Source organism: Columba livia, chromosome 1, assembly GCF_036013475.1.
Source record: "Columba livia isolate bColLiv1 breed racing homer chromosome 1, bColLiv1.pat.W.v2, whole genome shotgun sequence".
NCBI classification, from domain to species: domain Eukaryota; kingdom Metazoa; phylum Chordata; class Aves; order Columbiformes; family Columbidae; genus Columba; species Columba livia.
This window is the reverse complement of record NC_088602.1, coordinates 117,287,217-117,421,594: the sequence shown is the minus strand read 5'-3', so window position 1 is coordinate 117,421,594 and position 134,378 is coordinate 117,287,217. Positions and strand designations below refer to the sequence as shown.

The 134,378-nt window shown below is 38.6% G+C and overlaps 1 protein-coding gene across 2 annotated transcripts; it reads left to right on the top strand.

Annotated features, from left to right (window-relative positions):
- Positions 1–29,254: 29,254 nt before the first annotated feature.
- LOC135580341 (uncharacterized) lies at positions 29,255–121,070 on the top strand. 2 transcript variants are annotated; one of them, XR_010474874.1, is made up of 3 exons: positions 29,255–29,654; positions 97,209–97,305; positions 101,131–104,454. XR_010474874.1 is itself a non-coding variant. In XM_065074421.1 (2 exons), the coding sequence occupies exons 1-2, from the start codon at positions 29,627–29,629 to the stop codon at positions 118,549–118,551; spliced, it is 405 nt and encodes a 134-aa protein (XP_064930493.1). In that variant the 5' UTR covers positions 29,255–29,626; the 3' UTR covers positions 118,552–121,070. The 2 variants fall into 2 exon arrangements, 1 of the variants encoding a protein (XP_064930493.1); XM_065074421.1 differs by lacking the exons at positions 97,209–97,305; positions 101,131–104,454 and adding an exon at positions 118,175–121,070.
- The last annotated feature ends 13,308 nt before the right edge of the window (positions 121,071–134,378 follow it).

Here is a 134,378-nt window from a genome sequence, read left to right as displayed (position 1 = left end):
TAATTTACCCTTCGTCTCAGGACAGCTTATCGGTTTAGGCAGCAAATGCGACTGACAGCATTATCCTCCTTCCAGGCCAGGAGCTGACTTGTGTAACTCAGCACGCATTTCCAGTTTTCAGGGAACATCAGTGCTCTGTAAATGCCAGTTTGGTCTGACTTTACCATGTTTTTCTTCTAAATCTCTTACCAATATCACATGTCATTTAGTCAAAAACATTTTTTAAAAAGGGAAATACGTATCTTTGTCAGACACCTAGGCTAATTTTCTTGAAAAAATCTACTCTTGACTGTCCAGGCATAACCATATCCAGTAAAAATGGAGCAACTTTATAATAATATTTGGCCCCTCTTTCAGGCCATTTTGACTGCAGCATGAATTTTTCTTATATAACAAATACGATTTGCATTTAGAAAGGGTGAGGGATACACCTTATTATAAATGAAACTTTTTGTACGCAAATGAGGATTAACTAACATAGTGGATTACAAAGCATGTCTCTTTATTGCCTAAAGTCCAGAGAAAACTCTTAGATCTAGTGAAAAAAACAGAGGGAAATTGTTGTGAGAATTCAGCTCTTTATTCCACGGGTCTGGAAAATAGCTGCTTATACAGCCAAAAGTTTTCAGTTGTGATTTTACAGGAGCTGTTTTGTTTTCTGCAATCATTTTTGCCCTCCACCTTGTTTGCTTGTTTCTCTAGTACTTTCCTTAAAAGATATGATGCAAGAGAGTGAGAGGACAAATTCAATTTTCATGTTTTCCTTTTCTTGGAAAAATGTGACATTTAAAAAAAAAAAAAAAGGTTCTGTCCTGACTTTTCTTTGCAGTTGGGCTGCATGCCATTGTGTGAAATTACTTGTTTGAACAGGTTATTAGAAACAAAGGCTGAATATCTCTGTTCCTGTCAAACTGTTGTGCTAGAGAAGATGGTGAATGCCATGTTGTTTTCAATTGAGACCTGAGATATTATGAGATCTATTGGCTTGAAGGGCAAGGCATGAAGCTCATTATGTTAAAACACAGAGAAAATAAATAAAATAAAATGCTTTAATGGGGAGACAAAAATAGGTATGTATTCATTACTTTTAAGTGATGAAAAATGTAAAGCAAATTAAAGTTGAGTAGGACTGAACTGCCTACAACTCTGAAACAGTAAAAGGATTATTTGACATGACGTTGTATATAACTCTTTTGTTATAATAAATGAAGAAAGATGTAATATTTTCTAGAAGTTATCCTAAATCTAGGAAAGACAAAATTTGATGATGACCTGTGCATGATGGAGAGAGTAAAGAGTGTTTTGTAAGACTGTGCAGAAATGGAAGAAGCACTCAAGAAACAAAAGTCTGAAAGGGATGAATGATAATAAACTCAATGGATAAAAAACAGACACTCTGACTTTTGTGTTACTGTGTAGGGAATGAAGGCATGATCCCTTCATATGAGCTATATCTGACTAGACCTGTCAGGTTCTATTGCCTTTTGCAAGCTCAAGTGGAGGATGGAAGTGTTTGGAGACAGTAACTTGAGTACTTGTGGAAACAGATAAAAGGTTGACATTAAAACCAGACATTACCATTCTCTCACAGAAGAAAAGTTCTCAGATTAGAGGAGGTGAGGTTTATGTGTAGAAAAGCTTCAGCCTTGGCAGACAAAATATAGAGGAAAGTGTTATTTGTGGTGATCCTATTGGAATAAGAATTCAGCTACATAAAAGACCACTCTAATGCCAACAATAAACAAAGAAGGCTTTTAATTTGTGAGAAATTATTATTTCCAGACATTGCCCTACTCAGGTCATGATTTGTGACAGTCAAGAACTATTTGTCTTTTTCACAGATGAAAAAAAAAAATATATATATATATATATATATACTAGTAATTATACTGTGACAATAACTTTAATTCTGTGGCTACATTATTCTGAAAAGAGAAACCTATGTATTGATTGCCAGAGAAGCCTTATATTGTCTGTTACTATGCCAAAGAAGCTCATGAAAACAACAGAACCCAGGATGCTCTCAGGATATGGCTGTAATGGAGCATTATAAAAGCAATTAGAAATTTACCAGTCTGACTAGAGGGTAGAAATTATAAATTTATTAATCTAACCCAGAGAGAGTTAGAGTGCTCTAGAAAGAGAGGGGATTACATTTACTGATCAAAAATATTAAAAAGTATGTTTGAAAAAAACAAGTTAAGTAAACACAATGTTCTGTCAGCCCTTCAAATGCACTGTCCTGCACCTAAAGCACTGAGGTCTGCTTATTTACGTACCTCCAAACACTAGCATTGATGAGACAAGACACCACTTGAATCCCACTCTCCTTAGTAGAAATCCTTAGGACCTGATGCAGGTGCCCTTAATTATATAGGCTATGATCACTCTTCCTCAATTATGTGTTTGTGTGCTGGGTGTACCTCTACAGCATTTGAAAATGTCCATCAAATTTGGAGGGAAGCATGAGACTTGTGTAATTTTACAAATTTTTCCATATTTCTTCCCCCTCCCTCCAGGAAACCAATCATATTTCTCTTTTCTTCATAGCATAATGCTTCTATTGCCTGTTAAAACACTCTCTTCTCTAACTCTCTCCACTTTATAAACAAAAAATTTTCTAAACTAACCTTACCTTACACTTCGCTCTGAAATTCACAAAGGTGCCTAAAGGGAGCTGAACTAATTTCCAAAAGGAAGCTGGTAAAATCTCAGGCATAATCCACAAAATGGTAGTGAATAAGAAATGGACATAACTAATTAAAAATGAGTCTGATAGTCATAGAATCATTTTGGGTTGGAAAAGACCTTTAAGATCATCATCTCCAGCCATTAACTTAGCACTGCCAACCCAAGCACTAAACCACATGTCTTTTAAACACCTCCAGGGAAGGTGACTCCACCACTTCCCTGGGCAGCTTGTTCCAGTGCCTGACAGCCCTTTCTGTTGAAGAAACTTTTCCTAATATTCAACCTAAACCTTCCCTGGTGCAACCTGAGGCCATTTCCTCTCATCCTGTCACTTGCTACTTGGGGGAAGAGACCAACCCCCTCCATGCTACAACCTCCTTTCAGGTGGCTGCAGAGAGTGATAAGGTTTCCCCTCAGCCTCCTTTTCTCCAGGCTGAACAGCCCCAGTTCCCTCAGCCGCTCCTCATCAGACTTGTGCTCCAGACCCCTCACCAGCTTTTCTTTGAGAGCTGGATTTTTTTTTTAATGATGTAAAAGGAAGAGAAAGTTCTTTTCAGACAAAAGGTAGCAAAAAGAACATAGATTTCAATTTTTTTATTAACTTAATATTATTAAGGATGAAAGCACTGGTTGAACTGTTTTCTCGGTCATGCTATATACTGTGTCTCTGAAAAATAAATGCAAGCAGATATGACCCTACCCTTACTTTTGTTGTTAGAGGTTAAGCGCAGGTCTTCCCTTGTCTTGCATTTGCTTAGTGTATCTGTTTGCCAGTAAGCTAGTAATTCAGCAGGTATGCCTGTTGATCTTCTACATCAAATTAATTATGTGTGTCCCTTTTGCTTCTCCACAGCTTCTCAGCAAATATCTCTGCAAACCTCCATATGGGGCTGTTGGTTAGTACATCTTGGGGGCAAACATAGATGTACAGGCTTGGAAAGCTGTACAGACAGTGCGTGCACTCCAGGGCATGCAGGCACAGCCACTCTCTCTCTTCTTCTGCCAGCAAAAGTATATTCCCAATGCAGCCGAGTCTTGCAGTTTTAGGATAATTTCAGCCTCCCACAGGACACCTGCTCCAAACTGATGAGGGTCAGGATGAAGCAGAGGTTTCTCTTGAGGGTCATCACGGCCCCTACCAAAAGGAAAGGTAACTGCAGAAGAATCAGGTCTAAACACACATGATGAAAGTGTGGAGAGTCAGTGGAGATTGGTTCACTGAAGGATGACAAGACAAAGGATGATAGGAAATGGGTGTCTTATATGTCCTCAGTCTTTCTCGCTTAGTAATTGGGTTTGAGGCATGGATGGTGGTTCCGTCTTTGTTTAATTTAACCATCGCCCTCCCCTATTACTAATCATACAGTAACACTTAATCTGTCATGTCTTAAGAAGCTGTAATGTTGAAAGCTGTGATACATTTCCAAGGATAGTGAAAAATGATTTGTAAAAGCATATTTTCGTATTCTTCATAGCAATGTTTCCTTGATTAACATATACGCTGACCGCTATGTATTTTGTAGGCTGACATATGTATCACTGCTGTTGCTTTATCTGTCTCCATATAGTACGTATTATCTCACACACACCAATAGTTTACAAAATTATTAAATGTGCATTTAAATAAACACAAAAGATATAGAAATTTTTACTATAATTATTTTATCACCTTGGTTGCTATTTATCAGCTGTCATAGTTATTATTTATCTTTCAGACAAGACACCTTCTATGACATCTGTCAAAGCCAATGCTTGCAAGTACCTCAGTGAAATCAGCCACTTATGCCAGTCAAATTTTTCTGTCTTTACCTATGTAAAATCCATACAGTAACCTCTAGGAAGACAAAAACAGTGTAAATGTATTAATTTTTTTCAAACACTTGTCAGTGGTCAGGTCCCTTGCTCAGGCCACATTTTTCTGCTGAATCCTTTTCCTGCTGGGTACAAGTGAGAAGGAAAATTGAAAAGGAGCTGGTCAGTGCTCACTTAGCCATAAGCCCAACACAGGAGAGCAGGAGAGCCCATACCAGCAGGGCAGTCCCAGGTGAAACTGCTGCTGGGGGCTAGAGGAGCACATGACAGTGTGCCAGAGCACTGGCTCCCTTCCTCTCTTCCTCTTTGAGGGAATTGTGATAATAAAAACCAAGAAATTCTCTCTGTTTCCCTGCAGGGACACTTGCTTATTTCAGAGGATCCCTCACCAGGGCACTTCAAACAAATCTCTGCTTTCTTTGGGCTGATCTAAAGAAGATGAAGTCAGCAGTAGATCTGCCTTACTGCAGCTAGGATTTTTTTTTCCCTTTCCTTCCTCTCTGTTTTTATTGTTAAATGATAACGAATCAACAGAAGCTGAAAATTCTTTCCTTTTTTGATTTCTATTTTTCTCTCCAGTGGAAGTGACTGCTCATTGGTATGAGGCTAACAGTTATAATAATTTATCCCTGAAGGGTTTTAGGTTCTTATTCTTTAGCAATGAAGCTTTTCTTTACAGCTTCAAAGTTGGGGTTTTTTGGTTGTTGATTTTCTTTTTAATTAAAGGTTTCAACCCTTCAATTTTCATCCTGCATTTGAGCCACTGTAGCATGCTTCAGAAGCTTGCAAACTAAACTTCAAACAGAGGGACTGTTTCTGCCCCCTTTGAAGTCATGACAAATCTCCTGCTGATTGCAGAGAGGGAAACTGGACCAGAAGTAAAAAGCACTTTTATTTCTTTCTGATTTCTTCGGTTACCCTGTATTGCACCATGTATCAGAGGTGCTGCGGACTTCTGTGGGCAAAGCAGATATATCATTAAAACAACTTCCCCAGAAGCAGCTTATTAAGCTGTTACGTAAGCGTAGGGTCATTCAGCAGCAGCATTCTCTGGTCTCTGCTGAGCAGTCTGAACATTCCAGCTCTCAGGGCCATTGCAGAGCAGAAAGAGAGAGCCCAGAGCTGCTGCAACAGACTCCTGAGGTCACTGCCACCAGAGCAGGCTGTCAGGCAGAGCTGCCAAGTTGACTCCAATGTCAGAAAGTGTAAGTGTCCAGGGAGCATCTCTCTTTTAGGTAACATCACATCCTCAGTGATTCTTAAATCACACTTTCTCAGAATTGTTGTTTTTGTAAGAAACAGTACGAAAAGATAAGGACTTTGGATTGATTGAGCTCAAAAGACTTAATATTCTTTTTTTAAACAGCTTTCCCTGCAGATTGGCAACTTTGTTTTCCTGTCAGATCTAATCAGAACGATGTCTGAAATTGGTCAAGTGTGAAACAATACTTGTCCTAAACTTAGAAAACTTAGAAAAATGAGATGTTTTACTTTGACAAGCCACCTTTGATGAGAAACACCAGAATGAATGAAATTACGCTGTCTTGGAAATGAAAGATTTGTCAAATTCTTTAGCCAGGTCATCAGCAGAGATGGGTCTCCTGGCAGTATGACAAAGGAGGAAGGCAGACTTGGGGGTTGTCATTGCCTGGATGTTGTGAGGTACACACTGACATGACTGCTGGTAAGTTCCTCAGAATGCATCCCACTGAAGTTCGACCAGCCTTGCTGAAGTTCAGTGCTTGTAAGATGATTCTCATCTGTCTATCACTCCCTTTTAATATGTGCCCTTGTCCTCATCTTCCTGACTCACTCCTTAGCTGTCATTTCTTCAAATGAAAGTGCAAAGAATTGTACTGGTGGGAGAAGATAAAAAGAATATTCATTCAGGAACGTGTCACTGGGTTAGTGACTGGCATTAGTGGTGGGTACAGGAGGGAGTTACAGATTTCCAAGAGCTAGTTTGGCAGCATTCCACATGGGAGAGGGAAAGGAGCAGCTGTTTGTCAGGACTTTATGATATTTGTCAGGAATTAAAAAAAATACAAAACAAAAAAACCCAAACAAACAAAAAAACCCAAAATCAAACCAAACCAAACCAAACCAAAGCAACCCCAAAAACATGTTGAAGACCTAATTCCTGTAAAGAAGTATGGCCAGGATTTGTCAAAGCTGTCAAGGCTGGGGTTCCTCTCACCTTCCAAAACCAAGCCATGCACACTCAGGTTCCTGAATTGTGAACAGAGAGAAGCAGGAGCATCCTATTGTGTGATTCATTTGACCTATTCTAGCTGACTTGGCATAACTGTCTCTAATTGTCTTCAGGATAAGATTAGTTGCAACCTAGAAATTCCTGCTTTCCTCTATTGGTTATGAGTTTGGAGAAAACTGTCTGCGTTCAAGCCAGGAGCATCAGGCATTACCAGCTGACAGTGTGACCGGGTTGATCCCACCCCAATAGCCATTAGTGGAAAGTGAAAATCACAGGCCTGGAAATTGCTGAAGAGGTTGGAGTCAGCAAAGGGATCAGTGTTCCACAAGCCAAACTACAGCATGGCTCAAAGCAAATCTCTAATATGAATATTTGCTGGAAGAAAATGGAATGGGATAAGGCATTTGAGCTAATCAGTTCATAGCCAACTTCATAGATGCTACATCCTGGAGTGGTCATTTTTGGCCATGGGCTGTGAATGGTGATCTTGGTGTGTAAAGCAAACAGGGAAGCAACATCTGACAAATGGCAATGTCACACTTGAGGTTTTCTTGTGTGGCGCTGGAAGGTGGTGAATTTTTCCTCATATTTATATGTACTTTCTCTGAGCTCCCACTGGCACACGCCTTTCTCCCAGTCACCTCTGCTGTTCACATTTGACTTTTAGTTATTAAAAAGAAAATTCTTTCCTTAAAAACTAAAAAAAAAACTAAAAAAAAAAAAATCTATATTATGAATTCTGCTATGACTTCAAAAGTGTTTCAAGATATGTATGCCACAGAAAAATTTTCACCAGTGACTTACTCGGCTCATATGACTTTGTGAAGAGTCCAAACAGCATTTCTCATTTAACTTTGTTTAGGAAGAATGTGTGATCCAGCTATAAAAGAGATTACGAGGTAAGTGCCTGGTTTGTGCTCAACTTTGCATGCAAGACTAAGCAAATCCTATAGCTTTTCTATGGCTTAGTTTCCCAATCTGTAAAATGTGATAGTGCTCATTTATTTCACAGGAGCCTTAATTATTGTTTTTGGAACATCTGCTGAGCAGGATGTGAATTCTTTTGACTGTTGAATTCAGTACAGGTTTTGCTTTGTGTTCATTGCAAAAGGATTGAGATTTCATACTTGAAGAAATAACAGAATAAAGCCTCTGTCCTGTATTTGGAAACTCCTCTCTTCCCTGCTCACAGACACCTGAAAAACTCTGTGATAGCAGAAATCACACTGATTCAGTTTATGAATTTATACCACAGAAACATTTAAAATTATGAATAATGTATGAATTTTCTGGCTTCTGTTTTCCTTTTTTTTTTCCAGTGTGTCTGGCTAAAGATGGCTTATCCACCCTGAATTTTTTAAGTCCTCAAGACAACTGACTTTTAGGAACCACAGGAGATTTGTCAGCCGTGATGTATTAAAAAACTCCCTTCCCCACTGCTGAAGAGCCTAAGCCATTAACAGCTGCATCCTTCCAGCCTTGCCTGTCATTCAAGATATATTATTCCACAAAGAGTATTGGGAAACTTGAAATTAGAGAAATTAATTATCATATGACCTCCTCCCTTGAATCCTTTACAAAAATTCAAGGAAGCAAAGCTTTCAGTCACCTTTTATGCATCTAAGATGGTTGGGCACAGAGATTTTGCAGCTGCCACGGAAAGAGAATCATAGACATGTTAAACATCAGGAAAAGACAAACTTTGAGAAACTAATGGCAGAGATTTTAAGAAGGTTTTAAAAATATATAGAGTATTATATCTGGACCGAAGGATTTGATACTCAAAACAGGAAGAATTTGAAAATTAGCATCTTGCCAAGTGGAAAGGAATGACCTTCAAGAAGTAAAGAAGGGCTATTAAAATATTGTATGACAATTTATTTCGATGCTGAAGGAACAGTGAGAAGAAAAAAAAAATATGTTTGTGGGTTTGCTTTGTTTTTTCAAAAAAGAGAAGACTATTGGGATTTTTAAGGCTTCTGTCTCTCTTTACTTCATTAAAGATTAAACAGCAAGTAAGACCATAAACAAGTAAGATTTCCATCAGACTACTGCCTTCCTGCTCCTAGTGAATCCTGCACATTGCAGAAGGCAGAGGCTGCTCCTTCCCAAAGTGCCTCAGCAGCATCTGAACCACTGGTTAGGAAGGAAGGAAGGAAGGAAGGAAGGAAGGAAGGAAGGAAGGAAGGAAGGAAGGAAGGAAGGGAAAGAAATAAAAAGAAAAAGAGAAAGAAAAAGAGAAAGAGAAAGAAAAAAAAGAAAAAGAAAAAGAAAAAGAAAAAGAAAAAGAAAAAGAAAAAGAAAAAGAAAAAGAAAAAGAAAAAGAAAAAGAAAAAGAAAAAGAAAAAGAAAAAAAGAAAGGAAAGAAAGGAAGAAGAAAAAAGGAAGAAATAAAGAGAAAGGAAGAAAGGAAGGGAGAGAAAGAGAGAGGGAGAGAGGGAGAGAGAGAAAGAAAGAAAGAAAGAAAGAAAGAAAGACCTTCTATAAAGTGTAGAAAACAACAATTTCTTTTTTGTAATCAATATTATAAGGAAAAAAGGGAAAGTAAACCCTATCTTTTGTTGATGAGCTATTTATAGTTTTTTCTTGTTTTAATAGAATACCTGATCTTTACATCATAGTGTGGGAGTGAAGGTGGCACACAGAAAGCCATTTCACATCTTGACCTGAAGGAAATTATTTTTTCTCTCCATAAGCCTGAAAAAAAATTATCAATAAGCAGCACTGGACTTCTAAGTGCACCTATTTAATCAATGTGAATGTATTTTCAAAATAGCGACTACAATTAAGAAAAATAAGTACTTTACCTATTTTAACTCAACCATATTAGATTTATTCTTCAAAAAAAAGACTGGTCTATTGATGAATAATGCAGAATTTCATCTTTGTTCTACAAATCTAGATGTAGACCACTTACTTGAAAAAAATAATTGTTTTGATGGGACCAGGCTATGTTATTTCTATCTTGACTGCATCTGGGCTCTTTTTTTTTTTTTTTTTTAATTATTGTTTTCACTATTAAAAAAAATGATTGCGTTTAAACCATCATATTTGGATCTTAAGGCGTATCAGAATATTTCCCTTTTCAATTCAGATAATTAGACAAGAATGTCCATTACGTTCAATCACCATCAAAGCATTGAATAGATCCAAAGTAAAATTTGGCAACTCAGGCACTGCATCTTGTTTTAGGTGACATTTTTCTACCTGTCATAAGCCTGGACCAATTATTTCAGAGAACCTACAAATAATAATTAACTTTGGCAACTTCTCCAACTAAAAGACAAATCATCAGAAATCAGAAGCAGTGAGGATTTTGTTAGATAGAGACAGAACTGGGTACTTTATGGAGACATTCTAAACACAGAAGGTGAGACAAACATCTAAGATTTAGACATTAATTTCCTGGTGGAACCAAGGTTAATGCAGTCCCTGTAACTACATGGTTAGAAAGTGACATGAATATACGATAGGTGCTATATTTTTTTCCTTTTGGGAGAATATTAGCATAGTTGAAATTATCACAATTTCTACCTTGCTGTTTATTCTGCATTTTCCACTTATCCTACATGCTTGCCTATAACAATTATTAAAAAATACTGTTTGTTGGAACATTTCTTGGACAGTGGAGGTTTACAAAACCACAGGTTCCTTGCAATAATGCAAAGATCGAAGTCCATGAACATTTTTCAGATTTCTGAAGTTCTGTGTATTTCTGCTAAACAGTTTTAATTCTGGGCAGGCAAAATACTTGTTTAATCTCCTGGGTTATGGAGTGCCAAACCAACAGTAGCAGGCCTGGCTTCTTCATTCCTTCCCTACATGTTGCGTTCAGCCTGTCACCAAAATCCTGCAGTGAAAGGACAGCCCCAAGAAATAGTGTGTGGTCTTCACTATCTTAAAAAAAAATATATATATATATATATATATTTGTTTGTTGTTGTTTTTTTTTTTTTTTTCCTCTGTGTGTCAGGGGCATCTCAAGTCTCTGCAGAGGAGATAAAACTGTCTTTGGCTTAGGAAGATCCTCTGTTCAATGAACGGACTGCTAATCAACGTATCAGAAAACACGTCTTCCTTTTGCAACAGTGAAGGAAAGACTCTATGCAGAGAACAGCAATGTATCAAACAGCTCTAGGGTGCTGTCCTTTCAATTGCCCTGATGCTTCGACTGTCACAGCACCCTCCAGGATGACCTTTGTCATCGTCTGAGGTTACTTGAGTTGCCACAGTGTGCAACAAAATTGCACACGGCTCACCAGGAAGTGCAAACTAACACAAGTTTCAGAAGAGAAGTTTGGGAGAAAGATCTCTGGCACCCACAAAGCAATGGAAACGTTTTCAGATGTACTCTCATCATTCCTTGGAGCTTTTGCTTAAGAGCAATTCAGCAGAAAATTGCTTGCAAGATCACATAGGGCCCCCTGTTGACTATTTAAAACAGGTGGTGTTAATCATACTGAGGCTGATGTGGCTTGGCAGGTGCTAAGTTGCTGCTTATGGTGTGGGAATGTTGTAAGATCTCTTTGCTAAAAGTGCAGCTGGGTGGTGGGTTTATATTTGCACAGTCTCAAAAGTGGTGTTGCAGCACAGCTATGCATCCCACTAAATAGAAATTAAATTAAACAGTTTTGTTTTGTTTTTAACAAAGAGATGATTTAATACTCTCCTCTTATCAACAGCATGTATTTTCTCTGGAGTGCATAGATTTCAGTATTAGTGCCTCAAACTGAGGATGGCCACAGCTTCTGAATCCACATGTAAGTGATTAAGTGGGCAAGCACTAGGAGGTGGAAGACACTGTCTCAGGTGGAAGTGAGCTACCATGTAAGTGATTAAATGTGGCAATTTTATTTTGTGTGGGACAGCCTGGCTGCACGGTTAGCCACAAGAACTCACTTGTCAGCAGCATCCGTGCTTCCCTGTAAAGGTGCAGATGAAAATTTGGAAATGGGAAATCCCAGGATGGTGAGGGGGTGGTGAATAATCAAAATTTGAGTGGAGAATGATTAATATCCTGATTTGGGAAGATGCAGGAAAACAGAACAGAAGATGGCTGTATAGTTGTCTACTAGGTGAAGATTTGAGTACATGGCACAGGTATGAAAGGTCTGGCTGCCCTGAGAATCTGTTGTAAAATCAGACTGTCTCTTGCTCAGTGAATACTGAATTAGACTCAATAAAAAATACTGAAGGAGAGCTCTGACATATCCAATAAAAGTAAGAATGTTAATGGTGTAAGAACATCAGTAGGATGAGACATCAAGGCCCTTTGTAATCTAGATTTATATTCCCTAATAAAAATATTATATTGCTATGAGGAGACAGGAAAACTGTTGCCAGTATCAGGTATTATTTATACACAGCGATAGTTACAAGAATGCTTGGCCTAAGTCTATGGCATAGCTGTTTGATGGCATATGTAAGCACCACTAGACATTGTGGGAGGATCCAGGGGTACGATGAATAATGTTATAGTCAACGTGGATACTAAAAAGAACATATAGTGACTAGAAGGGTCAGTAAACAGAGGGCAGGGAATAGGAATGTCCTAAACAATTTGTCCTCAATAAGAAAGAGATCAGTCTTTTTTCCTTGGCGGTCAGAGTAGTTTTTCTGATTTTTCTGCCTGTAGTCAGGACATATTTTAAGCAGAGTAGGTGGTTGACATAGGGGCAAATAGCCATGGGCATCAAAATGACTCCATGATGAAAAATCCTGTGCTCTGCTATCTGTGCACTTGATGCTGTCCCATACTTGTCACCATCCCCTCTGTCTGTGAGGCTGTATTTTGCAGGTTGAGTGACCCTTATTCTCTTGTCCTGCAGCTGGTCTTCAGCCTGTTGTGCTGCTGCAAACTGCAGAGGCAGGGAGCCTTATGGGCATCCCCACACTCATGTCACCCATGTCCCTGGCCCCAAACTTTCCCTCTGTTTCAAAGATTTGTGGCCCAGGGGCTGGGGTCTGCTTCTTCAAGGAAAAGCTTTCAGGGGATGAGGACTTATTCTTATAAATGACTTCCACATAAATTCTTGGAGAACGGAAGTATAGGAAAAAGAAAATCTTGTAGAAAGGGATATAGCAACAGATGAAGACAGAAGGAGGGACAGCAGAGACAGTGCTGATATTGGTGGGGAAGGAAACGAATATATTACACCATGGAGTATGGAGACCTATTTAAGCCAACGGAAAATGTTGATAAATATAATGTAGCACAGTTAAGTAATGGGAAAAACTAAACTGGATAGGAGAAAAAGGTTTGCATGTACCAAAGGGTTAAGCTCCTGGAACTGCCTTTGGAAGCCTGTGTTTGGAACCAAACAGTGTTAAAAAGAAACTGATATATTCATGAAATAAATTTTATAAGGTGGATGTTACACCTGGCAGAAAACTGGTCATACTGGTCAAAAGATCCTCTGAAGGATCTATTTGTCAGTGTTATCCCAAGCTGACATCTTATCCAAATTAAAGACTCGAAAGGAGCCTCAGTTCTGAAACTCTGCTGTAGTACAACATGAAGATGTCATCATCTCTGTTACCTGTTAAGCATACATCAAAGCTCTTTCTACCACCAGTGTGCAGGTGAGCAGCTGGGGCTTTGTTGTACCATACCTTGCTCATCCTCTGGTCCTCACTGGACCTTTCCCAGCATGGGCACCCTCGGGCCCCCAAGGGTGGGAGGTGGGCTGTAGACCAGCAGCGCGGGTACATGATGCTGGTCTTAGGGAGGCCCCGGCCTGCTCCCTCCAGACAGAGTGAGCACAGTCACAGGGTCCCCTGCTCATCTGAGGGAACAGCATCATGCAAAATGGTTCCCACCCATCACAGCAAGTCAGCCTGTGCAGGAACAGAAACCAAGTTGAGAAATAAAGAATAATTAATCTGTTGTAGTTGGTCTAAGAGTTCCAAGGGACAAAGTGTAGGTTAGAAAGCCAAGGCATGAAAACCCAAAAGGGTCAGCCATGTGAGATGCAGCTAACATGTTATCTATGATTTCTAATAACATTGGTTTTAACCATGAAACTGATCAAATGCCAATGTGTCTTGACAGCAGAGAAGGTTAGTTGGTGAAGAAATATACCTGGTAGCAAGAAAACACTGTAATCCACCTGGTCTTCACTAGAATGGAGAGATGGTTTTGAGCTGTGCTAGGTTCTTGCTGCAATGGAATTGTGCAAGTATTGAGTCTCATTTCTGCTGCTGGCCTCTAATGATGAATTAATTTGAATAAACACATTTTCCATTTCAAAGGAAAACCAAGCTTCTCATCCTTTCTACATCATAAAGCATTTTTTTATGAACTCCACCTTCTTATAGTTCATTATAACATTATTTAGGCAATGCAAATATAAAACAATATAGGGATGTAGTTGCATCTTTCACACTATTTTTGGTCTTATTTTACATATCTTCACGATGAAAAGGTACAGAATACAGATTTTCACAAAAAAAATATATCTTCTATGCATCATGCTTCTTTTGGTATTTGACAAACAAAATCTTCATATTTTTCTTTCACATAATATCCAATGTTATTTGAAGGTTCAGAGTTATTAAGAGTATATGCTTGGCAAGATAGTCTATTGTGAGTAATGTCTAAACATTTTTCTCCTTTTATAGGCTGTTTACAGATTTAATGCTGGAATCTTTTATACATACATACATATGTATTTTATATATACATTTTTGAAATGTATCAGGTCCAAAATAATTCTCAGTTTTTTTAAGTTATTGGGTGCAATAAAAGAGATAATTTTTTTGTGATTCAGTTCAAGCTTTTCCAAAAAATTGAAACTAAAATGCTATGTGAAACTATCCATAAATATTTAGTAATGTCTCCAGAGCATTTGAAATTATGTACAGTATTATTTCTGTTGCAGACTCCTGAACAAAATAAATGATATCTGCATTGCCACTGAATATATCAGCATTTAGCATTGCTGCCTGTCATCCAACCTCAGCCAAGTTCCTCCGCATCCTCCATTGTTTTATGATCAAAGAAACTCCTAAAGCTCCAAATAATACAGATATCACCACTGATATTTTGATCCATTATCATAAATTCTCCCCATTGCCAGAATGTCAAGCTGTGGAGATCTAATAGGTGTTTGTTGATTAAGGGGATCGCTATATCTTTATTAGCATTCATTCTCTTCATTCTTGATAGGTACACTGTTGCTTGATAAAGGAGCAAAATCACTAAGCAACTTCCCTGTCCATGCTGTAACAGCAGGAAAACCTTCTTTCCCACCCACAGAAAATGTCTCAGAGCTACCTGAACTCTCTTAGCTCACTCACAAAATCTTCTTAATATAGAAATGTCCTTTTGAGTTTGTACATAAAACATAGCTACTACCTGGGAGGTAAGGAAAGCAGCAGGGAGATTAGCTGGGTGCTTTTTGTGTCCTGCCAGCTGTAAATGGTATCACTGCAACAATGTGGCTGTGAATCTCTGGGAAAAATGGCTGCACCTGAGTCCAGGGTACAACACTACAGGTACAGACAGGAATATTGTCTATCCACACCAGGTGAACCCTGCTTTTCCATCATGAGTACCACGTAACCCAGCCATTGTTCTCACCCACGCCAGAAGGCTTGCTGGCTGCAATGGCACTCCTAGTTTCAGTTTTTCCTTTTAAATGTATTATTACATTGCCTGTGCTCAGGCATATAGTAGTGTACCCATGTATTCATCTTCCCGGAAGGAGCAGGGAAAATGGGCATCCCCTCACCTATGCGTATAATGACTTAAGGATGCCTCACTGTTGAGAAATAGTGGTGAGCTGACGCAGGAAGTTGCCTCCTTGCCTGAAGGTCAGATGTGCAAGGTGATGCCCCTCACCAGTGTCTCTGAACTTTCCATATGACCCAGGAGGAAGAGGAGAGCAGAACGAGTTCAACAGATGAAAAAAAGAGGGGATCCTTCCCATGCCATCATACAGATTCTCCTTCTGCCATGCAGTCACTCTTCCAGCTGGACTGTCAATATAACTTCCCCAGACATGAGCAGGTAAATTCCAACCCACGAAGAAAACCCTAGCCATTTGTGCTTTTCAGCAGTACCAGGAGTTCAGGCATTTTTTTCTGAGGCACCTCCTTCCCTGTGAAAAAGGTGGCCAGACACCAGCAGCATCAGCATGAAGCCCGTCTGTGCTGTTTTGACTATGCAAATCCTGGACTCAATATGACTCAGTCCGTCATCCTTTCATTCATTCTGGCAGCCAAGGTATCAGGCATCTCCTCTTTGCAGATTCTTAATGTAAAAAAGCGGTATTAAACTTCTCTTTGCTGAACATCTTTTTATAACACATGGACACTTCAGGCATCCTGAGGGCTTTTGCATTTGATTCCTCGTTTCCCTTCAAAAATGAAAGACGGAAATACATGCTGGAGCACAGCGCCTTTGGAATAACTGTAATATAATATCCCATCATCTTTGAAGAGAAAATAAAAAACTTTTGTGACAATGGGACAGTATTTATTCTGCTATTAATTTTATTCTGCTATTAATTTCTTGTAAATCTTCATATAACCTGTTTTGTTTTGTTTTGTTTTTCTGTTCTGAGTTGTTGACATTAAGTTGACCTCAATGAAGTCTGTATTGTGTGAGTGTTCTTCAGCATGATCTTATACTTTACTGTGCTTCTCCTTATATGCAATTAGTGATGTCTCCTCTAACATCAAGAGTTAAAGAACTAACCCTAAATCACAAAGCCATAAAATGGATTTATGTTTTGATAGAAGAGTCTAGAAAATGGTTAAAATCTGAGAAACCTATATTTCTGCAATGGAAATGCTGAATTGGTTCTAAATGAGTTTAAATACATCTCTGGCATCTTGAGTACTCAAATATTCCTCACTGCAAGACTTTCCTGCAAATGGTCCCTTCTACAGTAAATCATTTCCATGTTGCCTTTATTACGTATCATGTTCCCCCTTCCTTAACTCCAATAAGTGTGTGGGTGGCAAATATGATTTTTCTTTTTAAAACAGAATCAGTCTGAGCATCAAAAGACCCTCTTGTGCTGTCAGCTTCACAAAGGCAAAATAACCTGCTGCATAGCTAACTTATTTCCACTTTCTGAGTGGTTTTGTTCTGAAAAGGTGATTTAACTTCATAAGATAAAGCACTCTGGAAGGGAGTAGAGGAAATAACATATAGGCCATTTAACAACGTACACTTTGAGTACGCAATTTCATTAACGAATTCTTACCCTTGTAAGTGGAGGCCGATCTGTTGGATAGTCCTTTGATGAGTGAGTCATCTGAAGTCAAAGCAAGCTTATCTGACACATAAACAAGGTAAGCTTTCACCTCTTGTTCCGTGTACCTCATCTGGGATCTTGGGGCTTGTCAATGTGGAAAATTTAGTGCACAAGCTGGGGTGTTAACTTACAGATGTACAGCTACTCTTCGCTGATTCATTGTGTGGATGATCATGTGCAGGGAAGCATTATCCTGTCTCTAAGGGAGCAACATCCCTTATAAAACATCGTTATTAGAGTCTCTTGTAAAAGACCTTAAAAAGGTCTGTGCTGAGAGTGTTCTATTGGCTATTTTTCCTGACAGGAATAGAAATTTGAAAGATTAGCTTGGCCAAGGTCAATTCGTTCATTGTAATTAAGACCATAGTTAAAGTCAAGAAACAATTTCTGGTGAGCTGCGGAGCTGCAATAGTCTTAGTGAAGACAAGTAGATATACAGGAGTCTATAATTTATACATGGCATATATTTTCTATTATTCTTGTTAAATGTGAAGTACCCAAATAATACAAACAGCATCCTTGGTTGTCAACAAAACTATGGGATCTCCCCAACAAACATACCTTGTAGAAATATTTTAAGAAACCAATTCTAGATGTTCTAGAATTATTTCTCACAGCAATCCTAGTGTTTGTAAGGTTCAGCAGCAGTTTACAACATCATTGTTTTAGCATTAGGGGAATCTGGTTCTCATTTGATGTTAGGAAAAGAGATGTAATTCTTACCGTAGGCGAATATCTATTACTTACAGAATTAGGTAACCGTCCTTGTGGGGACTTTGTGTTGAGTTATTAATGTGTAATAAATTTCATTCTAATTTATTCTGTGGTAATAAGAAGAATGTTATGTAGACAAGCCATATAACTTCAGGAACAGAAAATTCTGATTGTAAGGTTATATGCATCCTGTATATAGACTGCAACAGAATTTAGCATAGCCTTTAGCAGAAGGTTTACAAACAAAAAACACAGTAAAGCTAAGTATAGAATTTCTAACACTTTTTTCTTTTCCAGAAGCATATCTTTAGGAAGACACAGATTAGAGTTTTGTTATTTATTATTTTGGGGGTTTTGTTGCCTATGGTTCCTCCAAGACAAGAAATGGAGCTTTTGCCTGAAGCACTTACAGTGCCTAAGGAAAGGGAAGGTGTACATGTAAATGCAATCAGCTGGCAGTGGAGCATAGGCAGAGATGGTTTGCCTTTTGTTATTGCTGATCCTTACCAACACCTGAGGCTTCGTAACAGAAGGTACCATTTATACTCATCTATAACTTCTCCAAACCTAAATCAAATGGTATTTCCCTACTAGCTTTCCAAACTTAATAATGGTCTTTCAGAATGGGAAATAGTTTTCAGAGACAGAAGTGTATGATTTATGTACAAATTCCCTGTGTTTCTGTATAGGACAAAGCTTACAAGATCAGAGGCTTATAGGATAGTTTTATTAGTTGGAGAGATGTACTTGCAGGTAGAAATAAGTAGCCTTTTCACAACTGATTTGGCTTCTTTTACTTGTTACTGCAAAATGATGTTGGGGAAGAGCTTATGAGGAAATGAAACATGGTTCTACTGAAAAGTTTTTGTTGTTGTTTGTTTGTTTGTTTTAATTTATGTAAATAACCATTCTAAGGATTTTTGATGAGTCATCTGCCTGGTTGAGTGAGCTTCTTCAAATCTGTCAGACTTGTGGCTGTGCACCAATATTACTTGGACTCAAACTGTTGCCTGGGTGCAAGACCCCCATCATTAGGGGTGAGGGGTCGGTGAGGAAGGCTGAAGTAAGAGTGGGCAGTGAATCTTTGAACACAAGTAGGTGAGGCTTACGCATTCTCTAATGAGCATTAGCAGTGCTTTAACCAAGGTGATGCACTCTTGACTTACTGTTATTCCCTCCAGACCTCCTGTTTGAAGGACATGGGCATGGACATAGTAGCTATCAATTAATAGGTGCCTGCTCTAGCTGCACCCTCCTGTGGGCAGGGACAGTTAACTTCAGGCTTCGAGGAAAAAGCAGATCTAATTATCAAGATATTTTCTCTTCTCAAGTGCTTTCACTCTTCCTCCTACACGTGAAAATGCTTCTCTGCAGTTCCGTGCCAGCACTTTCTTCCGGTGTTCTTGCACTGCTCATCAAGGCTTACCAGTACATCTGCTCGATTCTGCTGTGCCCTGGCAATATGTGTAATAAGCCATTATATGACTCAGGATGACACCAGCAGCTGTGATTTATATTCCCAAACTGTTTTAAAATTATTTATTCAATTTACAAAATTAGATGTTTTTTCTCTCACTTATTGTACTGTTTACCTATAGACTATTTTTAAAGTTTATCTACCACTGCCCTGCTAGTTCCTGCATTTCTTTTTCTTTTTATTTAATTCTGAAGTTTAAGAAATTAAAAATACTGCACAAGTAGTTCTGACTTCCTCATAGGGATTTTAATAAGCAGACAAATTTATGATGATTTGTTTATGTTACTATAAACCCTAGTCACAACTAGTTCTAAATGTAGATCTCTTCTTAATTTTTCTTATCACTCTCTTCCTGTTCCCATTTTTCTTGCAGTTACATTAATCCATTGACATGGGCATCATTAGTTTGCAGGACCTGTAAGAACATTTCCTTTATGTCTCTGTACTAAGCAAGACTAATTCATCCACTGCTCTGATTGTCAGGGTTAATATGTTAGTGTGAAAAATGCTTGCTGAGCAACATCTGCATTATTCAAGATTATGAAGAAACTGAAATGAGAGCAATTTATCCAATGAAGAACAGCAGCATGCCCTGTGAAACTGCCTTTCTTTTGAATGGTGACCTGCAAAGGGGGTAGTGCTGGTCAACCAGAGGGAGGGCTCCCATGGAAACTTGCCCAGAGTGCTGTTGGAAAGCTGGGGCTTTCTGGGTCTCTGCCACACACCTGTACTCTGAAAATTTTCCTCAGGCTAAGTTTTGGATCCCAAAGCCTCAGACCTGGCAGCTCATCTTGCTGCTTGCCTGCCATTTCAAGAGCAGGCAGGCAACAAGGGCAACTGCGTCACTGGAAATCAGGGGTCACAGGGCCTTGGGAAATTCCATGCTGTATCAGCTTGGTGAGATAAACTCTGGGAGAACACCTCACCATCACACATCTCCTGTTTCCAGTACATTAAAAACCTCAAATACATCTACATCACCCCACGCACTGAAAAGAAGCACTGAGAAAAATCTTTTAAATGTGATGAGGAACAATGAATTTAAAACTGCACAGACCAGCACAGGCAACTTCTGTGTCACTGCGAATGGCAGCAGGGAAGGCTGGATTCTGTGAGAGCTGCACACAGCATATGCACTGTGCAAGGTCCTGGCCTGGACTCAACTAAATTCTTGATTTGGACATCTCTCTTTTCTCATAAATAGATCAGTCTGTCTTATACAGCAAGAGAGGATAATTGTACTCTTTTTCTGAAGATCAACCAAGTACTTAAAAAAATAATTAGGTAGGCAGCCAGGTAAATGTTTCTGGGACTTCGCCAGGGGTGACTACTGGTATATCTTTACAAAATAATCTTCAGACTCAGTCAGACCAATTACTAAATGAACGTTTCAGTGAGCATGGCATGATTAAATCTCCTGTTCATTTTCCATATCATCTTATGTACTTCCCATGGGAGCAAGCCTTATATGACCCACTGTTAACACCTGCTAGATGCAAGATAATTAAAAACGTAAGTGTAATTGATGTTTTCAAGTGTATGCATTGTGTTTTGTAAATAGAATACAAGATTTCTTTATATCCTACTAAGTATGTTTTATAAGCCTAGAACCCAAAGGTGTAGCATAGTATTAAAAGATTTATTATATAATCTTATATTTGCCCTCTCCTAATCCTGATGTATTCATAATTGTCTGCTATGCTACACAATAACCCATTCTATTCATAATTCTATTAATATCATTAATCAATTAAAGGTAATTTAGATTGGTCTATAGCTTTGTTTTTGTTTTTGTTTGTTTTCCTGGTTTGTTATTCTGAATTTCAGTCTCTGCTACTTTCTACTTCTGTTTAACATGAATCATTATTGCTTTTGAAAACTCTGGAACTATTGCCTGTGAGCCTTCAACTTTGCTATTGTAGGATTCAAAATTATATTAAAAATGGTCTGTTGCTTCATTGCCCAAAATTTCTAGTGGCAGAATTTAACTGACATCAACGGAATTAAGCCAGCACATAACTTCCCCCTAATATCAGACTGTCATCAAGGAGCCTTACAAAATCAAATTTAAAACAGAACAGTCTTTGTTTCTATCTGTTCTGTATTACTATGCACATGGAGTTATCCTGCAATTGTCCACAACAGTCAGAAGAATTTCACACTTTGATTGCAAGCAGTTCTTCTTTCTAATGTGAGAATCACAAAGAAGCACAAAACTGTCTTCCACTTGTCGCAGTTGTTGGCGATTCCACAGAACATACTGAGATTAGTTGTAACTTTGGATGACTACAAGAAGGTCATGGTCCATGCCAAGATTTCAAATCTCAGAGGTTTTGAGTTTGGCTGAGTTCTCAACAGGAAAAACACTTTAGTAAGTTAAGAACTTGGGTGACTTATTAGCACCAATAGATCTAAATTCTGAGTTTTCGCCATCTCAGTAAAATTTCTGCATTTCTTTTTCAACATTACAAACTAAAGATATTCATAGCATTAAAAGCTAGAATAATTTATTTAAAAGTTATTGAAATAAACTCTCACATTTTTTCTTGGAAAAAAACTAACAGTTGTTATGTGCAAAACTTCTCTAGTTATGCATTTAACAACTGTTCACATATAGCCTCTGGATCATTTGCAATACTTTCTTCAATAATTCTTTAATCAGGATTATCTGACTGGGCACCACCTATTCATATGGCACACAGTCATGGTGTGGGAGCTTTTGAAAACAAGTAGTTGCTGGTATTATTTTTACATGTCAGGCATCCCACAATCTTCAATGAAAATTATTGGTCCATTCTTCCATTGTTTGACTACCTCTGCTTTAGATCTATTGAATAACTTATGGAACTTACTTACATAGAATCACAGAATCAAAAAATGGCTGGGATTGGCAGGGACCTCTGGAGATCATCTAGTCCAACACACCTGCTAAAGCAGGTACAGCTAAAGCAGATGCATCCAGGCAGGTTTTGAATGTCTCCAGAGAAGGAGACTCCACAACCGCTCTGGGCAGCCTGTTCCAGCGCTTTGTCACCCTCAAGGTAGAGAAGTTTCTCCTCATATTCAGATGGAACCTCCTGTGTTTCAGTCTGTGCTCAACGACCTTCATTCTATCATTGTGCACCACTGAAAACAATCTGATCTCATTCTCTTGACACCCACCCTTGTGATATTTATAAGCATATAAAAGGTTTCCTCTCAGCCTTCTCCAGGCTGAACAGACCCAGCTGTCTCAGTCTTTCCTCATAAGAGATCCATAATTGTCTCTGTAGCCCTCTGCTGGACTCCCTCCAGTAGTTACTTGACCTTCTTAACTGGGAAGCTCAGAACTGGACACAGTACTCCATACACAGCCTCACCAGGGCAGAGTAGAGGGGGAGGATAACCTCCTCTGATCTGCTGGTTACATTTTCACAATGCACCTCGGGATACCATTGGCCTTCTAGGCCACAAGGGCACATTGCTGACTCACGGTCAACCTGTTGTCTAGCAGGACTCCCTCTCTCCAGTGCTGCTTTCCAGCAGGTCCACCCCTAACCTGTACTGGTGCCTGGGTTTATTCCTCCCCAGGTGCAGGACACTAAACTTGCCCTTTTTGAATTTTGTCTGGTTCTTCTTTGACCAGTCCTCCAGCCTGTCCAGGTCTCAGTGAAGAGCAGCACAGCCTTCTGGTGTGTCAACCCTTCCTCGCAGTTTGGTATCACCAGCAAACTTGCTGGGGGTGCTCTCAGTCTCTTCATCCAGGTCATAGACGAATAGGTTAAACAATACTGGACCTAGCACTGACCCTTGGGGAACAACACTAGCTACAGGCCTCTAACCAGACTCTGCACCATTGCTCACAACCCTCTGAGCTCTGCCATCCAGCCAGTTCTCAATCCATCTCACTGTGCACTCATCCAACCCGCAATTCCTAAGCTTACCTACGAGGATGTTGTGAGAGACAGTGTCAAAAGCCTTACTGAAATCAAGGTGAACAACATCCACTGCTCTCCCAGCAACTACCCAGAGAGTCATGCCATCACAGAAGGCTATCAGGTTGGTCAAGAATGACTTCACCCTGGTGAATCCATGTTGACTACTCCTGATAACTGTATTTTCCTCAACATGCTTGGAGATGACATCCAGAATGAGCAGTTTCATCACCTTTCCAGGGGTGGAGGTGAGGCTCACTGGTCTGTAGTTTCCTGAGTCATTCTTTTTGAAGACTGGAGTGACATTAGCTTTCTTCCAGTCCTCAGGCACCTCTCTTGTTCTCCAGGACCTTTCAAAGATGATGAACAGAGACTTAGCAATAGCATCTGCCAGCTCTCTCAGCAATTGTGGGTGCATCCCATCAGGGCCCATAGATTTCTGGATGTCCAGTTTGCCTAAATGATCTCTAACCTGATCTTCCCCCATCAAGGGAAAGTCTTCCTTTCTCCAGACTTTCTTTCTTACCTCCAGGGCCTGAGATTCCTGAGGGCTGGTCTTAGTAAAGACAGAGGCAAGAAGGCATTCAGTAACTCCGTCGTCTCTGTATCTTCCGTCACCAGGGCACACACCACGTTCAGCAGCAGACTTGCATTTTCCTTAATCTTCCTTTCTTACATTTTCATTAATCTTCCTTTCTTCTAGAAAGACTGACTGTATAATAAGAAACTGTGTCTCCTTCCTTGCCTGTCCCTTCTGTAGAGTTTATAGCCACCCATTGCAGCACTCTGGCTGTGTAAGTCATCCCACCATGTTTCTGTGATCATAAAATCATAGAATCATTTCAGTTGGAAGTGACCCTCAGGATCATTGAGTCCAACCATAACCTAACTCTAGCACTAAACCATGTCCCTAAGAACCTCATCTAAATGCCTTTTAAACACCTCCAGGGATGGTGACTCCACCACTTCCCTGGGCAGCCTGTTTCAATGCCTGACAACCCCTTCTGTGAAGAAACTTTTCCTAATATCCAACCTAAACCTCCCCTGGTGCAACTTGAGGCCATTTCCCCTTGTCCTATCACTTGCTACTTGGGAGAAAAGACCAACCCCCTCCATGCTACAACCTCCTGTCAGGTAGTTGTAGAAAGCGATAAGGTCTCCCTTCAGTCTCCTTTTCTCCAGGCTAAACAGCCCCAGTTCCCTCAAACATTCAGTTTTCCAGCTGCATAATGGCTTCCAGCTCCTCCTGTTTCTTGCTGGTTTTTTTGGACAGAAGTCCTAATTCCTATGTGACTGTTCTCAGGTATATCTGTGGTTTCTAATGCACTGACAAGTTCTATGTCTTTACTGTCACGAGGATCTCCATCCACTGCCTCCACTGAGATGTCTGAGGTGCTGTGTGCATTTTAAATGTGCTCCAGTGTACTCAGCACATTGTGGAACAGGCTGAAGGACCTCACTACCATGCTGTCCCTCAGACATTGGCATGCCTCCCCCAAACTTATCTCTAGTGATCCTGGTTTTACCCATTTTCCCCTTAAAATCTGGTTTATTACTTTATTATTTACTAGTGTGTTAGCAGGCACACCGTTTTTATATCTGTATCAGTTAGTGCTGAATTCTGAAATAGATGAGAGGTGAGGAAGACCCCCTTCTGCGTGGTCTGTTATCTGTACTATTAACATGGCATGTCCAGAAGGCTTGAGTCTGATAACACAAAATATTTCTTTTTTTTCTATGCAGAAATTATATAGGATAGTCCTTACATATCTCTGTAAAGAGCTGTAACTGCCTTGAATATGCTTTAACTGGGAAGAAATTGTATCAGCCAGATGGACTGCTCTGTTTAAGAAAGGGACCATTCTGTTTAAGGTACACAGATCAGTATTTACTTTGGAGGAACACTAGGGACCTGACTGGTCTCAGACTACATTCGGTATCCAAAAAATGTTACAGAAACGAAGCAGTACTATAACGCTATGTGATCTCACCTCAGAAACTGAATCTGTGTTGGCTAAAATAAATTTTAAAGAGTAGGGCAAAACCAGTTTGTATGATAAGCAAAAGGAGGGAGAAGAAATACGCTCAAAAAGCGCTTCAATGATATGAGCTCCCCATGGTAAAGGTAGGAGACAATTAGTATAATTTCCCACCCTAGGAAATGTTCCTTCCATGACTGAGATGCTAAAGCAACTATTTAGGAACCTGCTTCTTAGATATAGTTTAATTTTACATTTTATTAGATTTAGCTGCTGAGACTTTCAGTTGAGTTCATAACCTGTTGATTAACACTTTCCCCTTTTCTTTGCAAGAGTAAGCATATTATTTGTATTTTTTAAGATTGTCTTATTTTTCAGGTGGGTCCAGAATTATTTAACTCATTTAACCATGCTTTTACTTCCAAAAAGAGACTGAATACAAGCAAAACAAAATACACAGGGCAGTACTTTGGGAGGCTGCAACAAGTATGGAAAATACAGAAGCTGTTTTCCATAAAGCTGCGAGAGTCAGCCTAAAAGCAGCAAGATTCTGGGAGAAATTCTCTTTGGTAAGCTTAATCCAAGGTCCGGACTTGTCCTTGCAAATGACTCCTGGCTTCAGGTAGCTCCCAGCTTTCACAGGCAGCACTGGAATTTGGTTTTATATCTTCCAAACTGATGGCAGATGCATGGGTTCCGCAGCATGCAGTTTGCTCCTGTGCGCCAGCTTCAGCTTTCACACCCCATGGAGCAGGTGCTCCAAGAGCTAATGGAGCTGGAGATTTTCAAAGTGCCCGAACAGAGCCATATGTTGTTGAACAGTTTGTCTCAGATTCATTTCAGCAGGCTGATGAAAGCAGAGACATTTTCTGCTCTGTGAGGCTCTCTCCAACCAATAGAGCTTGTTACAACCTTTACAGTAGGGACTGGAAGAACTGACACAGGCACAGGGAATGAGAATGATGGAAAGAAAGCCAAATAAATGGCTTATTTTACATTGGTAAGCACTCATGGCTTTAAACTGTTTTATTTGCTGGAAACCCTGAAAATAACTTTCTGTAATGGTACCAGGCTTAGTACTCAGTCACAAGGGCAGAAACACATGTACCACTAGAAAGTTTCTTCTGCCAGCCTTCTCATCTTGCACCAAACACAGCAGTTTGACCAGGCTTAAAAATATTTTGGAAACAGGTGCTGATCAAGTCCTTCCTCTTTCCTGTCTTAGTAAACACAGCACAACAGGTGTCAGTGAACAAGTTTTAAATAGATTATCACTACTGTCAGAAAACAGAGGCTAATTTTCTTTAGAAAGTACAGTATCTTAAGAGACATAAACATATAATACAGATTATTCAATGTTCTGAATCACAAATGTATACAGGATTAACTAATTTTTTTTTTTTAAATTTGATTCTAATGGAGAAACCACTTTCTGCTACCAAGTAGCCTGAGGACATAGACTCAAGCAACCAAAATCACTTCTGAGACAGCATGCTATCAAACATGCTACACATCCAAGTTGAATAGTGAATATTGTTTAGGTTGCTTAACAAAACACCTTTAAATATGTGAAATTCAAAACTATTCTGAAAAGGCAGATTTGAACAGCACAGGAGAAATAAAGAGTTGATTTCTCCTGCAAGAGCATATATCAAAATGGATGATTACACAGTGTGGCACCGTTCTAATAAGGCAACAAGTAGAAAACAATCATTGAGATGTAGCACTTACCTGCATGAAGCCTTTAAGCATTGAATTTGCTTAGCAATATTTTTTTACAACTATGGTTGCTTTTTCCTTGAGCTAGAGAAAAAACTGTATCATCCCATGAATTCCTTTCCAGGAAGATTAAAAAAAAAAATAAAAAAATCAAGTAACTTTGAGTGAAAGAAGTGAACATCATTCTCACATTTCCCCCTCAAAAAAAAAAATTAGCATAGAAAAGTTATATACTTGACACTTTTTAGAGGCATAAAACGTAAAGTGTTTTTTTTCCACAAGTCAGAACGGGGAAAGACATTGTACTTCAAGGCGTGCCAGAATTTAACACCTCCTGCCATGATCTTTCACTTCCATTTTTCTTTCCTCCCAGAACATAATTGCATGCCCTCAAAGTGATGAAAATAGGCAAAGAAAGTTGGTCAGGGTCAATTACTTGCAGTAGGACTCATCTGTCTAAAATCTTATGTCTATATTTGAGTTATAATACCTAACCTTCATTGCCTTTATACTAAATTAAGAGAGATTTTCAAGTATATTAAAGAGATATTTAAGACAGCTTAGATGAATTCCACACAAAAAGTATCACTTCTTTCTACTGGCTTGAAAGGGAGGCTAGCTCAGATGTAGACATAGTTAGGTCAGATGAATCCCACTCCAGATGTTTCCTTTCTTGCCAGCCCTCCAACAGACAATAGCTTTTCTCATGATATCTACATCAATGATGACTATCCAAAAGTCACTCTGAAGGCCTGGTATGTCTCTCTTCTTTTCAACTTCTTTTAAGAAAAGTCTGAAGCTCTGAAACCAAACTCCAGCTAAAATGAGGCAATCAAAATTGCCTTGTTTTTGTGGAATGGAATTGGCTTTCCAGTTTTTACAGTCCTTTTCCTGGGAAACATGTCTTAAATATATCTCAACTGTGAGATTTGATGAATCCCCTGCTTGTTATGATTCCTTTTAGTAGAAACTCATGTACCACAAGGTGAGAACCAGGGTGTGTTTCGTAACAGTTCTCTCTTATGGATGATCAAGGGACCTGGCTTGCACGAAGGAATTTGATGTTGGTATAGCCAGATGTGTTACTATTGAAAAAATGCATTTCTCAGATGTATGAAGAGAAAATAAATAAGGATATTAGTGAGATCCTACTTCTGCATTTGTGCATGATTCTGGAATACCACATATGCAGGTAGTGTCATAAGCCCATAAAACAGATCTACAAAACTGAAGAAAACCAGAATGAAGGCAGAGATGGTTACATGTGAGGTGTTAGAAAAAAGACTGAAAGTTGCATTAGTTCTATTAAATCAGTATTTGGTGAGGAAAAAAATGTCAGGTAGTAGGAACACTCCATCTAGAAATGAAAGGCACTGCAAGAAAGAGCACCCTTAAGAAGTGGCAGGCTCATTTTTAAAAGTGCACTAGCATGATTATTAGCTGGAACAAACTCTAAGGACAGTGAAAGGCTCCCTCCCATGATGCATTCAAAGTAAGACTTGACTTCTTTCTGAAAAATTTTGTAGACTGTGTTTTGTATCAAGTGAGACTAGAGGGTCTAATGGTCCTCCCTAGCCTTAGAATCAATGAACCCATTAACAACTTAGTGCCTTAGAGTTAGCACATTATCCTGCCATCAGCAATATTACCTTCCCTGTGCTCTAAATTCATGCACTGCACTCAAACTCCCTGTCTCTAATTTCGGGTTATCTTCTTCATGAACCAGGCTACTTTCCCTGCTGTGTTAACTCTCAGAACAGCTCAGTACAAGCAGTCAGAAATTGTTTGTTATGTGCTTCCACTGGTATTAACCAAAAAGCTGAGTGTGAGTGACAGTGAATGTCTAGGTGGTTGGAGAACATCGTATTCTCTGCAGCTTCTGTGTCTTTGAATGTACTGAACCTCCACTATTTACAACTTTTTTTTTTTTTTTTTACTGATAGTTTGATAGGTTTGTTGGTAGGTTTTGTTGTTCACTGCAGTGGATGAAGAAATGCCTTTCTGTTAAGGAAACTAAAACTATTATGCAAGGACTCTTCACAATTGGTAACATCACCCTGACTGTACAGACTTCTGTCTGTCATTCCCTTCACCATTTTTCATATCATTTTCCATATAAAAATTTCACTTCTGCATGTCAAATACTCCCTAATTCCGCTTCAGATCCCTGCTGAGGTCCTCTTTCTTAGTGGAATTGTAGAGCAGCGACTCAAAGACATTCACTGAAATTTTGTTTGTGGTCAAAGGATTGTGCAGGACAGCTACTCTGTAGCAGCTGCCCTCCCTGTGAAGTTAGATATTTCACATACTCTTGTAATTATTCTTATGTACTTATTCTCTAATTTTCCTGCTGTCTTCACAGACTTTTCCCCCCTTTCTCTTGACAATCTTATTAATCATGAATAAGGGCATCCATGGAGTTCCACTGCCAGCCATGAGAATTTGCATATGTATGAAGTTTTGCCCAGACATATTTGCAGTGCAGTGGAAGGTCTGAAACTAGAAATCTTAAGGGAAAAATTAAATACTGGGTTCTTGAATCTCATTAAACTCAGGGGAGATCCAGTTGCTCTGGAGAGTTATTCAGATCATACTAAGCAGGTACATACACGTGATCAACTGGAGAGCTCCCCGGGCTCCACAAACTTAGCTACCTGATGCATATGGACATGCCTACATGAGGAACACCTAATCTGGATCCCACCCCTTCTCATTGAATTCTTCACACAACGGGCTGTGTTTCAACAGAAGGTTTGAAAAGTGCCTTCATTCAGACTAGTCTCATTGACAGACATGTCTGCTAGGAAGTGAGAGGAACAGGCATAGAGCTGCTGAAGTAAAGGATGGTCATCTGGCTTTTTCACTTTCTGGGTAAGTGCTTAGCCCATTGTTTTGTAACAAATAAGGGAGATATAATACCACCGTCTCTGCCTTGAAAGAAAACTCCATTTTGTTGGCGCTGTAATTCTGCTGATGGATGTTAGGTGTGTGAATGTCTATTCAGTGGGCTCTTCACTTGACAGATAATTGGAAACAGCTGCTTTCTGGATCCTGTTGCTCTTATACATGTCATCTGAAGATACATGCTGTGCTTATCTTGAGCATGATGCTTGCAGAGATGGGTACTAAACCAATTTCAGCATCTAAGACATGAATTCAGTTTACCCTGATCCTATGTCAGAAGCTAGCTCAGTGAAAGGATCCAAGAACGATTATTTTCTATGGTTTGTCCTCGTTAGTGTCTCTAGCTCATGCCCCTCTTTTTTCTGACATTGCTGTGTCTGTCTAATACCTTCCTTGGTCTGACTCTGTATAATTTTATCTGATTCATGAAGGACTCTCTGCTCTTCTTTATTCTGTAGCAAAGCATTATAATATTATGTTTCATGTTTTTTACCTATGTTTTATGTATTTTAGGACATTAATCACAGAATCACAGAATGGTTGAGGCTGGAAGGTATCTCTGGAGGTCACCTTATCCAGTACTCCTCCTCAAACATGAAAACCCAGACCCATTTGTTCAGGACCATGCTCAGACAGTTTCTAAATATCTCTGTATAGGCAAACTCCACAACTTCCCTGGGCAATCTGTGCCAGTGCTCTGTCACCCTCACAGTAAAAAAGTGTTTCCTGATGTTCAGAGGGAACCTCCTGTGTTTCCATTTGTGTCCAGTGCCTCTGGTCCCGTCACTGGGCACCACTGTGAAGAGCCTTGCTCCATAATATTTGCACCTTTCCTTCAGGTATTTATTTCCATTAATACAATTCCCTTGGGGCCTTCTCTTCTTTAGGCTGAACAGTCCCATTTCTCTCAGCCTTTCCTTATATGTGAGGTGCTTCTGCCTCTTAATCATCTTCGTGGCCCTTTGTTGGCCTTCCTCCAGTCTCTCTTGTATTGATGAGCTCAGAACTGGACACACCAAACGGTATGTTCTCTGTTATGATATACCGGCACAGATCTGCAGGGGTCAGACCTCACCCAGTACAAGTTATTCCCTAGAAAGTTTCAGCTCATTGTTTCCAGAATTCTCTGAGGTGGCATTTGTCAAGCATCATTCAACTTTAGTTTAGTTTAGCTTCTTCAGTCGCTACTTTGCTGGATAGTAAATCAGTGTCTGAAAGGGTTTATGAGCATAATGGCAAATTGCACATCAGTTAATGGAAGGGTATGAATAGATAATCGGGTTATAAATCAAGTCAGACAAAAGTTTAGACAAAATTACAAACTGTGAGAATAAAGCCTGGATGGTTAGTCATAGCTTCAAAAACTCATCTGTTGCTACCACTTTTTCAAAATTCAGTTATTGTTCTTTGGACAGAGTTGTGCTTGTGTTTGTGTATATGGGCTTATTTTGTATGGCCAGATTCCAATCTAAATAATTATATTTGCACACATCAAATTTCCTGTGATGTTTCATTTTCCTCTCTAAGCTTTCATTAGCATGAGAAAATGATAGAATGCTCTTGTGTTGCTAATACAGTCTAACAGCTGTAGTTTAATGATGAACAAACCATCTTTTCTGATAGGTATAGATACAGACATATAAATCTACCAACACATTTTGTATACTTTACTGGTGAAAATTATGAACAATCTGGTCATTATTGATGCATACTCATCTAATTATTGAACTACATGACAAGTTATTACATCCTGGCCTTCGACTGCCACTTCCACATTTGCCCACTGATTTATTTCCCCTAGGCTTATTTTAAGAGTTGACACTAATCTGACAAAGAAGATGCAATACTGGTGAAAAGTTAAGGTCTCATATTAATATTTGCATTTTTAGAATTTATAATGTATTGTAAAAGATTAGAGTTAAAATCTTATGATTTTTGGTATTTATTATCTCCTGCCTTACTCCTAAGTGCCAGCTCTGTTCCATGAATCTCCTAAAGGTAGTTACAGATTTGCTCACTGGCGACATAAATCATACCTAGGATTTTTGGAAATGTGAAACCTCTCTGACAATATCAGGACTGAAATAATCACCACTGATAGAAACATTTAGCATTTGATCCTTTTTCCGTGGAAATAAATTGGGTTATAATCCGAGTGATTTCATAGGCATGTATCAAGTGCTAAGGAAAGGAATTTTTTATTTTCGCAGCACATGGTGAAGCAAACTGTAGTAAATTGATTTCTTCATGTGTTAATTAATTTAATTTTGCTAACCAAGCATCTTCAAAGTAAATTAATAAAATTAATATCCTGACAGAGTGCCACAATTCTCACTCATTTTTTCAAACATCTATCTTCCTCCTTCCACCTGGTTTTGCCTGTATCCCTAAAACATCTTCAGTGGATGTGAATAGATTGCCTTCAGTGTAGTGCAGTGACTCATCACTGCACAGAGACAGATGAGAAAAGCCCTCCAGACTTCCTCCAGAGGACTTCTGGATGTAAGCAGTCTAACTCTGCTGATTCTGATTTGTCCCCTGGAAATGTCATGTTTGAAAGTTCACTGGGTTTGTTGGCAAAGACATCTATGTCTTTTTTAGATTCCATCTGAGGCTGGAAGTGTGGTACATTTGCTACTGTGCTGCAGGTTTGAGGAAGACAGAACTGCATCTCTTGGAAGCAGCATGATAACATGAGTCAGACAGATTTTTAAAATGCTTTCTGTAACAAGGGGGAAATGAGTAGGAAAAAAAAGGAAATATTTTTTCATGCCCAAAGCAGTATGCCAAAAAGGCCCCTAAATCAAAACAACTTTGTTCTAGATAATATTTTTCCTTTCTGATTCAAAGGCAAAGGAATGGAATTGGAAATCAATGATCCATGAAAATACATTTTTAGAAATGTATTAAACTAAAGGAAAACAGAATTCTGCTGAGATCTGAAATGCTGGTACAATGGCTTGACCTCAACAGGATGAAAAACATTCCTTAAACCTCCCTGTCTTACAACAGAGACACTTAATAGTTATACCTATTTTTTTTTAAAGATAATTTGAGTTTCTTTGTTGTAATGTATAAAAGTTAAAAAAATAAAGACAGAGTAAGATTATATCAGTCTGTCCTTCTGTCCTTTTATTGATTAAAATTCTCTACTGAAACTGTTTTTCTTGTTGGAATTGTTTGGGTTTTTCTTTTGCCTTTTTTTTTGGTTGGTTGTTTGGTTGTTTTTTTTTAGTTCAGATTCTGAAAAGATAGTTGAACATCTTTGTATGAACATCTGTCCATCTCAACATCTCATCAGGAAAAAGTGTTTTGCTGACTCTAATATTTCAACATCATTTTGATCAGGCAATGGTCACCAGAAGTTGTGACCATACCAGCACCCTCTTTGGAACACAGACCTCTCAACTGGAGGCAACTCAGGATATCTTGATCAAAGACGGTGAGACAGTCATAAAGATGTTGGTTATTTTATTCAAGAACAGCAGCTTGTCAATTCATTATATATTCCCACTATCACCCAGTGAGAACTCTCTGGGACTTGACAGACTCAATGAATATATTTGTTTCAGTCTTTATCCTCCATCATTAGCAGTTTTTCATAATGCAGATTGTGTTATCCCTCAGACCATCTATCTCCTCTACCAGAACCCATAATAACCTGAAGGCATCCCAGTTCCTAAAGCAAATTATTCAGAAAACTGTAAATGTAAAAATACTCAGGGCTAACTCACAGTGGGATTTTGTCATTTTGTTGTTTGCAAATCCTAATTGGTAAGTGCCCTGCCATATGTGCAGAAATAGCCAGAGTGCCTGCACATGCACGGATCAGAGCCAGACAGGCAGAGGGGCCAGTGCAGAGACACCCAGCCGTCTGCACCAGGATCTGAGCAATGCTGCGCTGTCTCATGTGGCTTTACCACTTTGATCTCTAAGAGCTCAGATCCTTACACCACACATTACAGCTCATATACATGCCCTTGCAAGCCAGGAAAGTGCCCTAATTAACAACCAAAAAACAATCACTCCTAGAAAGAAATTGACTAAATCAAATCTCAAGCTAAGAATTAACAGGAATACTCTACCATAGGTGCTCTTTCATCATTTTTCCACAATCACCTGCAACTCTCTGTAAACACCTGGCCAGATGTTTCAGGCTTTTTGTGAGTGAGCAGACAGGACAGATGCCTCTTTTTGGATCTATCTTCAGTACTGCCAATATTAGGATAATAGAAAGTCCTTCCATTGTTTCACTTCATAGCTCATCCCAATTAGAAAATTGTATTGACAATAGCTTGGAAGTGGATGAATTTTTAATTCTCTATTGTCCTTTTCAGGAAAGTACATAATACTATGCAGAATATTTCCCTGGTGCAGAGTTGTTGGTGCTTCTTCCTCTCTACTAGGAAAATCTTACCTCATCACATTTGATGTTTTCACAGTCATACTTCATTAGCTGCTCAGTCATTTGTGTGGCCAAGTATTCTATCAAATTTTTCTTTTCCTCTACAGCCTTCCAAATGACGAGCTCCTGGTTTATAACCATGATTCTACTTATTAGTTCCTAAATGAATGGTCTTCTACCCAATTCCTACAATTCCCAGGGTCATACAAAACTTCCTTTACCACCTCCTCATCCTTGTATGCAATGATGTCTCCTGACTTTGTATTAGTAGCAGTTTCTGTTAACATAGTCCTGCTCTTTTGCTCTGTATAATGAATAACTCTAAATAAGTTCAAGCTCAAAACTGATGTTTGAGTAACAACACTGACAAGAGTCTTTTCATCTCATAGTTTCTCTACCAAGACAGCCTATCCTTGGCGTCCAGCATCCCTACACAATTTAGACATTGTGTGAACAATTCCTGTCTTATGTGGCTATATGTTCTATTGAAGTACATGTTCAAAATGTTCACCTTATTAAAACACATTCAGGTATTTGACTCTAATCAGTTTTGTCTTATACAGAACAGGTGCTTCAAGATCAGCAAAACTTATTTTAAAGAAACATTTCAAAGGTTTTAAAAACATGAGCGGAGACTATTTTTAATTATTTTCTGATCTTTCTGCCTAGGGAAATGAGAGTATAAGTTACCGTGAAAGCAATTACCAAGACTTCTAAGGGAGAGGAAAATTAAAAGAATAAATATAAAACTTCTCCAAAATGATCCAAACAGACTCCTGATACATGAGATTTTCTCATCTTGAACTCCCAGTGTCTAGAGTCTCACTGCACTCTTCTCTCTCTTGAGAAGGTTCTTTTCCTTTGGTCACATTGATTGCACTTACTCATTTGTCATTTGTGTTCTGTTTGTAATGGTTACGAAAGTATAAGCCAAGATTTTGAAACATTCATCTGAAAGTTAGTTCCTACAACAGACACCAGGCTATTTGTTATAACAAAGAAGAACTTTGGTTGTAAAATGCAGAATCATTTGTCTTTAGAGTGAAAAGGGTGTGTAATGTCTGTTAATAGAGTAGTTAAAAAAAAACTAAAACAAAACAACCAAACAAAGAAAAAACCCCGCAAAGCTAGATAACTCTTGATAATTTGGTAGTTCAGCATGTGTTAAACTAAAACGAAACAAAACAAAACAAAACAAAGACATTTTTATGTGAAGAGACCTTATAAGACATCACTGAAATCCAGCTCTGCTTTTTCTGTTTCTTTGAACTCTGTGACTCTAATAATGTTGGTGATGGAATGACATGTGTGTAGCATTCACCATCAGCATAATGCAGCACAAGCATGTTACAAAGAATATGTAAATGAGGTGTTTTTACAGAAAATGGTTAGAAAAGAATGCTGACATCTTAATTTATCTAATTCTTACCAGATGAGAGGTGTGGTCTATATAAAAGTTGCTAGAGTTTCACTTTATTAAAATGCTTACATAATGTTAGTAATGGTGTTAATTACATATTTTTCTGTACTTAATGTACACATACTGTATTTCCTATTATTTTAATAACTTTCCTACCGTGGTTTTATAGAGATGAACCTCCTTAAAAAACAGAAATAACAGACCTGTCTCTTTCTAGCACTCAAGATTTGGTATTTAAAGGTGCAATATCTGATGTATATAAATCTTGTATTATCAGAGATGTACCTTTAGCAACAGGCCAGAAATTTCACAGAGGAGAGAGGAGTAATTTCTCCAAAAGTCTGATGCATTTAAAAAGTAATAAATTATTTTAATGTCTACCACTAGGTAGACATTACACAGTGTTCTCTAATTATTAAGCCAATGTAGACATGTCCACTGCTCTGAGAAAGTCTTTCTGCTGCATAACTCCCTGCAGTTTGATAAGGTCACACTTTATCACTGTTTCTGATTGAGATCTGACATTGAAGAGGTTCTCTCAGTTCTCTCATGTCTTTGCTGCCGCCTTCTGCTGGGTGGGAACAAAACTCTGTCAGAAAGGTTTATTCCTTGTTGTCAAACATGAGATGACTGTCATCACACTGTGGCTTCTCCTTGGAAAGGCTCCTTGTTTCTTCACCTCCATTTATTCTGTAGCATTTTGTCATCTGCAGTGCTTATCCCCTCCCACCGGTTCCAGGTTTTAATGGTCTTAGGATTTCTTAGCCCCTGTCATTAGAGGATTGTATCCTGATACTTTAACTCTCACTGAATGTCAAGTCTACTTGACTTTTGGCCACTTTTGTTCTTATGAGTCAGGCCAGATGAGCGGTGATATACTTGAGTAAATGTAGTTCTGTGGAGAAGCTGAAAATTGACGCAGTACTCTGTGTGAGCTATATAATACTCCTATTAATCTACAAGATAAGGTCAAGCATTTCCAGTACAGGACTATGCTGATATGCCTATGTTGTTTCTGTTTCCTGGGCTAGCTTGGATATTTTCTGATTATGTATATCTTCACTTTGTTTTACTGTGCTAGTCAGATGCTGATACCAGACATTAGTTTTTCTGGTCTGTCATCCCTCAAAACTCTCATATATCAATAACTCCCTTTTTCTTTCTTATCTGTAATTTCCTTCCTTTCTAGGCTGCTTCATGACTCAGTCTTTTGTCTTTAGCACATGTACATCTGTAGTGTATATTCAAACTTTCCAAAGGATAAAACATTCCTCACAAAAAAAATATTTCTTCCTTTCAAGATTTTTGTTAAGAGAAAACCAATCAATAATGTCTATCCTAATCCCTGATGTAAAACATAGTCAGAATACATGTCTGGGCTTTGACTTGAGTTCAAAAGACTTCAATAAAGATGTCTAAATATGGTGCAATGCTCAACTGGAGAACGGCATGTCATATCAATTGAAATCTTTCAGATTTGTTTTGTTAGTACCTATGTTTCCCTATCTCTCTTGTTATAACAATATTTTCTTTCTCTCTCCCAGAGGAAGCCAGGACTTGCACATAAAAAGAAAGCAGGGAAATATAATATAGCCAATATTTTGTCAACCACCTTAAAAGCCTGCATGTGTGGCAGGGGATGAAGCAGGCAAGAGAGTGTCAAATTATTGTTTGTCATTTTCTATTTTATGCTGTAAAGAGCTTTTTCTTCTTCTTTCTGCTCATTTTCTTTGTGATTTGTTCAAGAAGAGATTTTACTGCCTGTGCATTATTGTGCATATTTTTGCAGTACAACATAAGATCTTGACTTTAGATATTCCAGAGAAGAGCCACGAAGATTTCCCTTCTGCTTAACGATGCAGAAAATTTTCCTCTTTGGAGTCAAGAAATTCTCAAGAAGATTACAGTTTTGCTGTGAAGGATTTAGCTTTGCTTTTAACCTGAGTCTTTCAGTCTCATCATAATACAGAAATCTCATGCTACACAAACTACCTGTTGGTCACCCTGGGAATTCAGCTCTCTGTGTAAAAATCAAGGATTCATACCATTACAATTTTATCCTCTTTGTCGAGCAAAAAATCACAGTAAGATTTTAACAACCACTCTTCATACTTATTTTCCATATTTAACATCTGATACCTATTTCATGTATTATGGAGACATAACAGTTATAAAAGCATAAGAAAATATCTTCTGGTTCTCGGTCTGGAAGATCAATTACAGCTTGAAATTAAAACACCCAAAGATAGTTTAGAGATAATGAAGATGGCAAGTAAAGTAGGTAAACGTAATTAAAGTGAATTTGAATTAATTTTATTAGAACCTTATGAAATGTAGTATGATATTGCAAAGAGTATGCCTAATGATAATTACCAATAGATGAAAGTAGAAAGTCAGGACAGACTCACATAAATACTTAGAGTTGATCTACAACTCAAAAAATTTACGGTCTAACTAAACCATGTCAAACAAACAACGGGAGAAAGGAGGATGTGTCAATATCTGACAAACTGAGACACAGTCACAGACCATCAACCTATAACCAGCACTTCAGCATCCAGATCCAGCCACACTGTTACAGGTGCTGTGATTATTTATGTGTCTAAAATCTGCAGCAGAACTGGGAGGTTGAGTATTCAAAGATGCCCTTTTATTTGGAAAAGTACCCTTCATCAACACTGTTTTGTCTAGTTCAAAGATTTTCTATAGAGAAAAAAAAAATGACAATGACAACAACAACAACTCAATTTTATTCAGATTTAGAAAGAACTGATTTTTTTTTTTTTTTTTTTTGTACATAGTAGATATTGCTGAAATGTTCTTGGCATGTGGATTGGCTCCTAAGGGAACCAGGTTGATGCAACCGCTTTTTCAAATGTGTGTCTGTGCTGTAGGTTATCAGCTGTTTGGAATATTGCAGCTAGATTTACCAAAGGAATTTCTAAGGGCAAAAAAAGAGAAAACAAAACAAAACAGAACAGAACAAAACAAAATAAACTAACAATGAAGCAACAACAATAACCAAACCCAAATGCAACAACAAAAAAAGGAACACTTGTATAGGTTTCGTGAAAACAGGCTGCTACAAACAGGAGAACACACCTATGAGTGCCTTGACTGATGGACAGATGGGCTGGCACCCTCATGCAAACTCTGTAAGACACAGCAGAATCCATGCCTTACATATATACAGGTGTGTGTATATATACACACATAACCACAGCAAAAGCTGGAGTTCATGCTCCATCACCAACCTTTTTTCTTATGCTTAGAGGACTTTTCTTCTGCAAACATTTGGGAACCGCTATTTTACTAATTAACGTGTTAGTTAATTATTAATTAACATTAGCTATGACTTTCTACAAAGATGCCTCTCAGAATACAAACAACGCTGCAAAACCAAACTGTTGGTGAGCAACTGTGTGTGAACCGTGCAGGGTCCCAGGTGGCCTCGCACCATGACAGGGGCAGGTGGCCCAGGGAGGGGAAGCCCCATCAGCCCCACAGGGCAGTGGGGCCCCTACCAGCCCCAGGGCCAGGCCAGACCCACCTGGGCCCATGGCAGAGGCTGTCCCCAAGCACCTGGTGGTGGGTGATGGCCTGTGGGTCAGGGCACTGTGTGGGATAAGAGGGACAGAAGGGGATAGGGGGTGTGAGGTGGGGCCAGTCAGTCATTTGGAGCTGGGAAGTGCCCTCAGGGACCCGGTGGTGTCCTAAAATACCTGCTTTTCTGAGGCATGTGCAGTAAGCACAGATTAATAGCAGCTCTTTGGTAAATCGTGTACATCTCTGAAACGTGTTTATAAACTTTTTGTTTCGGTCTTGATGACTGAGATGCACTTGAAATCCTTGTGAAAAAAAATTGGTATTAAAAAATAACTTTCAGCAATACAAAAAAATGAGTCATCCACGGAAAAAAAAAAAAAAAAACAACACCTTTCTTATTACCTAAAGAGCTGTCCTGTCCCACTCAGTTGGGTGAGGACAGAGTTAACTTTTAAATAATCTGTGCAGTAACCAGGACTAATGACTCGACAGGTTCAATTAACTCACGAATTTACTTAAAACTCAGCAAAATTACAGCAAAAGTGGCTCGGCAAAAGTTCTTAACTATATCATAGAACTTAACAAGACTTCAACAACAGAACTCACAATCATATTACCCTTATGTGCCCTGAATAAAATTTAAAAAAAAGGAGAAAAAGAGAGAAAAGATAGATTAAGATACCAGAAAGGAAGTAAGGTTTCACCACTCCAAAAGGCTGGTCAATCCAGCGACAATCTCTGTAGTTTACAGGGTGGTAGGCTTGACAATATCTGTAGTTCTTAAGGTGATAGATGTGATGAAATCTTCAGTCCAAGTGTCCTGAGTGAGAAGTTTTTTGTACTTTAGTCCATTTGTATGCAAGATAGGAAAGGGAGGCTTATCTCCTCCTTCTGCTCAGTCCTTATGCTAATTAAGGAGATTGTTCCAGAAATGAGTCAATGGTCCCAGAAAAGAATCAGTGGTTGCAGAAGTGAGTTGGTTGGTCCTCCAGGGGCAGCAGATGTTGCATTATTTTCCCTAGCTGGTCAGTGATCACTGAATGACCCTGCCTTTGTTCAAACCCAATCAATGATGCCTCAAGAAAGAGATACTGTTAATGAGGCCTCCATTTTACAAAGTATATGTAGGCCTCAAGGAAGAGATATCATCATGCCTCCATAGCACCTATCCCTTCCTCCCTGTCAGAGGTTGCAAAACCAGCTGTTTAAGGCATAACAGGGTGCATACCATGTCCATCACGAGAACACATTTCGATGTAATATGTTTGTGAACGCCTTCTACTCTGAACCCTCTCATACAACATCCAGTCCTGCACATGATTACTCCTGTCCTTCCAGTAAGCAACACATTTTGCCTGAAGTAGAAGATAGGGTTAATAGACATGTACAAAAATGAACATGCAGGCAGGCAGAAACTTGACAAGACAGGAGATGCTTTAAACTATGACTGTTACATTATACTTTTGAAGCACCCCATTAACATGCTCAGCTCAGTAGTGTGCACATACACCACCACCCTTTGCTGGCTGCAAAGAGAAGCCATTGACAGCTCCGCGTGTTATCCAAACCTGACAGAGATCTCAGCCCAAAAAACCTCTCTCTTCAATGACCTATAATTCCAGTTGTCTGTTTAGACATGACTATCCTATTTATTGCAAGATGCATGAATAACTAAGCACTAACATTTACACACGTGCAATGATTTTCTACTACCCACGAGCACTTTTTGTACTTCAGTAATAATATGATGTCTGAAAAGTGCTTACAGTTTATGAGAAGTTTGCCTATAGTACTTGCTTGGTAGCTGTAGGCTCTGTAAGATACACTAACTAAAAAGAAGGAGCCAGTAAGAACAACATACAAGGACAAAGTGTTATGTGACATTCATACAGAATTCACAGAGAACCAGAGTAAATACGGGGCATCTCCTAAGCTAGCTTCAAATGCAACATCATACATAGTTTTTTAGGGTCACAGCATAATCACTTGAATACTTGAAAAACTAACTGACAAATGCAGCTCATGTCTTCTTTTAAATTAAATGATCATGCAAGGAAAAGTCCTGCCTGGAATACTAATCAGGAAATAAGAATAAACTTTTTAACTCCATATAGTAAGCAGCTGTGAACTAATCCATAAAGAGAGAAGTCTCCATGAGGTTTAGTAGTCCACATGAGAAGAGTTTTGTCTTTTTTGTTGTTGTTGTTGTTCTTAAATTTATTTTTTAAATATTTACTTTGCAACGTCCTGTACAAATAAAATAACAAACTTTTGCATCATTCTTCTGCAAAGATTTCCTTTTCCCTTATTAAATTTTAGTTCTGTTCCTACCTGCCACTTTCTATCCAAAATATTATTTCTCCCACATCAAATTATAGTTCTTCCTCCTTTTATTGCAGTTTCACCCAATTTACCCAAAGGGTTAGTCTTTAATCTGGTGATTCTTCTCAGCTGTGGTTCTGTAAAGATGGTCATCTGTGTAGTCATGTAGTAAAGCTCCAATAAAAGATATTATTTCTGCTTTAATTTTCTCCTAGTTTGCCTTACTCATACAAGTTGTAAATTTCCTCTTCAATGTTGGCAATGTTTCATAAAAATAAGAAGAATTCAAAGTTTCTTTAAAAAAACCTGTAGTAGGAAAATCTGGGAGTTGACTCATTTAACAAGTCTTATCTGGCCTCATGAAGTCCAGAAATTTTGTTGTCTGTTCTTGCTGGGTCTTTGGCAAATTTACAAAATACACTGCTGTAGATTACATGTCGGCTAAGGATACCTGAGATCTAATGCAGCAAGTTCATATTTGCAAAACAAACCTGAGGTTTAGAAGCTTTATTGCAGAGGATCTCAGGAAAATTAGATAGGAGGCAACCTAGTAAAGTTGTCAAAGTCAGTGCAAATATTTGATTGTTGTCATGAGTGTATTGACTGATTCACAATGGACGAAACAAAGCAGCCATCTAATAAACTACTCATCTGTAGACTTTTTGTGGGGCATTGTACCAAAACTCTGTGCATAAGCAACAGATTTCAGACCTACTATCATAGATATTGTGTTGTTTTAGCTGAAAATCAAGGTAATTTTCTTCATAGTAGTTAGACTTTTCTTTTTAGTAGCTAACGCAGTCTTTTGTTTTGGATTTAGCGTGAGAATAATGTGATAATACACTTTTCCCTGTAAAATGTTAATGTTTTCTTTCTAATAAATGGACTGTGTTTTGGAGTCGGTGGGAAAATGATGTAAGAACTCACCAATGTTTTGGTTGTTGCCAAGGACACCAAGGACTTTTTCAACTTTCCAGCTGCAGTTGCATATAGCAACTGGGAGGAAACATAGCAGGACAGCACCTAAATTGACATCCAGGCTGGTCAATGAAATATTCTGTACTGTTAGTGTCATGCTTTTTATATAGCTGGAGCCAGTTTTCCAGTTCATTAGTTGACTTGTGTTTGGAGTTCTGTTTGTTCCATTCTGTGCAGGAGTTCTGTTTTTCCAGCTCATTAGTTCACCCTTTTGCCATTCTGCCATTTTGCAGTTAGCATTTGGCCTTACTGTCTTTTGCGTTTTGTTCTCTTGCTGGGATCGGCTGTTCGGGACTGGGAAGTGTTTATCTTTCCAGGACAGACTGTTCAGCATAACTGGAGTTCGTGAGCAGTTGTATTGAGTATCACTTATTTTAGATATATTTAGTAGTAGCAGTATATTGTTGTTATTATTAATATTATTGCTACTATTATTATTATTATTTTATTGTCTTATTAAATGGTTCTTATCTCAATCCACTAGTTCCTCCCTTCCACTTTGATTTCCCCATCATTCCACTTGGAGGACAGGGGAGGATGAGCAAGCAGCTACTGTGGTCCTTGTTGCTGACTGAGGTTAAACCATGACAGGTCCCCATCGGGCTTCCTTTTCCTTCTCTGCATAGCATGGGAGGCTGAACTCTGTCACTTCAATTTTTAGTCCTCACCATTTAAATCTGATACATAAGAAATATAATTTTGCTTGCAAGAAGGGGGCTTGCTTCACACTTGTGCCTGCAGTCTCTGAGAATTTAATACAATAGTGAGTTGTTCAATTAAATGCTTTGACATAGACCTTCCTTCTCTCCCCAGATTAATTCTATAAAATGAGCATAATAAAAGCATAAACAACTAGAGTATATGTCTACTTGGTTTATAAAGTTATCATGGAGGAAGTGTTGAGTAAACACTAGCATTAGTGGGGCCATTCTTTTTGCATGCTGACTGCTTGGATATGTGAAAGGCTGTTGGTCCTCTTTTCAGTGAATAAATAGACCTTCAGAGGAAGATGAAGGACGAGAAACCAGAGTGGAGCTGAAAATGAAAATGGCAGTGAAAAAGAGAAAATACAGGGAGAATGGGGGCAAGAATTGTCTTTTCCTGTGTCCTGTTTAACCATTTAAAAACCTAAGTTACAAAAAGTGGGTGAATAAAAGCAAAATCCCATCTATTTTACTTAAATTAGTTCACTCATCCTGTTAATGCTGCTATATGCATTATTGCTGCTATTAATCTATTAATGACACCACTCCTATTGTAAAGCCACACTTGTTACATAGCCCTCAGGGAAAATGTCAAGTGCTGTTATTTAAAGGAATAATTAGGGAACTTAGTGAATTCAATCAGTGTGCATGTGTGAGGGAGAAAAAGAACTAACAATGAGCTTTATGAGTTTGAAGACTCTATTGATATTCCTCCATTCTTCCTAAATACTAAAGCCTTTCTACCATTCTCAAGAATAGTGAAAGACAGCCAGCAAATGTAAGATTAATACCAAGTCACAATATCAGTACTATATTAAATATCAGAAGATGGCTATTGGCAAAATATTCCCAGGCACTGCCACAAACCCAAACTGCTCTGATGGCTTGTATGGCAGTAGAATTGTGCCTTACTTCTAGCCAACTGGCCTCTAGTCATCTGGCTTCTACCCCTGCAATACGTGCTTCCCGTATGGAATTCCCTTCTGTGGAGGTGCATGGGGCTCTCCTCTTTACAGTACTTCTGGAAGCACAGAAGGACACCTCTAACCAAGAGAACATGTCGTGGTACCATCAGTTCAGCATTTGTGTAGCAGGCTGACAGTAGTGCTTCTATGCAGTGATCAGCTTGCCAGAGGAAGATGAGCTAGGAAATTATGACATTGGGAAGAACAGGCAGCATTTGTATAGAGTGCTGTTATCTTGGTTGAGAGCAAAGATCCTGGTGTTTCTGCAGCTTGAGAATAAGCACTCATTCTCTTACAGGATGATCTAAAATATCTTTGTTTCTGTGAACTGAATCAAAGAAACGATCTTGCTGAAATACAGAAGAATCCTGCCTTTCCCCAGCCATTTTTCACCCATATCAGTCCTTGGCTTCGGTTCACAGGGAGTCCCAAAGAGCCCTGTGGACAAAACAGAAGGTAGATCCCTTAGTTGGTGGCTGGCGAGGAACAACACAGTCAGCACGTTTAGGAATGTCTAATGCTAAATATTGCCCATGGGTTTGGGCTTTCACCCTATCTGTCACACTGGTAAAAGTAATTTTGATGTGACATTTTACCTGTATCCTCAGAGGTGGAGGCTATTGGCCTATCCAGCTACATAAGCTCAGTCCCTGGTCTAACAAAGCCTGGCAAGGGACACACTGAGGCTGCAAACCATGGAGCTGGACCAGCCTCAAGAAGTTGCAACACGCATACTGCATCTTGAACACTGTCTGTGCATCTGGAGCAGAGCACTGCACTGTGTGGCATGCCAGCCACAGCTACATGGCTGCTGCTTAAGAGCAAAGGCAGAGGAAACATATGTCACTCTGCAAAAGGGCATGTAGACAGTCTCAGCAGGATGTGAAACATGTAGTGCATGGTAGTAACTCCTGCTGCACATCAACAGCTAGAATTTCAGGCTAGATTACAAAGAGCAAATAACAGATTTTATTTCTCTGCCAACATTTCTCTGCATGTTTCTCTAAATATGTATACATCACCCTAACATTATCTATCAAAGGCAAACACTCACTGAAGATGAGCATTTTACTTATACTGTGAGCATCGTTTAGTTTGCATGAGTACATTTAATGAGCCATCAGAAAATCCCCAGCATATTCAAGACTGCTTTTTACATAAACTAAGAGGCCACATTATTTTATAACTAATCCCCACTCCATCTGTTGACACACTCAAACTGAGGAATGCATCAGAAGTGAGGAAAGATTCTTCCTCCTTGTTCTCTGTTAAAAACCTGATTCTGCCAACCTGATGTATCAGGAAATCAGAAGCTTCTAATTCTGTGAGTAGACTCTTGAGCATGGGTTTACTGATGGAGCAAAGCAGAAGTCGGCATGAGCAAGGGTGGCAGAATTAGGTCATAAACAACTTGTACAAGTGTCTTTTTGGGAGACCTATGGTCATTTAGTAGCATACTAACAGTGGTGGTTTGGAGCTGGCAGTAAATTACACCTTTTCTGGACTGAACCTAGCAAGGCTAAGCACAGTATATAGGTGCTTTTTAGAAACCAAAAAAGGAAGAATTTCTGGGGATGATGGGCATAAATAACTCTGAAACCCTGGGTCTGCTCCAGGGCTGCCTTACCGCCATGGTGTATTGGGCTATAACTGCATAGTACTGTGACATTTTTTCCAGTTTTCAGCACATACCCCTCCATTTTTTCCGTAATGCAACGGATGCCAAAAGAACACTTTATGAGCATCATATGTCCCCAGGTCGTCCTTCACAGAAGGGCTCAGAACAACATGCTGAGGAGCAGAACTCGTTAAATCATGCTCTTGGAAGAATTCTCTGCATGGATTTGCATGCTGTGTTAACCAGTTTTTGTATAAGTTGTGTCCATTAAGTACAACCCAGGTAGTACTCACACAATGCCTGATACACCAGAAACACCTTCAGAGGAGCAGTTTATCCCAACAAGTTTTACTCACAGTCAGAGTCAGCACAAGGACATGCCATTGCTTGGGTTTATGCTTAGGGCAGCAATTTTCATACTGTGCTTAAAGAGATTCCAGCAGTTTGGAATCTATGCTGAAAGCACTACAGAATAGACAACAAAGGCTGCAGTACAGCACATGCTTTAGATCACCATAAGCCAGCATTTCTAGCAAAGAAAAAAAAACAGCTTAGACACTCATTTCTGTCCCCAGATTACCTTTTGCAATGTTTTAGCACAAATGTTTATGTGGTTACTTGGTAAACCACAGTGAGGAGCTGCCCTGACTGATTTGCTTTAGGCAGATCTGCTTTTCAGCCAGATTGGTACTCTGGTCCAATTCACTAAACAGTTATAAAAATGGACATGCTGACTTAAATTATTCATCAAACAACAGATTAAAAAAAGCCAGCCTAGTGTCAGTGGGTTTAAATTGACCAAGTAGAAATTCAGATACACCAGCGTACCATATCTAGCGTCTGCAAATGGAAAAATGTATTGAAGATCATGTGTATATAAAGCATGATGTGCACTCATCTGCATCTGCAGTCAGTGTTGTGATAGGGGACCTGCTCCCAGCAAGGAACATAGGAGCCTGTGGCAGTCACAACTCAGGAGCAGGTTACTGCCTGACACGCTCATTATCTCCCACAGGCTGTTTGCTAAGGGAAGAAAAATTAGTCACTAACCAGGAGCCAAGGCTGTCTGTAGTGAAACAGCCCCATCTGTTGCCTCTGTAGCACTCCCAAGTGATTCTCTACAGAGACAGGATGTCACCTAGTGCTCTGGCCGGGCATCCGTCACATATGCTGCACAGGTATGTCTAATAAGCCACCAAGGTATTCAGAAGGTTAGGCTTGTCATGGAGCCCTTTAGTGTTCCCGTGGGATATTTTTGTCCATGACAGCTGCCACCATCCTTGGGTTGTAGCCAAAGAGAGATGTGCCTTTTGGGGATGGGTGCAGGGAGAGCCTTACGAGCAACAGGGCTGTGGTTTCAGCTGTCACCTCGTTGGTTTGCAGGGATCAATATTTTGGACCCATCCACTCTGGAGTCAATCACAATTGGGTCCCTGATAGCGTCTCTCACAGCAGCTTTACTTCTTTGCTTTCTTGGAGTAGTCTCTTAATGGAGAGAACACAGTTCAGGTGAGATTACCTCCTGCCAGAATTGTTAGTGGAAATATCAACCGAGCCCTTTCACAATGACTTCATTTCCCTTTCTCTTCCCTGTTGATTAAACGTCAGTTCCTTTTTCTTCCAAAGGAAGCTATTTCTCTCCTCCTGCCGCAGCAGATCCCATTAGCACAAAGCAATGCTACCCAGTGGTTTCACAAACCTCTCCAGCACACTGGTCCTTCCCCGGCTGCTTCTACAGATCTTCCGGACACTTTTATGATATACCATACGTACACCACCACAGGACCCAGATGGCCAAACAGATAAAACCAGTGCAGCAATGATTGTCCAGAAAAATTTAGTATAATACTATTTGAAAAGCAGGGGCCAAACTAAGCATTAAACATTATAGTGCATATAAAAGCCTGCAGCTTCTTAAGAGTATGTTTCTAAAACTGCCATTTGATTGAAAATATCTGTTTTTTTAGTGCATCTCTCCTACTGTGGTTTAGGTTTAGTGACATTTCCTAGAGCTAATATTGACAAATAATTTACAGTGAACAATTTCACTTAATTTCACTTCTGTGCTTTGTGAAACAGCTGGGGCAAGGTCCAGAGAGCATTTAGCAGCTTCCAGAAGCACATGAGTGAAATTATGTACCTGAGTGATCCAAATATTCCACTTACCTCACTGGGGCACTTCAGATACCCATCTGAGATACCAAAATATTGCTATGGCGTTCCTCTGAGAATAACTGTTTTTTGCATGAGCTAAGCAAGTACACGGTGGCACTCTCAGGTGGCTATCTGGTTCTATCACTAAGTCTCCATTTTTGTTTTGGAATAATCATCACTCAGAGCACATTCTGTTGTCTCAAGTCACCTCCTGAGAAGAGGATGCTTACTTCCCACATCATATTTTACTGTGTAGAGCACTGTGCCACGATTTGGTGGGCCTGACTTATTAACCGTAACCACAATCCCAACCAGTAGGAATGCTTCTTACTCCAAGGTGTAGAACAGGAAAACATCTTCTAGCTCTACCACTGCAGTTTGGTCATGTTGCAAAAAGAGTCCTAAGTCTAGAAGGAGAAGAGGTGAGGCATGAGGAAGAGCCTAAACAACAGATAAGGCACTCAGCTAGGAGTATAGACCGCTTAGCTAGCTATTATTAATACTTAAAATCTCATAAAAAATAGCAGCCATCACCACCCATTTAATAAATCAACAAATTCCCTTTGCTTTCTGCAACCCAGTCCCTGTATGGGAACACAAAAATACCTTAGTGAAAAGTTGAAAGTAGGAGATGTTTTAATAACTGGAAGTGGCACTGTATAATTTGAACACTTTGAAATACTAATGATGGGTTTCAGTAGGCATAGCACCCGCAGAAGAATGATTGCATCTCAGGCTGGTAAAATTTGTGTAGATTATCTCAGGAGGGTAATGCATTTCACATTCTGCTCCAGTCATTTTATGCAAGATGGTTTCAACGGGGAAATGAAAAATACTTTCTTTAATTGAAACAATAGGGGTGGCAATGAATTTTTACTAGTTAGCCAAGTTTTTATTTGGTAAGGGTTTAGCATTTACGTACCTCACAGAAACATGGCATGAAGGAGATAACCTAATCATCCCACCTGGTCTTCTCTTGTACATCTTTTATATATTTATATCCTTAAATTTTCTAGTATAATCAGAATAGAAGGAGTTTTCCTTGAACTGCTGCAGTGTTTCGTACGGCATGTGCAAAGGCTCACAGTGGAACAGGTGAGTGTCAAACTCACAAACCAAAAAAAGGGAAAGCAGCATGCTGTGGTGTATGACACTTGCAACACTGATACTCAAAAAGATTACAAGGTCCTACCTCCTAATACCTGATATTAACTCAGCAAATTTGTAAGTTCTTATTTCTTTGAGTTGTAATCCTGAATCCAACAACTTCAGTGGATGATTTTCCACTGCCTGAAATGGGGCTAAGACCTTATAGCTGTGTTTTTGAAAGTCACATAGACTCCTGCTTTACATAAACCTAAGGATCATATCCCATAGTCCCTGAAGTAGAAGGTTTTGCTCCTTCCAAAGCAATTCATCACATCTGAGTTCAAGAGCTACAGTTCAGCTGGAATACCTTTTCTATAGCAAGACACAATGGGCCATTAGGAAGACTCAGAATAACCTTGAATGTATCCATCTCATTGTAACACTTTTTATTTGCTTGTTTGTTTTACTACTTTAGGTAGTTTATACCACTACTTCCAGTTAAAGAAAAATCCAATGTTATATGTATGCACATATATGTATGTTCATGTACCTTCCATTTTGTAGAGCAGCTAAAAATAGTCTTTATAGCCAGCTCATAATAAGACTTGGTGTTGTACTGAGTGTGAACAAAGCAATAACCCTTTTACACAATAACACACACATATGCCCTTGTATGATCCTTCATTGGATACATTGTGCAGTTAACTACCTTAGCTTGAAATACACATTGGCATAACCCACACACAGCTTAGTCTTCCTGCTGTCAAATCCATTTACAATGTATTCCTTATCTGAATATCTTCAGAAATGCCAGAAGCAGGACCAATGATGGCAAGGAAATTGTTTTGTAGCATTGTAAAAAGTTAAAATGAAAATTAAAGAAACTTCCATGGCACAGTCCAGTTCCAATGAATTTCACAGAAAGAGACACGTTGTGGCAGGAAAACAGATGGAAATTAGTAAGATTTAAAGGGCGCATGAGGAGTAAACAACCAAGTGCGTACCTGTAAAGCAGCATACATCATACAAAATCTAAGGACCATATTGAAGTCAAGGATAATTGACTGCCATATGGTCATATGGAAATAGTATTTTAGGAGAATGAGTGTCTTGTCAGCACTCCTAGTGCTGAATCCTTTCTTACCTACTTTCTTTCCACATACCATTGGCTCTGCCTCCCCTTACACAGATATGAATTTACAGGCTAAGAGAAACATTTATGGCCCTTTCTCTCTACCATACCCATTTTTACAGCTTGGTATGCTATATGCTCCAGCTTACATGATATAGGCATGGAGAGCTTATTTCCCTTTTCCAAGTTACCACTAAGGATGGCCATGGTCTCCTCAGATCTGGATCAAGTTTCTATAAGCAGGGTGTAAGTACTAAGTGTCTGGCAGGCTTTATTATAAAGCAGCATTGCCCGTTCTCTCAGTGGTACAGTCTTTCTCAAGAAACCTTTCGGAGTAGTCTGTCACCTAAAATACAGAAAGTAAACCTTGCTCAAGCTAACAATGCACAGTTAATAGCATGGAATATTGAAGAAGTGGTAATGAGACACTTCAGGTTAGGAAGAGATTATTTTCCAGTGCTGCTAATTAGGTAGTCTCAGTAAATGAATGATGTGAAACTCCCTGCTAAACAAATTTCCTTAGAAATTATTTTTTTAAATAAGAGAGAAAATATAAGATTGTGTAGAATTAGTTTATTTATAGACGTATATGAAACTGAAAATGATCAGTCTCCACCAGTTGTTTTTCAATTTATTTATAACATGCTTTTATTGGAAATAATGATTTCCATCAACTGAGCAAGTACTATGATAAATCATTCTTGAAAACATCATTGAAAAAGGTAGTTGAAATTGTACCTAGAAATAATCAAGTGTGTAAATTATTTTCACATGTTTTGTACTTCATGACAAGAATTAATCAATAATTTAAATAATTAAAAATGAAAAAGTCAGCTAAAAAAAAAATCAATCCCACTGAATTTAATTTTGCACTACAAAAAACAAACCAAAACAAAAAAAACCCTGAAAATTTTGCAAATACATTGTATTCTTTGGATGTACAAACATCCTAGGCACTGGTGATCAGACTCCTGCTGTCCTATTTAGATGTTGAATCACAAAAGAAACACAAAAGAAACTCCTCTACCAATTTTTGAAGGTAAAGCAGTGATACTGATATATTTATCTTTATTCATTTGAATGGTCTAAAGCCAGTGCCTTCCATATACAATAAAGTAATTTATTGCACCAAAAATGTCATGGGGGCACCCCCAAGTTAGTTTAGGTGGACAATAGGGTTCAACAGGGTTCAAAACTAACTTTTAATCGGTAAAGAAAGTGCAGCAGATTAACTGGTGGAAAACAGGGTTTTAGCTCTCCAAAGTGACTTAAATACAGGTTCAGGTACCAGTTGAGGTAATTATTGAAGTGTAGCAACTACAGAGATCCACAGTGTGCATATACGTGGCTCATCAAAAAACATGCCAGAGCCGTCCCTGAGACTGGGAAAAGTATACACTTGCCTGAATCTGGTAAGGAGTTATCAAAGAAAATACATGTGCTTATATTGAAACACAGAGTAAGCATTCACCTACACGTGGAGATGAGGCAAAATGGCGTCGATGTCCTGGGAGGGCTCTTGGCGGCAGCAACTGGCTCGTGCTCCAAGAGGTCCATGCAAGGGGCGGAACCTCGATGAGAATCTCATTTTATATAGCCTGATCAGAGCTGACTGTAGGCATTCCAGAAGCTTCTCTGCACCCCCCACTCTGGCTGTGGATGCCCAGCCACCCCTTGGAGCCTCTGTACCCTCTTCTCCTCTCTCTTAACGACCCTGGCCAGCAGGCTCTGGAGTCAAACAAAAAGAAGCTGTTAGCCTCAAGCAGCAGAGGGAGGGGGAGATGTGTCTACGCCTTCCATATTGAAGGAAGGGAGGGGGAGAGAGGAGGGTTTGCATTCTGCCACATTCTATTTTATATTGTATATTTATCTTTATAAATTTTTTAAAATAATTTAAATTGTTTGCATATACTGTTTCCTGTGTATATAAAATTCAATACATTAAACCAGTGTATACTATTAGTAAATCATGTATTCATGTATAAGCAGCAGTCTCTGTCTTTTCTGAAGAAAACTCAAAAGGTATAATCACTGCATAGTTGATATTAATCTTGCAATTTCCCATTAGATTTTCGTGCAAGTGTGTCTTCGCTCACTTAATAATTCATGTTCCCTTGGGTTTCTAGGATGAGTTATTTCACAATTGAAAAAATGCAGATGAGCTTAACAACAAACAGCAAGGACAGGTACTGTCATTTTCGTATTTATTTAGGAAGGAGAATATAATATTTAATAGACAACAAGGGCTTCAGTTATAACCAAGTAGCTAATTTACATAATCCATCCATTCATCTTAACTACCTCCCTATAAATTAAAGCAGTCGATAACATGTTGTGAGCTTTTGAGCACCAGAGGGGAGGTGCAAAATGTACCACATTTAAAGATGTCATTCATGAATCTTGTTTTCTTGTTATTTAATATCATGCAGACAATAACAGAAATTGCATAATTTTTCAAGTATGCAAGTGTTTAGAGATTAGTTGAGTTAGTGGCTCTAGTTTAATGCAGTGCTATTTATTTATGCTATATGCAAGAAAAGATACACAAGACAAACTTCAGAGAACTCTTTGGATGAATTTATTTACAATTTAATCAGTACTTTGCACCCTAATAATGGTACTAAAAGTAAGAGCAATTAAGATTCTAAGTAAAAGATAGAAAAAGAGAAAGAATGAGAACTGTAAGCAACTGCTTCCTTGGTTTATGATTTAACCCAAAAATTTCCACTGACCCTTCCTACCCTTTTCTAGTCATTTTTCTGAAGAGCTGTTGGGCCCCAGTGCATCACTGGTAGAATATTTCAGATCAGGTTGTGGTGTTAGCTGCTTTTGTAAGCAGATCTGTAATTACCAGCTTCTTTCTAATTTAATGGAGAAAGAGTGACAGGTCTTACAAAGTGATATAAATCCTGTGGGAGGTAGCATTTATAGTCCCACATAATTTAAGGGAGTCTGGCTTATACCCATAGCTGAGATACTTATCCATTTTATAGTCCTTCTCTCTCTGAATAATAAAATAGAAATACGTTGTTGAAGTCAGAATTCTGTCAGAAAAAAATGCAGTGCAGAAGCAGTCAGGTGAAGTCAGTACATTATTTAAGACCATGCCTGTACTAGAAAGTTTTAATAGCAGCATTACTGCTGGCATCTATTTTCTGAATATATCTATTTAATATTTATATTCTCTGAAAAGGTCTATCTTCAGAATGTTTTCTTCCACCCGTGTAGTGCACTGTCATAGCAGTCACCTAGACAGAATATACAGTTTACTGTCCTGTAGAGAGTCATCCATGGCTCCCCATTGGTCTCCATGTCTTTAAAATGGTGGAAAATCAACATTACTTGCAGGGAACTATGAGATTTTGTGGTCCATTTCCCATTACCGTACTTGTCCTACATCATGATCTCCACTTTTCTTGTTCTATATTTTTAAAAGTACTGCAGTTTTAGACCAAATAAATTTATCAGTGTCAGTCTCTGTCACATAGTTGCCATGTTCATGAGTGAGTCAACTCTGAGAACACTCACGTTTTTTCAGAGCCGCTGTACCTGACACTGTCAAGCTGTGACACTTTAACTAGTTCAGTATGTTACATCCTACTGATCAATCAAGACATAAAATTTTCAGGTGACTACAGTCCTGTAAATATCTGGCAATCATGCTATATACATTTGGTACAGAGACAACAAAATAAAAGTTTTGTTAAAGTTCCAACCACAATAGACAAATAAAACTACACATTGCTACCAGGCAGTATGTGATCAGTTTAGAGCTGGTTAATCTTTGCAAGCTGTTGAGAAGCTGAAAGACAATTGCCTTCATTTCTGCAGAAACTCTGCTTCTGGACAGAAGAGAATGTAAAAGTAATGGGGTCATTTACAGAGGGAAAAATAAACTAAAACCTGATATCTAAGACTTTCAACTGGTGGAGTGAAAAGGTAGAGACTATGCTTACTTGCTGCTGCCAAAACCATTTTTTGCTATATTCAAGTGTTCACTACTCAGTATGGAGACAGACATGATACCAAAGGTAGAACTTCAGACTCTCCCTGTGAGGGTCTTAACCACTAATCCTGAGTCACACAAGCTCTCGTACTCCATCTTTTTGGTATCATAAATCTTGCGTTCCTACCTGCACTGACTCAAAAAAAGTAATGCAAGAGCTTTGTTGTTGTTGTTGTTGTTGTTGTGATTGTAGAAGTGAAAATATACTTGTCAAGAGAATTCGGACATGAAATAGACTGAAGTAACCCCCGATGTGGATAGTCCCAGGGCAGCAGGCTTTTCATGTTGTTTGGAATTAAGCAACTAAAATGTGTCTAAATCCTGGATTTGTTGTCTACATCCCTTTTGACTCTGAACAACTAGCTCTAGAAATCAGTGACAGAATGGAGAACTCAACCCAGACTGAATTTTTCTCGATTTTTAGAGTCAGCTTCTTGTTTAGAACTCAGAATCTTTCCAGTACACTTAGGTCTCATATTATGTCGTGCACATAGTTAAGACTGATCAAAGTCAAGCTTCTATTTTCATTCACGTTTTGTCACCTCTTTTAAATCAATATTGCTATTTTATGTTTCACAGGCTAGCCTATCCTCAGTCAAAACCCTTTGTTAATGTACCTAGCACATTCCCTTCTTATACAGCTGAGAACCTATGTAAGTGATCCTGGTTTATTTTAAGTTACAGGACAAGGTCACAGTCTATGGTTTTCTCTGCTGAGACCATGAAGAAACAGGACTGCAACGAATAAACATAACAGAAAAACAGAAGTCTTAGGACTATTCTGAGAAGTATTTAAAATGTGTTGTAAACATAGATTACTAGAGTTTGGCCAGCAAGTGCAAACTATGAAAAAGAGAGTCTGAGTTGCTACTTTTAACCTTCTCAGTATTGTATATACAGATTAGCTTCTGATTATTTTTTTTTCTCTTTAGTTGCCATAGATTTGCAATGAAAAAAGTAAATCAACATATATTGTGGAAATATCAGAATGCAATTTTCACCAAATATAAAAGGGATTTAAAAACCTGTTCTCAAAAATATTTGTAATGACACTACAACTGAATTATAAATTGTTTGTTAGCTAATATGAATAAATGAAATGAAACAGGGTAAAAAGTAGTACAGTAGCTGCTGCAGGTCTCATGCCACGCCCTCTCTAAAATATGCTAATAGACATTGTATATACATTTTAAAAGACAAAGTGAATCCAGACTTTTCATACTAGCTCACATTTTTGACAGGTACCAGGAAGAGGTCAGTGTTTCAACCTTATTTGAAGAGAGGTGTGCTTGTGCATACTTTATTCCAGTGAAACTCCTACAGAAATGAGTGAGAAGCACTACAGACAAGTGCCTACTGTTTAGGCAGGTATCCAAAACAAATAAAGACTCAGTAGCATTTTTCCCGTGATTCAGGCACTGGAGTACCTGAAATGCTTACCTAGGGGGGTTTTGATGGAAGCTGCTGGGTATGTCCCCTCTTGTTTCCAAGTGCAACAAAACAAACCACTAGAGGAGAAAATGTGGTAAGCTCATTTCCCAGAGTAAGTGGAATAAGGCAAATAAAACTGCAGGAAGGAGGGAAATGATCACTTTTTACTAATTTCTGCTGCTACTGCATCACCATGAACAAAAGGCAGATGCTCTTAATTAAAGTAATACTGCTGCCTGAGACAGGGTTTCATCTAAAATACTGAAGATAAATGCTTGTAGGCTTTCCTAGCCTTGAAACAGGAGGAGTTGAGATGTCTTTATTCACCAACAGTGCTTTGAACTATATCCTGACAGTAACTCTTAAATGACTAAGACTTTCACTAGGGTGCTGCAGGGGCGTATCTCAAATATTGTGACATGGCGCAGGTTTCCATCTTCTACACACACTGAACCATTCTGATAAAATTGATAGCAAACTGCGTTTGACACAGGAGCTACTACTTTCTTCCTCAGTGCTAGTGGAAAACTGACAGATTAGGAGACTGGGAAGGGATATCTCTGCATCTCTAACACAACGTAATATTGTGCGGATGAACCCAAGCTGAACAAGCTACATTGTTTACCAGTTGCTAGCTTAATGTAGCCTTCCACTTATATTAATTATCCTTTCTGATGAACTACAGAGAGTGGGAAAATCTTTGAAGACTACAGGGCAGCAAGAGGGAAAAGTAAAAAGCCAGGGAAAAACAGAGTAGCACAGTGAGGCAGCTGCACAGCTGGCTGTTTTCCATCAAGATCCATGAAGTGTGTGACCAGTAAAGATAAGTATGTAGCCATTTTAAAAACAAGTATATGAGTGGGAGTGCATGTCATGAATTAAGAAATGAGGCTGTTCTCCTTTCCTTGAAAGCATGAAAATTGCCTTGTGACCTTGTTGTATATTACAGTTTACAATTCAGTACAGATTTCCATGGATCCATCTTATTTTAAGTGTCTGTTAAGTGAAGTTTCACTTTTGCTGAATGGCAGAGTACCTTTGGGAATGGAGGTTAATACCACAAGCATATGAGAAGAGTTTGTTATGACCATTACCATTACGCTGAAAGGCAAGTGAAGCCATAATGGCTGGGCTGTTAAGTGTTACTTAACTCTGTGATACCAGAGAATGATGCTTTTATAAGTATGTCTGCTGCATGCTGTTAAGTATAGATATAGTAAAATCACCAGCCATCACTGTGAGCAGGATTTCTTGAATTAAATGTGGGTGGACATTATTAAAGAGTTAAAAGGTAATAATTGTCATCTGCAGTAATTCAGAAATAGGCTTTGACTAACCTTTGACTGTAAGAGGGATTAAGGTGACAAGGCTAGAAGGAGATATCTACATTGCAGACCTGGATTCGAAAGATCTGCAGCATTCATCAGCTGAATCCTCTTTGGTCTACATATTCTTCACTATTCTCCTATTTTACATTGTGTAACAATCTTTTCTACTATTACAATATTTACATCTGTAGTGTATTTGTTATATTCTGCAAGATAGTTTTCATCTTCATGCCTTCACCACTATAGAAAGCAAAGCCAATGGAATGAAAAGAAATAAAGGAATCTTGTTTTTATTGAACAGCACAACCTCTTATCTCTTTAAAGATTGCTCTTTCTTTTTGTCTGTGGTTATCTATTCATGTGAATTAACAAACGCTGTATCATCCTAACACAAATCATCAGAACCCTATATTCACCTGAGTCATATGAGCAGATAAGCAGAGTCAAAAAGAAAGAGCTCTCTTTAAAGTTATCAGTTGCCACTGTGCAGAAACAAATGGGATCACATCCATAGCACTCTTACCAATCCCTGCTCCCTCTGCAGTAAGTGATACACGTATTCATAAACACTCTAGAGGAATTATCAGCCTATATTGAGCATCTTCCCAGGATGCAGAAATGAGATATAGTTTTTACTTAAGACTGTTTTCCTTGTTTCTGTTCCTCAGAGTGCCACATTGCATCAGATATAAAGCAGATTTCAACAATTCATGCTTAACAATAAAGTCATCAGAAATGTTTCAAGACTTAATTCAAAATTACTTTGCAAAGAATCTCTGCAAAGTACTGAGGCTGTGTTTGTTATGGTAGATGCACAATGTGAAATACTGACCAGTGAAGCAGGTATAGGTCTTAAACCAGTGCAATGCACTGGTGTTAAATCTGGAGGCTTCCACCCCACAGAGCCCCAAAGGGAGAAATTTAATGTTCCTGATACCAGCGCAGAGATGTGTGGTTGAACCACCATGCAAGCTTGATTTACCAATAACTTAATCTACAAAGACTTTTTGTTTGTCTTAAATGACAACTGCTTTCTGGTTTGATTTTTCAAATACACTGCTATGAGACTGTTATTACCCATCTTTCCACCAAAATGCTTAAATATATTGAGTGAAGTTACAACTCTCAAAAAAAAGACTATGAACAAAATTAATTTGGTTTTATGTAATTCAAATTCAACCCACATAAGCTTGAACATTTACAGCCATTCAAATTAGAGTCATTGCAGTTTTAATTCCTTCATCTTCAGTTTCTGTCACAACAAATTAAGTTAGATTTGCTGGTTTGAGATTTTTACGGCTTTCTGTGTTCTTGCTACTTAAAGGCTTTTCTAATCATGACATGATGTCTAACAACTTCGGAAATAAGTTATGACATCAATAGGATTATGCTTTTATGAAAACGATAGCAAGTCACAATCAATAATGCATTCCACAATGTTATCAGCAAAAAGGAGGATATATGAGCAAGATTTGAGAACTCAAACACAAACAAAGGAAGAATAATATGAATATATATGTACATTTTGACTTGTTATTTTGGAGGCTGTAATTATAATTAAAACATAATAAATGATTAGTGGATTGATATATTCAACAAATTAAAGTTCTTTTGTAAAAGAACCAGAAAAAGACAGATATTGTGTCAGAAATACTAATTCTTCAACTTATAGTGCTAGTCTGGTTTGTTCTGAACTTGATTTATGTATTACTTAGATGTAACCGGTCAGAGAAGATATAAGTTATGATTCTTACTCATTATCTGGGAAAGTAGCTTCCCAAAACTCCTAAAGAACACAATTAAATTGGTAACAGAAAATGTGTTTTCTATGACTACTTTCAAAATAGGAAAAAAAATGCTTTTTTTTTGTATTAAAAAAAAAAAAAAATACTTGAATAATTAACTGTGCCCTTTTAAAATGTATTTCCTTCTTCTTTTGTCCACATTTAACTTGCTAACATCACTACGACAGAAAAAGCTGTCTGGATTTTATGTGTTATTTTTGTGATGTGTACACCACCACCAGCTTTCATCAGCAAGCACAATGACAGATCAAGTGCTCTCTCCTTGTAGTTACATGTCAGTGCTCAAATGGTGGATAATTACCAGTGACAGACTCAAGGCTGGAATGGGATGAGTGAAGGGTCAGGAGAAGAGATGGAAGTGACAGTGCAGACCACTCAAGGCAGCAGACTTAGAAACAGGTAGCAACAATAAAAATCTGTACATAGGCAATGTTATTTATTTATTTTTCCAGGAAATGTGATATCATAAACTAGAAGCTGCTCATTCTGCTCGTATTTGTGGTTTGTGTGGTTTTTGTCAGAAATTCTTGACAAGGGGAAATCATCACTTTCTTCTTGCCTGTGTAAATGGCAGCAATTAGCTACAGCTGAGTGAGAGGTATTTCTGTAACGACAGGCAATGGCAGTTGGAAAACTTGTCAGCGAGGTTTTTTTACATTGATAGCAGAGGAGAGAGTAACACTTTCCAGTTATAGGAATATAACTTCAGGATTACAATGTGCCTATAAGGACAGACAAACTTTATGGTATAAATGTTGTCTTTGAAAAAGAGTGGTAGCAAAAAATAAATTGTGTTTTGATTCCCATGAGCCTGCTGTGAGGTAACTCCACCTGATCAACAGGACAGCAGAGCTACAAAGGCAGGTATGGCCATTTATTGTAGTGAAACTCTGAGAGAAACCCTGCGCCAGGACTTGTTGACTTCGAGCTAAAAGAACAAACTGTTCTCAAAAAGACAGATATGATGGAAAACATGGTGCTGTTTTTACTGACAGTTCCTATACAAATATTTATATTCATATCTTTCTTACATGGGCTACCTGATCCTATACATGGGCACTAAAGATACTATTTGGAACAAAAGCCATTGACAAAGTTGTCTTCTGTACTCAACATCTGTATCATGGCTGTGCACTTGCTGGGCACAAAGGTTGCTTCTGGCAAGCAGATCTTGCCAGTAGACTGCCAGTCTACTAGGTAACAAGTAGAAGGCAACTGGTAGTAAGCTGCTGTTAGCCGTCTTTAGTGATCTAGTTAGTCAAGTCTGAATAGGAAGGCGCAAGTAGAGACTTTTGCCTTGGTCTGAAATAAGGGTGCTTCTGATGTTTGCACGGTTTATGTCTAATATGACAAAAGACTTAGCTAGTGGAGATTCTCAGAAATAGCAAATATAGTTGCATCCCAAAATGTAAAGCATAAATGGAGAGAGTGTATACTATAACCTCACAAAAATCCATCCATACTGGTAAGAGTGAAGACTTTTCACTGAAAAGCTCCACAAATATCAAGTGTTATCTCACCAATAAAGCTAGTAGCTCTCCCTGCAGAGGGGTGCCATCATTTACTGGCTGAACAACATGAGGCAGAAGAAGGTTTGTGAGGATGGTGACTTTCCTTGTGGCTTCTGCAGTTTCCCCCATGTGAATTACTCTGCTTCTTATATCCTCATTCTGTCACCATGACTTCATGTTCTTAGAAAAACCAATTGCTTCAGATATTTGACTCTCCATGACACAGATTAAAAGGGATATTCTTTACATTATTCCTCTTTTTATATGTGGTGAGTAGTTTTATTTCCATTAATTTTGCTGACTTATGTTAATATTTTCTTGTCTTTTATTGATTTCATTCTCAGAATTTAATTTGTGTGAGAGGATTTACAGTGCGATTCTCTTACATGCACTGTATCTTATCTGTCCTCGTTAGTACTGGGTTTAGTACTGTGAACTATCATTATCACCTGATGTAAAAAGATATAAGGCAGAAGCTTGTTTGCATATTTTGAGTTACCTTTTAAAACATTGTTTCCTTATTTGCATAATTGTACAACTTTTTGGTCTTAAGATTTCCTTTAGATGATTGAAATTCCTTTTGCTCATTGCTCATCTATGCTAAATGAAACGCACTTCATTCCCAACAAACCAATGTTCAGTTGTTGTTTTGCTTTTTTTCATTGGTTCATGAACCCTAGGGACACTTGTTTCACTCTCACCTATGCAAAGTGAATTCTAACTATGTTGTGTTTTCCTAAAGGCCACAATAATTTAATTAAAGCTTAGAAGATAAAACCAATACTTACAAATTTCATGCATAAGTTGTTTTATCATTACTGGAAAAATATAGTGTTCAAGGAATTATTTTCTCAACTACAAAAATAACAGAGGACACAACATGTTAATTTTGTGGTATCAGTGAAAGGCTGATTTGAACTAACAATAAAGCTCAAACATGAACATGTGTAAGGGAGTGAGAAGTTTAGCTTTTGGACCAACAGTTCTGAAGACAAAAGCTCTCTATATTTTGGACTAAGATTTAGGTCCAAAATCTTCTAGAATAGGAGAATTTTCTCCCAGAATCAAAGATAAAATATTATATCTTGGATGTCTCCCACCCATTTTCTTTAAATATAACATCCCAAAGTGATTTTCTTTTGTTTGGTATTTCTCTTCATCTTATTTTGATTGCTTGTCATCCTATTTTCCTTTGATTACAGTGTCCTCTGCTGCTCTCCTGTATCTCCTGTAGTTTACAAACTGTGAAATAAATCATACTGAATTTCATATCTCACTGAAGGATTTTCATTTGCAGTTAGTAGAAATGTACACTCCTTTGAATGTGTATAGAAATCAAAGAACTAGAAAAATGTTGGGTTGCAGAATGCAGATAATTCTATAGTGCTAGTTGACAGAACACATTTTCAGAGTAGAAACACATTTAATCACTAAAGAAATCATGACACATCTATGACTTACTTAAAGATTAGTCATGATAGCCTTACTAGTCCTCATGTAAACTCCCAAGAAAACATAAATTTTCATTAGTCCCTGTATGATTTTGACAGCCTCTTAACCGTTGCAATTGAGAAAACATTTACTCTGAAGTGCTCCACAAACAAATTATGCCATTAAAATAAGAAGAAGTTTGATCTGATATCCTCAGGAGTACCACAGCCCTGACTTCCAAACATCTCTTTTCCCTGGATATCATTTAGGAGAAAATTCTTGGCTCTTTTCAACTATGGCAGCAAACCAGAGAGTGGAACTATTAATAGCAGGGGGACTGGTGGGCTCCAACATGTTGCCTGCCCCAGATGATGGGCAGCAAGCCGTGTGGGTGCTCTGTTGAGCCCTCTGCCCTGCCCTGCCATGTAGAAATACCCTTATGGATCTCTTAACTTATGCTTCAGAGCTTCTCAGTTATTTTAAGCATAACTTTCTAATGTAGTATGACCATTTATGAAAAATTTAACAAATTTGTGATTTTTTAGATGAGTTCCTTGTTCTATATTTTCCCTACAAAAATTCAGATAGTTGTTTCCTGAATATGAGGACTGACTGGAATATCAGTATTTCCTGATTTCTCTGCACATAGAATTACAGATTTGGTATTTTCTGAGCAGAAGGGTTTTCGTGTACAGTTTCTGCTGTAAGGGAACAAAGAAAAAAATATACATATATATATATATATATATATATATATACATAAAAATTAAGTATGACCCTCACAGTTTCTTGAGACAAATTTGCTTTGGAGTTTGGCCATAAGGCAGATGGTTTAGGTGTTTTCCTGTTGGTTTCATGTTTTGTTTTGTTTATTTATTTTTCTGATCATTCTGAGAGCTTTGTAAGCCTACACATTTTTTTCACATTTTGAAAACTACAGGAGATACAGGATAGCAGCAGACATCACTAGAACCAGAGGAATATGGGACTACATTCAAAACATAGGCATTTTCTGAATGAAATTACTTCAATATTCTTTACTTTTTTTTAAAGAAAGAGTTAAGTTAAATAATATGTGAATGTGTAGCAGCATTGTGTGCAACAGGAATTGCACTTGTTTAAGTTAAGGGTTAATTTGGTCCACCAATATACAGGCCAGTGCAGTGCATTCTAAACAAATATATCTTTATCCCCACATATTGCCTTTCAGACCTGAGAAAAATTATCTGGAGAATCTCACATTTTTCTGGTAATGAATTATCCATGTACAAGCATTGATTTCAGCGGACATTCATTTTACGCTATTATTGAGGAAAGGCATTTCAGTCTTTCTATTCTTCACAAACCCTTTGGTCTCTTTAACAAATGTTTTCACATGATCAGGATTTAAATGCTGTCAGATTTTCAATGTTAGCTCTTTTACAAGCTGTTTTCTTTATTGGATTCATTTGGCCACATAATTCAGACTCTAAATTGTGATTTATTTAGATCAGGACTGACCTGGCAGGTAGGTTTTGCGATTCAGACTGTTAGCTACTTTTCTACACACTATTAATTTCAGCATTTGCCAAAATCTGTTTTTCTAAATGTATACTTAAAACCTTTCATTTAGTGATTTACTATTGGCTTCCTATATGGATTCATACTGATCTAGTTGCCTTAATCAATAATTCATTATTCCCTGGAGTGGAATTCTCTCTCTCTTTTTTTTTTTTTTTTGGCTCCAATATGTTATGATTAGAAAAACAACATGAAATTAAAAAAAGGCATATTTGTGGGCCTGGATGCATTAATTGAAATTAATTTTTATTTTATTCAAAACTGTTCCTATTTGAAGTTGAATATTCCTATGGCAGTTAAAATGGCCATACCTTTTAAATATATAGTACGAGCAGACCTTTTGAAGTAGACTTGGCACACAAGTTACAAAACAGAGTTGCAACTTGGCTATTGTAGTTTGAAGATCCCATGTGCAGTTTAGGGATCCCATTTGATATGAGGGACTATGTGATGTCCATGTGACCAAAAATTTCATATGGAAGAAAATATATGTCTGTTTGCTTCACCCATTTGATGGCCTTACTCCAATGAAAGACTGCAAACCACAGCAATTCGGTGTGAATAATCAAATCGCAGTAAAGGCATGTGATCCTCTTTCCATATGGCATCATGCTGAGGTAAGGATCTCTGGAGCCTGATTTCTAGGGGTCAGGCAGGCACACGATAGATTGCTCAGTAAGTCTGACCACGTGTCTCATCTGACAAAGGATATATATGTCATGGCATCAGAGAAGAGCAAGAAGAAACAGAGCAGAAGGAAAACAGCTGCACAGGAGACCGAGAGAGTCCATGATTTGAAGGAGAAAAACAATGAAAGACGCTTTGGAATTATAAGGTTCAGAGAGCAAACAATACTTAAGAGTGGTGATAATGTTAGTTTTATTTGTATATTCCTTAGCTCAATAGTGATTAGGCTGCAGCACTGAGACTGAGGGGAGACCTCATGGTGTCTACAGCTTCCTCACAAGGGGAGGAGGAGGAGCAGGTACTGATCTCTTCTCTCTGATGACCAACAACAGAACCTGAGGGAATGGCAGGAAGATGTGCCAGGGGAAGTTCAGGTTGGATATCAGGAAAAGGTTCTTCACCCAGAGGGTGGTGGAGCACTGGAACAGGCTCCCCAGGGAGGTGTCATGGCCCCAAGCCTGACAGTATTCAAGAAGAGGCTGGACAACACCCTCAGACACATGGTGTGAACTGTGGGGTTGGCATATGCAGGGACAGGAGTTGGACTCGATGATCCTTGTGGGTCTGTTCCAACTCAGGAATTTTGAACCCATACATCCCATAATACCTTCAGGTTCTCAGAAAAGGCTTTCTTACCTTCAGGGCAGCCCACATGGCTTCTGAACACCCTAAGCTGGTGAGGCACAGGACCTGGTGGTTGCGGTCTACCTAGCCAGCTTTGCCCTCTGCCCCGCGGTGTCTGCCCCACAGCAGGGCAGCTGAAGGTAAGCCACCTCCACCCACGGCTTGCAGCCTGGCACAGGTATGCAAACCCACACTGCCAGAGCAGTGTGCCATAGGGACCTCGTGAGTGTTGTGGGCAGGGAGGAGGCAGACATGAAAGGCTGAAAACCTTACTACCGGCATTATACCACATCTTAATGCACCTTCCACTGTACAACAGGTCAGAGATTGTGTCTCCACTCAGCCCACGCTATTGCTGCTGCAGGATCATTCCCAGACCGGATTTTTTTTACAGATTTTGTAAGACAGAATCATACTTTAAAGTTCTTCCTTGGCAGACACAGCATCAATTATCCAGCAGGTTGTTTGTCTTCTCCTCACCACTGAGACGTTGAGAGGGATTCATCAAGTATTAATAAATCCTCTAGGTTGCCTACCGTGAGCTATAAAACTGCAACCTGTAACTCCATGCTTTGAAAACGACATATCTCTCTGTCTCAGAATAAGTTAAAGGTGTTTGAAATAATTAAAAAGCAGAAAGACAGGATATGGCCAAAGTATTAAAAACTAGAGCCCAGTAGCTACCCATGTTATTCTTCAATTACTTTATTGAAACTTTTTCATCTCTATCCATGATAGCACCTCTACACCGATGTGCCAGGCTTGCTAGTGAAATAATATCTGAGAGAACTGTGAAGTGAATTGTTGAGAAGCAACCCTAGAAACACACTGCCTGTGGAAGAAAAAGACTTTGTCAGTGCATAATAGATATGGCTTCTCATACCTGATACTAGGATGCTCTGAAAATATAGCCTCTTTGGGTTTCTTAAGTTGTTTGATAAACCATTAAAGGGCAATTAAAAATGCTAATGTCTTCTGATAAACTTGCAACAAAAGCATTAATTCAAAACTTTCTGTGAGAGCATGATGTGTGCATGCTCATGTGTGTGTTCACATATCACAACACAAATGAAAAGACCGTGTCTGAATAAAAAGCATTAGATGCCTTGATGTCTCAAAAACTGGAAAATCAAATGCAGGATAATAAGGACTGCAGAGGTAGTTTCTGTCTATATTTGAGTACAATGTGGAGGTTAGAAATGTGGTTCTGGGATCAGAGCCAAAGGGTGCTCTGGGGAAAATATATGTATTAGTGTTCTCTTTCTGTGACATTATTCAAGCTCTTCCTGTCTCATTTCGTTTGCACAAAATATAAATATAAGCATATTAAACACAACGTTCTTAGGTTTACTCTATTTCGCTACTCCCAGTAAACCTTCTTATCTCACTGAAATTGCTGTTCAGCCCTTGAGGAGCATATCAGCCTTCAGAGGCATGCACAGAAGGCAAGCGAAGTCCTCGTTTCTGATGGCTAAGTGATGAAATAGCTGCTATTGATACCATCAGATATTGCCAAAAAACTGGGATAGACAACAACCAAAATTTTACTCCAGGACCAGAGAGAAGGATAGAGATAGTAGCAATATTTAACGTGCTTTACATTTCTTAACAGTGATTAGGTTAATGCTCATGTAATTTGATTAAATCTCAGACTGCTTATGTTTTCTTTCACTACTTCAGAAGCACTTCCATTTTGAAACAGTCATCTGAAGGAGAGTCTTCATAGAACAGGAACAAAATAATCATCTCCCTAGGATCCAATCACTACTATGAATATCCTATCATTGTAAAAGCAGCATGAGAGGAGTCTTGATAAAATAAGAACACTTTGAAGATGCTCAGTAAAATAAAAACAGCTTATCAGTTGGAAAGAATATAGTAATTTAGCCCAAATTACATGTCTGGACTTTATTTTTTGTTACTGACTTGTGCTTGAAGACAAGTATTGTGGGTTTTTTCTTCATGTTTGTATGGTTTACAGCTCATTAACAGCAGTAAAGAAATCACAAAATAAGCTAATACATTTTTTAAGCCAGCATATTTGTCATTTCTTACAATTCGTAGATGGTTTCAGAATTATACAACACAAACATGACTATGGATTAAATATTGATTATTCATCACATTTTATAATATTCTTTTATGAGAATAAATGACAACAGTATTCTAAAGGTCAAATGTGAAATGTAAGAGGCAAAAAATGCCAAACATATTTTCTCTTTGTTGAACATTTTGTTTGTGCTGTGCGCAAGTTGCCCCAAGGATTTCTTGCTGTCCTCAGAAAGTCAACAAGCAAACAATTTGAAAATTATTAATATTGATTTTACAGAATACACTGCAGTTATGCTGGAATTCTTCTGTCTGCAGCAGAAAGTTAAATGTATTATTTTGAACACAGGACAATTAATATAGTAGAAGTGAACCCAGAAATATTGGTCTAGACTATTTCCCTTTTTAAAATTGCTCCAGCTACTTCTGTTCAATTGTTTTTTTGAGCGTAGCTGCAAATAAGTATTACACTTGACAATCTCATTAGGGATTCAACTAAAGTTTAGTCAGATGAACACATCAAGGAATGTGTAGAAAGTATTGTCTGTTCCTGAGGTTGATGCTGGTGCCTCTCACTGCACCTTGTGCAGGATGTGTTCAGGTGCAGTGATGCAGATACTGGACTTGGTATTGCACAGCTGCAGAATGGCTCCAATACAGTCCCAGGGGATATATTTTGCAAGGAAAAATATGTAGTCTGAGGGTCAGTTGCTTCCATGTTTGGGGCAGGAAGTGCAAAACCGAATGTCCTTTTTCTGTAACTTCTTAGCTGGGAAAGCCTTGGCTCAGCTTTGTACTGACTCAGGTTCCATTGCCAACAAGGACTGGTGACCTAAATGCAAAGCCAGGGCCCACAGGGAGAACTGATAAACACCAGCAAGAGAGAACTAGGGCTGCAAATATCTTGCTGCCCTTGAGATAGCCCAAGGGATGCCAGCAAGAAGGATTCGCCGTGTGGAAATGAAATCTTTGTGTAGCCACTGGCCATGGCATGTTTTTGAACAGGGCTTCACCTGCTCCAGTCCTGGGAGCTGAGAGGCTTTGGAAGATGTAGCAAAGTCCTGATGTACCTTCCCATGAACTTGTTTGTTGGTTGGTGTCTATGGGTTTTGTTTGTCAAGTTTTTGTTAGTTGAGTTTGGTTTGGTTTGGTTTTTTTTTTTTTTGTGGTGGTGTTGTCATCGTTGCTGTTTTTCCTCAGGAATGCTGATGACAAGTTAACAGCCTAAAATTTAGTCTGGCTAATTCATTTTTCCACGAAAATTCTTTCAGAAGATAATCAGTTATTTATAGCTTAATTCAAATAAGGTTTACTTCAAACTCTTAGGTTTCGTGGGAGCTCCTTCATACCCCTTAGGGAACAGGCTCTTGCTAACTTTACCAACATCCATCAGTTATTTCTATCATCAGATGAAAGAAAGAGTGTAGACCCAGTGCTAAGTCAAAATAAAGACAATAATCAGCCATCTCAACAAAAAGACTTTTCTATGGAAATCTATTTTATCTGTGGGGTTTTCCAATGTAATTGTAGATTTACACAACCTTTGCACTGGATCACAGCCCAAGAAATAATACTTGCAAATAAGCTTATTGCAATTTTACATTTACTATTCAAAAATCATACTTTCTATAAAGGAAGTGACCATCCTCTTTGGCTGCTTTTTGTCCATTTTTGATCTGTTTCCTTCAGGAAAGATATATAAAAGACAATAGTATTTATGTAATATGTGAATATCATAATTCAAATAATTAATGGTCTCATAGCTATAAATTCACCAGCAAACAACTTTTTGAACTCTTTCAAATACTGTAAATGGAAGACAGCATTCCCTGGTTAAAAAAAAAATTATATATATATATATATATACATATATTCCATACAAAACGAAAATTTATTTTTGCACACAGCCATTGATTTGGTAAAAGCAGAGCAAAGAATTTGCCACTCCACTCTCCCTCCCATACTCTGACTGATAGTGTAACACTATCAGTTAATTTATTACTAATTTGAAAAGAAATCAAGTTTGATATCATGCCGTCTGTTTTGCTTTCTCTGTCAGCCTTTTTAATTAGCTCATAAGTTTGCACCATAGTTTTCTGCATGTCAAGACACTGCCAGTGTTTTAAAATACATCATATTAGAAAATTCAAGATAGTTAAGGTGCTATCAATATATTTGTCTATTGTTTTCAAAGAGAAGAAACAAGCACTTACAAAATATTAAATAACCACAGTGAAGCGGAAATTAACAAGAGATTTGACTTCTGCCCAAAGAACAAGTATTATCAGCTTCGAACTGGTAGTATCTGAAATATCAGAGCACTTCAGGAATACTTCTGAGGATGGATGTACTGTCTGTTGATTTGTGAGAAATTAGAAGCTAAACACCCTTAAACAGTTAAACATCCCAACTTTAATATTATTGTCATTGCTGATAACACAAGATGGCACTGTTATATGTTGGTGTCCAAATTCTTGTTGAGAACAAATCTTGAATCTTGGAAAGATGGGCTGGAGGTTGCTATCCAATTTTGCTTTTATGAGTTACCTTATGAAACGTACGAGACAGCAGTTGCTAAAAAGAAACTGTGTTAAGAACACTTTACTCTGGTAACGCTTTGTTCTTCATCCAGGGACTTGAGCATTGAAGTAGGACCACAGACACACTGAAAAATGGTTGGTAAATAGCATTTGCCCATCTCTGTTCCTGGAACATGTATCTCTAACAGGGAAGTTATAAATAGAATATGTCCACACTCTGATTCATAATTTCTCCTCCACTACACATTGCTTTTTGCTTGACTAGGTTGACTGTCAGCTGCAGACATTCACCATGCTGAGAGAACAAGGCAAATGCTATCAGTGTATTTAAGATCTTCTTTAGGCAGAAATGTGTACAGCACAGTACCACAAAGAGCCATTTCTCCCAACATGTCCATCAGCTGAGCAGTGTTAGCAGTGAACAGTCAGAATTTTCAGGACTTGCCTGGCCTTGCACACATGGAAACTGAGGAAAAATGCCATTTAGCTGTCATTCATCCAGAACGAGCTTTCCATTCCTTTAGAGGGTTCTTTCATCAGTATTCTTCCCTGGGATTTTGAGTAACTTCCTCAGTTCTAGGCTTGTTTGATGTGTTGAATCAAGAGCCTAACAGAGACAGAGAAAAAGAACTGATGGCTCACTAAACTCAGTTATTTCCTCAGAAAACATCTGTAATGTGGGAACCTATTGAAAGGCAAAACATCTGGTCTAAATCCACATCATATATTTCAACTTTGCCTCAAGGTGCACTGTTGACTGAGGCATGAATACAGAAGCAAAGACACACACTGTAGCTGAACAAAGAACAAAGCATCTGTGGATGCTGTGTAAACCCTGCACCTCATCTTTGTGCCGAACCTTTCTCAAGTCCTGGGTCAGAGTGAGTAGCCATTGAACTTTAAAGCCTATGCAAACAAACCACGAAACTCACCTGTCACCATCAGTCATCTTACCAGCTCTGATACCTTACTAGATTTCTGGGAGCAAGCTCTGATCTCATATTCTTTCTGGCTGAGGGAAGCTTCCTGCTCACATAGGAGGCAAGATAACATGAATAACTTGCTTCAAAGTCATTTTTTCCAGAGACCAAATAGTTCTTGCAGCCTGACACTCTGCCTATCACAGATATCACTCAGTTTAATAAAAGATACAGAAATTATGCCTGGCTTTCAGATGACATTCCAAGGTGAATACAATATTTTCTGAGCAATAAGTTGACAGTATTCTAAATTTGAAACCAGATGACCTTTCTTCCTGTATTATAAACATCTCTGATGACACTTACTGTATGGCAGGCTCTTATTTGCAATAGCTGCTACAAAAATCACCTCATGCGATGCTTGATAGGTCTACTCAGTTCTTTTCAGCACAGGTGGTATGAAATAACTTTGTTAAAGACTTCAAAGAAACTGAAAATTCAGACTTTGAGGATGTCAGAAAGCAGAAAGCTTGACTCTAATATGATCTCTTCATTAATATTAAGCTTGGGCAAATCTTTTTACCAATAGAAAACTGTTTCCAGGATCAGTTTTTCTTCTGTTCATGAATGATATCTGTTAATCACCAATGACTTCTAGTGACCAATAGCAATCCAAATGCAACCAGTTCTCTTGATCATACATGAAGTAATTGAAGAAGGAGACAATAATCATTGTATCACTGGGAAAAATAAATCCCAACAATTGCTGCCTCTATCTACTCTTCTTCATGTCAGGTTTCTCCAGTGTAACTGGCTGGATGCCCTAATCACTTTCCACAGACCTATTAGTATAATCCAAAGTAATGACAACTGGTCTTTCCAGGTATCATTAACAGTAACTGTCAGTTGCTGACAAAATAGATCATGGTCTATATTACTAGCCTGAATATTAAGAGAAAAACATACCGCAGTGATCTGAACTGACCCCTGTTGGTCTGAAGTCAAATCTTGATGAGAACTGCAGGGTTGCACTGTAATTAAATAGGCCCATTAAATATACAACAAGCCTGAAATACCATTTTGGCATAAGGAGAAAGTAGACCCGCAAAGCTCTACTGAAGCAGTCTATTGGAGAGGCCTACAAATAGAAATGATTTACTATTTCAATGAGTTTCACTTGTTAACCAGTAGTTTTCGTCTGCCGTCAGATTTGTTTGAGTAGGTACTGAGAAAATTTGGGATTCTTAAAGGGTCAATAGCAAATATGTATTGAAAGATCTTAATTGACAGGCGCACATGAATCTGAGGTACTTACAGCATGTTAAAAGTAAAGTCCAAATGTTAAGAGATTTAGGAACTAAGTAGCATCCTGTTCAAAATGGTGAACCCCCAAGTTTCCACATCATGCCATCATTTTATGCTCACAGCATTAGCTATTCAGTCTATGTTGCCTTCAACACATTTACAAAACCTTTCAAAGAGTCTTTTAAATCTAAAATTCTTAGCTTTATAGTATTTGTACTTTGCAAAGCATAGGCATTTTCTCAACTATCTTATCATCATTTCTAGGTGAGGATACTTCAGTTCAAGCTTTTTACTTAATAAGGAAGACAGAAGCAGGTGTTCTGATGAAGGGAAGCCCCAATCCCAAATTTATAGTTTGTGACTGATGTGCTTTAACAGAATGGCCTGTTTGCAAGTTCTTCAGAATGAGATAAAAACTCCTGTCCATTTCAGGTACAGGACTAATATTTTGGTAGTAGTGGTGTTTGACTGACATATTATCATTATGGGACCACATCATTCACATCCTAAGGGCTGGAATCATGGTACAACAGATAAATCATTTTGTCAGATTGAAAAATTTACTATCTTCAAAGCGGTTTATTTCAGTTTTATTTGATTCTGCAATTATTATTTTATTCATATGCCAACATTGCCAGTCAGAGATGTATGAGCTATTAGGTCCTTGCAATCATATTTCCAGTAGAGAACCAGGGGTAGTAGAACTGGAGATACTGTGAATGTAATTAATTTCATTTGCAAATAAGTGTTACGCATGGAACACAGTTTATTAACCATCATATTGGGAATTCCGCACAGCATTAGAACAATATTGCACAAAGAGCAAAGATAACTAGAGACCAAGGCAAAGAGAAATTAGTCCTGTTGAAAGACTCAACAAAGACTCAGCAAAGACTCAACATTGCAACACGACTGTCTCAGCAAGTTCTTATTAAGTACCTGGAACAGTATTTTATTTTTATGAAACTTTTGCATTCAACTGATATTTAGTTCATTTAATAAAAAAAAAAAAAAGGCAACTGAAAAAAACCCTTTTTATTCTTGATTCAATTCAACAAATTAATATACCTGTTGTATCTATAAAGATTCTCCCTAAAATTCCAGCTACACAAGTCAAAAGTAAATGATTAATCAGAAATGAGTACATGAAAAAGGCAATTTCTAGACTCTCACCTTTCTAGAATCTAGACTTTCAAGCAAGTGAAATGTTCACCATTCATTTCCATTCCCTTCTAGTGAAAGTTCTTTGTGAAAAGCATAGTGTGAAACACTGAGGAAATTAGTTTTCTTGTATTTGGGGGAAAAAAAAGGTATTAAATGATGGGTTTGTATTTACATAATATATTTTTTTATTTTGACAGTGAAAATATCATTAGCCCATTCAATACAATGTGTGGTTAACTAATTTTGGTTTAATCTAAAGATTATTTTCTTGATAAGAAGTTAATACACCTGTTCTTGTATCTGTTTGCTTTCACTCTGTTGTGGGGTTTGTTTGTTTAATTTTCATATTTTGTAGGTACATATGGTAATCTGCCTTTTACTCCTTATAACAGTGCAATAATTTACACAGTAAAAAGAAAAAAGTCTAGGCTGTCCCTTGACCAAAAGAGTACGGCTAATAAAGTGAGCTCTTGGTTTCTCATTTGGGAACAGCATATATTTTTTAATTCTTTATCATGTTTCATGTTTTTTCAAACAATAGTTAACACTGAGATATTTTTGGATTCTAGATCATATTTTCCTTCCCCAAAATTCTCTACATTCACATGCAGAACTGGTTAATAAAGTCCTTCAGATCCTATCATGTGAAGCAAAATAGGTAAATCCAAGTTTAACATCTTTGCTACCTTACTAGCAATACAGATCTGAATGGAGAGCACCAAACAACCCTTTTTCTCCACCAGATCATTTAAGCCCATCCCTCCACATTCCTTTGCCTCAGAGCCCAGGGTTTGTCCCTAGCTGATGACCTTTTTCAACACTGAAGCTATTCTTGTGTTGAGTATTGCAAATATGGTCCGTGCAGCCACAGCTGCTAGTAGTGCCTTTGGATGAGTAATTCTCCATGAGCCATGGTAGTATCATGGTGACCCCAAAAGAAGGATTTGAATGGTCTTCCTGTAAGTGGAGGGAAGGTGGCCTGCTGAAAGACATGTAAGCTTCTTGCAGCAAGAATAACAGCTCTCTCCACTTTTGCTTCAGCCTGTCTTTCCATACCAGATCTGCCTCATTTCTTTGCTTCGTGATCCAACCCTCCTGCTGATAGTGGGCTTCTTCCTTATATTTATGTCCATATCTTGCCATGAGCTCCTAGTCTCTGCTTTGCCTCTTTTCTGAGCTTTGTCTCAAATGTCTTCCCCACTTCTGCCTTTGCTTTCTGCTCTAAACTTTGCACAGGGCCATTGCTTTGCCTGAGTGCTGCAACTACTGATTTAAAAGCTTCCTCATGCAAAAATAATGTCATTTGTTAGAATCATCACATAAATCTGTGAGTTCGTTTTGGTTGTCCGTCTACATTTATTTAGAGAAATAAATTTTTGAAGTATCTATCCTACCTTTGTTGGCTATATTTTGCACATTGTAGCTTCAAGAAAATAAAAATATTTAGATGAAATTTATATATAGTCATTTACGTATAATTTAAACAGACTTACACAGGATGGCTCCACTGAGCCACTACGACTATCATCAGCAGTCCTATCACCATCCTTCTCAGATGTGTATCTGTTATATCTTTTCATCACAATTTAGCCTGGAGAATTTCTTTTTAGAGCAGTAGTTCTTACCAAATCTAATAAGAAGCCAGAAAATAGAAATGCTGTATATGTCTGTGAAATCTAATCTGCAGCAAAATTGTTCAGACAAAGATGCATTTCAATGCAATGGCAATTTATTATTTTAAACCTATTGCTAACAACCTGTGTCATAGTTTAACCCCAGCTAGCAATCAAAATCATGATAGCCACTTGATCACTCCCTCTCCACCTGCCAAATAGGGGGAAGAACCAAAAGGGAGAAACTTGTGGGTTGATATAAAAACAGTTTAGTAAAATAACAAAACAATATTAATAAAATACTATTGCTAATAACAGTACAGAAAATAAAATATAAAATATGAAATAAAAAATATGTAATGGAAAACATAAAGTAATACTCAGTACAATCCCTCAAAAAACTCTAGATGTGCGGAACAGCCAGTCCTGGGAAGAAAATCACTGAGATCCTGAGGAGCTGATCCCAGGAAGAGAGTGAGAAAAGCAAGAGGCAGAAAGACTCAATGGCCAAACTACAAAATGACAGAACAGTGAAAGGCCAAACTAATGAAACTAGCCGAACTAATGGAAGGGAACCGAACTGGAACAGAATTCAGTCAGAATGGATCTGTCCTGAACTAAATTGGCTCAAAAGGTGAACTCCAATTATATGGAAAGCATGATGCTAATGGTGAGGAATATTTTCACGAATTGACGTGGATGTCAGTTGAGGTTTGTCCCATCTATCTCCCCTTCCTAGCTGCCTTGCATCTGCACATAGAAAGTATGGAAAGACCTTTGTCTTTCTCAAAACGGCTAAGTTTTTACATTGACTTCATACCAAGTCCCAAACACTGGAAAGTTACAGAGGGGAAATAAGTCAGGTCTTCTCAGGCAAAACATGGGAAACTTAGCATGTTATCACAGTATGCTCACACTAAATTCGAAACATAGACTGTGCTAGGTGCTACAAAGAAATATTTCTAATTACATGAAAAAAAAACCCTCAATTTCAGTCAAACTAGCACACCTTGTAAAGTACATTCTTAAATAACAGAAAATTCATTTTTCCCCAACATTTTTAATTAGAATCTCTGTAGTGCTGAATCACCGCAACATCTCTGATGAGAATCTAAACAGGTCCACTTCTAAAGGAAGACAATACTTTTTGCATTATCAACATACGTGTTCAATTTAATATTTTTGTTATCAAATCTGATGCTGTGAAGAAAATCAGGCACAATATCAGTCTTCACAAATGCTCCTCACACCTAAAATATGATTCACTGACATTCCCCCATCAAAAGTCAGAAGGTTTCTCTTTCAAAGGGAAAGAAAGTATGTACAAATGTGATTCACTACCAGTTCCTAAGGAGCAGACAATTGCCCCAGGCTGTTTCATCTTTCCTCAACACAGTAATTAAGAAATAATGCAAAAGAACATTTGGTACTATGATATTAAGGAAAAATTAACTTTATACAGATGTGTAAAAAAGTTATACAATAATGCTTTGGGAAGAGTATATTTAGTGTTTGTAAAATATTCAGTCATGAGGAATAAAGACTCCATAACCAGAGATTAGGTAAAGTGTTCCTGTGGCAGTTCAACCTTCCCTGATATTAGTCAGCTTTCCCTACAGCTGAGAAATCACACCAAAGTATGAAGAGACACCTTGACATTTAAGTTTCTTTGGTGAACCAACCCTGAAGATGCCTGGTGTTGTAGTGTTTCAGTAACATGGACAACATCTGCCTATTCACTAGGATTTAGAAAGAGCCCACTAACTGTTTGTATCCAAGCTACTGAATACCTAACAGTGGAACTCTTCAGTCCATGCCTTACTGTGTCACACAAATACTTGGATATGTGCGCATGCAATGAGACAACAAGCACTAGAAATCTCAGGGAACCATTATTTGATTGCTACACACTTGCAGTGTTGTCAGGCGGACTTCTCAGGAGACTTTTCCCCACCTGGTTCTAAAAATATAAAGCATTAACTGAACAAAAGTTCACTTTCCTTGCCAGTTCACACTAGAAAGCATCCGAGAGGCACTGTTTAGATGTCTCCATTTTTGCTAATGTCTGCACTGTATCTAACATCAATGTTTTTGGGAAAAGGTGATTAAGATTGTTGTACTAGTTGGAAAAAAATGATTCTGTGCACATGGTTAATTTTAGTCCTGAAAGCTGGCAGAAATTACATTAGTGCTAATCATCTACCTCTTATGATGAAACCTAGTATTTTTGTCTGACTATTCCCTTTACTTCTCTCTGCTTGCCCCTCCACCCTTCCCAACGCTGCACTGTTAACATCAGAGGAGCATCAGCACCAGCTGCCCACTGCTGCCTTTGCTGCCTCCCCCTTCCTTTTCACTGGTCTGTGTGAGTCGTTCCCAATATTCTCTAGGATCTGAATGGCCAGACCTCACGTACCACATGCATAAAAGACTGCTAGAGCAGTCAGTATGACAATTCTAGCTGCATTGCAGCTCACAGTGTTTTGTGGAGTGGAGCAGATGATCAAGGACTGAATTTTGGACAAAAGCTCTCTGTTTTCAGTCTGCCTTGGAGAAGGCTGAAAAAGGAAGCTAGAGTTTTCATTTGGAAAGACCTTGGCAGGTCATTTCTGTCACATTTCTGTCACAATGTGACCTTTCTGTCACATTTTCACTCCTATTTTTTGCTTATTTTAAAATTCTTTAGAAATATATAAAGGCAAATGCCTTCATAAACAAAAATTCACATAGATAAACATATTTAATAGATTTAAAGCTGAGATAAAGATTACCCCTGGTCTAACCAAACTCTCTAAAGACAGTGTAAGGCAGATATTTCACAGTATAAAATGGCACAGTAAGACTCAACAATGATCTTGTGGCAGTATAGAACACTAATCTTAGACACAAGAGACCATGAAGTGTATCTGCAATAAATGGAAAGTGAAAAAGTAAGGCAAGGACAAATATATCCAAAAAGATTTAACAGAATTATTATTAGCATTAGGAACTGTTAGCTTAATGAAATTGCTATGAATTTTACCAACCAAATATAGTATCCCTGCAGGAGTTACTGCAAGCAACACCACTGAAATCTCTGAGCAACAATGGATTAATTACCAAAGTGACTCTTTTTTCTTCGTCATTCTTATTAGAGAAGGTATTAGTCTTGCAGCTTTATCATCTCTAATAGACAGAAAAGGGCAGACAGGGTAAGGTGATGCTTTGACATCAGCTGTTCCCTCACAGTCCACAGGGACATGTAGTACATCCTTGCTCATGATTTGAAAGGAGAAGAGTGTTTGAGCTTTTAACCTAGCCACCTTTCACTCTGACTTGTCTTTTTGCCAGAGCATGGAGGATGCTGTAGTTCTTGCCACTGGCAGCCACTGGCAGCGACAAGTTTATCACCCTTAGTATGTCACCTCAGTGGTCCAGAAGAAACCATTTTGACACCACCTTGCTGGGCACTGTTGTACCTAAAGAGTATGATAGAGCCATCCTTGCCAAGTGTCACTCAGCTGGAGTGGCCATCATCCCTCGTTACTGTTTTTGCTTTTCAGTCAGCCCCAATGAGAGCTGCAGGTGTGAGGTGCCCCTGCCTGAGTCTTCAGCCTCTGGAGACATCTTCTTCCTCTCTTCTGCCAGCAGTGCCAGTCCCTGGGCCAGGGCCTGAAACCCAACATAGGTGTTCATGACTCTTTCCCATTTCAGATGTTAAGTGCTGCACTTGAGTTGCTGAGGGCAAGCCTGTCCATCACCTGCTTTGCCTTTCAGCCATCTACCAAAGACCTGCATGTCATTTATTTTCACCTGTCCATTTGACAAAGCATTTCTCAGTCAGCACAGCAGAGTTCAAAGTGCTTTGATCTGCCTAAATTCATGTTTGCCAGAGACGTGTCAAACATGAGTTCGGACTTACTGGCCATCATCATGTCTGTTCTGCGTAAAATACATGGGACACAATGGCCTTAAATGAAACAACCTGGAACATTCTATTCTAAAATGTTGATTATAAAAAAATTAGCTACCTAAGTGTCAGATTAAAGGCACTTTCATACAGATTAGATTTAACCCAATTTGTCATTTATATTCAAGAAGATTTCTCTTCAGTCTTTAGATCAAGCCCTCACTTCTGAGCAATAGGATTTTTTAGAACAGCTGACAGAAGTTTCATCTCATTCCGATCAAAGAAAATGCAGAAAAGTTAAATCAGACAGTTTAACTGTTTATAATTCATAATGAATAATTTGACTTTGATTACTACTTCTTTATTAATTATGGGGTTTTATTAGTTAATGACCTAGATATCTGTTTTAATTGCGTTTTCCATCCATCCCTGTCATACCCATGATGTATTAGTGCATAATGAATCTAACACATATGTGTGCTTGAAGGAACAGTGTATAATCTGTTTCAATTAAATCCCCATGTTTGTGTTTGGATATCCCCCTGTAGGGAGTCTGCAGGGGCGGAGTTAACTTTCTTCACAGCAGTCTGGTATGATGCTGTATTTTGGATTTTTGAACAAAACAGTGTTGATAACACAGAGATGCTTCAGCTGTTGCTGATCAGGGCTTGCACAGAGCCAAGGCCTTTTCTTTTTCTCATACCATTCCACCAGCAAGTGAGCTGGGCGTGTAAAAGAAGCTGGGAGGGGACACAGCTATGATAGCTGACCCCAACTGACAAAGGAATATCCCATACCATATGAGATCATGCTCAGCAGTACATTTTGTGGAAAGCAGGAGGAATGTGGGGACGTTTGGAGTCACGGCATTTGTCTTCCCAAGCAGCCATTATGTGTGATGGACCTGGCTTTCCTGGAAATGGCTGAACACCTGCCTGCCCATGGGAAGCAGTGAATAAATTCCTGGTTTGGCTTTGCTTGTGTGCACAGATTTTGCTTTTCCTATTAAACTGTCTTTTCTCAACCCACAAGTTTTTACATTTTTACCCTTCTGATTTTCTCCCCTGTTCCACTGGGGGAGTGAGAGTGCAGCTGGGTGGGACTGAGCTGCCTACCAGGTTTAAACCAGAAGAGACTATAGCATTAAAAATCTTTCTTAAAGTGTATTTGATTATTGTGTTGACTTGAAGTGGGACTAGCTTTACAAATTCTTGTTTCATGTATTCATGTGTCCTTAAACATATTACGGGGCCTGCAAGACACAAGACTCACTTTTTTTTTTTTTTTTTCTGGTGAGGCAGTGTTGTGGGATAAAAGGCTTTTAAAACAGAAGATTGAAATTTGTCTGAGCTCGTGACTTTCTTGGAAACTTATTGCTTTAGAGGTCTGTGTTTAGAAAGGAGAGAGAGGGCCCTCACGCTAGGCCATCAGTATCTAACTTACAATATGGATGTTTAAATCTAAATATTAATATCTAACTCTTTGTCAGAATCCCCCAACAGCAGTACACAAAGAGCAGTCAACAAGTGATACAAACAGTTCTTAAGCATAAATATCTGTGTCGGCAAATAACCATAAAGCCTTCAAAGAATAATGACAACTGTGGCAAATAATGTACCAGAGAATATTCCTGAGCAGTGTCCCACCTCCTTGTAACATTTCTGCAAGTAAGTTGTCTGCAATGACAGACCTGTTTGCAACTGAATGGTGCTCATGGTGATTCCATTCAGTACTTATTTATCACGCTCTCCTGCTAATTGAACCTTGTCTGAAATATGCTTGTTCCTAACAATTTAATGCTACAAATATAAATAAAATAACTCAATTATAATTTATTTTCTTCAAGCATAGCTTAGACTCAATACTTTCTGTTTGTTTGTTTGTTTAACAGAAGAAGTTAAACCACTTGGTTGTTGAAATTTCATTGTTAAAATCACTTCACTTTAATTTCGCTATGGAGAAGAAAAAGCTGAAACAGATGGCCATTCTCTTAGAGGACTAATTTTCATTTATAAGTGAGTCTGCAATCTAAGTGGCTAGTAAAACAATTCTCTGCATATAAATCACTCGTTCTGGGGGAAGAACAAGCAATGCTTTGCACAAAATGAGAAACAGAAAATAAAAAAAAAGTTGAATCAATGCTCTGGGTACAACACGTTGTACCTAAAGTATCAGAATCGGCACTACCATATGTGCTTCTGATATCAGCAGCCTAAAAAAGACACATCCTATACCCAGATTTATTTTATTCTTTTTCTAGTGTTTCAGATTGGGTATTTGATAATTCTCCTTCTGGAGTTAAAATGAGCTTTGCATAATTATTATTTGCATTTTCTAATTCTGTTGTCTGAGTTCCAGCACTGGAAAACTACGACTTTATTTATTATGAAATATTTTTGTGGGTGTTATTTTTTTCTGGATATGCAAATAATATTTTGCAATTTTTCTATTCAAACGACATAAAACCAATTCTAGTTGCAGGCAACTGTGGTATGTTTAGTTTAATTAGCCTTCAGATTTAGAACACATTATTACAAGTTATAAAATGTTAATGCTTATGTTCATTACATTGAATTTTGAAATGCAAGGTCTTCCTAGACACAGAGGCCTAATCAGAGAGACTCAGCTTCATCACTGTCTTCCTAGAAACTTTATGATTGATCTTGTGGTTATGAAAACAGAGAGAACTTCCTATCTAGGTCACTTGAAAGATATAAATGGCCAATGCGCAGAAGAGTTTCTCCCAATGTATATGATGAGGGAGGAGCACTCTTTTGATGCATCCTTTCTCACCAGCATAACAGCATCAGGCACATATATACGAGACATTAAGTAGAAACTAAAAGATCTGTAGGCACACCTGACAAACCCCTCCACTGACAAGACAAGTGTCTTAGATGACACTGGATGCAGGAGATCCTGGTCATCTCTCTCCTCCTCCAGCAACAGCATCTCACACTGATGCTCTTTTCTGTTCACTGACACGAAGGTGTAGCTCTACAATCTACAAAAATGTCCTGTTGATACAGCGTGCTTGCTTTGTTATGTAGCAGTAAACTACATCTTGGAGTGTTGAAAGGCAAAGGTTGTGTTTTAAACACTAACATGAGCAGAGCAAGAGAAGTGTCACAGTAAAGCATTAGTTTGCCTATGAGAAACTTGGACATTTTTCAATCGGTCCTAGGGTATAATGCAATTTAAATGTTTCACAAGTCTCCTCAGATCATTTGGAAAATGCATACAATTAGTTTTTAAGTATCTGAAAGAAGTATGTGAATAATAGCTGGTAATTATTTTCTTCAGACATAAGATATACTTTCAAGAACCCTTAATCCTAATTAATTGTTAGCTGGAATACAGATGCTTAATAGATGCCAAGTACTGGATCTAATCCACTTCTTTCACAGTGTAGAATATTATGCTGCAAGTGGCAAAGAAAGAATGCAAATCTTTGTCAGGTGGGTTTCTTTGAAACCCTTCATCAAGAAATTACCAAGAATATGTGAAAACTCAAGGCTTTGGAAGATGGTTTGAATTGCTCTGAAGACCATAGTAAGGCAAGCATTGTAGAAAGACTGTTGTCATAGGAAAACATGAGTTAGGACATGTGGCTAGTAATTGGTGAGAAGATTTGATGTGACTTCTTAATTACAGCTGAATAATGATTGTTCTGATAACTAGCTGAAAGCAGGAAGTGGAGTCTGTTATGAGCCAAACTGGCAAAATGTCCTTGGAGAGAAGAGGTGGGTAACTGAAACACCAATGAAGAAGCTATGTGAGATAGGAAGGCATCATACTTATTTTACTATTCTTAAGCAGTTAGAAGTGGCATGGGAGCAAAATATCAGGGTATACAGGTGCTTAACATGCATCTGGGGGAGAGATAGCCGTTATATGAATGATACAAGCATGTGCTTTTTCTGCTAGAAAGCAATCACGAAAGTGCATCAAGCTGTGATTGTCAGTGGGGAACTGCACACTATCTGTCCTCTGTTCCTCTTCCCTGCCTTATCCAGGGATATATCAGTATATCACTCGTTATCCGTCCCAAGGAATAGATAGTTAGCAGTAAAGGATGATCTTCATTGGCATTTAGTTGTTGAGGCACTGAAGACTTTTTCCAGAGTATCTTGCAGCTGAATGGCAATTTCATGAATTTTGATAGCATCTGAATCTTGGATGCCCAGAGGGATATTTACATACCCAGATTTTACTGTCAATATAATGATTTATTTCCAGATAAACTCAGGTCTTAGTGGCTGTGTCTATACTGCGGAAGCTGGAAATAATCCAAGCCCCTGGGCCCAGGTGGAAGAGCTGGCCAGATGCCAAGGTTATGTTAGGACAAAATCAAGCTAGCCTTATCCCTTCTCAGCCCACACCTTGCTTATCTTGAGGAAGAAACCTGGGCCATGAATACCTCCTGTCAGATCTCTGCTCGCAACAATCAGGGCACCAGAACAACACAGTGATGTAGCCACTGGAAACTGCACAGCCCACTAACGCCTCTTCTGCATACTAGGATATGAATATGGTGCTTCCCAGATGTGTGCCCATGCCGTAGCAGTCACCCCTGCTGCAATGGGCTCTTCCGAGGTATAACTATTTAACTAGAAACTGCGGCCTGATAAGCAAGGGACCAGGATGCATCCTCTCTCTTTCCCACCTTGCAAGTGGGATTGTGCTACACATGCTGTGCAGATTAAATAAGTATCTCACATTTCTAGAGGCTTCACACGACATTGAATACAGTTTACAAAATGAAGGCAAATAGCATGAAGAAGGAGCTGAAGCTGAAGTTTTTCATTTTACTCTGCCTTCCACGTTTCTGCCCTTTAAGACAAAGAAGTCTGCTCTGACTATTGGGTGAAATGAATGTAATGTAGACACAACGCTAGAGCTCAGGGATAGCTTCAAGCAGTGAACACCCATTCAAAGGGTGCTGGGTCAGAAGCAAGTGTCCATCACTGCTGGAAATATTATCAGTATTTGTCATATTCTCTAAGACCCAAAGACACAAGAACATTGTTGACATTTTGGCAGAGAATGAGGAAGAGGATCAGGTGAGAATTGTGAAAAACTGGGATAGGCAACCTGGCCACGTTGTAAGGTGTTTCACTGTCACTTGCAGTGGCTCTGCGAAGTGAGAGAAGCCTTTAGATCTCCATAATAGGACTTTGTGGAGAATATGAGTAGTTTCATTTTTCTGCAGGAGGATTCAACATTCACAGCTTAAATCCCAAACCCTTAATTTTCATCCTGAATGTAATGAGACAAACAGTAATAATACTCCAGCTCACCCGAATTTTCCTCTTCACCTGTTTTTCCAGACATCTCTTCATTCTCACTGATCTTCTCAGAACTTTCCTCTAGAAGCCATCTAAATCACTCTTAATTTCTTTGAATTTCATTGTTCGATGCTCAATGTTGCTGCACTTCAGCAGAGGTCAGTGCTGAAAGGAGAAGGATTACTTGAAATATCTTGTTACCTATGACAGTTTTTTAATCATTGTGAATGATTAATCCTGTGGGGTTTGCCTTTACACAATCCTTTTGATTCATATTGAAGCTATGATTCACAACAATTCTAAATATACTTCTGCAGAGCTCTAACTTAGCCTTTTGTTCCCTTCACTGTATTTCTGCAGTTAATTGTTCTTACCCGAGTTCATAGTCTGGCATTTGGCCTTATTAAACAGTATATTTTCTTTCTTATAGCATTTCCCTGTGTATCAGGATCACATTGAACTCTCATCCTGTTTCCCAATGTACAGCATCAGCTTAGTGGTGTCTTCAAATGTAATCAGCACACTTTCTATTCAATCATCTAGATCATTAAAGAAAATATCTCACTGTACCTCTCAGTTAGGATTGATCTTGGCAGAGCATTACCCAGTCCTTTTCAAGAGATACCTGAAACAACATTAATTAATTCCCAAGCAGAGTTCTCCTGACTTTTGACACTGTTTGGTTGTTTTTTTTTTTTTCATCTAAATATACCTTAGTTTGGTTAACAGAATTCTATGCAGTAGTGTCAGAAGTCTCATATAAACCAAGGTATATGTCACATATTGCTTATTCTCTCAGTTAACTTGCAGTAGAAAGAAACTGAAATTTGAATATGATGTGTTTACATATTCACTCTGGCTATTACTCCTCTCCATGTTTTCTTTTATGTCCTTAGGAGCAGTCTGCATGCTAATTTGTCATATTGTTTTTGGTTTACTCGTAGGAACTATTAGGAACTACAAGTTTCTGTATAATTATTTCTCATGCCTGGTACCTGGCAGCAGGCACACCAGCACTTCTAGTAGTGGTGGGAGTGGAAACCAGGTTTCATAAGATTAGGTTGTGTGCAACTAAAATTTACCAATGAAGTAAGCCGTACTGGTTAGCAGCGTGTAAATAACCACCAACTGGACTTGACAACATCAGCAAAGGTTTTATTGTGAGGAGACCTATAATAATATAAAACAAAACAAAACAAAACAAAACAAGAAACATCTAGAACTTCATTTAGTTTTGTTCAAATGTGAAGAAATCCTCAAACTTTGAGAATGCACCTGGGCCAGTCCTCTGTCCTCATCTGTGTTCTGTATTTGTGTTAGCCAGGCTTCCTCCCCAGAAATTGATGATTATTGTTATTCCATTAGCAAACAGATATTCAAGCTTTTAGAAAAGTGAATGGCAACAGCTTCTAAAGCTGGTATGTCAACAAAAATGGTCTCTGCTACTAAGCATTCTCTCAGTCCGTATGATAAGTATGGATCATACATTCTTAAGACTGAGCCCTGGTGATCATTTTCCTTTCTAACCCTATTCACATAGTGGAGTGTTTTGCAGTATTTTTTAAAATGTGTATTAGAGCGTTTATTCAGAAATCTAAAACTTGCAAGTTTCAATTAATGCTGTTTGCAATTTCTTTTTAAGATGCAGGTTTTGATAAAATTAGAATAAACTTTTCACACAGAAGTATTCCCAATTCACTGCAAAGTAAGAACACCAGATGTGGTAAAGATATGGCAGAAAAGAGGCACATTCTTATTTCAGGAGTCTGGGCTAGGATGTAAAAATAATTTTATTTTTTCTCTCTTAACAACTCTGATGTTGAGCAAAGTTGTTATAATGCTGTCACGGAGGCACCCCGTAGGTTAATTTAAGGGATAACAAGGTCCAAAAACAACTTTTATTAAACCGGTGAGAAACAGGGTTTTAGCACTCCAAAAGTGACTCAAATAAAGGTTCGGATATCAGTTGAGGAAAATTATTAAGGGGCAGCAACTAACACAACAGGCGGTCTACAGTGTGCATGCACGTGGCTTCACTCAAAACAATGCTGGAGCCGTCCCCCAGTCCCGGAGAAGTACACACTTGCCTAAACACGGCGCGGAATTATTTTTAAAAGAGATACACGTACTCGTAGTGAGTACGGAAAGTGTGCACTCACAATCCTGTGAGGGTTGATTTACTTACACGTGCAAATGTGCACAGAATATTACACGTGCTTACGTGGAAGCACGGGAGGAAAATACACTCGCGATTGTGCGAAGAAATAATTTCAAGTATGTGTGCAAATGTGCACGGAAAGTTACACGGGCATACGTGCACGGAAGGAAAATACACCCATGATTCTGCGAGGATTAATTTTACATGCACTCATATGGAGCGCGGAAAGTTATACTTGCATATGTGCACGGAAAGTATACATATACTCGCAATCCTGCGAGAAGTTTTACTCACAGCCGTGGCGGCAAGGCAAGCGCAGTCCCCATCCCAGGGGAGGGGGGCTCTCAGCGGCAGCATCTTGCTCGTGCTCCGAGAGACCCACGACAATGGGCGGAGTCTCGACGAGAGTCCCGTTTTTATACTGGCTGATCAGATCTGACTGTAGGCACTCTAGAAGCTTCTCTGCACCCCCACACTGGCTGTGGGTGCCCCTGAAGCCTCCAAACATCCCCCACACTGGGCGCGGCTCAGTGTGCCTTGGCACTCCCTTCTTCTAATGGCCCTGGCCAGGGTGCTCTGGGGCCAAACAAAATAAGGTGTTAGCCTCAAGTAGCAGAGAAAGAGGGAGATGTGCCCACTCCTTCCATACTGAAGGAGGGAGGGGGAGAGAAGGGGGTTTGCATTCTGCCACAAATGCACAGAGAAAATGTAAGTCTTAAAGCTGGAATTTCCTATCTTCTGAATGCTTGGTGAGCAAGACTACTGTTCTTTTGAAAGGGATATTACTTCTGTTATTTTTCATATATTTTTCTGTAGTTCTTTATTTGAAATGTGCAATATTTGTTAAAACAGTGATAGATTTTTTTTTTCCTGTCTTCGTGGAACTGTTGAGTTTTTAATTATATCTTGTTCTGTAAAATTTCCCTGTAGATACAGAATATTTTGTTCAGAAAATTAATAGAAGTATAAGTTAGAGAAATATTTTCTGGACTCCAAAGTTATAAGCTCTCCTATTCTCTATATGACTGCCTCTGTCTCAACTGTAAGAAAAGAATAAGATCATTTTCAATCTCTAATATTATTTGAAAAGTGCACTCCATTGTGTCAAGATATGCCATGGGAGACGACAGTCTACATCCCAACTCAACCTTAATGTCTTATGATATCCATGAGCAAATGTGTCAAGACTCACTGCATGCATTTATTTATTGATTTTTCAAGTACTTCCAGATGGAAAAAAGAATATTTTTGTATTTTTTATGCTACTGATTATAGGTTGAAAAATATTATTTATTTTGAATGTCACAAAATATAAAGCTAGAATTTTGGTACTCAGAAATTAAAGTTTGTTGTTTTAATATAAATATAATTTATAAAACATAAGTAGCATTAAGAAAATTAGTTCCAAGGATTTTCATATTGTATACAGTAGAATGATATATATGGCATGTGTAAATATATATTGTTTAGATTTAATTTAATATTCATGCCAAATGTGAGAAAAATGTTGCTTTATTTACACTGTGACATGGGAATTAATACTTTTAGCTATCACTACTTAGTTATTGCATTTGGTTTATTGTAGGTCAATATAACTCAAAATAGAAAATGATGTTTCATTGCACTGGCTTGATAAGACTTTTCACAGTATTACAATGTAGTAGTTGCTCTTTAGTAATTTCAGAAGGTGTTAGGATGTTGTCTGGAAGACAGGAGATAAGATATACACATCTTACTAATACTGCCTTCTCAGCATTTACCATCATGGCTATACCTCGGCCAGCCAAAGCACTGTTTAGAACTACTGGTTTTACTGTTTCTGCAGCTTTTCTTGTTACAAGATGACATTATGAGCTTATTCCTCCTGACACCCTCCAGAATAAATCGTCTACAGGAGTAGAGGACATTCCAGTGCAAAAAGGAGAGAAAGCCATTTCGGCTTAACTTAACCTTCCTCAGTCAGGTCAGTTCTGCAACATACAAGGACTCACTTATTATTGTAAGGAGAATTTTTTACAGCAAACTGATTAAATGAAATGCAGCTATCCCCACTGGCCTTTATGTGGTTATGGTGGCTCAAAGGCTGCAAGAGAATTTTGAGCTGCTTGTGCACCCTTAGATGTTGCAAAGGACCAAGGACAACAAAAACCTCGGCTGAGCTAAGAAATCATCTGCCTGAGCTGATAGCGAAGTAATGATTAGTTCACACTTTAGGATAGTACGAAAACTACTGGAAAGAAAGAAAATGCAGGTGCAGAGCCCCTGCAGATGCTGTCTTGCTATGTGTGGAGTGCACAAGTGGGCACAGTTATAATGCTGCTTTCAGACTAAAAGACATTGCCGTTCAAGGTTGACAAAATTCAGCCCAAGTCACTGATGTATCTACATGGATGGCTGAAACTACAATCCCCATACAATGGCCTGAGCTGACAAGTCACTTCCAGTCCCATCACAGGAGCACGGTGCTGTGTTCAGCCTCTTGCTGGGGTTCAGCCAGGCAAAACCATGCCTGCCCTGTGCACACACCTCTCCCTGTTCAGCAGACGCTGCCTCTAAATGCCTCTCAGCACAGCATGCAGCTCAGCTGAACTCAGAATGTTCAGCATCCTACTAAAGGCTTCAAACCAGATTCAGTATCAAGCTCAGAAGATAAACAGCTATCAGTAATGTTAAGGGCAGGGGGATAGTCTTTCTAACCGCTAACATACATAGTATTTACATATCTACAACTTTGTTTTGGCAGTTACCCAGGATTTATGGCATTCCTCTCAATTTTTCATTGTACCAATGGTTTATTCCAGGTAGTTTTTCTTTTAATCCCCTCTTTTAAATATGAGCTTGGTCCCTAGTGCAGCCTGTGAATAGAATAACACGCTCTTACACCTCAATGTAACTGTATGGGCATGAAACAAATCTTGTTCTCCTGCTGTGTTTCCAAGGCAGACATGGTGGCCAAAATGTCCTTTAAGATGTTTAAAGACTGTCACAGCTGTATTCATCCAAGGAACAGTAAAACAGGGCAAGGGAACACACAGAAAGTGAAAACCATTAACATTAAATCTGTCTCTACAACCTCAAAACAGGAGTTCTCAGTGATGTCCATTATCCGAGATACACTGCTTACCCCCTGTGCAGCTGCTTGCCTTAATCCATGTAGCAGGCTATAGTGCAGTGCAAACACAGGGACACTAAAGTGACACTGAGCTCTGACATTTCCTTAATTTGAGTGCCAGGTCTGGCCTGCGTAAGATTATAGAATCAGAGAATCTTGGAATACCAGGTTGGAAGGGACCACAAGGATCACATGGTCCAAACTTTCTTGGCAAAAGCACAGTCTAGACAAGACAGCCCAGCACCCTGTCCATCTGAATCTTAAAATGTCCAATGTTGGAGGATCCACCACTTCCCTGGGGAGATTACTCCAATGGCTGATTGTTCTGATCGTGAAAAATTTCCCTGTTGTGTCCAATCGGAATCTGCCCTGGGTGTACCCATTACCCCTCAATGTCAATTATTTTAATAGCATCATTGTTGCAGTTCCCCGGGTTAAAACAACTGAGGAGAAAAAAGACTGGTCATGTGATGACACACTGATTCCTCGTGGACCCTTCAACAGGTTTGAGTTGGTCTGAGCGAGCAAGATGCAGCTGAAAAAACTTACTTAGTTATGTGCTTACAAGCAGATAGAGATTCTGCCTGGTAGTGTGTCTGTTTGTCTCAGTTGTGTGCACTACTCTGACAAAGACAGCCTCCAAAACAACTACAGCGCAAACTTGAGACTTCCTTCTGCCCGGATGCAAATTGGCTGTCAGTAGCTTCAGTGGGGACTTTGTGTGCATGTAAAAATCCCAAGCTGGAACAGGGAAATAATAACAGCACACTTTCCCTGCCACCTCATCTTTCTTCTCTTGGCAGCAGTGCCAGCAGCACTCCTGAGACAAAGCCCAGGCCACAGCTGACTCTTTGGCCAAATGTCTGTCATCCTGTGGTCACTTCCCAGCGCTGGCTCCAGGGCGGCTGCCGGGATGCTCATGGGCTCCAGATGCTTTGCCAGCTTAGAGACCAGTTCTGTTTGGGCTTTAGAGTGTGTGCAAGGTTTTCTTCTGTGTGAAAATAGTTTATTGTTATTTTTCATTTACATGCAAGGAGGGTTTTTTTGAGAGAGGCTCTCTCCACAGACATACATAGTTATTAGGCAGAAATCTGTCTGCAGTACTTGGGGTTAAGTAATGTTTGCACATATTCTTTAGCAGACACTTCCATTTCCTCGCTGCATGTAAAAGAAAAGGTGGAAAATACTTTATATTGCTTTTATGTTTCTTAACAGGTTCCAAAACTGACTGATTTCCAGAAATGCTAAAATGTTATCTCACTCCTGTTTATTGCTAACAGGGTATTTACACAATTTCAGTGAATGTTGTTATTGTCAGAGCTTAGAGTTTCTGTTCTTTGTCTGTCTTATACTATGGGATATATTTTATGTTCAGGAAATCCAACATTTTCTCCTATATTTCATCTTCAGAGCTACACAGGCATGTTCATTCCTGCAAGTAAATAAATATCAAATGGCTAAATCTTCAGTTACTGTTAGACATTTCAAGGTCTGAAAGGCAAAATCATAAGATAATTATGGGTTACAGAAACATAGAAAAGAATGTGATTCCCTGTGATGCAGTTATTAAACAGAAAAATCTATTAATTTGTGGCATATCATTAGGAGAGTTAGTTTTAACTAAAATTTCTTCTTTATGACTTGTGCTGGACTATCACACTTAGAACAAAAAAGGTACAGTAAGTGATGTACCTGTCTTTCAGAAAACAGAAGAAATGTGAGTACACTGGATTTTGTGCAAGTGTAAGGGAACAGTGACTAAACCATTTACATTAACTGAGGCAGAAGTTCAGTTTTGTTTCCTGTCATAATTCCAAAGGTTTCAATGAGTTTATGATAATTTTGACCTGAAAAGATTCTGCTTCATTATTCTAACAGCAGAGTGCTTGTCTGATCTTTCTCTTAATACGATTTAACTTCTATGGTTAAATTCTGAAGGAGCAATCCTCGTCTGCCTCTTTGGCCTACTTCTCACTTTCTCTTGCTGTTCTCTCTTTTTCAAGTCCCCTTTAGAGAATAAAAATGAAGGAAAAAATGTGGGTGTGATTGTGTCAGATAGCCAGGGATAAGTGAGGCTGCAGAGAGTGACATGGCCTTCCAGAGCATCCTCAGAAAAAGAACCGAAAAAAGCATGTATCTGCAGTCAAGCTAACATTTTTTCTTTTTTTTCTTTTTCTCATATGATCTTGTGGGAGGGAACATTCTGGTTTATGGAAACATACATTATTTTACTTTCACCTACTCAATAAATGTTTAAATAAAATTTATTCACTGAAATACAACCCTTGAGAGTTAAGGAATGATCACTTATCCAGGTCAGGTTCTTTACAGCCAAAAGCAGTGCATGTATACATCTAATATTAAAATGCAGTTCCTCACATAAGGTGTTGCTGCATGCTAATAATTCAGCTCCCAGAATAGGGGCTAGATGAACAATGAAGCAAAGGAAAAAAAAAAAGAGAAAAATAAGTTACAACAACAGCGATTGCAATTTAATTTTAATGTTCTTATTGTTTTCTCTCCATATAATTGAGTTGTATGTAATCAGGCTTCAGACTCTGCCGCTGCCTTGGGCTGTCCTTTCTGCCTGACCTTCATGTTTTCCATCAGTCTTGTCCTTCAATCAAATCCTTTCTCCCCTTCAGAGGGCTGAGCCAGGGCAATGCCCCACTGCTTCCTCCTGAATTACCCCCTACTAATGCAGGATGGTCCCTCAATGGGCTGGGCAGGGTCAGCATTGGTGCAGCACAAGCTGCTCCATGGGCTCATCAAGGCAGAAGGTCTCACCCTGCTGGTAGCACCAGGCTGGGGCTGGCACCCGCACACACCTCTGTGCACACTCAGGGGATATGTGTGGTCTTTACACACCTGTGAGATTCACAAGTAAGGTACAACAGCCAAATCACTGTTTTTTTAAGATTTATAGTTTACACTGAAAACTTCGGCCTTAAGCTGTTTTGATAAGGCTCCGTTGTCAGAAATACTTTGTAACACTAAGTTTAATGAAATCTCAGTTTAAAAAGAGGAACAGAAGAGAACTTTCCAGACATTTGTACTGAAAATGAATACTATTAATATCTCACACTAAAGAAACTTAATTATTTCTACGGGGACCCTCATTTAGGGGAGTAATTTGCAAGTCACGTGGGAGTGTTTGATCTCTTCATGTGGAGAGGGGTAGGTCTCTGTTAACTTCAAGCAGAGACAATCACATAATTAATTTACCCAGCAGGAAAACAGAGTTCTTTGAGCAAGTGTGCCCAGAGCTGTTAGTGCGAGGGAATGACCTCTCACATCTGATTTTACACTGTAATAACTAATGGCACAGCTCTCTGCAATTACATTTTTGTTCAGCAAACTTAAAAAGAAAGCATTTTTCATCCTTTTAACTGTAGCTATTGTTTTGTTCCCTTCAAAATTATCTGCACTTGCCACAATGTGGGCTTGGAAATGCCCAGAGAGGAATGATTCTTCTCCTTAAACATTGCTGTTTGTTTGTTTGTTTGTTTTTATAAACCCTGCTTCTTCAGCAAGTATATTGAGGAAAGATAGTTAAATTTCTTCCTCTTCATTTCTTCAGGAATCATGTAACATTTTCTTCCCATGTGCTCTTTCCTGGGAAGAAAATCCTTGCAAATAATTCTAATCCCATCTTGTTTTGTCTCAGAAAAGTCCCCATTTATTAAGTGCAGTGATTATCTTGACAGAAGCACTGGTTAAGAACAGAGCTGCTTCCTGACACCATAGTTCCCGTTAGTCTCTCAAAATCTTAACGTAACAGAAGGACACTGCTTGAGCTGATCTTTGTCATCCATGTTCTATTTCCAGAACGCTTTACAAAAATCAGGCATGGGCTATATGCAGACAGGCTATAGCTGTGACAACTGATCACCTCAAATTTCCTCTGTGGTTTGTGTTTTTACTTCATCTCCTTTAAGTCTGTTGGTACATAGGCTGCTGACTGGGTGCTATGACTGTAATCTCATAGAGAGTAGTTTTTAGAAAATAATGTTTTTGCAAATCCAGAGCAATGACAATCCCTGCACAGAGATGGGAAACAGTGTTCCTCCTCAGAGAAATAAGGTTCTCACACAAATATTATGCATTATTATGCGATACAATAAGCAGCAAAAAAACAATGCAGCAGAGAGAGTACGTAGGGAAACCATGAATTAGCAGCTTAAATAGTGCCAGGGGATACTCCCAGCCACTGAAACTTGAAAATCATTCTCTCAGACAATCTCCAGGTATGGCTGGGGAGTTAGCGTAGGCCAGAGCGTATTTCCAGCAGGCAATATGATGTTGCCACCCTCTGTTAGAGAGTGAGAGAGTTCAATAATACAGACATGGGTCACCCTTTGCCAGTTGCTTCCTGTGTCATGCATTTAATCCACTGCTATAGATGTAGTCTAGAAACCTCTACATCATCTTGGACTGTTTGCCTATGGATTTGTCGGATAGTTTTAAGGATTTGGGAAGGATTTCCTCCAGGTCCTGTTCTGACAGACAGAGACATGGCCTTCCAGACTTCTCACTGAGCACCTCTCCTCTCTCTCCTGCTGGCTGGCCACCACAGGCCTGACCCATGTTGCAGAAACTCTCTTGCTTTATACTGGTGGGATGAAATGTGAGTTTGAGTCCAAATGTTCACATCACCCGTTCTGCTCAGATTCAAGCCCGAGCTGAGGTCGGGTCAAGTTGGACCAAACCCCGGAAGGAGAAAATTCATGTAGAGCAAGCCCAAGCTGTCAGTCACAGAGACTGGTTGGGTCAGGCATCAGTAGTACTGTATGCTACAGCACATTCAAGAGTCTAAGCACTACATAAGCTCAGCAGCTCCAAATAAAAGCAAATTTGCAGCCTTCAGTAGAGGTCCAAATGTCAAAAATCTTCCTGCCATTTTAAGCCTTTGCTTCTAACCCACAGCAGGAACCCCTGACCACAAGCCCCTACACATGTATATGCACATTCATGTACAAGGGCAAAGTCATGAAAAACACAGGTAAATTTAACTGGGAGATCTATGCCTCTATACATGGGACAAGAACTGACCATTTGTTTTCTTCTGTACATCTGACAAGGCAGGGTTTAATAAAAGCTCACAGGAAAACAGGGAATAGCCTATAATCTTCTCAGCATCTTCATGCTTTTAAGGTTTTATTCTACTGAGGAGCACCACATAGATAGTGACAACAGCAGAAATGGATCAAGAGCAAAAATACATCCTTTTAACCATCTTTTAGTTAGAAAATCCAGTACAGGCCCATCAAGGGTCATTAGCCTTCTCATTGTAATCTCCCTTTTGGGATTTCTTGAAGATGTTCCTTCCACAGGTATTACAGACAGTATCAGAGGGCTGGTAAGATGAAGTTTCAGTGAGATTATAACATCCACATAAAAATGACAGATTGCAGTGACAAGCTGGTATCAGTAGCTTGGGAGATAGTGAAATGAAATCTCTTCAGAAAACAGACTGCACAGCGCAGTTCTGGTGAAAGCCGCCGGTGCCACAGGACGACCTCACACGTCTGATTCCCCACCAGTGAAGGCAGATGGGGCTATGTGGTGCACTATAGGCACTAGGTTGCTTCGTTTCCCTTGTGTGATAAAGTACAAGGGCTGAAGCAATGACTAAGGCAGCTAATTGTATGACACTGCCACTCCCATCTGCAGTCTGTAGAAGATCTTAGGAGAGAGAAGTGATCAGGAGGAAACAGAAATGTATAAAAGAAGATAATGACGCCAAGGGCTTTCAGATAAGCAGATAAAAGCACCACGTGAAAGCTAAGCATAGTATTATTAGCAAATTATTTGGCAAACTGAGGGATTACAAGGATTTGAATGAGGAAATGCAGAATTATTACAACTTCTAAAAGGTAAAAAGACCTCTCAAGAGACAGGTACAGAGTTAGCCTTTGCTTGCAGAAGAAGTAACAGTAGGCAATGCTTCAGAAGTTTGCTTAAAATATGCTCTTCAGCATGGCATTAACTCAATTGCTTTTCACATTTTCTCTTCTCATTTTAAAGTCATGTTTGAAAGCAAGTGACATCATGCCTGTACCAGCTGGAGAATGGCACAAACAAAGTGTACTGGAACAGGAGTGACAGACTGCAGGGCAGCTTGAATTAATAAATGACTTCCTTTGCCAGACGGAAAGCAGTGGGGTATTGACCCACTGAAGAAATGGAGCTTTTCCATGAGTAATATAGTACTAATTAAAGCAATATATACATGTTTTGAGAAAGTACATAGCAGGGGGCTGTCTGGAAGAAGGAAGGTTGTTGGGGTTTTGTTTCTTAGTTTATTGCTTCATGCTTCTTTTGCTGTGCACTTTTCAGTCAGAAACTGGAAGACTGCCTCATAAGGAGTTATTCTTCTGCAGCAGACAATGGCTCCACCACAGCCCTTATGCCTCTGATGCACTTACTCTCCATGTGCACTTACAGAGAGAAAAGACTGGCACAGAGCACTGCCAAAGTAAAAAAAAATCTTGCATGAGGTTACAAGCACTTCCTGGAGGAATAGTAAGCTTTGTGTGTGCCTTGGAGTATGATTTGTCATTGGGAAGGTTTATTTATTATGAGCCTATGCAGGCCCCTTTAAAGTGAACAATCAAATGTCAGTATAGGTTTTAGTCTGTTCTGTGTACGTTCACTACTCCCTATACCTGTGAAAACCTGCAGGTAGTCAATACCTAAGGTGGTATTTGCCAAGCGTGTTTTCCCTCTTTTTTGTACCCATACTTCTTTCTCTGTTGTTCAAATCTCTCTGGGCATCACTGAGACTTCTGCTTTGGGAGAAGTATGCAGCTTTTCTAACGCATAAGCAGGACTGATTAGAAATGGGGAGTGACTGAGAGTTGGATGTTCAGCTTGATGGCAGCTGGGAGGCTTTAACCGTTGCAAAGTGCAAATGCACAGGTCAAGCCTACTATGTATTAGCAGGTAGATCTTGAGGATCTTTCAGCTGGAAAATTTGAGGTCTGGAACATGTGAGCATTGGGATAACACTTCTCAGACATGTCTTGTAATCTATATTATTTCTATTCACTATTTCTTTTAAAACTTTTCACAAAGCTGACTAAACTCTCCTTCTAGATCTATGGGTCTTTTCAGCTCTGTATGGGTATTTAAGCTCCCCGCAGATGATGCATATACCAATGTTTCTACCTTGGCATGTGCTTACATAGCCTTCTGTCAAGACTACGTTTGTCTTGGGCTCCCTCTGAGATCCTATGTCCACACCTCTCAGAAATGGTAGCGGCTTAGCAATACTCCTTTCTGCTTCTCTGTCCTTAGTCTGGGCTGGTTTGGAGGTTACCTGTTCTGGGAGACACAACAGTGGAGACAAATCGGTGTAAGTACTGGAGAGAGACCTTTGATACAACATGTGTTGTACAAATAAGAAGCAGGCAAAATACAAATAATAATCTCTAAATTGATCCTGGTCTCCTTTTATTTATAACTAAAGTGTTATTTTGGATTTAACAGCCTTCTTCCATGATTCCCAGCCCTCTTGCTCTAAGGTTTCTCAGACATTTACCTATGGTTTAGGAGGTTTTTTGCCTCTGTCCCACTTACAACCAGCTTGCTGTGTCTGACAAAGCAGTTCATTCACTAGTTTCATTGCACTCAGAAAAAGGCTATTTTTCTTTCAACTCAAACACACTTTATTTTTTGGGAGGGTGGTGTATCTGGTTCTTTGGTTTCTCATTTCATGTCTGCACTAGACAATCTGGTAAAGCTGGATTCTTCTAGGACACACACCTGTCTTAGAACCAGAATGAAAGCTGTTTAGTGCAAACATCATGCTTTACCTATTCTGGAGCTTCTTCCAGAGACAACATTCAATATGTGCTTTCCCAAAGCCCAGTAGTGATTAATTTCAAATTGAAGGTTTGAGTTATGTATGAAACTTGTAAACACAAATAGATAAAAGGCCTTTAAAAACAAAGAAACAAACAACAACAAAACCAAACAGACACCAAAGCAACAAACCAACACCTTCCCCTTCAAATAAAATAAACAAAGAAAGGCCTCCAAAACACTATTCCCTAGCTGTATATTAAGGTCAAAACTTAAACAGTCAATTCTGCAGCCTCTTCGAACACAAGTGGTGTTGCTTGGGCAACACAACCCAAGTTAGGAGCATGTCTTAGAGACGGGATCCATCCCACCAGCTGCAGCCATCTGCAGTGTACACATCAACATATAAGTTATTTGATAGGTATTTCTAGACAGAAATCTACCTGATCTGTTGCAGATATCTACTTGCATATTATCTTCAGTATGTGCTGTCCCTACCTTGAATGCAATGCCTGTGGGTGAGCATCTCAGGAAAGTTGCCTCAGATCTTTATGACTGTGCCTTGCAATTTCAAGGTTGCACAGTTAAAATGATCTGGGATGATGTATCCTGGTAATTACACCAGAATCATTATCACAGACACACTTGCTTCCACAAATGCAGCAACGGAATTACATTTCTGCCATAAAATTGGGCTCTGTTAAATGAGCTGGTGGTTTTCCACGTTCAAGGTGTTACCAATTTCCATATCCTATTTTCTGTGTGCACGAATGAAAAGGATTTTTTCATCTAGACCTCCAAACTCATCTCAGATTTCAACAGCTCTGCTATGTTTTTTCCAGTTCATGCACCTGCACTTCTGCAAGTTCTTAGACAACAAATGGGGTTACAAAGAAAAATCTTGCAAACAATGGCAAGAAAACAGTTACACTAGTACAATAGGTTCTGTTTTCTTTTACAGAGAATTCATGAGAAGATGAGTACCTTATCCAGGAAAAGGCTTATCAGTTAAGAAAAGCAAGACAAGGTTTACAGAGAGAGCACGTACCATGTATAAGGTTCACTGTTTTTCCTATTATTGTATTTCTAAACACAAATATCTAAAAGCTATTTCCACACATATTTAAAGTCATAAAGAGGGTTTTTTTCTGTTAAACATATGAAAATAGAATTTTCTTGTTTTGTTTTATTGCAAAAGAAATATAGACTTGACATTTGGCAAGCACTTACGTATTATTCAACCTCCCAGATATGTGTTGAATACTCTATTGGTACCAGGAGATGGCAGAAATCTTACTAGAATAGAGAGTCATCAGCAAAGATGTTGACTTAATACCTAATTTAAGTGCAAAAAAAGAGCCACTTGGAAAAGCTTTTACCCAACTGAAAAAAAATGCCAGATATTGAGAACAAAGAAACAGTTTAATGCTTGTCTAAGTCATTCATAATAGCAAATTTGTAATTCCAAAGAGCCACTTTGTTGTAATGGAGTCCACTCTTGTGTCCTGGTCCTGGTTTTAGAATTAATATGTAGAAAACACTGCTGAGGAGAATGAGTTTCTTAGGAAACTGGCACAGTAATTTCTATTACACAAATTATTTGGTGCATATTTCTGTCATCTTGCAACAGATCTGTAATGGGAGTGGGTTTAATTCCCTGCTAGGATAGATCTGCTAGGAGAGCCTTGCATTCTGCAAGAACCAGTTTCTAGAACAGGAGTTGCTGCTGAAGACCTAACATCCAAACTACGTGCAGTTTAGTTTTTTCTTTGGATGCAGAGGTTTTTTATTTCAATTAGATCTACGTTGGTCATGGTGTCTGAATATCCACTGAAGAGTGATTTAGACTAATCTTTTGTTTTAATTTCACCTGAGAATTAGAGTCTAAGGGCTGTGAACAGTTTCTTGACAAAAAACAAGGTGTACAAAGTGGGGAAATTAGAAGATTCACTTCCAAACCTCAATTCCAGTTTGAACTGAAGCACTACTGCAGGTGTACCCAGTAAGCAGTATATGCACAGGCTGATTTAGCTGATGTCCCCAATCTCCTTCTACAATAAATTAAGATAGAAATTAAAAGTGGTCTTGAGCTTCATTTCTGCATGTACCAGCAGCGTTGTCTCCTCTGCAGGAAGCCATGGGCACATATCGCACAGTAAGCACAGAACAGTACCATTGAGGCATACAGGAATAAGAGGGTAGTTAAACTGGTATTTAGTTGTTTTGCTAGGCTGCACTTGGTTGCATTGTTGTTGTCTTTAGGAAAGGATTTTGCAAAGCCACAAGCTGAATAAAGAAGCATAGGATTGTGCTGTGTCCCACAGAGGTCCAGGCTGGGCTGCTCCCAGAGCAGCCAGGCTTGCCTTTGGCCAGTCTGTAAGGAATCAGAGAGCTCTTGTGTTCAAATATGGCACTGGAAAAGGAGATGAAAATGTCTTGCAGTATTTGCTTAAGCACCCAGAAGATTCCCAGTGACGGATACAAGGCCTAGGACTATTGAAACACTACTCATGAGACAGCCGTTCATTGAAACACAAACCTCTCAAGATCGGTATCCTGTTTCATTATGTTTTTCTGATGAAACTGAAAATAAGAATGATATTAATTAAGCTTGGTTCATTTTATTTAGATTGATGCATTTTAATGTACATTAAAATAAATTTACGTTTACTTTTGTGTTCTATATAATGTTTTTTTCTTATTTTAACTTATTTTTATTAAGATGAAGAAATCTCAGGATTTTTTTCTGAACTGAGATGCTATGGAATTTCTTATGGGCCCATGAAAAAATTAGAATTTCAGCTTTTACTTTAGTTTAGTAAAGACACACAGTTTGAAATGGATTTCCCATGAGAACAAAATTATCTTCTCAGTCCATCTCTTGCCCATAATTCTCTGTTTTTCAAGTTCTTACCAATAACAGTTTATTATGGCTGAGTCTAGTGAGTCCTTAGAGAGTGTGCTGAATCCTGCCTGTGTTTTATGTGTCTCTCACCTCATCTCCTTTATCTGTACTCTGCATGACTTTGGGCTCATCCTGAAGCCTTGGAAGGTAACAGTAAGAGATTGGCAGGAGCAAAGCTGGGGTCTGAGGCTCACAGTACTTGAACTGACAGCTCATGAAGTGATTGATTCATCCTCAAACTACCCTTTGTCTTCAAGGACACTCCATTTAGAGTCAACATGCCTCCTGTGTGCTATCAGTGGAAGGATCGTGGCCATAGGCTTTCTGTAAGTGCTTTGGGCAGGGAAATGTCTCCCTGCATTTGTCTGAAAAGTGACATTTAAACCCAAGGAAGTTGTGGCAATGAAGTAATAATAATGTTGAATTTTAACTAGAGTGCACATTTTGCATCCTTTCCCCTCCAAATTCAGTGTACATTTTCAAAAGCATTATGTGCAGCTAAGTTCAAGCCTTTGGAACTTGCCCTTGAGAAATGTCTGCTAATGTTGTACTTTATCTCAGTAAAATTTACTTACAGGAATATACATCATAAAGCTGTTGTGTTCTGTAATAAGTTTAAATTCCCATGTACAATTAATTTTAAGCCACAGTTTTTAGACCATTGACTTATTTCATTCTACTCTTTTGCAATATTGATCAAATTGGTTTGATATTGCTGAAAGATGCTGCATTACAACATGGTTACTTATACCTTCAGCTTAAAATAAACTGACAGTTTATTTTAATATTTGCAATAAAAATAAGTAATTCTTTTTTCTTTTTTTTTTTTCTTTTTTTTTTTTTCTGGAGTAACAGTTGGCTGTGTAATCCATTTCTACCAGGATCGTATGCACCTACCAACACTGCTCTCTGTATGGATTCCTTATAAGCAGGCAACTTATTATGGACCAAATTATTAAAACAACATGAAAATGGTTCTCATGCCTGGACTGAGCCCATACAGGTTTTCAGATGATGACTAATACAAGAATAAGGATTTGGAACATTCAACCAGTCACACAGATATGAAGATCCTTTCACTTGGCTTACCCTGCAAAACAACTGTTTCTTAATCTCCCCATAGTAAAATCTTTATCTGACAGTCCTTCAATAAATTAGAAAGCGTGGTCTTTGAAGGCAATAATTCCCTTAATAAAGCAGGCTAAGAAGCCTGCCGGAAGGGGCCACTAAATGTTGCTGTAATTATCCCATATAAAAAATGTTATTGGTGTCAATAAAGTCATTACTATATAAACAGAAGACAGTATTTACTATTTTCTAACATATTTGTAGACTCAATTACAGGTGAGATTCCTTTCATGACACAGAGATATAAACCGCATTATCTGCAACAAAAGTCTAAAGTTCCAGAATCTAACCCTAAAAACTAAAAATGACATTAAAAATGCAAATACCTACCTCCAATGAGTTTTCTGAATGCTAGAATACAAACTACATTAACTGACCTGCTGGAGACTGGAACACTCCAGCAGAAACTTGAAGCTGGAAACGTGCACTGAGTTACTCAGCAGAGCTGGAAATGATAAGTGATTAAGAGTGATGAAGGACCTGAATGTTAGTATACAACTCTGCAACTTTTAAACACAGTGACACTGAGCACTCCTGAGACTTTACTCTTTGGAGCAAGTCCTACTCAGTTTAGTATAGACTGCAGAACCATGTGCCAAAATGATTTTTCCCATGAGGACTGTTGTTCCACATGATTTTTCTTACTAAGATTACTGCCTGTCTTTTAGCCTGACAAACCTCTGCTGAGTGAGAATCTAGATTTACATGCTCTGAATTGCCCTCTGGAGGAAGGTGTTTCCATCAGTTAGGCTGGCCAGGGAGACGAGGTTTGCAAAATGAAAGTAGTCTCTTAATTGAGCTCATAAGGAGCTTCATTTTCTAATCATTTTTCTCTGGTTTTGTTTTGCAGAGGATGTCTTCTGGGACACATTCTTACTGCACTTACTGCGGTTTCTACTGCAGCCCTATGACATAAATACTTGACTTCCAATAGAATCTACAGTGTTAGAAGTATCTCATGCAGTTTGATTTCCTCATAATATCTATGCATTCCACTGTTTTTAAGCAGTGAAAGTGTGACTAGAAATGACAAACTAATATTTTAGAAGAGATCTAGAAATGTCTGCTTTAATTTTCAGATGAATTTGTTTTGGCAGTCTCACTCTTCTTCTGTGTTTTGTGTATACATATTCCAAAAGCCAGGATGGCAGAAATGTTGGACCCCCAAAAAAAGCAGATTGGAAATAAACAGCAAAATATAGAAGAAAATTATCGTCATATTTTAATTAAGGGTGTTTGCCCTGGAAATCCAAGTTTATGAGGTGTACCTAGTTATGAACATAAATATGCCCCATGACTAATGCAGCCAAACAGCATATATGAAACCAAATAGTCAATATACCAAGTGATCCTTTAGTTACGGAATCTCTTTCAAAAATTGGAAGGTCAAGATACTCTTTCTACAAAGAAGGTGCATTCCTATCTTACAGTATAGAAACCCAGTTAGGACATAATTCATAGAGATGAGACTGCAAGATTGATAACTATAATTTAAAACCTATTTTTCCATTTTTTGTTTCAGATAATATTGTTGGCGCAAGCTATCATCTGATATTGGATTATAATTAGAAGGAACTGGGGCAATGTGAAGGCTAAATATTTTTTAAGCTGTTTCTTTGGGAACATTTACTAACACAATGAGCAGAAACTCACCATTTACTGGTGGGAACTTGGGATTAGGCTCTAACTCTTCTCCACCCATGTTTGATCTGTAAAGAGTACAGTACATGGTATTACTACTACAGTGTTTCACACTGATATCTGGCAACCCATGCATTGCTTCAGCATGAATCTTCAACAGAATTTCATCTACTTGATCCACTTAAATTTTCATAATTTCTGACAGAACTACCTATTCTTATACACGGAATTTTCTAACAGATAATTATTCTTTCAGAAAACATCAGTCTATCAAAACTAAAAAGATTTTGTGAAGAAATTGTCTAATTTTATTTACATGCCTTACTCTCTGCCCCACCAAAAAAAAAAAAAAAAAAGATAAATAATCAGGAAAGGCTAAGATTTTCCACATGCAGAATAGAAATATTTTCAGAGGCACAGGTCTAATCACAAAATAGCAAAAAGTCCCTGAGCTATGGCATTTATGTAAAATGAAGGAAATAGGATGGGACAGATGTAAATCTGGACCTCTCATAAAACAAGTGGGTGTCCTAAGTTACTGGCCAGTGTCTGGTCTCAGCAGCATATTTCACTCTTTCTGTGGTTTTGGAAATGCTGAGCAGGTTGTAGTCTGCTCTTTCGTACTCTTCCAGCTCGCCCTTTCCTCACTTTCAGCAGCACTGGGGCTTCTTCAAAAAGGACACAGATTTGTCATCTTTATTTTTGGTGAGTTCTTAGCTTTTGAATACTTCATTTGCCCTCTCTAAGCAATACTTATTCTGATCCTTTCCTGCATTTCAAAGGATTATTCTAGACTGGATTCAGAATGTGGAAATAATGTACATGCACAGCTGACAAGATATCGCCGGTTGGGAAATCTGTTGCCCTTGATATGGGCAGACAACAGGATCAGACAGCCTAAAAAAAAAAAAAAAAAAAAAAAAACCAAAAACTAAAACAAAACAAAAAACAGGCATCATAACTTTGTTCACTGCTGTTACTTTACTGAATAAAAATCCCCAATTAGTTGCCAAAAATAAAGTCAAGGTGTTGTTTTTCTCATCTTGTCGCTTGCAATGCATTTATTTTTCTTTTATCAGAAAGTATAAAAACAGTTGTAACCTATCAAGATCTAGCCCCATGGCTTTTCTATCTAACACCACCAGGCCTGACAGTGACCAGTTACAGATGTTTTGTATGAAGGTCCAATAATCAAGTCTACAGAACAGAGGGGTATTTTTGCTCACAGAGTAAATCCTTTCCCAGTCCCTACTGACTGGTATTTGATTAATGCATAAAGCATAAAGATTATATCCTCCTTTAGGTTTCTGTTTTGGTTGTTCACAGTATTGCTTAGGCATTTAGCTGTTTTACCCTATCAAAGATAAGCACAGTGTCTAAATCTGTGTATCATTCCCTTTGCTTGTGTGAGTTTTTTCATTAACTTGAAAGAGAACCTAAAATACTTCTGAAAGCTTATGTCAACACCTTAGCTACCAGAGGCTAGACATACGCAGCTGGCACAAGCTTACACATGGGGAAGCTGGGAGCTATAGGACATGCAACCCTGCTGCTGATATGTACTAAGTAGATAACAGATATTTCAGACCAGTTGTGCATAGGCCATTTCCCTCTGCAGGTGCAGATCCCACCTCTTTTCTCTCATTTTCCTCTCTTTTTGGATAACATGCACCCAAAGAGACACCTTGTGCTGTATGGAGAGTCTGCTGCTTGTGCAGAAACCCTGAAAGGACTGGTAATCCTTTCCTATGTACAAACCATGGGCAGTGGTCACTCTCTTCTGACAATTATATTTTCATCGAATTTCACCATAAGTTAAGACTTCCCATTTCAGTCAGCCTGTCTATTATAGCACCTCACAAAATCCAACTACTACACACGCTCCAGACAAAACTCAGTGTTAATTCCTGCCCACTCATAACCTGCCTCAGCAGTCCTGGAGTCCCGACTGACAGCCCTACTGACATGGAGAAAAACCTCACTGCTCAAGTAGTCTTCTTGACTGACAGCAAAACAATTTCAATAACGTAGGAAATATATCTATGAACAATCTACTTCTGTAGAACAATCTACTTCTGCATATACTTTCTGTATATGCAGAAAACAAATGGTTATATCAGTTTTTCTCTTTTCAGGGAAATGAACAAGCCATAAAAGTTGCGCAATCATGACTGATATACTGTGAAATTTCAAATTACTGTTTTTTTTTCATTAAAAACTTGATAGCTCCCTTGGAAGCAATGAGAACTACATGCTAATTTTACAAATATTTCCTGTCATCACTACAAGACAGTTTTTGCATAGTTTGCACTGAAGTAACGGAGCAGAAATATAATTTTAAACTTCATATCCATTCATCTCCATTACTTTGTTAATATGCTGTGCCATTGTCACATCTCCAATCAACCAAAAAATATCCTGAATAGTAGTAAGAGGATCAGCACCTTACAAAATAATTGTTTGATCAGGTATGAAGCTTCTCTTTCATACAGAGTCTTTACATTAATGACTGGGTTTAATTAGACTGGTTAGAAGTCAGAAAGAAGCAATTCGTTCTCAGCATAAGAAACTGCTAATTACTAACTGCACAAAAAAAAGCTTATGGATAAAGAGGACTTTTGTTATTAAGACACATAGCAGAACAACTTCCATTCCCTTCACATTTTCTGCATTTATTACAAACAATAGCAAGACTCTTTTCAAGGATTATTGGTCTGTCTTCCACTACAGTACTCTAAGACAAAGAAGCAGCTTTATTGCCAACAGTGCCATTTTCATTTTCGTAGTGGACGTTGAGATATTTTAAACAACATTCCCAACACCAGCAATGGTAGACCCTTATAATTTCTATTTTGCTAGATATTTTTTTTCTCATTCAGAAAACAAATAACAGACACTGCAAAAGTTCCTGTAAGAATGGTATTTGCATATCTGAGGCCAGAGAATGCCAAAGTAATGATAATTACAGTTGCAAGTGACATTGCAATATGATCTAGTGAAAAGTGGCAGCTACTTAACAGATCTTTGAATATTTGATTTTCCTTCTTAAGTCCAAGTACTTTCTACTCACATTTCAGTGCCCCACTATTTATTTGTACCACTTCATACACAGTGATACTTCCTAGTACTTCCATGACACAACTAAATCATGTAGCAAAATAAAAATAATTTAATAGAATTTTAAGTGATTTTACAAAATTGACAAAAAAATATTTTCCAAACCAACACACAATTTAAGATATGGAGTTGATAACACTCTCTTTATGAAAACCTGGTTTTGGTGAAGGAAAACAGACCACAAATAAGACCTTCTTCTAGACATGTTTCCTACTTTGTCATTAGTAACTTCCAGTGTGAAGGCTAAAGATACTGCTCTAAGCTATCGAATTTTCTGTGGCCAAACTATGATCGTGCTTTATTCTCTACTTTTGTACTGGTGTCCCAGCTTGTGAGAGCTCAAAGGTACTGTTCTGACTGATGAAACCAGGAAAAATTCAGTTGAAGCAGGATGACACCTGCTATACACTAAAGAACAACTCCAGAAGCAGAGAAGAATTGAACATCAGTGAGGGTATTTTAGATGTTCAGGTTTTGAAACCCAAGGAACAAAAGCTCTGGGTACAAAATGTGAATTTTCCTTTGAAAAATTGAGTTCTGGAGGTGAGACATTAGGAAAATGCTTTTTCAATAAAAGGCCTTGTTTCTATATCTTTTTTCTTCTGTGTTTTTGATCCATCCCTGCTCTCAACAGCTCATTCTGAGACAGATTGCCAGCTAGTATTATCTGTGTACCAGTTCTCAGAGGCAATTGTATGCAAACACTGCAGCTCAGGTCAGTGACCTCCAGTCTAGCTCAGATCCTGGAGCTCTCCAGCAGTACAGAGCTCTGCAGGAGCAATCCCACCCCAACACAGGGATGGGAGTCCCTGTGGTGGCCATCCCTGTCCTTCCTGCATGGGGTTATCACCTGTGTTTGCATCCCAGTGACGTGGCTTTCTCTCCCTCTGGGATAATTCTAGCTGGGATGAGCCTCAGGATGTTGTTAGTCCAACTCCTTGCCCACGGCTGGTCCAGCTCTAGGGTCAGACCAGGCTGCTGAGGGTTTGGTTTGGTCATGGCTTGAAACCCTCCAAGGACGAAGATGGCATAACCTCTCAGGACAAGCTGCTCCACTGCTCATGGAGGAAAGTTTTCCCTTTATACCAGGCCTGAACCTCTCTTATTTCAATCTCTGCCCATTGTCTCTTGCCCTCCAGCCATGTAGCATCATGTCATCCCAGGCAGTTCCTCTCAGACATAAGAAAGCTGTCATTAGATCTTTCCCCACACTCAACTAGCAGCCCAATGGAGGGTATGTGCGCTCTGGTGAAGCAGAGTCCACATGCTACCGATAAAATAAGTTGTGCTATTAAGTTGCTTCAACAATGGTGTTTTCCTGGGGAAAAAATTAAAAAGCCCCACAGTAAATTAGGGAAAAACAGTGCATGCAAACACAACCCCAGAAAACTAGAGTATGACAGAATTTCCAGCAGAGCTCTCTCTCAAAACACTAATTGAAATTGCAGTTCTAAAATTACATAATTGCATACATGGTGATTCTTAGTATAGAAATTCATTATTAGCATTAGGAGGAGTACTATGTGGCTGTAGAAAAATACAAATGTATTTCCTATGTCTCATTCTTTCATGCTAAAACACCTCTGAATGGTACTCTAACAGATTTGGGTTTTTTTCCCAGATGCTTGTGAGCCATACAATGAGTCTGACCCTAATCACAGATAATTTCAAAATAGCACAAAGAATGCAGAGGTATTATTGATTCTTCATGAGCTTAGATTAATTATTTCATGCAGTATATTGTTCAGCTATGAGTTATAGCTAAAAACACAAATGAATAGTACTCTACCTTTTCAAAATAATTTTAATACTGACACAAATAAATGCATTTCAAGTTATTACTATTGCAAAGAACATACCCAAGGCCTGATTTCAGCTGATCTCTCAGATTCAGAGCAGAGAAGCTTTACATTTTTTTGTCTTGACTTGATGTTGACTTTATATATTGGAACATATCTTCCTATCTGGTTTGTAGAGGTCCATTGCTTTGGCTAGTTGCCCTGAACACAACAAGCTCCAACCATGCCCTCTCTGCTTTCCTCTCTGCTTTTTCTCTGATTCTCCAACCATGTAAACTGTCATACAGGAGAAAAATTATACTAAAGAAAAGAATTCCTGGTATCCCACTTTGACAACTGCTTTCATTGTGCCACTCCATCAGCTGCAAGGGACTACACTTCCTGATGGGATCAGTTTAGGTTTCCTTTAGGAAATTCACATCCTCCAGATTAATTATGTCTTGTTGTTAAGAGCTCCTTTGGGCAAAGGATTCCCTGAGCTCTACAAATAGCAATCCAATTAGATCCTAAGGATTATGTTTTACTACATTGACTAGGACAATGGTCTATGGTTCACTGAAATTGTCAGAGGAACTAATATGGAAAATTCTTCAGTTCCAGATATCACCGTGATTTAAATATGTCTTCTCCAGAAACTACTCCCATCTCTTTGTCTTTATTAAATGCATTCTTTAATTTAAAATATAGTTACTCTTCAAAGTCTTGCATTGTTTTGCTACTATAGTAACAAAATAAGGGGAAAAAAAAAAAAAAGGAGTAAAATAATAGAAATTAGTTCTTTGTGTTCCCGCTGAGCCACAACGTAAAGTCACAAAGGAAATCCAGGATATAAACTCCACTATCAGATTCCAGGCTTTAGAGGTCTATCTCCCACATGCAGTGTTAAAAATATATTCTATTGCAAAATGTCTGTGGCTTTGCTGCTCAAAGCAATAATTAGCAGGCCTTGATGAAGAATAATAAGTGTCTAAAATGAATGGGCACTGATTATGTTGTTTTGTCCAGGTACTTTAATTGACTATTGGATTCTAGTAGTACTCCCCATAAAGACACTGCATTCCTGCTCTCACTGGAACACATTAGGAAGACAGGCTTGTCACCCATTTATTTTCACTTCTCTTATTTTTCAGTCGTAAAGTTGAAAGCCATTCTCCCTAGTAATGACTCAGGTTTTAGTAATATGATAAGCAGGTTGACAGGTGAATAGACAAGAAGCATTTAGAGTTTTATGTAGAAACTACCAGGCAAACAGACAAATGTCTGATAGCTAGTTAGGAGGCCATACTGGGTATCCCCACCAAAAAAGGCAAAAAACATTCTGGTATGTCAAAATTCAGGCAGCTGCCTACTCACTTTACATACTTCAAATGAAAACAAATAGCATGTCTAAAAAATCTCATTGCAGTGGCTTGTAACTCAAATAATCCACCAAAACTCTATATAATGGAAAAAAAAACCTTTAAGTAAAGTATAACAGCAATATTCCTCAGTAATCCAGGTGTTTTTACCACTGATATGGCCAGATGATGAGGCTGAGCTCCTTTATGTCAGAGGAGGAATTCAGCCCTCTGTCCTCAGAGGTCCATGCAATGACAAACAAAAATCCCTCATCACATCCTTGTGATAACTGCTGCAAAGCTCTTGCTTAATAGCCAACAGTATCACTTTCAGCCAAGGGAGAAACACTGGTATCTCTAGATAAATATGCATTTAAATGAGAATTTACTTCGATCTTTATTTGCTCATGTCCCTTTGTTTAATTGTGAAATTTCCTTTAAATAATGAAACCTAGGAATAGTTATGTTCTTTCACAAGTTTTAGTTCAAAGTTTACACAGTAGAATTTGCGTCTATATAATCTGACATTAAGGTTAAAATTCAGTTCAGGCTTCCTCACAGGGCTGTTGAGTCTTGGGGATCTGGAGCTCACTCTGCTGGGTCATGAATTATAAGAGTTTTGTACTGAAACAGAGCCCAAGCAGTACTTCTGGCTTGCGGTTTTAAGGCACAGTCTTGGTATGAAAGTCTTTTGACCACCACCACAGTATGAAGATTGTGACTCTGCTGCAGAAGTGAGACACCTTCAAGAACCTAAAGAAGCACAAATGCAGTAGGGTCCAGGGCAGACACTTCAACTTTTCACAGGAGTATCCTGGGGAAAACCTCATGTTTTGATGACAGTTCTGAACAACACCCTAAAACAACCTTTTTCCTTTCTTAACAATGAGAGATGGTGCACTGTACAGACTTCCCAGACAAACTCTGCCTCTGCTCTCTTGTGGCTAATGACTTGCTGAGTGCTATTCTTTGTGTCTTCCATGCTAAGGTTCCCCATCTAGCAGAACATCACTCATCTTCTAAACTCCGAAGGCTCAGTTGTCTGCTCCAGGGCAAATTGATTTTCCTATGACAGTTGTGGAGTCATATCAGACACATGCTCTTCTTTTTCCTTGTGCCTATGTCCACCTCTTTCTGTAAATGTTGTTCTTCATCAAAATGTGAGACATGATAATTTTCTAGCAATGGTCAAGTACATCCCACATCACGTATTGAAGAATCACAAACAAGAAGAATGGGAACAGACATCAAGAGCAAGACAAACAAAAACAGACGAATAGGTACATGTCAGAAAAATTGCTGAGTATGCTAAACATCCTTGTCTTCAAGAAGTCGAATATTAGATTAACAAAGTTTACATTTGCAGTCCATATCCCACTGAGATTAATAATAAATTCCAATTTATTGAAGCAAAAGTTGATTTAACTTTTAAAGATGTCTGTGTTGCTTATGCTTCAGTAGAAGCTCAGGCAATTTTTTTTTCTAGATAGTCGCTCTCAACAATATTTTTACAGAGTGAAAATTATACTTTGTAATGGTTTACACTGATTGCAAACTCAGCACCTATCTGAATCTCCCCAAATATCTCTAATCTGGAAAATTACTATGAAATAGTATCATAATATCCCTTCCTTGTCTTCTCTACTTGGTTTCTGATATCAGTATAGTTAATGATTACAATAAAAAGTGCTGAAGCTCTCACATCTTCAGAAATGAGAGGGTTTACTACAAAGATGTGTCTTTCTGAAGTATAATCAGTAAAGAAACGGTAAGAAGAAAGTGTTTCATTTATTTTTTTCTCAGTAGTTTTTTCTGTAACCTGAGCATAAATTAATTAGCTATTCCTTCCTCTCCATAGAGTTTTACTCATAAGAGTAGTAAAAAAAAATAAAAAAAATCTGAGTATCAGTTGCTTATTATGCCCAATTATGAGCATGATTTCTCCAAGGGAAAAACAAAACAAAACAAAACAAAACCAAAGAAGTTCATCAGCAGATGAAATTGGTTTAGTTCCCTTTTCTACAGTAGACTTCAGTTTTCTTAGGCATAAGAAAGAACAATTCACATCACTTAAAGGGCACGGTGTAGAAAGTGGTGCATATCATTCCTCAGTGACACAAAGACAAACAAATGAGATTGCTGGATTATTTTTCTTTTTTTGTTATTTTGTTTTGTCTTGTTTCTTACTCCTTTCCAGCAACTTTTTCACATCAAAATGGAGACTCAGACATTCCTGAATGACAGCGGAACAGTGGAAAATTCATCCCAGTCTATTTAATGTACTGCACAATGTTAATTACAGCCAACTACACTCTGATTCTCTCTTTCACATTCAATAGACAGATGCTGTCATAAAAGCTATTGACTGTATGAAGATTATGTTGTGGGCAGGTATAGATTATTTCAGTTCAGAAATGCAATAACTTGAGCTGTTTCAGATGCTACTAACCTGCCCATTCCTATTATAGAAAGCAAGAAAATTTATAAAAATCAATCCAAAGCTTATGTAGCTACAGGCAATGTGGCTACATAGTTTGAAGTAAAATGTAAAGAAGTGCATTCAGGTGTTTTGAAAGGCCCAGAAGCCTAAATCTGTGCCATAAATCAGAAGAATAAATTCTGCTTCAGAAAATAGGTTTCTGCTTAAGTTCAAGTAACGCTCAAACCTTTAAAATTTATACCTCCTTTCTCAAAATGACAACAGGTCTGGTGTGTGGGCTGCAGAGCCTATCAACATTTTTATCACACTAATGTAACCTGATAACAGTGGCCACATTTGCATTTTCCGTGACACATACCTTTTTCTGTAACCAGAGAGACCAAATGCATCTGATGAAATAGTATTATTCAGAATGACTTTGTACAGCAAGTAATTCTTGGTATATTCCAGTGTATTTCATGTATTTTGATAATTTTGCTGATAATCAACAGATTTTCAGTTTGTCAGAGAAGTCAAAATTGACATGTGATAGAACACTACAGGAGCCATTTTATTAGACAAAGCTTAGTACATCAGAAATTGTTTCTTTTCCCAAAGCGACCAGTGAATTGTCAAAGGCAATAGTGATGTTCCAGAGAGCCAGTAATCCAGAGTAAATTATTTATAACACTTATTATCTGCAAAAGAGTTACATATTTTTGCTGCTCCCAGGATGATTAAAACCCTGAAAGATCAGTTTCACAAAGAGCCACAGTGGGATATAATTTAAACAACAGCAACAAAAAAATCTCATAGCATATCTTCCCCCTATTTTAAATGATGGGCTTTATTTTTATACCTTTTCAGTTCAATTTTTAATGTATTCAACCTAAAATTGTAGAAAGGGTTAGGCCAAGAAAAGTCTAGACAGTCCTGTGTCCTCCAGCAGTTCCCAGGACGTCTGGTTGCATAAAAGCAGAACAAAAAAAATTAAAAATAACAATTATTTAGCAATGCAAACATACTCAGAAATACTTTCTCAAAATATCATTCCAGTCTTCTGCAAACTGTATCTCAGAGACTCCCTGAACATGGACATGGTCTTTGCCTTTCATAGTCACTAATATATTTTTACTCCCTTGATTTGTCCAGCTGCTTCTTGATTTCATGCAAACTTTTAACTCCACTACATCCAGTTGTAAGATTAATGGTTTGAATATACAATATGTGAAAAACAATCTCCTTTTCCTTGTTTTAAATCTGCCTCTTGTTAGTTTCATTAGATAACCTTGCTTCTTGCAGTGAAAGAGACAGGGAAAATCCATCCCCTGTTGACAGTGAGGTCAGTCAGCATATCACCAATGCTGTGTCCCCTCAATTTCCCACCTGGTGAGCCCTTAGTCTCTTTAGTTATTCCTCATTTAGAAACACTCTTCTCCTTTGGCCTTTCTCATTGCCTTCATTGGATCTTTCCTACTCATACTTTATCTTGTCTCAGATGGAGAACTAAGATCTCTATTAAGTGTTCAGGATGCAAACACCCTATTGATTTATATTGTGGCATGATGATGATGCTGTTTCACCTCATATCTTCTCCTAATACTTCCCAACACTTGTCATGCCTTCTGAAGACTACTGCCTGCTGAGCTGGTGTCATCAGACAGCTGTCCCTGCAGACTCAACCCTCTGGCCTTGGGGATGGCAGCCACCTTAGAGGAGCTAAGGCCATGGCTATGGCTATGGCCATCTCAGTATTCAAGCAAGGATCTAATGAAAAACTCAGGATTTAGGAGCTGGTTGAAGATTCATAGAAATCGCTGGCAGTTTTTCAGTGATGGGATCAATCGTTCCATCGTACAGTGTACTCCAGAGGAAGGTGTGGACTGCATTTTTGGTCAGCCCTTGGCCATGTCAGTAAACCTTTCCCATCTTTACCAGCACACTTAGACTGACAGCAGTCTAGCCTGCACTGTAATGCTCTCCTAGACTTGCTGCTGCGGTTTTAATTTAACATATTTTGCATTGGAGACATGTTTAATGTTTTATACCCTAGTTACACTAGTTGAAGTGCTGTTGAGCACAGTGTGATGCTTATTATTTTAATCATGTTAGGCCTCATGTGAGAGCTAAATTGTGTGCAGTTATTGTGGGCTTTATATCTCCTAGATTCAGTTTCCCCACCCCCTTTAGGAGCATGAACGGTTTTAATGAAAAAAACATGTACAAAAAGTGCTATAATGGGTCCTAGCAGAGGACAAGGCAAGAGCTAAGGAGTGACCTGTTTTATTCTTTTACATCTATAGAAATGCATTAATAGAGCTTACGTTCCACTTGTGGGAGTCTTGGACATGCATAAGTACCTGTTCTGCAATGTGAGAATCCAACCAAATCCCCCTTAGAAAGCCTTCTTGACTATTGTACCAGAGTACTTGACTCTGAGAACACACATGCAGATCCAGTTGAGAGCTGAAATGAAGAAATAAGGTTCACAAATGAAACATACTTGCACTATGTAGTTTTATTTAAGTATAGAATTATAGCACACTCCGTATTTTAAGAGATTGCATCATCATGTGTGTTCTCTAACAAAAATAATGTCTAAAAAAGGGCAGATCTTGTTGCATTTTGTTTTCTCCATTGGCCTTTTAGTTGTTCGAGAGTGATATAAAAGCATAGCTTTGGCAGAAGGGGACTGAATTTTGCTTTATTACCCCAATATATGTGGAGACAGTGAAAGCACACCAATTTGAAAGAACTGACTTAAGGGATTCACTGAGAAATCCACAAAACTAGTAATTATTGTCCTTGACTGGTAGAGAAAGTGTTAAATGGATACAAAGAGAAGAGCAGAGGAATGAGGTATGCTGTTGTATATAATTTCAAGGATACCTAAATTATTTAATGTCACATATTACCTTCTTTACTTGGCTCAAATACTTTGTTTTGTAGCTCTGATTAAGATATTTGAATGGAAGCACATTGCTCACCTAAAAGGGTGTTTAAATCCAACCATGAATAAGTAGAGTTTGTTGCTGTTTCCAAAACAGATGGCCATTTTTAGCCTTTTTTATTCTTCTTTTCTTCTTGACATCCCTTTGGTTTTAATTTTTATGAGCTTGACTGTGGACAGGAAAGTACTGAAGCCCACATCTGGAGGTGGGACTTTCAGCAGTTATGCCTGGAGATAGCTATGGAAAATGAGGGCTGACACTATCAATCACTTGCCTTGGCACCAGTCACTCATCTCTTCAGATTCACTCAACTTTTAGATGAAACTAGGGAAGAACAAGCAATACTTTTGCTTAGCATGTACGTGTGATATAAATCAACTTTCAATTTGAAAAAAAATATTAACAAAGTATTTTGGTTGCAAAACAAAAGCTGGATCAGATTGGTGAGCTGGCTTCAGTTTCTACAGTAGTTTTAGTAAAAAAATAATCATGTGGAATAAAATCTGATAGCTTTCTTGACAGCTGCAACTGCACATCTTTACAAAGAATAAAATTACAGTTCATTTAAATCTGAATTTCAGTTGAAATATCTATGGGTATGAACAATCTGGTACAGCAGAAAAACATAACAGCAAATGATCAGGGAGAGTTTGATGCACTTTCAGCAAAAAAAGGAAAAAATAGTATTTTACTTTGGTGTCATTTTAAAATGCCTCTCCTTCCTGTGACAATCCTCTTTTCCTCCTTCCCAAAGGCTTAGTAATTATGCATCCAAGGCAGCAGAAGGCTTTCCAACAGTTTTAAAAACTGGGGCAACTTACCATCTCTGTGTATCTCATTATGAAAACGGAGCACTCATTACACTGGGACACCTGGTGACCTTACCAAAGATCTATATTGAATCTATCTATCTATACTAATGTTAAAAGCAGGTAGACAATCTAAATGAATCACATTTTTAGAAAGCTAAAATTATTCCCATGCAAGTGATGGTAGGAATGGAATTTGGGAAATTAATGAACATATATTTGCATTCAGCCAATTATGGCATACACACAAATTGGATGTTTCCAGAAGCCCACGGGCACAAAGCCACTAGGCATTTGTAAATGGCAAAGTAGCCACTTTGAGGTTAGAGGAGCCAAAACTGTGGCACTGTGACAGCTGACAGCAAGGTAGACTCTTTGCCACTAGGACCATGGTTTCTTCACATGCCTCAGCAGCACAGCTATTTCAAGGAGCTCTGTCTCCAGCCTCTCTTATCCCTTACTGGTCAATCCTTCTCTGGGCTGTAGTCATGACGCTTTTTGTGGAGACCTTCTGAGGACCGTTCAATGACATCTGGGTTCCCTAGAAATACACATGTGCAGACTAGTTCTCTGACAAGGTTTCACGTCCCAGCTCCACAGGCAGTGGTGTTGGTGCAACCAGAGGAGCCATGAGGCAGCTCCTTTAGCGAGGGACACTGCTGTAATCTCCAGGCTGGGAAACTTCAGCTTGAAGAAACATGATGCTGGCTCGGTGCTAGAGCTGGTTCTGAGTGGAGGCGTCCTGCCCAACTCGATGTATGGACAAGGCCATAACCTGTCTGAGTTATGCCAGGGGGTCTGTGGGAAGAGGAGACTGGGGATTCAGTGGAGCATCAAATATAGCTCCTTCAGAGGAGCTGTTACAAAATGGCTTTTACCAGACTTTTCTCCAGTTGATCAAGGAGACAAAGAGTAGGTGAAGTGATCTGGGGAAATCTATGTAAGTGAAGCTTATGTATACCTAATTTGTTAGAAAGCTGCACTACTATGGGAGTCCTCAGTAAATACACAATTTGCATTTGTCTGCAGTGCTGTGCTGTTCATCAGCCAGGCAGGGGATAGCATTATTTACTTAACTGCCCAAGAAGAGACTTGGAGTTGAGCGGGCTGCTTTGGGGACAGAAAAAGTTTTCACCTTAGGGGTATGAGAAGATGGGGGGAAAAGGATGTGGAAAAATATTCAGCGGTAGAGCAAATCATCCAAAGCACTCCTATAAGCTTTAGAGAAAGGAAGAGTTACATATTATATATTTATCTGTTGATGCCACTGTAGCATTTCTGTCGTAGGCATACACAGCTTACTGTATTTATAACCTTATACAAAGATATCCACGTTCTGTTACACCTGCACATACCTCTGAAAAAACTAAGTTATGAAAACTACTATCACCAGTCATCTTCCCAAAAAATAATGTGCTTAGTTATTAAAGTAACTGGGGATTCCCAGCTCACCCTGGAGGCCTGAGGAGACTGTCTAGGTCTTCATCTGAGGACTGTTGTGGTCTCGCTTCAGGTTTCCCTCAGCAGGATGCATGTGGCACAGAAGAGCAAGCCTGCCTGTCTGTCTGTGTAGGGCAGCTGTAGAGATCATCACCTATTTTATTACATTTTTAGAAAACATGTACATAGTAGTGCAAAAGCTGAGCATGCCTGCTGGTGGTAATGAGTAGAATTCAAGTTCCTGTTTACTATGAATCGTAGAGTTTTCACACAGGCATTTGTAATATCAGCATCATTTCCATATTCCCAAATGTTCGTATCATATTTTTTAGGGTACTGTATAATTTAATCCTTTGTCTTTATTTATTAATACAATGCATTTTCTATAAGAACGTTATTGTGATCCTCAGATTATTCCCAAGATAGTTATTCCTAGCTTTCAAACAAAATTCTGTCTCTAATTTTTACTCTCTATCACATTTGAAGAACTTAGTCTTTTGGCATTTATATCTTCTCTGAGTAAAAAACAAAACTTAGAAAAGCAGTTACTGCTTTCTTGGGTATTTTACAGTTTGGAGATCTTACCGAGAAACTGTAGTGTTCTTATGTATAAGCTCAACTCCCACCTTTACTCTGTCAGAAGATTCAGCACCAACAATGAATCCGGGATCTAGTGTTCACAATGTGAAAAAAAATTCCCTTATCAAAGCCAAGTACAGAAATACGTCAGTCCTTCCAGCCTGATAATGTACGGGTTTTATTGTTGATTTAGTTTAAAGACAAGAGTACGGAACAAACCAGAGTGACTTAAACCTGCTGTCACAGAATGAAATTTAACTGCTGAAGTTTGGCACCAATTTGAAATTCATCAAGGTAGATCACATATATGATTTCTAATAACGCTTGATAGATAGTTGATTAATAAAGTGATTTAAAGTATTTCAATGGAGTTTGTTAGAATCAAAACAACAAACTGATTACAAATTTGGTGACAGGGTCACACTATAGTTACAAAAGGGACAAATCAAATCATATGCATATAAACAATCATATAGATATGGGGATAAAAACACAGAGACAAGTTTATAAGACACACACACTTGTACACATTAATCCATAGACATGATTATATGTGTAGGCATACCTATTGCTCAAATTTCCCTCTCAAACTTAGTGAATTACCCACTTTAAACACATAAGCATTCTCAACGAGTGATTTTTGAGACTCGAGAAATCTGTTTTCACCCACTTCTTTGCAAAATCTGGCCTTCAGATCCTTGTGAGATCGTCAGTAGATGATCACTGACCTGTCACTAAACTGGCTCTGCCAGAGTCCCCGTCAGAGGACGATGCTGCCACCAGGAGAGCTCAAAGGGTCCCACTTTAGGATGGCTGTTTATAGGGCTGTGAAATCATTGACTTTAGTCAGTACATTGTCACTCTGGCCACACTTAGAATGAGGTAATTTCTGGTGATTTCCACCATTTGTCAATGTCCAGAACTTTTCAGAACGTGAAGTTCTGGTGCCATCCTGCTATGATCCAGGTAGCAGGTGTGCCAGGTGTGACCCATCGTTGCCACCTTTCCCATGAGGAAGAGAGGTTTTTCCCATGTGGTAGGAGCTCTGAGAGCAGGGATGGGCTGCCTCATTGCTTTGGCTCACTACACCTGCACAATGGGAATTGTTCCCTCCTGACATGCCCGGCTTGCTCAGGTATTGAGGCAGCCTGGGGGGAGGGTTACAACCACCACACCTGCATGCTTTCAAATACCACTGTAGCCTGATATTTTTAATTAAAACACAGTGGCCATGGTGGGACAATCCAATGGAGCATTAATCACTACACCCTGTGAAAACAAATCTCTGTTTCACAATTAATTATTAGCTTTTGTTCAGCATGTAGTGCTAACAAAAGTATGCTGAAAGAGCACTAGTTCTCTGTTAGTTATCAGATCTGGAGTGATATAATTATTACTGACTTGGATTTTGAGATTCTCTGTAACTCTTAATAAGGTCCATTTTTTGTTAGTAAACACAGTATCAGTGTCTGTTGGCAGACTTTAGCACCCAGAGTTAGGAGCAGTGAATACTAACTCAGAAACTAATTGCAGCTGTTCCCACCTTGACTTTGACAGAACCCATTTTAGGTAACAGAAAGAGTCCCTTCCTACTTTTCTCTTTTTGCAGCTGGTTACTGCATTTGCAATATTCGTATTAATTTAGTTCTCCAAAGAAGAATCAATTTTGTATGTTTTGACATGAGATAATTTATCTCAGTGCCTTTTGTCTGACCCCTCTCTTTTTTTAGTTCTCATTTAAATTCACACAAAGTCTTTAACACAAAGGTTATCCTAACGTTCATCTTTTGTATTTGTCACAGGAACAACTTGTTCTTGTCTATTGTATGAATATAGCACTCCGATCTCCTTGAAGATCTCCTTCTACAGCATGCTCCTTAACAAGAAGAAAGAACAATTTCAGCCGTGTCCTGGAAAAAAAAGAAAAAAGAAAAAGAAAAAGAAGAAGAAGAAGAAAAAGAAGAAGAAGAAGAAAAAGAAGAAGAAGAAGAAAAAGGAAAAGAAAAAGAAAAAGAAAAAGAAAAAGAAAAAGAAAAAGAAAAAGAAAAAGAAAAAGAAAAAGAAAAAGAAAAAGAAAAAGAAAAAGAAAAAGAAAAAGAAAAAGAAAAAGAAAAAGGAGAACAAACCCTCATCATGCAACAGACATGAGGTCATGGTCAGAAATAGCTTAGGAAATTGACTCAACCAGACTTGCTATACCTTCAGTGAAGAAGATAGCACTATAAAGGGTGTAAGTTACCCTATGCTAATTACAGTTGGTAGTAACAAATTCTCAAATGATAGATCTCCTGATAACATTGTAGCTGAGGGGGAACATAGCTCCATTTACTGGCTTTAAAGGAAATAATTCAAAACCTATATATGAATCTTTATTAAAACCCAGAATTAATGTATTAGAATAAATATTACCTACATAAAAATCATAAACTGATGAAACTGATCAAATGTCTCATTTTGTCATGGAGGATAGAAGACATCTTCATAGATACCTAAAAATAGTTAAGGCTTTTTTTGTCAAATAAATATGGATAATTGTTAAATGATGAATGGAAAATTATAAGCAGAGGTAGCCATTTCCATGCTCCAGCCTTTACTATTAAGGTGCTCAAGCACACAGGCAATTTGCTTTGTTGTTCACAAATCTGTATCAAGTCATCTTGAAGTCAGTGAAACACAAGTCCAAGGAAAGCAAAGGAAACTACCCTCCAGAGGTAACTGCTTTTCTCCACTGACTGTAGAGGGAGCCTAGAAACTAACTTTGACTTGAAGCCTCACACATGCTTTGCTAGGTGGAGGTGCAATCTCTTTTGCTTGTGTATACAGATACGCACACTGCAATCAGATGGAGCTTGTCACAGTCTCAAACAGCAGAGAATAACTACAGCTTCAGGTGTCTTCCTTCCTGTGTCTTGAGCAGTTTTACTCAGCAAACATCCATCTTCAATTATTTTTTACTGTCATTGCCTGACCAGTTTGTTCCAATCGGCTCCTAAATGTTCCTGCTTAGTGAAGATTTTTTTAACAAGATAAAATGCTAAGCTACATGAACCTCATAGAGAGGTGTATGCTTGCCTTTACAAATAGGTAAAGAAGTTTGTGATACAAACATAAGATTTCTTCTTTTTCATTCTTCAAAAAATAAAACAAAATAAAATTAAAATGTAAGAAAAAGCTGTAACTTTTATTTTTAGTGTGTACTAAATTTTCCTTGGTTATCATGTATTCTGAATTATTATTTTCTATATAAAAATATACCTGTAACGTGGCTGTAAAATATCATGCAAGTACAAAAACATAATAGCAGAGGTTAGTCTTGCGGATGTGCTGATCAAAACACACAGAAAATGGGAAGATTTATCTTCCTTGCCATGCACTTGACAGCTGCTTAAAAAAAAAAAAAAAAAAAAGAAAAACATTAATCTGTATTGGAACAATTTAGTGAACTACACAGTTTAATGTATTTTACTGCTTAAAATTGATTCTTCCCCTTCTGACAACTCGCTGTTTAGATCTAACATGGCGCAAGAATGGAACCAGGCAACAGTGATTAACAGATCTTATCTTTTCTCATCTGCAAGCCTCCTCAAGGCCATTATTAGGAGCTGCTCTTTCAGAAGGTGAAAGATGGTCACCCAAGTTGCCCATGCAGAACGATGCTTTCAGTGACGAAGAATAGAGTGGAATGGATGCCTTCCCATTAGTTCAAAGTTTCTTCCACTCCAGAATGGATAAAGCTCCTAGAAACTCCCTGTAACTGTTGCAATTATTTAGGGGCTGATAAGAGACACTTCATTTTGAGAAATTAAAACGAAATATTTTAGCTGGTCACTGGGTCCAAGGAGCAAAGTCACCTTTGACTTTTACCCAGGACATGCCTGTTTATTGCTCAACCTGAACTCCTCTCCTAAACAAGGCTCCTACTATGAGCTCCTTTAAGTGTCCCAGGGACTCAAGTTTTCAGCAGCTGCAGGACAGTCTGACATCTTGTGCTGACAGGGCACGAGTCAGGTCTACAATAACCTTTGAAAACAAGGTGTTAGTTATTAAGAGTCCCTTCAGCTTTAAATGAAGTAAACGAAACCTGCACACACATCCATGCTGGCAGCACTACTCACTTCTCTCACTCACCACCCCCACGATTCATTCACTCCCAACACCAGGCAATTGTTTTCCTAGTAAAGCACCCAGAGCCCTTGGTCCTTGGCTTGAAAGTCAAGTCACAGCATTTGCACATGCTCTGTCACCCTTGGCTGCCAGTTGTTAAGAAGCTGATGTCCAGTTGCTGACTCTCTGTTATCTCCAAGAGAGCACTGTATCTTGTTGGTCTCCAGGTAGCCATATCTGGACAGGTATGAATGCATGCTGGTCAGCACACCAGCTGTCACTCTTCTGGCCCATAGAAGACACGAATTGCATCTAAGAACCAGTAGATACTAATATAAGGCAAATACACTGCATTCTCTGCTCAGTTCTTTACAAGTGGCATACATTGAACAATAGTGTTATTTTAAAATAAACAAAAAACCAAAATGTTTTCAAAAGGTGGTTCTTTAAAATCTAATCTTTTACCAGAGTTGGCTTTTCATCAAAATACATCAGATTTTTCTCATTTGGACTCTTTAAAAACAAAACCAAACCTAAAACAATCCAAAAACCCACAAAACCACCAAATAAACCAGCAATCTTTGAAAATTTCAGACTCCCCTGTTTCCTCATGCAGGCAGAGGGAAGGGAAGGGAAGGGAAGGGAAGGGAAGGGAAGGGAAGGGAAGGGAAGGGAAGGGAAGGGAAGGGAAGGGAAGGGAAGGGAAGGGAAGGGAAGGGAAGGGAAGGGAAGGGAAGGGAAGGGAAGGGAAGGGAAGGGAAGGGAAGGGAAGGGAAGGGAAGGGAAGGGAAGGGAAGGGAAGGGAAGGAAGGGCCTTATGGTTCCACTTGCCCACTGATTATTCCAACAAATGCAGGGATGCTGAACTAGAAACATAAATCTATTATTGACATTATGAGGGAAAAAAAGAAGTATTTCTAACTCTAAAAATCTTGGCTTGGCTTTTTCCACAAAATATTCCGCAAAATATTTGATTGAAGAAAACTTAGTATGAACAGGAGTAGAACTGTATGCATCTACTACTCCCAGTGATATTGTCAGGCAGTTCATAGAATCACACCCATAGGACCACATCTAGAACTCCCCTTGGTGTTGTCCTTCTCCATCCCAATCTTAACCCTAGAAAAACTCTGTTATCCATCTCAAACTTTATAATTCCAGGTAAGAGGAACACATTTTGTTTCAGCCATAGTTACAGCAATTCTTTGCAAGCTGTTTGCTCTGGGATCTTGTCTTTGGTGGTATTTTATACCCTGAGAGTTTGCACTGTCAGTGCATTCAGGTAGGATAATATAGTACAAACCGAGGTAAGGAAGTCAGATAACACTCTCATTGTACAGAGGTACATCTTGGAAAGAGGAAAATAGTGATTCAGAGGTAAGCAGATCTGTGCAGTGCCTAGAAATAAGCAATACTATGATGAAATCATAGCTCTAATATTATGTCTATTTATTTTCAAAGTGATTCAGATATGTACCTCAGTCTTTTTGCATGCACAGTTGGAGACCTTGAAAGAATTTTGTTTCTCAGAGCTCATCACTCTAAATTGCTGCCTTTCCAGGGCAGTACACAAAGTCACCAGTCACCTTTCAGAGGTTTGACAGGTGTGTCTTATCACATCAGTTAAATTCATGCATGAAAACCTTTGGCTAGGGAACCTGCAACCAAGCGAAGTGGTGGCACAGCAGTTAACTCCTTCCCTGCACATCTCACCTCATGTTCACCTCTAACATTAAGTCCAGCAATATACAGATTGAGCAAACAATATTTATAAGGGCAGAAATACTCAACAGAAGCAGCACTGAAAACCAACCATCAGAAAATTGTGCTGGCATTTTATTCTTCACAGCTGATTTTCATGTAGAAGATTGCTCAGTCACCCTTACGGCACAAGCACTGCAGCATTGCATAATGAAAAGCAGGCTGAAGGGTGACTTTCAGTTTTGCCTGTCTGTCCTCTGCTCCACTCTTTTCGTGCATCACAGAAAAGAGGGATTTATATGCTTTATTAGGAATATCATTCATCTCTTTAAAGCAGAAGTGATAGTCTCATCCCTAATTGCTTCCCCAGTGTAAGTCATGAATATTCTTGATTCTCTGTTGCAGTTTGTACCATGGCTCAATTTGGAGCAGCCTTTCTAGAGTCAGAGACAGCATGTACAGCGTGTTTTGCAGACAGACTTGAGCATCTCCTGCAGAAACTGATGCAACATTAGGAAGCCCTGCAGCTGTGAATGGTTAATGACAGCAGTGTGGTCCTGCCAATGCTGCACAGAGACCAGTCACAAGGAGGAGAAAAACATCTTGTGCCCACTGTAGCAACTTTTGTGATACACATCTCTGTAGTCTAGGACCATGACATGAAATGTAAGTTTTCATGAAAAAAAAAAAACAAACAGGTACGGACAACAGAGCAACTAGTGGGGTGGATAAGCCATTTGGGTCTCAGGGTACATAGAGTTCAACTAATCTACAAGAATGTTATCGATACTGTAGAAGTAAAGTTACTTTAAATGATCCTGTCTTCTGCACTGACATCTGTCGTGATTTAACCCCAGAAGGCAACTAAGCACCAAGCACCCACTCGTTCACTTACCCCTGGAGGGGTGAGAGAGAGAATTGGAAGATTAAAAGTGAGAAAACTTGTAGGTTGAGATAAAGACAGTTTAACAAGAAAAGCAAAAGCCACACATGCAAGCAAAGCAAAACAAGGGATTCATTCACCACTTCCCATGGGCAGGCAGGTGTTCAGCCACATCCAGGAAAGCTAGATTCCATCACACGTAACACCATCACGTGTGCACCCCTAGCCTCCTCGTTGGTGGGGTGATGTGAGAAGATGAAAAGGCCTTGACTTTGTGTAAGCCTTGCTCAGCAACAACTAAAACACCCCTGTGTTATCAACACTTTTTTCCAGCGCAAATCCAAACCATAGCCTCATACTAGCTACTATGAAGAAAACTTAACTCTAACCCAGCCAAAATCAGCACAGCATCATTCAAAACAGCCATTAAGATTCTCTGAATTTCATCCAGAACTTGGTTAGCAGCCAACCTCAGGGTCAGGACATGTGAAAGGAGGCTTAGATCCAGAAGCCAGGAGCTTGCAAAAGTAGTTAATTATTTTTAAGCATCATTATCATTATAGCAATTCTCTTTGAGACATCTGTGAGGGGGTTAATTTGTAATCAATAACTTTCTAGTCCTTTTTGGAAATGGAGACACCATACGTCAGAGCTGGTTTTTTGATAAGTCGCTTTTTTGGTTGACTTTTTCAAAGTTTCTCTGTTTAATAGAGGATCAGCTTTTATTTTTCATGGTCCTGTATTTTGTGATTCTTAGTCATGAATATTTATTTTCTCAGATAAAATATCAAGGCAGGAGAACTGTACAAGACATATCTGATTTTAGTGATGCAACCTGGCTTTAGATATGGAAAATACTACATGACCTTTTCCTTCCTAGATGACCCTTCAATTTGTGCTTTAGGTTGTTTGTTCACTTGTGCCCTTTTTCCCCTTTTGCCACTACTGATAGTGCAGGAGGTTTTATCTAACAGAGACTTAAGCAAGTGTTTACCATTAAGCTTCTCAAGAGTACCAGTGACACCAGCAGTCTTGAACATGTGCTTAAGTACTGATTTTTTTTACTTTGGTAAAATAGGCACTACAATCCAAATTTTCTCCATTTCTTAGTTTTACCAAGCAATCTGGTCTCTTCTTCATTTTGTCAAACAAAACTTGGTGTATCACCAGAGATGGAATCTGACTGCAAGCAAAAATGGCAATGAAAGCTACTATGCTGCCCCAGAACATCAAGGGAAATGTTCAGTCCAAAGCATCTGGGCTTAGTAGTGCAAAGTTAAATGAAAAATAAGACAAAATCTGCTTAAATGTCAGGAATAATATGGTTCAGACTGTGCTTTGTCATATTACATCAGTTCCTATGTTGTTATGTAATGTTACAGCACCTTTCTTAACTTCATTCTATACAAAACTTTGTATGATCTGTCACATTTTAATCAAAAGATGAGAGCAGCATTTCAGCTCCCATTTTTTCCTAAAAAGAATTAATTCCAACATGAGCTGGAAGAAAATGAGCAGGTAAAATATTCTGGGATAATCACAGAGAATATAATTTTCTTTTTTTTTGTTTTTCAATTTGATTAATGCTTTCAGGTACACATTTCTCATCTCTATAAGGGTGGAATAAGTGGAATTTCAGAATATGGGATAGAAGAGCCAGGGACCTAACACAGTATGTGGTACCAATGGGTGGCAGCTGGTCATGCCAGCTCCGGTCTGGTATGATTTGAAGGATATAACAAAGGGGTCTTTTCAATCTTTTTTCATTGTTGATGCTTGTTTCTTAGATTTTGGGGAATTCTATTTTTCTCTGTGTTGAGAATGCAGGTTCCATTTTTAATACTCAAGTATGGAAGACCACTCCTTTTGTTACTCTGCACCCACGGAGAAAAATAATCTAAAAGTTTTCTGGGGTCTTTCTTATTTTTTCATAAATTAACTTCTACTTAATATTTTCAGGACACAAGGACCATAATTCCATGATCTAACAGAACAGCTAGATCTTCCTGAAACTTGGGGCATTTTACTTTAGGTAGATGAAGTGCTGAATTTTCTTTCTATGCTGAGAGTTTTTTGACCATACCAGTCCTCAGCTGTAACAGTAAACATACTAAGCTTTAAAGATTACTAAATTAGGTACAAAGCCACAGGGAATTTCCTATTACCTCTGTAAATGTATCCCCTGCTGATTAAATGTCCTGTAAACATTCTTAGACAGTTACTCATGCAGGTTGATTGTACAATAGGACTAAAGAAAAACACCTACTTAGCTGAATAAGATATTCTGCAAACATTTTTGGAGTAATCAGTTGGCTATAAGAACTACTTCAATTTTAACATGGAGGGGAAAAGAACAGCTGGATACTGTTGGAGGGACTGTGCATCTTTTGTCTTCCTGCTTCCCTCATTCAACAGTACTGTATCTTAAGTTATCTGGATCCTTTCCCCACTCCCACCAGGTATTTGTACCCAGAGAACAGAGTTAAATAACACTGTTGTTTCATAACTGAATAACTTAAAGAGAGAAATGCAGTTAAAACTTCCATCGTAAGTATACAGAAATAGATACGTTTGAATGGATATGTGTAAAAAAAATGAGCATATATATTTTACGTGACATTATCTTTACTTTTTTTTTTTACCATCAAACTTTCACTATAAAATTTAAGACAGAATTAATGGTCACATAAATATGCTTATAGTTCTAATGGAGTGATTTCTGTTTCTCTTCAGTTTTAAGTGCTGCTCATTTTGGTGCCTCTGGAGGTGAGTTTTGAGTTATGTAAAGATAACCAAGCGTCACAATACTTTTGAAAATGAGGCTTGCTGTGAAAATTTTATATAAAACACAGGTATTTTTTTTTTCTGCTTGTAACAGTTTTGGGGTTTGGGTGGGTTTTTTTGTTTTGGTTTTCTTTTTTGTTTTTTGAGGGGTTTTTTTACAGTTCAGGAATTTCATAACCAAAGAAATGACACCTTTGAGGAGTACTGATGATGTTGTAATGATATTAAAATTAGTTTAAGTGTTTAACATTGCATCTTTAATGAAAAATATGCATTGAAGAAGAGGGGGGCAAATCAATCAGTGATGAGCCATCTCCCACACGAGTGGAACACAAAGTCCCACGTGACAATATTCCCAAGTTTCCTTCCACTGATATGTCCCCACCATTCCACAGAAAGCATGCCAGGGACAGACAGACTAATATTCTCTTATCTAAGAACTATTCTGCACCTTCTGCTGAGCCCAGCAGAACCAGAAGTTAGCCGTGCTAATTGCAAAGAGGTAGTCCTCCCCTACCTCCTACTAGCAGGAATGTTAAGATCAATCTCAACCACGGATATCTTTTCTGGACATTTGTATGATTTCTGAATCATCCTCAGGTTCCCACCCTAGGACAGTAAACAGTGTGATGGTGCAGCTCAAACTGCACTCTGCTGCTCTTTCTCCTTCAGTCACCATTTTCTCCTTGTCCTCAAGCTACTCTCAGGGTGCCATCCTGCTAGACTCTAGCTAAATGTTTGTATAGATGAGGGCACTTTGTTCTTTTACGATTCATGAAGATGTACTGGCCCATTAGCATCAGCAAGGATAAAATCCACTTTCCTTTTGTTTAAATAAATCTCTTGCATCTCTTTGACTGCATCAGTATGACAGTCTTAATGCTGATGTAACTTTAAGTACATACAAAATCAAAGCCAAAGGACAAAACGTACAATAAAAAGGTAACTCTATAATTCTTCCAAGTGCAGAACAGAAAATGAAACAGACTGAGATTACACAAGGTGTTGACACATTTAGATTTCTGTAAGGCATCTGAAATGTTATACTGCATTAAATCATTTGGAAGACTGAATGATAAGAAAGAAACATACCTTTCATTAGAAGGTTGATTAGTATGTCTCCACCTCTAATCATAAGGAGTAAGTCACTTTAAAGGAGGTTTTTTAAAATGAGATCTTTCTAGCCTTTGAAGATAACATAAAAACAATTTTCTTATATTGTTATACAGCTTTCTGATATTCAAAGACTGCAGAGATTGGAACTATAATGAGAACATGGTTTGGGGGTATTCTAATTTGTTCCATTAAGTGGAAATTTCAGCACAAACTGAAGTGTACAACCAAAACCAAGAAAAAGAATAAGACTGTAGGACAAGCAGGAGAACAGCTGCTAGCCTAGGAAAAATTACTCTGGGGAAAAAAAAAAAAAAAAGAAAAAAAAAGACATAAATATTTAGATGAATGTCATTTCTCATGCAATGTTATGATCAAGAGATTAACATAATAGAGTGGATGTATGCATTAACTGATGAACTGTGTGTAGGGATACTGCGGGTAAAACTCAGCTGCCTGAACAGATGTCTGGTGCCATATGGATTGTTTGTCAGCACCCAAAACACCCAAGCACATAGCATAGATATAACCAAGGATGAAGACCCATTTGGGGTGGCATCTGGAAGGTAAACAAGATACACTTGTGCACCTAAATTTTCACTAGAGACCTACACTTAGGCAAACCAACCCTACCTCTATTACTATCGAATTTCAGTGCGAGTGTAACTACTATGAGGACATGGTATTGTATCCTACTTTTAACAGCTCAAGGGAGAATGTGAAGACAACTGAGAGATACTTGAGAATGATGCAATGAGTGAGGAGATACATCTTAATACAATAGTTACAGGGAACTCACCAAATTTTTAGGAGACTTCAGGAAAAATACAATTAACCATGGGCTTGAGTTTTGATATGGGAAATCCAAGCCTGAGAATACACAATTTTTCAATCTAAAGACAAAATTCAGCCAGTTGCAAGTCAAAGTTAGATACATTCTTAGCAAATAAATAAGATGGGAGTTTTCAAGGGTTATAGCCTCAGAGGAAGGAAGGAGTTTTGTTTACTTGTTTTCATCTTATTACTGGAAAATGGTAATTACATTTGAATGCTTCTCTAAAAGAACAGCTCTAGTTCAAACAAAAACTAAGTTTTGGTCTTTATAATGATTATGGCAAGGATTGTTGTAATGAATACGGTAAGGATTGTTTATTTAATCTGAGTTCATGAACTTGCTTCATTATATATTAAAATGACTTGAAAAGCAAATTATAGACCTGGGTTGATGTTGACAGTGACCTTGAGATGCTGGAGAAATGGCCTGACCAGAATCCCACGTTGTTCAACAAAAAGGAAAAGCAAAACCCTTTATCTGGAGGTGAATAACCTCTTGTACCAGCACGGGCTGGGGACTCACGAGCTGTAAAGAAGCTTTGCAGAAAAGGCCCTGAGGATCCTGATGGGCAACAAATCAACCTTGAGCCAGGAGTGCATCCTCGTGGCAGAGGTAGCCAACAGTCTGCTGGCCTGTATTAGAAGCAGTGTTTCCAGCAAGTTAGAGACGGTCCTTCCCATCTGCTCAACACTGGTGAGACACATCTGGAGCACTGGGTTCAGTTCTGGGCTCTCTAGTACAGGAGAGACATGGACATACTGGAGCAAGTAGAGAGAAAGGCCACTAAGGTAGTTAAGGGATTGGAGCATCTCTGATATGAGGAGAGGCTAAGAGAGACAGGACTGTTCAGCCTGAAGAGTTGAAGACTCAGAGGGATCTTAACCATGTGTAAAAATACCTGATGGAAGGAGTAAAGATGAAGCAAGGCTCTTTTCAGTGCTATACAGTGAGAGAACAAGAGGCAATGGGCACAAACTGAAACACGGGATATTCCATTTCAGGATTTAAAGTCCCAGACTCTTATTTACTGTGAGGATGGTCAAGGGTGGTAGAACACTGAAAGAGGTTTTTAGACAGGTGGTGGAATCCGCATCCTTGGAGATACTGAAAACACTGTTGCCCACAACCCTGAACAGCCTACTCTAGCTGACCCCACTTAGACCAGGGGCCAAGAATGAATGATCTCTAGAGGTGCCTTCCTACCTCAACCACTCTATGATTCCATAGTTCATATTTTTTAAGCCAAGATTCAACTATATAGCACAGGAGGAAAAAAAAAATGTTGTTAAAATTAATGTTCTGGCCAGAAATGCAAAGAATTTTTATTTTGGCATGGCTTATGGATTATGAGAGAGGAAGGAAAGAAGGAAGGAAGGAAGGAAGGAAGGAAGCAAGGAAGGAAGGAAGGAAGGAAGGAAGGAAGGAAGGGTCAAATACAGTATTTGTCAAACACATGTTACTTGATTTAAGGGAGCCATGAAATCCAACAATGGTTTTAAAACTTTGCTTAAAAAACTTTACAAACCTTTCAATCTCCAGGCCACCCTTTTGTTAACTGATCTGCCAAGTAATGAGAAATCAGATTTTGAATATAAAGGCATACAACACTCATTCTTTGACAGAATTCACTGCTGCTTGAAGTTGATTTAAATTAACCCTAAAATGAGACTTTGAAAACATAGTAATTATATCAGAGAGTACTTAAATACATCATCATGTTCCTACAACTCCTTCAGAGAAATACAATCTTTTGGAGAACTGTTTGAAAAAGAGAATATAAACAAAGGAGGGGAAGGTAGGCGACACAACAAAGCTTTTCTCATCATTTGGACTAACGCTCGCACTTCGGACTTTCCTCTTGTCATTGAATTTTCAAAGGAGTAAAGGAAAGAACCAGTCCTTGGAGAACTTCAAGCAGGTAGAAGCACTTTAGAGGGAAGAAGCTATTTGTAGACAATCATTTTTATAGACAGATTGAATTATTCTTAGCACAGAGCTAGATTTTCCGGTTTACATAAACAATGATTCATTGTTCTTGTGACTTGCAGTTCTGCATGGCTGAATTAAGTACTGTTTAGCAGCCAGTCATTATGAAACTACACTATACACAGGTGAATAAAAGGTAAATTTAACTTGCATGTGGCATGAAGAAATGTGGATGACATACTTGTTCCACTGGCTTCTTGGGCAATTTACAGAAAATAACTGCAAGAATTAATAGAACAGTAGAGCAGGAAGGAAAAATGGTTTAAGAACCAGCCTGCCCACCTCAGACATCTAACTTGCACCTAGAATTCTCCAGTTTGATGACACAGTCTCTTCCAGTCCTTTCTTACCTGCATGTGAAGAGGTGACTGAAGGCCTCTGGAGGGATAGCTGGACTGACTTAGATGCCTCAACTGGGGTGGTGTTTCTTTCTCTGTCACAGCAAGGGAACAGAAGCACTTCAGGAGGCTACTTCCCTCTGAGCTGAAGATTTCTGTTCCTGTTACTTGTAATGTACCATGTCAATTGGTACTTGAGCAATGTACCACGGATCCCACTATTTTTATTGTTGTTTTATACTCATGGTGTGGATCCCATATCCAAAGTCCTGTCTTGTCTGACTTAATAAATAGCTTTTTAACTTTTTTTTTTTTGTTTTTTTTTAATTTGTCTGCAGTTACTGATCCAGGAAAGTAATGATTCTTGCATCCCCAAAGGCTTTTTTTCCAGCATGGGAGTAAAGCACATACTCAGCTACACTGCATCTCCCCAGATCTCGTCTCTGCTGTAACCTCCAAGATCCCAGGTCCTTTATACAGCAGTCAGTATTGCCATCCTGATGGCCTTGATCTGCCAGACCCTTTTGCATTATCACTTGTGGTATCAGTCCCAAAACTACTCACTTAAGACAAATGTTAATTAACCATTTGGAGGTCAAAACCCCAAACATTTGTAACTCCAGTTACAAGTCATTTGCTATGCAACAGAGTTATATGCACACTGTGCCTGAACACAGCTGTTTAATTTAAAATTAACTATCTGCTCAGTCAGGGGGAAGATATTTTCATTGGTACTCTTAGAATAAGGGAGAGAAAACATAGAATCACTGAGACATTTCACATGTCAGGAGGGGAAGAAAATTGCATTATGAATGAAGCAAAGTAATCAACCCAGCTGTCCTTTCCTCATCAACTTCCTCCTTTGTGGTATAAATTAGGGATGCTTAACTGACTTCGATAAAATAAAAATTTTTATTGTATTTCAGATCAGCTAATTCAGAAATTTAAAAAGTATGAAGAGTCTTTGATTTAGATTGCTTTATAACTCTGAATTTTCTTCAGGTTGCATATTTCTGTGGGACATATATTTTTACACCCGTATGCAGTGGAGATTCCTCACTTAGACGAGACTGAATCCAGAAATACATAAGTAATTATCAGGTTACTCTGAGGTTTGCCCTTTTTATTGTGAAAGCTGTGGGAGGACAAGAAGTTGAAGTTAAGAGAGGGAAATCTGGAAATCAGCATGGATTTTGGAGGCAGGTTCGTATATTTGGTGGCTGTTTTTCACTCCCATGATAATTTTGCCAACCTCTAGGATAAAGGGGAGAGATGTACTCTGAAACAGGGTTTGCTGCTGCCCCTGCTCTCTGCCTCTCGCAAAAATTTTTGGGTGCAATTTCAGGGAAAGGATCTCTATGAAAAGATTTCCAACTTAAAAAATGTCAAAGGAGTAAAAGGTTACAAAGTTCTTAAATTGAGTGCATGGGGTTCATTATTTTGGTAATATACTATACAGAACATAAGCTGAAATTGTGGTTAAAGTTGATGCATACACATGGTCTTCACTTACCATAGTCTCTCATAAAATGTCCTTTTTAATATAAGGTAATACTAGTTGCCACTATAGTTACACGGTTGTACCATTTTGATTTAGGAGAAGACTGAAAACTCCTTATTTTAAAATATATTTGACATTAACATTCAACAATTAAGTTGATAAATGATTCCACAATAAGCATGATATCTCTGACAGCTAAAAATATTTTATTTATAATTAGACTGTTGTCTTTTACTATTTGCTTCTCTCAAAACAAGGCACTGACACGCTGTAGAGGGTTGACACTAACCCTGGCCAGCAAGTAGGCACCAACCAACCACTTGCTCATTATCATCCAGAGGGATCGAGGAGAGAATCAGAAAACCAAAAGTAAAAAAAATTGAGGTTTGAGATAATGACAGTTTAATAGGTGAAGAGGAAAAAAAGCTTGAAACAAGACAAAAACCCAAACCAAAACAACAACTAGACCAAAAAGCAAACAAACAACAACAAAACAAACAAAAACCCCCACAAAACAAACAAACAAAACCAAACAAAAATGAACCATGCAAACAAGTGATGCAAAGACCATTACTCAACACCTCCCACTAACAGACTGATGCCCAACCAGTGTCTGAGCAGCAGCTACCTTGGAAAAAGTGCCCATCCCACCTGCCCACCCAGCTTTACCTCTGAGCACAATGCCATAGGACATGGGATACCCTTTTGGTCAGTTGGGGCCAGCTGTCCCACCTTGGTCCCCTCCCAGCTTCTTGCCCACCATCAGCCTACTCACTGTGGTGGCAGAGTGAGAAACAGGGAAAGCCTTGATGCTGTGCAAGAGCTGCTCAGCAGTACCTAACCACTGCTATGGTATCATCACAAATCCCAAACAGCACTAAATGGACTGCCAAGAAGAAAGTTGACTTCATCTCAGCCAGACCTAAGACACTTGTATAAATTAATACCTGAGTCATACCCTGCTTTCTTTTGGTTTTCAGGCACTGCTGCCCTTTCACATGTTAAAATACACAAACCAAGCATGAAGTCAGACCACAGTGTGGAGTAAACATGGTTTCAGTGTTCGATTGCCTTGATTTGTATTGATTAGGTAATCTCTCATGCTACTCGCACAGAGGACTTTCTTGTCTACTGTATGTTGTACTGGCATTGCACATATTTGCCTAATAATGGAAAATTACATTTTATGTTCTCTCTTCAATTCCAGTTGTCAGGCACATCACATAAGTCGCAACTGCAGCAGTTATAACTTAACCTCTTCTGTAAAGAGGCTAAGGATTGAGTAGGCACAGACAACCCTTTTACTTTTAAGGTTATGTCTATGCTAGAACTTAGAAGATAAATTGCAGCTCAGGGAGACTTTCAAATGTGTCAGCCTGGATCTTCACAACACTGAAGCTATTAGTAACAAGAGGCTAAGGACAGACTATGAGACCCATCAAGATCCTGAAGTTGACATTTATGCAGGCTGTATCAAAGTAGCTCAAGTATCTCTGCAACTCAAAATTTTCAGTGTAGTGGTTCCTTTGTACAGTAGCTATGCCCTGTCATAACTGTTCTGCCTAGGAGGCTGTACTGGAGGCCAGATGTAGCAAAGAAATAAATTCTATGTAACTGAGAAAAAAACTTAATTTCTTATCTGAGGTATATAGATAAAGTTTGGGACATTGTATATAGGAAAAAATACTGGAAAAACCCATGAGCACAGAGGATCTAATAAGACATTTCCAAGATGTTGTACTCAATGGGTGTCTCCAAAGCATTGAAACCAAGCAGAGCAGTAATGGTGGGACATGTAAAGCTGTGGTTTAATGGATAAAAGAATGTGGTCACAACAGCTCCTGTCATGAAATCCAGTATCAAAGGTCCAGAGAAATCAATTAGCTTTCCAGTCTTTCAATGAATTATTTCTGACAATGCCCATAAACAAAATGGGCACTGCATAATTTTCTTGCATTGACAATCATCGCATTATATTGGGTTCACTGCTTGATCTGTTGGTGTTTAATCTGGAGCACATACACTAGAGCATCCATCAGTGGCATGGGAAACCCACACGCCCTTTACATATTGTATTCTAAGGGCTCATGTCTGGCACCCATTACATCCCACTGCTAATACAAATTTTGCTAGTAAGGGCAGCTTCCCTGCTAAAGCCATGTTTTGGGACAAGGGGTGCTATTAATATCAATTAGTTACACTCCTCACAGAAAACAGAGCAACTGAGCTTTCAAGAAAGGATGCCTCAGCATTTGCAGTCACCACATCCTCAAACTGGACTATTAGGCCTCCAGTAAGTGCTGAAACGTGTTGTACATGGTGGAGAAATACAGCTGATAGGCACTAGAGAGATGTTGAGACAGAAGAAAAGAACTATGGCTTGGTTCCTGCCTTCAAAACTGTGCTAATACCAAAGATAAATGACTACCAGCAGATCCTCCCATTGATACTTCTTTTACTATCTTGAAGTTTCTTTCACAGGAGGTGGAATTATAACTGCCCTTGGCTTCAAGGGTAGAAACAGGCTCCTGAAACATCTGGTATCATGAGGATATCATGTCTGGAGCTGCCTACTGAACACTGATGTTTGGATTTGTCCCACCCTCCAAACCACAAGAGATTAGCTGTCATAACACCTGTGAAGATCAACATCTAGATGACCCCTGTGTATCACTCTGCAGTTGAAGAAAAGTTATTCATGTAAATAAGTTGTGTGCATATTTCTTTCTCCTATGCACTAAGACCTATGTCTTGCAAAAAT

Bases quoted from the DNA above. Each gene is read 5' to 3' on its own strand.
- LOC135580341 (XM_065074421.1), top strand. From the start codon at position 29,627: ATGGTCATCTGGCTTTTTCACTTTCTGG. The intron at 29,655-118,174 runs GTAAGTGCTTAG...TATTTGTCACAG, and splicing joins CTGGCTTTTTCACTTTCTGG to GAACAACTTGTTCTTGTCTA.